Here is a 130,037-nt window from a genome sequence, read left to right as displayed (position 1 = left end):
ACAATGAGTTCACTGTGCTCCAATGGCCTCCACAGTCACCAGATCTCAATCCAATAGAGCACCTTTGGGATGTGGTGGAACGGGAGATTCACATCATGGATGTGCAGCCGACAAATCTGCAGCAACTGTGTGATGCTATCATGTCAATATGGACCAAAATCTCTGAGGAATGTTGCCAGCACCTTGTACTCGCAAGGTGTACCTAATAAAGTGGCTGGTGACTGCCCTTTACTATTATATAAGTAAATATAATAGGGTTTTGGACTGCTGTTTGCTTGTGCTGTAACACCTTGTGAACTGGATGGATGGATGGCAAACTGGGACAGTAAGTTAAAATACCTCCGCACAGAATACAAGAAAAAACCTTAGCATACCCTTTAAATATAAGCTGTATATCTATTGAATATCTATACACAGTATAAAGAAAATACTGCACTACTGGAATGTATGAGAAGTTTATTGATTTTCCGTCAGGTGTGATCTGTTAACCTTAAACCCAACGTTGTCAGATTCTTGTCATTCATTTGTGCAAGAGAGGAACAAGACAGCAGCTCACCAGTTTATCTCCAGACACAGAGAGCCTTTTAGGTGGCTCAGGCACTGAGGATAACGCTGTCATGAAGAGACAGAGGAAACAGCAAGTTCAGTCAAGTTCAGCACAAACAAAAGTAAGTTTCCATACTTCACTTTAAGGTCCTAAATTTTTCCTAAACTCTAGGAACTGTACAGGAATCTTGATCTCAATGAGAGTTTTTGAGTAAATTAAGCACTTACTGTTTATATTTAGCATTGACATTATAGGAATTTCACGCATGAAATCATCTTGATCTGTGAGCTTAAAGCTGAAATAAAAGCTGCAGGCATTCCCCCGCAGGTCCAGAAGATGACAGAGATGGGACGCTACATGGACGTCAGTGCTCAACCTGCAAGAAAAGTGAGCAAAGAATCTGTGTTGGCACAGACTGCATATGTTCACCTCAGTCAGTGGTCGCTCTTACAGCTAAATATATGTATTTTCTATTTAACAGATATTTCTTAAGGAGGTGATGCTGTCCAAGGAGAAAACGGAGGACCGGCCTCTCAACAGGGTGATGCGAGTGATCAGAGTCAACAGTTTCTGCTCCTCAGATACGTCCTGTGAATCTTCGCCGGCGAGCTCTGATCTGGAGGTGGGTTGGAGCCCTGTTTAGCCGTGTTGGTGAGCAGTGTGACATTTTTTTACAAACTTGAATCTCCTGCTGTCCTGTTAAAAAAATACTAAAATTGCATAATGTTGCAGTTAACTTAGTTATAAAGTGTACTTCTCATAGTGTGCCACTAGATGGTGACAGCATGTTGACACAGTGTGTTGCATGACTGCTGTGAAAGCATGGATGAATATACGGAGTGTTTGCTTTTGACTTGTTCTTTATTGTAAACGGTTGTGATTACTTGAATCTTGATCTCTACTTACTTTATTACCTAAACCTTTTAATCTATTGTCTTTTTATATGGGTTTATGTAACAGGTGTTTCCCCGTACAACACAGCGCAGACGTTTATGAAGAGGTGAAGGTCCAGACATTGTGACTGACCTACTTAAAGGGTTAAAAAATAAAACAGTTTCTGTTCTTCTGTCCATCTAGTTCAAGTATCTCTGGATCTACATACTTCCAGTCCCCATGAGATTAGAGTAGCACTGTGTCTGCAGGTCCTTTAAAAAGTCTTAAAATGATTTAAATTTAAATGTTACAAATATTTGCCCTTGAAAAGTCATTTAATAAACTTATATTTGAATTTGTGTGCTTTTAATTGCCTCAGACATTTTGTCTAATTTTATTAATCCACCTTTAATTTCTCATTTTTAAAATGTAGATCAACCCAACTTACCTTTATACTTAACCTTATGTGCTTAACTGAGAAACTTATCCAAAAAGCTGTGTTTGATTTGGTGTAAAATGATCTTTAAAAGGTCTTAAAATGCATTAAATTTATGTGTCTGGTAGATACCTTTTATGGGATTAAATGCCACATATATTAAACTGAGAAGTTGTTATGAGCAAATGAAAATTCAGCACTTGAAGGAAGTCATAAGAAGAAGTAAGGGTCAGTGTTTGTGCTGCTGCGCACCAAGCTTTGTGCTTCTCACATGTGATTCTCAGGGAAGTCAGTCAGACTGTAGTCAGAGGTTTCTGTAAGAAGACAACAGTCAGCACACTCTTTTTAGGATTGATGAGTCAAACCCTGCAGAGAGACCTTTGTTTGTTCACGCAGGATTGTGGCAAAAGTGTACGGAGAGGATATTTGTGAGAAGCAGGGTTTGTATTTGAACTGGTAATTTCAAGTAAAGTGAAACGTGGCTTCATTCTGCAGTGTCCAACTGTGCCCAGAATTAAATATCGGCTACATAGCGACAGTTAGCATTTCTATAATTTCCCGTCTTAGAAAAGGGTTAGTTTTCAGGGAGAGTGAAATTACAAGCTTCTTCCTTTTCAGGCGCTCACAGCCACAAGAGAAACTCCCTTACTGTTCTGCTGCAGAAAGCCAAGCCATGGAGGATGTCATTTAATCAGAAACAAAGGCAAATGGTGTGAGCACAAACAATTGCAGCTCAGTAGTGTTCACCAGACAGGAAAAAGCAAATGACGTGAATGCCCTTAGTGCAGTCAGTGTGTCAAACAAGTAAGAGGGCTTTAACAAAGTGTTCAAAATGTACTGTGTGTTCATGCTGGATGTGGAAAAGCATACAACTTTGTTTGGCTGTGTGAAAACTCCTCCTCTTTAACCTAATCTAATCTCAGCTCTCATTGGTCGGTGAAGGTCTGTTTGCCTTGAAAACTACAAAAGCGTCCAAATATTCAGTGTTTTGGGGGCAGCTCGGATTAGTCTGTGAGTCTGTGAAACCAAATCTCTTCAACTCCTGCTAATCTTTGCTGATCACTTCTGAACAAACACGACAGCAGGTAAATTCATAGAGTCGTCCCTCCCTCTGTGGCAGCTTTTCCATGTGCTAGTTATTATTAACAGAAGCTGTTTACTTAGTGATTCAATGGAAAGATGGTTTCCACAGTGTCTAATGTTTAATCTCCAACACACAGAACTCCACACGAGTCCCACTGCCCATTCACTTTTTATTTGATTGCAAAACTTTTCCACTACATTAAACCCGGCGGTTGCTCAGCTGAAAAAAGTCTCAAGGCAAGCTGAGGACAAAGGGGAAGAGATCATAGTGCTAGTGAGCAATTTTAGATGTATTTACATGTAACATGAATTAAAATATTGTCTGCTTTTCATGTCATCACCATAATTGCCGATCATGATAAAACCACACAGCATTTGGAGTGTGCTGCCTGCATTCACTGAGCAGTCAGAGCTCACCGCAGCAGCTTGAGTTATTGTGCCGTGTGTTTCTTTCACATATCTGCTGAGTGCCGGTTCTTCGCTTGGAATTGTTTGAGATTTGCCTTGTGGCCCAATTGTTCTCCTGTAAAGGATCTTTGATTAAAGACCAGCACTGGGTTGGGCCTGTCTACCTCGGAAATAGTGCAAAATGGTTGCCTTGTCTATAGGGGGCCAGTGTTACCCTCTGCTATTTTTGGAGATGTTTATGGTCTCTTGTGTAATGCCTGCCGGCCAGGACTCGGCTCTGTGTGTGTGAGCAAGTCTTAGCCTTTTGCATTCTTGACATTAAGCTGATTCTCTTACACAACTCGAGTCATAAAAAAGCATTTCATTTCAGGATGTGTAATAAGTAACCAGTGTTAAAGGGGATAAGGATCAGAGTCTCAGAAAAAGTAATAACAAATATTCTAATGCTCAGGAAATGATTAGGCAAGACAGAGCGCTAGATGAAGGGCATTTGCAACGTGGATACAGCTGAGATGGTGGGAGCCAACTGCAGCCACTATGAGACATCTGTCAACTGGGGGAAAACCCCAAAATAGGGTTACTTTGGTGTTTTTCAACCTGGGCTCCATTTCGCCATATTTTTGTGTCTAAGTAACAATTGGTCCCATTTTTATCAAGAGCGCTACAGCTGGCAGTGGCGAAACAGACTGCAATGTAATAGTAACGGGCAATTAACCCTTAGCTAAGTCCCGCCCCTGGGCGCAGACTGGCCAATCATAACGTAGCATCGAGCCAGCTCAAACCAGGGTCCGACAACAACACAGCTGTGCTCCATTGACTCTAATGCAGTCGTTTCAGATATCCTTCATTTCCAGGCTGGTTTTGTGGATTTGGAGCTAAATGTTGAGCCTGGGGCATGTCGTGTATTAATGATACTCGTTACCTGGAGAGGTTGGAAAAAGATATACGTTTCTTCCCTGTTCCAAAACCAAAATCAAACCCTGAAAAGTGTAGGGTTAGCTAGCTAGCTACTGAAGATATAGCCTACTGAATGTACACACATGCTGCTTTTACTTTTTAATGACTATAACAGTGGAAAAAAGGCCAACCCTGCTGTACAGGAACCAGTGAAGAGAAGCAGGGAAGCTTTGCTAATATTCAACCAGCTCTGTGTCATCACACTGTGCACAGATGAACGTTGTTTGACTTCCCCCCAGAGATCCCTTCCCGTCCAATGGTGGAGGTCCGGGTGCTGGCATTAGCACAGGGGTGAAGCCAAACACCGTTCATCTGCACACACTGTGATGCCACACAGCTGGTTCAATATCAGCAAAGTTTCCCTTTATATTCATTGTCTTCTGTGGCGATCAGCAGTGATGTGGTGGTTCACTTTTACACTCTGATCTGTAGCTTATAGTTCAGCTTTAGCTTCTAACTATCTTTGTCTTTTTAACCTGTTGTTGCTGCTGAGTCAGTTTGACATCCTGGATATATCCTTCAAACAATAACAAGACTGCAGACCCCTCTGTCTGCTTCTCTCTGGAATCACTGTTTAATTTCTCCAAAAATATGATAATATTTCTTCAGGGAGTGTGGTTAGTTACAGTGTGGGTTCCATGCTTGCTGCGACAGCTTGTCGGACCATCAAAAAAGGGGCGGGGCTTAGCAAAAGGTCAGTTGTGCACTGTCAATTTACGTCAGCGTCTGCTTGTTTCTGACACAGACCAGCTCAGATTGTTACTTCAAGTGTCTGAAAACATAATGGAAAATAACCGACAGAGACAGACTTGAGTAAAATCCTTTTTGTTTAACCAGAATCCATCCTGAAATCGCTAATGCTAATCGCTAACAGAAACAAAACAAAACATTTCTCCAATGTTCCAACAATCACCAACTCAGATTTGAAATGAATTAACCTAGATGGATGTAAAAAATAATGACTCTGTACACACTAAAAGTATTGTTTATTTAAACGGAGTCTTGTTGGTTTGCTAAACTTATTTAAAATAATAATTTGAGCAGGTCGGTGACAACAAAGGCACTTTTAGTGGACATAAACTGATGGTGCTCAAATGCCCCAAGTGTTTACATTGTAGCCTGTTTTGCAGCTGTGGGCTGCAGCTATCTTCCTCAATACTGGTCCAGTTTCAAAAATTGTTGTCTCCATTAGTTTGACACAGAAATATGGAAAAATAGGGTCCAGATTGAAAAATACCAAAGTTACCCTTTAATTATTTCTTTATAGTACTGTTTTTTTAATTGTCTCTCAGACATGCATAACAGAATACGTGAATAGCTACAAGGATGGTTAATAAACTATGATCCTTAAGCTGTAATTGTCCATATTAATATCTTGACCTGTCCATATTTTACAGTGGGATTTTGAAGAGGCAAGTGCAGGGTGGAGTGACCCGAAAGCAAAGCAACAGAAGAGGGACGAGTTTCCACCTCAAGAAGTGCCAGCAAACCCAAGACCCTTCAACATGTGCACCTGTGTCATGTTCAGACCCCCACAGAAAGCTCTGTCATGCACCAAAGAGGGTGAGACCATCACTGCGGCAAGTCTGGCAGAATGACAAAGGAATGCCATTCTCAATTAGTAATGTGATACACATCTGGTGCATTAATTGGAGGGGAAATAAAACGTGGAAACACTGACCTGTTATCTGTGTTGTTATATGTGTTTACTTCACAGTTTAGCTAATGTGTGTGTAATCTGTCTAATCACATCAACAGGCCAGTGTTGGTAAAATGATGGTGAAAGGATGTTGGGTGCTGCACCACTTTGTCTGTCAGCACACAGGCAAATACAGCTATTGTCAAAACCTGCCTGCATTCATCAAGCCCCCTGAGATCTGTTGGACGGTTTACAGAAAAGACCTCCCCTAATAAAACAATATTGCGACCCTGCTGCCTTGCAGGGTTATTGGGTCATATCCTGTATTTTGCTAGTCGACCCGGGTTATCAGGGCTGGACTGGGAAAAGGCCCGGCGGGGTAGATAAGCACCAGACTAGACGGCCAGGGCTCCTCTGTCCTCTCCATCATCCCTCAGACTTGTGTCCATCTGTCTGCTGCGAGGCTTTAGATGATGCTAGTGCAACAGGACATTTTTAACTGAAGGGACTTCCTTTAACCTGATAACGGAACAATACACAGATAAGAGCAAATTTATGGAGCACATTTTACTCCTCCCTGTTACATTTCCTCAAGTGACATGTCTGAGACAAATAACTGGGAAACAACTAATAAGGTGTAACAAAGCAATTGCTGATAGCAGTGGAAATGTATGTAACTTTGCACCTTGTTTGTCATGTAAACATGATATCAGAGGTCTAGTTGGGAGATGATTTAATAATATTGTCTATTTAATATCACCAATATCCTGTCAAGATATAATCTTAATCATTAATGTTCTACCAGCATCTGTTAATGATTTACTGATTTTGCGAGGGGGTTTTGGTTTGACACATACCAGGAATCTGGTCTCGTGTTGCATAACACTCACAAAAATTAACTGCTTAACTCCTATTTTTCCTTTTATTGTGATTTTATATATACACAGCAAAAATTTAAACTCAACACATTTGTTTTTGTTTCCATTTTTGACAGTTTTGAGTTACAGGTACAATACTTCTATGCACTCAATAGATGTATTTCTCTAAACTTTTGGTCACAAATTTGATAAATTCATGTTAGCATTTCTCAGTTTCCAAGTTAATCCATCCACTCGACAGGTGTGGTATATCGGGGTGCTGGTTAGACAGCATGATTACTACACAGGTGTGCCTTGGGATGGTCACAGTTAAAGGCCACTCTACAACATGTGGTTTGATCACAAAGCAAAATGCAACAGATGTCACAAGTTTTGAGGGAGCGCACCATTGGCATGCTGACTGTGGGAGTATCCACCAGAGCTGTTGCCCTTGAGCTGAATGTTCATCTGTTACCTTAAAGGGAAATTTCCGTTTATTTCAACCTGTCTCGTATCGTCCTAAATTTGTTTCAAGTGACTAGTGACATAAAAATAGTAGTTAGCATGTTAGCCGTTAGCCTAGATACAGCCAGGGCGCATAGTAGCGTCAGACCTGTTAAAATGTAAGTGAACGGGCAACCTTCAAGTGCAAAGTTAGTCCACTAAACAAGCTTTTTTTCCACAAAGACCGCCTCATATCGTTAGGATAAATGTCAGAGAACATATAGAAAACGACATGTAAACGTGTTGTCTTACCTTACCGGTGTGCTGCCATGTTTGTTTACCATTTAGCTCTGCTTTCCAAAGCGCGGCCGAAAAGGTAAGACAACACGTTTACATGTCGTTTTCTATATGTTCTCTGACATTTCTCTTAACGATATGAGGCGGTCTTTGTGGAAAAAAAGCTTGTTTAGTGGACTAACTTTGCACTTGAAGGTTGCCCGTTCACTTACGTTTTAACAGGTCTGACGCTACTATGCGCCCCGGCTGTATCTAGGCTAACGGCGAACATGCTAACTACTATTTTTATGTCACTAGTCACTTGAAACAAATTTAGGACGATAGGAGACAGGTTGAAATAAACCGAAATTTCCCTTTAAGCCATCTCCAATGTTGTTTCCCTGAGTTTGGCAGTACAACCAACCTGCCTCACAACTGCAGGAGTCAGCTACAATGACAAACTGTTGTCAGGTCAAGACCTTGGTGAGGAAGATGAGCATGCAGATGAGCTTCCCTGAGATGGTTTCTGATGGTTTGTGCCAAAATTCTTTTGTTGTGCAAATTAATTGTTGCCTCAGCTGTTCGGTTGGCTGATTTCAGGCAATCTTGCAGGTAAAGACGCTGGATGTGGAGGTCTTGAAGTGGTGTTGCTACATGTGGTCTGCAGTTGGGAGGATGGTTGGATGTACTGCCAAATTAACAGAAATGACTGTGGAAACAGCTTATGGTTGTGAAATAAACATTCAGTTTGCAGGCAACAGCTCTGGTGAACATTCCTGCAGTCGGCATGCTCTGGCACGCTCCATCAAAACTTGTGATATCTGCAGCATTGTGTTGTGTCATCGAACTGCACATTTTAAAGTGGCCTTTTATTGTGGCCATCCCAATGTCAATTATTCAGTTAGTACTTTGTGTGTATTGCTGTAACCATTTTGTCTTTAATACGTGGGATGTGATTAATCAGCCCATGAAATGAAATGAAAAGCCATGCAGTGCTTCCGGCTGCGTAGACCAGTTGACCATTGCTGATGGATCGGAATGTATCCCATGTGTGTAGTGCAGTAAAGAGGCCTGGAATCTGAGACGCTGAATAAGATCGATCATTTAACACATAGTGGATTTTTAAGTGGAGCTCATATTGCAAAATATGTCTCCTGAAGTGTACTTGTTAATTTTCTATGAATAGATTTATCTGTGTGGTTGTTGTACACCTGAGGACTTTAACTGTTAACCATCTTTGAAACAGACCTAGACACAATTTGCGGTTTTTCATCTGTATTTCTAAACAGATCCAGTGAACTAAAGAAAAAAAAGATCTGTTTGTATTTCGTTAATGCCGTCTGAGTTCATGACGAATGCTGAGCTAGCGTTGCTTCATCTACTGGGCCTCATCTCTGTCCCTTCTGAGACTGGGCCGAAGCAAAACAAACTGTGTCCCATATAAAAAGGTGGAATTCTGTTTGCAGTAGTGATGAAGAGCATGGATTAGCACATCTGAAGCAGCAGTGGGGAATGGGTCTTTCTGTTTTTCTTGGCCCGTGCGTCAGCGATCACTCCACTGCAGAGGACATGGAAGACGCTGGATGATTTGAGCCTGCAGGACATTTTGTTCACCTTGCAGGGGGGAGGAGGGAGAGGGGAGAATGTTCAGGAGTAAATCAAAATCCTGAATAGTAGCAGAGTGAAACTGAACGCTGAGTAATGATTACCTAGTTGTTACTGAATAACTGCATTAAGGCTTATATAATAGGTGAGTTGCTTCAGAACTTAACACATAGTCCATAGATTAGTTTTCTTTGGAAGAACTTTTCTCATGTCTAAAAAACATAACCCTGGTTATGTCTTAACTTGAGCACAAGACTTTGAGTTATATAACTAGGGACATGGCGTTCAAAACCCATGGACACCGGCTGCTTTTGGCTGCATTTTGGAAAATATGTTAATGAAACTTTACTCACATTAGGGAGTAAAAGTTAGGATCTCTTGGCCTCTGCTGCTTTGATTTTGACCGTGCTTCATTTACTCTGTCTCTCCTGCAAGTCCCTCAACTTCATGGTGGAGCAATACTGGAGAGTCTGTTTGAGGAACTAGCATTAGGAAGTTCTTAGATGTTTCTATATTTGCTCAATGAACATGACTGGATTAACATGTTTGTTGGGCCCTAGAGCCTAAAATTTGTTTGGCTCTGTACTTTGTTTAAGATCCAGAATATCTGGTCAACTTCCGGACCCCGGGTCGTTTGTAAAGTAGGTTACGTTAATCTGATCAAACAACTCTGACTTACTTTACTTTTAGTGATATACACCATGTGAACACAACATTAACTAAATATGATAAAGGTTTTAAAGGAGCACTGTGTAACATAACGGGTGATTTAATGGCATCTAGTGGTGAGGATTGCAGATTGCAACCAGCTGAAACTTCCCCCAGTTAGATTTCTGTCAGTGTTCATTGCTCAGGAGGTTTTCACTGGGGTCTCTTCCTCTCCAAAACAAACGGAAACTCTGAATAAAGCAGTGTCACGTTACATCTAAGTGTTACTCTAATGCTGTTTGGTTCATTGGAAACGGGTCGCTCACCTAGCACCTGCTAATATGTATTCACCTTTTTTTTCTGATAATTAAGGATCCAGACATTTAGGTTTTTTTTAACAGGGCGCTGAATTATACACAGAGGTCTCTTTCTCTCCAAAACAAATGGACCTGGTGTTTTAAACCGGTAAAAACACTGAATAAAACAGTTTAACGTTTAAAAATCGGTGTTTTTCCAACGCTGCTGGTCGTGGAGGGGATGCCAACTATGGTGGCCAACACGGAAACACAAAAAATGGCCCTATCTAGAGCCAGTGTTTGGTTTGTCTGTTCTGGGCTACTGTAGAAAAATGGGAGTTCAACATGGCGGATTCCGTGGACTGCTCCCTTTGTAGATATAAACAGCTCATTGTAAGGTCACAAAAACACAACGATTCTTATTTTCAGGTGATCTTACACTAAAGTAAACATACTTATTTTTCATTTCTGCCAATATCTCTGACCTCTTTGTGCCATATACGCCAGGATGTACTTTGAGGTCCTTGGGCAGAGGTCTTTTGTCTGTTCCAAAGGCGCAGCTGAAAACTAAAGGGAACATGAGCATTTGCTGTATCTGCCCGAGGAAATCAGGTCAGTTGAGTCAGTGAAGAAGTAGTCCCTTCTTAAAACATACTTCTATCGGAGAGCCTTTCCTGATCTTCTCGTCTTTTATTGCCTCAGTTTTTATACACTAAAGTGTTTTAATCGGTTCTTTTAAAGTTGTTGTTTTCATGTCTTGTCTGTTTCATTTATTGACATGTAAAGCACTTTGTAACTCTGTTTTGATTATTATTATTATCCCCCTAAATCTTACACACTGGACCTTTAAAATGAGGTTTTATAACTGGGTCCTTCTACAAGACAAGGTCACATAATCAGCCAGCAATGCAGGACCAGACTGATTTTGTGCTTTAGTGGTCAGTTGAATTACCAAAAACTTCAATGAACATGCAGTGAACCTGGGGACATTTGGGGCCACTAGAGGTGGGGCCCTGAGCTGCTCTGCCCATCTGGTAATGCAGCTGTGATGATTGCCCACTCTTAAATAATTATTTATGATATGAATCAATAATAAACCAATAACCAATATCAATGTACTATTGCTGTCACTGATCATCTTAAAAATGGATCATTACTCTCCGTGGTCATTCCCTGAAGTGACTCATGACAGTATAATGAGCTCCCCTTTTATTGCTGTACTGTAAATATTTACTTCAGGGTGATGGGCGCGCTCTTCACCTTGCGTATCTCCTCCCGTGATGTCACTTCCTGCCGTCAGACAGCCAGTTCAGGCCAGTTCACTACCGCTGTAGTACTCAGTCTGTCCCACTGAGCTGTCAACACACAGCAACCCTCCACTCTGCCTCTGTTGCGACAACATTTTTCTATTAAACTTAGTCCGTTTTCCTCTTCAACGACGTTTTCCTTCAGATAACATCTACTCTCGTCTCACTATGACTCGAAGGTGATCTTCAGAGTGTCCAGGTGGTTCTGGGTGAGTGTGTTACTCTCAAATATGTTGCCTGTATCGCTGTCATCATCACCCATGTGTCAGTTGCTACCTAGCTGGAGCTAAAAGCTAGCGGTGCCTAGCTGATGCGTGTCCCGGAAAAAACCGGTTGGGGTTGTTTGTTGACACGCTATTTCGCTCCTGAAATTACTGAAACCGAAAGATAGATTAACGGTGTAAGGCACATGCAGGTTGCTAAGAAGCTAGTCACTAAGTGGCGGGCTAACAATGGAGGTTGGCTAACGTTAGCCGGTTAGCCAGCGATGTCTTCTCGTCTTCCCCGATGAAGCACTTCCCTGGCCGCTTGGGGCTTGTAGACGTGATTCATTGTCAGTAGTTAGGCAGTTATCGTTAGTAAATGTCTGTGTGGATGCCTCTGACATTAGCTGGTGGCAGATAAACATAGTCTAAGCCATTGAAAACCTCATTATACAGACCAATAACCGTTACACATGACAGCTGTGTGTGTGAGATTGTTCCTTACTTGGCTTAAACCCACGTTTCTAACGTTGGGCTGGTTGTTACCAGTTAGTGGCGTTACTTTTCATTTAATGTAGGCATGTAACAAAGAATATATAGATGTATACTTATAATATATGTACTGTATATGTAAACCGTATGGCAGACACACCTCCTTTCTGTTGACTTTTGCTTCATTTCTCTGAAACACCTGTCACCATGGTCAGGTCTCCACTAACAGTCAATGAAATATTGCACAAAAGTCCAACTAGTCATTTTATTGTAATCACTAATAACCCTGGAAATCTGTATACTGTACAACCCTTATAAACAGCTGTCAAAACTTGAATGTAATTGAAATACCTTATACAAAGCAATGCATTTAAGACTATATCCTTGTTTTATTGTTTCACCATATTACACCACAGTTGATTTTATTAGGTTGTTTGACAGGTCATTTAATTCACGAATATCAGTTAACAAAATAGAAACAATTCATTTTCCTGTGACACATTTTTACACAACATTAAAGAGAAAACAGCACTCTGTTCAACAACCATAAGTGTACTGAAGCAGCTGAAATAAAACTGTATGAAACCCAAACTATCTAGATTGTCCGTGACTTCATCGCTGTGGTAGGAGTTTTTTGGGAGGGAGTTTTTCCTTATCCAAAGTGAGGATAAGAGGACAGAGGGTGTTGTTTGCTGTACGGATCGTAAAGCTCCCTGAAATAAATTTGTGACTCTATCTATAAAAGGAAGTTGTATCTATATAAGGAAGCTGTCTGTTTAATTTCACTCAATGACTTACTGAGAAAGGGTGGCATTTAAGAAGTTTATACCTCCTCCCACTCCTTTTCAAATGTGTAAATCAAGGTAACTATACACTGACAATTAGGGCTGGGAAATATGAAGATATTATATCATTATCGAGGTATGAGACTCTGTATCGTCTTAGATTTTGGATGTCATATATATGGTGTTTTTTGTTTTTTTGTGTTCTGTTATTAAGTGTTACAGCTACTACTTTGTTTTTTGGCTTTGTCTACATGATGTAGATTTTTGACGTGCCAGTTAGGCCCTCCAGGTGCAGGCATATTTAATTTGAATTGATTGGGCTTAACATAGCCAGCACTGATCAATTTAAAAATGTCCTGATCAAGTTCAAGTTTTATGTGTGTAGCCCAAATACCAATTGTACAGTGCAGCTCGGGACAGATTTATTTATCCTCTGTTCACTCCTCTGTTTATACATTAACAGGGACCATTCTAGGTTGCTACAGTGAGCTGAGGAGATAATTAGTTTGTATGGCTTTAATAAGAACGTGACCTTTGAGTTGAGATGAATTATATCCACACATAGTGTTTTGTTGGTCCTGTGAAGAAAAGTGTCACACTCACAAACATACCCCTGTGTAGCCTTTGACCACACAATTTATGATTTTAGAAGTTCAATAATTCAACTCTCATGTTGCAAAAGATTTGGATGAGCTGGAACCACTGCCTGACTAAGCTCAACTCTTATCTCTGTGACGAATTCAGTATCTCTTGAATCTAATGAATTCTTGGTCTATTCATCATGTATAGGGGGAAAATAAAAGCTATTCTTAAAACATAATTCAGTATCATTTGTAACAGACTCAAGCTGTGTATATACAGCAGACAGAGAGATACCCAACTGGTGAGTCAATATGTCCTCACATTTCGTAATTTGTGTATAAGCAGACCATCTACTGAATTTCGGTTTTGTTTCTCAGTTAAACAACCACAGTTGCCGTTCTACTATTCAGTTTGAGTAGCTCTGTCCTCCTTTAAAATTAAGTCTATATTAGTATATTTATGCTTTAGTTTTGTCGTAGGATGAATTTAGAAATTTGGACTTGTTTCTGTGTCATCAGTGTCATTTCTGTATCATTGGGTGTCGTAACCAGCTTAGTCAATGTTACACATCTGGATTTCCGGAATTAATTAATTGAACTTGCCCTTTTCACCTTTGAACTTTCTTCCTCTCTGTGAGAGAGCTTGAGGTTTTGTCCAAACTGAAGATTTGGAAGCGGTTGCCGTTTAAGAAGTAAGGCGCCAATATTCCTCAAGACTTTCACAGGTGAGCTTTAAGACAGCAGCCTGTGATGGAAGGCCTGCCAGTGTTGACTCAGAGTGGAGATGAGAAATATCCTGACATGGTAAAAGTCCTGTCCGCAGCCCAGCACTGTTTGGTGTGGGTGCCCCACAGCAGTGTGATAGAGAAACAGATCTTTCGAGTGCCAGTCTAGCGGTTTGCCTCCAACAAGACCAGGGGCTCGCATCAGTGGAAGTGAGATGAAACACTTCAAATGAAAATAGAAACAACTGTGAAATTTAACACAGTAGTACAAACCTGAGAATAGAGTTGTGCAATTAGTTTTGCACAACTATTGCCTTACAAATCAGCTTGCAGTCTGGAGTCCTCAGACAAAAAACATCTTGCCTGCATTCCTGAGGACGCTGGCAGTTGGTTGTCAGGTGCTGTTGGGACTTGTATAGAGGACTGTAGTGTTGTCACGATACCAAAATCTTTGTTTCGGTATCAATACCAATATGAATTTCGATACTTTTCGATACTCTTTGGTACTTTTCCTTAGGAAAAGTCCTTTTGGATACAAACCTTTAGAACAATAAATAGTAGGGGTGTAACGGTACCAAAAAAATCATGGTTAGGTAAGTACCTCGGTACGGACGTCACGGTTTGGTAACTCAAATGTTCCACCAAGTTTGTGTTGTCTCGTGTTGACTTTCTCTTGTCTTTTTTCACGTGCGCCAGCTGCGAATGTTGATACAGGTGTTGTCATACACGCCACTTGCGCAATCTGTGCTCCAATAGGAACAAGAAAGGCGTTTGCGTGCATAAATGAGTAAAATAAATTAACTAAATTAATGAATTGAATCAGTTTCAAAGTACCAGTATTTTCCAAATGCAGTATAGTACCGTTTGGAATACTCTAGTACCGCGGTACTATTTTAGTACCGGTATACCGTGCAACACTAGAGGACTGTCATTCATAGTTATTGTCCGCACTGTTGGCATTTGCTCGCACTTAACAGCACTGAGCTGTTCAGAGAGTTAATGACAGAGAGCTCAGGATCCTTCCTGAAAATGTGACTCCTGGTGATAATGATCATGAAGCAACTCAAGAGATTGGATGATATCAAAACGGACATTTTTACATTCTTGTCACACACCTGGTAAAACTGGTATAAAAGAAATGACACCATGATTGCCGTTGACGATACTTCTCCAGTCGGCAGTATGACAATACAGCCACACACTTGTTGCATCCGAGTTCCTCAGTGGTTTATTTTGCATTTGCTGAACTGTATTGCATGCTGTGTAAAAACAAAAGCGACAGGTGAAAATCTGACTCTTATGCTGTGTGGGCATGTGAAACTCTGATGTTTTAAAAAATCTCAAAAGCACTTTTTTGATATTAAAGTAACTTGAAATGCTATGAGCTGGCAGCATGTTATCACAGTACCTCACCGTTCACCAGGCAGTAGCAACCCAAAGATAGCCTCTGTCTGCATCTGCGGTTTGTGTAGGGTCGCACGGAGCAAAACTGAGAACTGTGTTTGGTCAAGACAGGGAGGACAATATTTGAATTTAATTTGTTTCCCTCACTTGTTTGTCATATATATGATAGTAAACTTAATCTAGATTCCGTCTTTCATCTTGGTTTACCGTAATTGATTTGACATTTACATCTTAAATTTGCTAGAGTAACAAGGAAACTTTTACTGAACTTTAATTCAGTAATCTGTTATCTGTTGGTATTATGTCTCACCCAGAGTCATTGTTAGGGATTAACTGGTTTCGCCATAGCCACTGTTACATAACATCACAGTTTCATAACCATAAGTAATGTAGAAGCCATGATACCTATGTTGTCCTCATTCCTGCATTGTTGACCTGTGAAAACAAAACCTTGTGAGTCAAGTTGTTTGTGTGTGCGGTGAAATCTCCTCTTGCAAGTGAGGTAATGCATGTGTGTGCGCTACGGCTGTACCCGACGCAAAAGACAAACAACCTAACTAACAAAAAAAGAAAACTGCTTGGCTTGAAGTAATCTCAGTCGACAAAGGGGTACCCGACTGGTGACTCGAATCTCCGACTTAATGTGGCAGCCCTAGTGCTGGCCAGTTTGTTTTGTGTAATGGAGAGTCGTGTCATTCAACTAAGGTTTTGTGAAGAAGGGCTGTAAAAACGCAATTCCAGCCGTAAGTTAGCCAAAGAATTGGCAGTGTGGGGGAATTATAGATAGCTACAAAATGACCAGGGAGTTGTGGTAGAAGATGGATATCCAATTTGCAAAGCATGCTGTTGAAAAGTTAATGCAAAGGTCTAATACCTTAATATGTCCCAGCATCTTCTAGATAATCTTCCAACCCTCTATGCCTGAGTCAAGGTAAAAAGACTTAACTAATGGGGCGTCGGTGGCTTAGTGGTAGAGCAGGCGCCCCATGTACAAGGCTGTTGCCGCAGCGGCCCGGGTTTGAGTCCAGCCTGTGGCCCTTTGCTGCATGTCATCCCCTCTCTCTCTCCTGCCTTCACGCTTACCTGTCCTGTCCATTAAAGGCAAAATGGCCCAAAAAATATCTTAAAAAAAAAAAAGACTTAACTAATGTACGAGGCTTAACCAAAACAGTTCTGCAAGATAAACTGCAGGTGGCACTATTGAAGAGGGGGCAACGAGATGAAGTAATTAAAAGAGCAGCAGTTAAACGTCAAATAAAGTAAAACAAAGAATGTATAATAACGGACAGCACACTGGACAATAGAAATTTTGTTACAGCTACTACAGCTATGTACTGTTGGAAGAGTTGTGGTAACAGCTCTGTATCCACAGGGTTTTAAAAGCCACCCAGAGATGACGAATAGGGCTTGCAGTGACAGGACATCATCGTGATCGTACGTCATCATGTATTTGCTGAATCTATTTGTGTTGCACTTAGTCGCAGTCGCCTTTAATAGATACACCAACCTTTCCACTTCCCACAAGCATGAGAACTTTATTTTTCAGTATGTCAAACATTTTTTTGAATCTCAGGTTTTTTTTGTGCTTTAATGGAAAAAGTGTATATAAACAGGTAAATGGAATCGCAGCTTGTATTTACTTATATTACCAGCTGAGAAGTATTGTCACTCTCTGTCCGTCTCTCTGTCTGGGTAGCCTATTTTCCGTATAACCTAATATCATTTAGCCATCCTAAATTATTTTTAGTAGCCAAACGTTACACTGTAGAAACCAACTGGATACAGTTGATGATGATAAGAATTTATTATTATTATTAATATATATATATATATATATATATATATAATAAATGTAATTACTTGATTAATAATTGTGAAACTGTGATATTTCCTCTGACAATAATCGTGATATCAAAATCCAATATCGTGCCATCCCAGATTATGTTCCAATAAGCCGTTCAACCAGGTGAAAAGGTGTTTTAATCTCTCACACAGTGTTATCAGCAGTTTTTCATAGACTGTCAAGCAATGCCACTGTTAATCCAAGAGCATGTGGTCTGACTTAAAACTCATTACACTTTTGATCTGTAGGATTATAGTTTTTTTTCCCACCTCTTTCACTCCATTTTTTCCACAGGAGTGGAGCTCACATTCAGACTCCTTGTAGATCTCTCTCTTTTCTATGTCCTTTTCCACTCCCTGATCTCATCCATGTGAACTCCCCTTCTTCCTCTGCATAGATCGTAGTAGCCTGTAACATCAGCAATTCTGGTTGTGGTCTAAAGTGTGTGTATGTCATCTCAAAACATACACAACTTGCATCTATGATGCGTTTTGAGGTTGATGCCCTGGGTTATCTGTGAGAGGTTTGGATGTTTGCTGCATCTATAGGTGAGTTTAAATAGGTTATTTATATTTTGTTAAGCTTGAACTAAGTTAGAAGTTCGAGAAGGACAAAACTGAATATAGTCATATTTAATTTGCGTATCTGCCCTGTTAGCTTTTTTTACTACTTACTAAACTGGAAGTGACTGTGTGCTTTTCGCCGTGCTGCATCCGCTTCATATGCATGAATGTAAAATGAAATGCTATATGTACACATTATTTGTCCTTTGGCAAGTTGTTAACAGGGAGCTGTGTGATTAGTAATGTTATCAGTGGTGGTGGGCTCTTAAAACCGGCTGAGGAAGAGCTTTTACTTGTTCAGACAGCAGAGGAAGGGCAGATAGTCATAGATTTTTAGTTAGGCCAGTGGTCACTGTGATAAACAGCTTGATTGGTCCATGACAGGGAACAAAGCTCGACTATAATACCCCGTGAGTAGGAGAGGAAGTGATAAAGAAAGCGCATTGAGTGCAAAGCATGATGGCAACAAAACACTTTTTCCTCTAAATGCTTCCATGAATTATAGACTTCTGTCATTAGGTCATGGCTCATTGTTCACTTTTTCCTTTCTGTCTGTGTGTTGAAGAACAGGACAGAAAGGGAAAGGAGAATATATCTAGGTATCCTCCAGTTATGTGTTTGTATACTTTAAAGTTGCTCAAGTTCAGGATCTTGTAAAATATGTGCTAAGTGTGTGACCTGCGGCAAAAGGCCCAGAACAGATTATATTTAGCAAATAATGACACTGAGACACTTTGTTCATCCTCATACCTGAACCATAACTGAATTGTTTTAAAGCCATTTATTCCCTCATCAAACTATCTTTCAATGAGCACAAATTCAATCATACACATATATCAAACAACCTTTAAAATAACCTTCTTTTACATAACAATATATTTTTAAATAACTACTTTTAAAATTCTTTTTAATATATATTTATAATACGTGATAACTCTAATATCTTTTTTACATTGCTCTGAAAATGAAACAAATTTCTCTTTTAAACAACTGTATATATTCAAGTTTCTCACAACATCATGGTAGCATTATAATTTAACTTTGCCCAATACCCATTTTTACTGAATAGAGCTTGAATGCATCACAATGTCACTAATTGTAGATGAACATTGCATTCTTACTGCAGTGCAGTGTTCATCTACAATTAGTTCCGACCTCCAGCTGCTAACAGCTAACGTTACCTAGCTCTCCTCTTGCCAATGTCAACACAGACTTGTTGTTCAGAATGTAGCATTATCAGGGAAACAGTAGGCTGCCGACCCTGACTCATCCAAACTGAGGTTACTGCGTTCTTTCGTCTTGATAACATCCTGGGCAAGATCTCTGTTTGTCCGAAACATGTTTTCTGTTGTCCCCAGGATGTCAAGAGATTGTTTGTCTCGAGCCTGCTTTATAGCCTGAGCAAAATTGATGTGACACAATGGAAAAACATCAGCCACTGCCATCGGTTAATGTCATCTTAATTACCAATAGCCTGATGTTAACCCTTTTATAGATTAAATGAGTAATTGATCGAGAACACAATGAGATTAAACATTGACAAAAATGCTGTAGCCCTAATCCGGCAGTCGTACAAACATTTGTCTTTTGCTAACAGATTGAAAGTAGTTAATGAATTGGAGAGACGGAGAACTCACAGTACAGACAAATAAATTAATTATTAATTGTGTCTGTAGATAATCACCTCATTGATCATGCGCCGTTGACCTGTGTGAAATCTGTTGTCAATCAGAGAACCAGATCTGTTTTTAGACTCAAATAGCTGTTTGTGTTATAGCTCAGTCGTGGTTTGATACACTCAGTGGATCTTACAGTTTCTTTCCAGGAACAGTGTTGATTGTCATGTTTAATCTTGTAGTCTGAAAAAAGATCAACAGCTGCCTCGTGTGTTTTTTTTCCCAAGCCAGCGTTGCTTATTAATACAATAGCAGACTAATCAAATGAGAGACAACAATGTGGCTTTAGGCAGGGCTCGAGGAATCTATAAATATCACTGAAGTCATGCTGACTCTTAGAGGCCCTGTAAGGGTCCTCTATATTCCACTAAAAACAGAGGTTTCTCCTGTCATCCTCAGATTTATGATATTATGGCACTGGAACAGGATAGGAACACCAAGCCCCGTGAATGGATGGGAGTCAGGAGGAATCACCTGACAGTTCTTCCATACACTGCAGCCAATTTCAGCATGAGGATATGATCATTTGCTCAAGACATTGCTTATCATGTTGACACCTACAGTAACCAGGTTCTTTAGTCACCGTGGTAAATAATTACCGGGAATGAAGCATAAAATTAACAGGTTCAGAGCCGAGCCCCCAGGAACAGTGCCAGGCTTTTAAGTCGATTTGACACAGTGGCCAAACCGTGGAATTACATCCTGAGGGGCCATCATGTGATGCCATGGTGCCCAAAAAGACTTTCCCATAGTTTGACATTGTGAAGATAAATCAGTGAATAAATTTTTTTAATCTTTATAACCTCTGCGAAATGACTTATATCACTATTGGGATTAGATCTATTCAGTCCAATAACATTTCAAAAGTCTTGACGAGCATCAGAATTAAATCATTTTATCCCCATTCCAGTTAGGGGAGCTCTTAACCGGAAGTTAGCTGCTCGGCAAGAAAAGTGTGTGTGCACCTGCTTTATGGGCCTCACGATGCAGAGGATGCAGGTATTTTATACCTGGGAAGTCAAACATTTTTGGCTTCTTGTGCCACTGAGCAGCTTTCATAGGAATGAGCAGGGCCTTGCCTCCAACCCAGTATCCGCTTTTCTTTATCAACAGTTGGAACGGGATGGGATTAGCAAGAGCAGAAGTCTGCAGGAGCTGGTGGGAACAGAAAGATGTATTTTGAATTTCAGATGATGAGAAAACATTCCACTTACCCTCAACTGTGGTCTAGTCCATGATATTCTGTCCTAAAACTTGCATTACTATACTGTATTTGTACTCCCCCTTTCCCCCGTACCCATTTTTTCAGCTTTTTAAATAATCCAAAAGTTGTTCCCAGTTGGGGCAACCAAAGTGATCTACACTTACAAAGAGGGTCCTGGCCAGAACTTGCTAAGTTCATACATGAGTATATGCACTCTAAAACTCAGTGAACACCTTGGCATGTGCTTTTACATAACCTGGTAATTCTTTTGCTGCAGCTATATACACATTAACCATTATTGTTTTCCCTTTGGATAATATGTTACTGTTTGTGAATGTGTCGGTTCCCACTTCATCATAGTCGAATTAATGGAAAGACTTTGTGTTAGGAAAAGCAGTGTTTTTCTAATGTGCTTGGTGTTTTTTGTTGTGTTTTGTTTTCCCCCCTAGGGTTCCAGGTTGGTGTGGTGAGAGAGCAAGCTAACTACGGGGAGGAGGACCGCCTGGGGCATCGTGTCCCTGGCTTTCAAGGTAGGAGCAAACCAACCAACCAGCTAGAAACCAGTAGTTGCAGCCTCTTTGGGCTCTTATTGAGCTTGAGCTAAATTATGATGTTCTTCACAGACTATTATAGTTACCTGCCAGTGATGTTGCTAGGTTTGCGCCCTGCATCTCTGACACACTAAAATCTGAAGGGACCCAATGCAGTTAACTCACTATCAACGTGTTCAGGGGACGCACCCTATTTTTTTCACGTTGTGCTATTGTGATTGTGCTACTGATCCATGGTGATTTAACTTATGTCGATGATGACCTGATGATGCTTTACCATCCAGGGGTTGCCCTTTTGAAAAAATATTTTCACTGGAGGCTGCTATTTTCATACTGTTTGCGCATATATCTTACGCAAGAGGAGATCCTGTTTTGTTCATCGTCTCAGCGAGTGAAAGTAAAAATGGTAAATGGATCGCACTTGTATTGCACTTATCTAGTCGTCCGACCACTCAAAGGGCTTTTAGACTACATGTCACATTCACTCATTCACACACACAGTCACACACTGGTGGCCGAGGCTACCATGCATGGTGCCACCTGCTACTCAGGAACCATTCATGCGCACTTACACACTAATGAAACAGCCATCGTAAGCAATTTGGGGTTCAGTATCTTGCCCAAGGATACTTCAGCATGCGGACTGGAGGAGCTGGGGATTGAACGCAGCACATGTCAAACTCTTCATAAGTTTTATTTTTTCCCTCAGCAGCAGTTTGTGGAGTTTGAGTGGCGGGGGGAATAATTGATTAGTCGATTCAATCAGAACTGATAGATCAGATTGATGGATGAGAGGAGCCAAGTGAAAGCAAACTCAATAAATGGTTAAATTTCATTTTCACTGCCCCTGACGTTCTGCTGCTCTGTCTGTGCCCAGAGTATGCTCATTGGCTCTGGGAGTGTGGTGCAATTAATAACTGAACAGTATATATATTCCACTGGCGCTCCTAATGAACGATCCAGCTCCAGAAACAGAATATCAATATGTGGCGGCAGATGTTATTATTGTGGTGGGCCATCACAAATGAATGAATGTGTGGGAGACCCTGAAACAGCCAGATCATCACCTTCAGCCACATCATCCACAAAAGTCCACTTTCAAACAGACAACACACACTCAGTGTTGTCAGACTCATTTTAGTTCAAGGGCCACATACAGTCCAATTTGATTGCAGGTGGAAGAAGTAAAATCATTGCAATAGCAGACACCTCAAAATGTTTCCCTTTTTTTTTTTTGTTTAAAAAAAAAAGCACTAATCAACTGTATTCTGGTTAGGGTGCAAAAGCCTCTGTGCATTCTACATGAAGAAAGCTACTCAATGTTTAACTTGCTCCTCAAACCTGGCTCCTCTTAGCCTTCACAAGTGTATCACTATTAGGTGTGCAAGGTCATCCAGTGGGCCGGATTGGACCCTTTGGCTGGCTGCTTCTGGCCCCACGGCTGTATGTTTGACACCCCTGATCTAGAACCTATCACAGTTGCTTAGTTTATGGGATGGGACTTACTTATTTTGTTAGTTGTTTGTTTTTTGCATTCTCATGCTGATGTACGCCACAATTGCAATGTGAGTAAGACGCATTGCTTTTGCAATAGTTCCCTATCTCTGCTCTTGGACAAGTTCATCTCACTGAGAGTATAATTTGACTTGAGTTAACATGTAACATATTGGTAGCTGAGTCACTTACAGGCTTATCATGTCTGGCTTCTCAGCCACCAAGTTTCAACTCAGGCCTCTTCTCTGTTTGGAGCCTGTAATTATGAGACCCTGCATGTTTTCTGAGGTCACAACCCTCTGTTATCTCAACAGATGATTCAATATAACAGACCATGTAATAGTTTGTGGTTACAGTAACCTTATAAGTATGATAAATCCTTTTTGGTGCCATTCTCATTGGTGCGTTATCTGTGAGTCACCATGCATGGATGGCAATCTTGTGTAACAGTGTGTGCATGATGCACTGGTGTCGGCATTTCCAGTCATAGCAGAGATTGGGGAGGGATTGTTCTTGTTGCACTGCACCCACTGCCTAGCGCCGGTCAGGGGGCTGCTATTGTAAAATACTAGGAAGGGCTTGGTCCTAAGCAAAATATCCCGCTGTATGCCAGAGAAAAAGTCCACCCGGGTGCAGCTGGCAGATAACATCAGAGTGCGGGGGGCAGTGACACAGGATCAGTGGGTGTTGTGGGGCGGTGGGGGCAGTAGCAGGGTGGCCCTTTGGGCACTATGCCCTGACACACTATGCCAGCAACACTCAGCAATAGCTGGGGTCAGAGCGCTCTTACTCTCCCTGTGACTTACTTAATGTGATTTTATAATTTTTTTTTCTGTTTGTTTGTGTGTGTGTGTGTGTGTGTGTGTGTGTGTGTAATCTTTCACACCAAAGACACAGTCACTGCACAGAGGAAGGCCAGTGTTTTTCAAAAAAGAATGTGGCTATGTTCTCCTAAACACTTAAGTCAGTTTTGGTGCCTGCTATGCTGACCTGTTAAAGGCATAGCATTATAACAGACAGAAGGTAGAATTTAGTCAGAAGTTTGGATGTAGTCAGGGGTTAAATTGGGATTTGTTATGTGCTCGGCTTCGAGGCGTTTCTAGGGTTTGAGGACATTCAATAGGATGTGACATTTGTGTTGACATATTACATGTTTTGAGTCGAATTAATCTTAGCAGCTTGTAGCTGAAGTATAGACTGTATTAAAGAATGATTGTTTGTTGTTAAACTTCCAAAAGCTTTGCACATTATTTGTATTACTAGTACATTTATTTTGACTATTTATAGTACAGATCAAACAAAATATTGATTCTAGAGTATTATGTACTGGAGCAACATCTCTAAATAAAGTAACATCTCTGCGGAAACAAATCTAAAATCAAAATAAAAAATACAGGAGACTGAACAAAATGTTTAAAAAATATTGCTTTACTTCAAGCCCATTCTTGTTTTGTATTGATAGATTATTTATTGATTTTTCCTCACTAAGGCTTAATTCAGCTTACAGTGATGAGCATAGTTGTCATTAGGTTTGGGGGGAAAAATTGATTCTTAGATGCATCACGATACGGACGTGAATCATTGGGCATCGATTGACAAATGCCAGTAATCGATCTAAATATTAGTTAATAACATGATGTCGATGAAACAAAAGAGGCGGCACCCAACCCCAAGGGCAGTGCATCTCCTAGTCTACAGTGTGGACACACTAGAGTTAACTTGTAGTTAACTGACACAAAAGGCAGCAGTTGCAAGCTTGTTTTAATTTAACAACTAAATAATTACATTTGCGAGGTGAACGTGAGGTATATTGTGAATACTTTCTCCGCCATCACCCAGATACTAAGGGAGGAGCAGCGATCAGCAGTAGCGTAAACAAATAAGATTGGTTGGCTACAGCATCAAACAACTTACACCAACTTTGTGTTGAAGAAAATAACTCCATGCTCGGTTTGTTTCACCTCAAAGACCTTGCACCTGGCCCGCTCAGGGTCTTGGCTTTGCCCAGAGCTAACGCTACAGCACACTATTGTTCTGACACAGGCAGGAGACTGTAATGTGCTTTCAAATGAGTTAATTAATCAATTACTGCAGTTAACATTTTAAAATAAAAAGGACCATTTATTATACAATATAACAGTGTCACCAGATGACTACAGTCCCCTATATCTACTAAATAAGTGCATTGACGAAATCAATACGTGGATGTGCCAGAATTTTCTAAACTAAACACAGAAAAAACTGAGATAGTTGTTTTTGGCCCCAAAGAACAAAGGTCAATAGTCAGTGCTCACCTTGACGCCATGACACTAAAACCTACAAATCAAGCCAGAAATCTTGGTGTAGTTCTGGACTCAGACCTAAATTTCAATAGTCACATTAAGACAATTACTAAATCAGCCTACTACCACCTTAAAAACATAGCAAGAATAAAAGAATTTCTGTCTAAACAAGATACAGAAAAACTTGTTCATGCTTTCATTTTCAGCAGGCTGGACTATTGTAACGGTGTCTTCACAGGCCTGAGTAAAAAATCAATCAGACAACTGCAGCTCGTCCAGAACGCTGCTGCCAGAGTCCTCACCAACACCAAGAGAGTGGAGCACATTACACCAGTGCTTAAGTCACTGCACTGGCTTCCTGTGTGTCAAAGGATAGACTTTAAAATCTTGTTACTTGTCTATAAAGCACTAAATGGTCTCGGGCCTAAATACATCTCTGATATACTTGTACGTTATGAAGCATCCAGACCCCTCAGATCATCTGGAACAGGTTTACTCAGTGTTCCCAGGATCAAAACCAAACAAGGTGAAGCAGCCTTTAGTTTCTATGCTCCCCGCCTGTGGAACAAACTTCCAGAATATCTGAGGTCGGCTGAAACTGTCAACTCATTTAAATCAGGGCTTAAAACATTACTATTTACTGCAGCTTACCAGTGAACTAGATATGTAACTTATTGTTAGGATAATCTGTAGCTATTGTTTTTATATTTGTCTGCTGTTGCTTTTGCTTTATGTTTGCTTTTTAAATGCATTTTCTGCACTGTTTTTAACTATTTATTGTCTTGCTTTTAGCTTTTGTTTTTAATGATCTATTGTTCCTTTAATTTTTTATTTTAATGTATTTCTCTTGTAAAGCACATTGAATTGCCTTGTGTATGAATGGTGCTATATAAATAAAATTGCCTTGCCTTGCCTTGCCTTACAATAGTACGTAAATTGCATACTATTTCCAGTTTAATAATGCAGTATGCAAACGCTGGACGCTACGCCGGCATAAATAGCGCCCACAATGGGTTAGTGTGAGTGTGGGTCAGTCTGACTGGCACTCTCTGGTTTAAACGCCTGGCTCTGGAAGCATTTTGGTTTCTGTGAAGATGAATGGAATAGGCACCTGGAAAAGAGCCACACTGTGTGCAAGTAAAATTGTTTAGTTATGGGTCATTTGTCAGTTGAGCAGTTGAGCCCCACCCTTGTCAAACATTGACAGCAGATGAGACAGTAAGAGAGGAGAGGCTGCATGTGCCAAATTAAATGATTGCAAATCCATGAGTTCCGCTCCTCTAATCTCACTCTCTGGTTCCTTCAAGTGCCGATGAAAGAAGCATAGTTGAGTTAAATGCTTGCACTGTAGAGCCCTGGATGGGATGGCACCAGTTCCCCTAGATGCCTTCGTGAAATCCACAGTGTACCTTGAGGCCAGTAGCCTAATTAACCTCTTTTTCATACTACTTACACAATTTGAATCCTCACACATTCATCTTCACTGTTTCTCTCAGTAACTCAGTGTAATGCATGAGCGATAAAATGGCAAAGTAGTCTCCTGGAGCTTAGTTCTGCTTTTAGCTCCATGGGCAGATTGTCTGCATCCCAGCCGGTTTCTCCAAGGATCATCTTTTGACCCAGATGCCCCTCTCTGTCAATATCAATGCAGAGTTTACATACACACTTACACAAAGTGACAGTATGCTCTTCATGGCAGCTGACAGGTCTCTGGGGGACAACTGAGAAGAGCATGATATTGGATAACACACATATGTGATGACTCAGTTGGTCAGTGAGTGGGTGTGTTGACACTCTTAAGAGATAATCTCAGGTGTTCTGAGGTTAAACAACTGTTTTGGAAGTGCCGTGCACTCTTGTGGTTTCAGCATGCCCCATTTGCTCCAGTGAATTACTGACCTCTCTTAGCGTTTCTGCGCTTTGTATCCCCAGACGGTAATATTTTCTTATAGCTCTGAGTTCACACTGGGTTAAATAGCTTTCACCAGGGTTCAGAAAAACATTGAGATTCCCGTTCACCCTGTTTCTTATTGAAGTCCATGTGCTATTAAACATTTCCTTAGTGCATGTACTTTTCTGTCTATGGTAGAAATCATCTGTTTGTTACTCACATAAATATAGGCAAAACTGAAAAAGTTTGATATCTCATGCCGCAGCCACTGCTCCAGGGCTGTTGTTAAGTAGTATTTCAGACATTTGGCCAATGCTTGTGGCTCTGTTGAAGACAAACAGTTGGAGTGTGGGGACGATTGATTTTGTTTCACAGGAGACTCTCTAATCACTAGACATTTTCAGTTAAACAATGCAGCACTGTTGTTGAGCTGACTTCACCACCACATGTGGTTGTTACTGTTTACTTTAAAACACAGCCTGCAATTTGTGTTAAATGTTTTATGCAGCTGAGAAGAAATCTAGTTTAAAATACTGTCTTTTGAAATACATTGATTATGCAATTGTAAGGCACCTGCTCAGACAGTGTTTATCTCAACGTGGCTCTAAAGGTCATGAGGGGACACACATTCAAAGATAAGAAAAAGTAATTTATTAAACTAAAGTAACTGAATGATATACATAACAAAAGAAGCCGTGGGGATGTTTGGCTTGGATAAAATAAACAAAGGGGAACTGCCACATACCTGGAGAGGTGCCTGCAGGGTGCAAGGCCCTATGAGTAAAGCTAAGTTTACATTGCACAACCTTCAAAGTTGTCAGATGACTACTGCACTGTTCACACTACACAGCTTGCTGTCTTTTAATCCAGAGTCTTGAAGATATGGTTTTCACACTACATGACTGACTGGCAACAGGGGCTCACACAGTATCTTTCAGGAGGCGGAATCCCCAATGAGAATGTCATGTGAGGTGTGGGTCGACCCAATCTGGGGTCAGGCAGGTGCTTACTAGACAAATATCAATCACAATGTGACAAAGCAGTGTTGTGAGGTATTAGGCTATTAACTTACAGAAAAAGTGCGTGTACCTTCCACCATCTGTTCCCCTTTCTCCGTAACACTCTCTCTACCTCTCAGAGATATATTCACAAACCTTGGAAAGCTCCACAGTGCTGCTTTTCTCTTATGGCAAGCCTGAGCTGCCAAAGTATGTCTTATTGGAAAAACACTGTAAAATCTCTGCCTTCAACATGTGTCTTGTACCCTCATTGGCTGTATCTTGCCGGCAAAGTCCTTGAGAGGTCCAGATATTTAGCATGATAGACACCTGGGAAGTGTCTGCAATGTATCAGCGAGCTTCTTCGCTGCAACAGTTCCCACATAGATCTCGAGCACCGAGCCAACGCCGATGGCTTTTGTCAGAGAGTTCCAAAAACTGTCAGTGAGTGGAAAATCTGGGCTAAAGTAGTGTAGTGTGAACTCAGCATAACAGAAGCTAGATATTATAGGCTGGATCTGGTGTTGCCAGAAGGCCCTGATGACCAATCTGGCAATGAAACAGTGAGGTGAATTACAAGAACACTGCTGAACAGGCCACAGCAGGAGTCACCATGACTGTACTGAAAATAATTTAAATGTAACATATTAATCCATTGACCTTGGGAATCAGTATAACAATCTTGCACATAATTTGTGTCCATGTTTGTCACAGTGTTCTACATCTGCTGTCTCCCCATTGCACCGACACCATTTTTTAAAAGCCAGCCAATGCGCTTCTTACCATCAAGGCTCCTTACCTAGAACACCATGCCTTCATATTTCCCCAAAATCTAAGATGCATCAGAGCACCCTAAGGAGCCAGTCATATTCACTTTGTTCATCCATCACAATTAAGTCTCTGTGTTAGCGCTGTTATGTCCCCGTCTAGGGGAACAGGAGCGCAACATAAATGTATGAACGGCTGTCCCCTCCCCGGTCCCCAAACCAAAGGCTCGCAGCAGGATTGCAGTTTAAAGTAAAGTGGTTTATTACTGCGACAAAAATTAACTTAGACTGACAGCTGCGTAAAGCAAATATAACTAAGGGTGAACCAAGGCCAAAACACTATCTAACCCCAAACATAATAAACAAACAAAAAGACTTAAATAAATCTGACTCCTCAGGATACATCAGAAACAGGAGAAAAATATGCAAAGCAAAATGGCAGCCAACCCATACAGCTTCAAAGTTAATTAAAAAATGATAATGGTGAAGTACTGAAAACAAATAGGCTGCTAAATACTCAGTGTTACAAAAACACAGATACAAAAATCTCAAGTTTAACACTGACACAATAACAATGGTTTGGAGGCCGAGGACAGAACTCTGCTGCTGTCAGACGACTGTCAACCAGCCTGTTGGGAAGCCGATGATTTTGAACTGCTGACAGTAGTTGGGGAGCCAATCAGCAGTCGACACACCTGTAGTTATGAGACAGAGATCCTCGCACACACAGAGCACTTACTCTCACACAAAACTCCAACATATGAAGGACACAGAAAATGGAAACACATCAAAATACATCCTGAGCCGTAACAAGCACAAACACTACAAACCTGCTCTTGCTCATGTTGGCCTGCTCCAAATTCAAGCACATTATTAAAGTACCAAGTCAATTCAGTTATTTTTAAAGAAAGTCTCCTAATACTGAAATGTACGGGAATAATGAGAACCTGTTTGTTTAGATGTTTTTATTGGTTTGCAGCCTGAAATAATATGCTTCCAGACAGATCTGAATTATTTACACTCTTGAGTTCTTTCCACTTCTTTCCTTTCTTACATTTTAGTTAATTTCAGTGTGTTAGTCTGAGCTAAATATCAAGTGAAGTGTTTGGGGTGGAAGCAAGGCTGGCTAATCGGATTTTAAGGGTCACCAGTCCCCCCTTGGTTCTGCACCACCAACGCACCACTAGATTTTGATACCAGATTAAATGTTAATTGGCTGCACATTACTGGTCCCCAATCCTTTCAGCTCACAAACACCAACTATGAAGTTATGTGTAGTGTATGCATGATTTTGCAACCACAGAAATGGATTAATTGCATTAAAAAACAGTGAATGATAATTTGGGTTTTTCCCTTCCCTGTTGGGCTATTTTGCATCATTGTATAATAGGAGCTAAAAAAAAATGTGATAAATGTGTTTATGACGAATACACAGCATCTTTCACACAATACTCTGTTGCATCATATCGCTAAAAAGAACCTTATGATCCCGCCAGGCATGTCTGATCCTTTGGTGTCGAGCCAGTGTTTGAGTTTGCTGTTGTGTTGAAAATGTTGAAATGTTTTCTGCACTGTTCAATGTGACATTTTGTCTGTTGTGTTTGCAGTGACTAAGGGAGGGGCTCGGCAAACTGTTCTGCAGCATGGAGAAGGAAGACCTGAAGGTCCTCAACAAAGGGGAAGAGGAGGAGATGGTATGCTTCTTTTTCATTTTTCCTGCTAATATGGGAATTTGTGCTTTCAGATTTAACAGACTACACTCACTTTTCTCTTTCCACCCTTCAGGAGCTGCAGGGCTACCGTCTGTGTCGTTGGCGGCTGGCCCTCGTGGGCCTCGGGGTGCTGTGTACAGGGGGCTTCCTCCTCCTGCTGCTCTACTGGATGCCAGAGTGGTGCGTTAAAGCCACCTGCACCCGTACCACAGCCCGCGATGCCGAAGTGGTATTGCTGCGCTCCACGGTAGGTAACAAGTAAAGCTGCAATATTTGAATCTATTTATGCTTTGATAAATCATTTTCAGCAAATTTTAAAAGAAAAAATGCCAAACATTGTTCAGTTTCAGCTTCTCGAATGTGTAGATTTGCTGCTTGTCTTTATTATATGACATTAAATTCACCATCTTTGGGTTTTGGACTATTAGGTGCACAAAACAAGCTAATTGAAGGCACCACTGTAGGCTTGGTGAAATTGTAAATGGCATTTTTTTCACAATTAACTACACAAAAAAATCAAGAAAACAATTTGCAGATTAATCAGTAGTGACAATAATTGTGTGTGTAGCAAGCTAAGCTATGAGATTTATATGTGTATTTAAACTGATTGTTGAGTCATTAAAAGCCCTGAAATGTACTTGTATGGTAAAGTAGTGAACAAAAATTATGAATTAAATATATTTGCTATCTGCTGTGGCTAGTGTAAGAGGTTAAACTGCTGTCAGATGTAGGAGCATGATAGGGTCGTGCCCATAGACGACGATCTTGGGGACTGATGATGGTCAGAACAATCTCCATTAGTTGATGCATATATATTTGCCCTTGTCAAGATGACATTTGGCTCGTTTTCCTATTAATGTCCATTAATGTATTGAATTATTAGAGAGGTAGAACACAACACATCCCTTAAGTTCAGCCTCTTGCAAGAGAGAGGGAGAGAAGGAGAGAGCTGTATGGCATGAGCAGAAAGAGGGACAAAGACTGCTTTGTTTTTACTTAATGGCCGTGACACTGTTAACTACTCTGTTGTTTATTTTAGCAATCATCTTTCTGTTAAACTCTTTCATAAATTCAAAAACATAATAACAAATCATTGCATACTAGACTTTATTCACAGACATTCAGACTGTAGTCGCTGCAGGTTTGGATCAAGGATTGGCAGTCTAACAGGGTTACGATAGGACGACCATAAAATAGATTGCCCAAAACTAGAGTGTATGGGACCTTGCACTATCCCAACTGCACCTATAATTACAGCTTTATGTAACTTTTATACCCCCAGTTTAAGGTTTTGTAAAACACCAACATGGTTCATTTTTTTCAAACCAAGGTCCAAATGCTGTCAGGCACAGTTAATGTATACGTGTAGATGATATTAGGCTGAAGCTCATGAGCTTTTAAAGTTGTGAGTGAATACAACGGATGTTTTACAGTAGCACAGTAAATACATTGTGCCTTATTGATTCTTACAGACACAGTCTCAGTCACACCAACAGGAATGCACAGTAATTTGCCATGTGTCCAACAGTGTGTTCATAACATTCATGTTTGCTTGTATGTGTGTGTGTGTCTGCATTCCTTTCTCTCTGTGTTGGTCTCGTGCTCGAGTACATGTGTTTGAATTCTTTCCTGACCATCTGTGTGTGAATCCTCACCTCTGACTGTGGGTGTTGATTGAATTTTAAATGACCTCATTAGGGTTAAAGCATTAGGAGCAGCCTTGAAGTGTTAACATTTTTCTGCTCACTTATTAAAGAGGCTTGTTTAGATGTAGGACTTTGGTTTAGGGTTAGAGTTGGGATTAGGTAGGGTAAGGCAGGGTCTGAAAATAACACCTGCCAAGGAGCAAATGCAGCTCAATATTTTAAGGTGGATGCATAAGGGCCAGAAGCTATATATATCTTGCCACCTGATGTTTTTTAGACAGGTGGCCTTGACATACTATGAGATTAATGGCAATGGTAATTCATTATATAGCACATTTCATTACATGTAAACTCAAAGTGCTTGACATTTAAAGACAATCACAATAATCATAGGAATACAGGATGAGTATAAGTCATCATGATATCAACATCAACATGATAAATAGAGGACACAAAAACATCAAGACAATCAAATAAAACCCCCCAAAGCAAACCGGTTTGATCAAATGAGTACACACACCCACACAGACACTCACTGTAAGACTGGCAGAACAGGAAGGATTTAAGTTTGCTTTTAAATGTGAACACAGTTGTGCTGGACCTCAAGTCAGCAGGCAGCTTGTTACAGAGAGCAGGACCTCAGTAACTAAAGGGACCCTCACCGGAACTGGATCTGATTCTGGGTACAGCTAGAAAACCTCTGGCTGGTGACCTGAGAGGCCTGATCGGGTTGTAATCAATGAGCAAGTCAGGAATGTACAGAGGAGCCAAAAATGCACTCACTCTGAATTTGATGCCTGCAACACATTTCCAAAAAGTTGAGACAGGGGCACATTTAGCACTGTGTTACATTCCCTTTTTTTAACAACACTCAGGAAGCATTTGGGAACCGAGGACACACAATAAAATTCTTGGACTTGCCTTGCCCTTTATGTGCAGAGATTTCTTTGGGTCTCTGAATCTTTTGATGATATGTATTGTAGATGTTGAAATTCCTAATGCATTTACATTGAGAACAGTTGTTTTTAAATTGTTGGACTAATTAACCACACAGTTTTTTCTCAAAAGGACAATCTTTGCTTGTGAACAACTGTTTCAGAACCTGTAGCAGGCATCAAGTTTAGAATATATGTGCAATACACAATACAGTTTATCAGTTTGAACAGTAACTGTCTTGCCTCTGTACTGAATTCAACTGAATAAAGGTCAAAAATAGTTGAAAGTCATTGCATTCTGTTTTTACACAGGGTGCCACCTTTTTTTTTTGGAATTGGGGTTGTAATACGTTCAGATTTTCGTGTACATGTGAGGACTCTGGCCGCTGCATTTTTCAGGTTAACGAGTGAAAGTCCTTGAAAGTCCATTCCTACAGCTCTGTGTCTATTTGTTTGACCAGGATGAGTTCCGGCGCTGGTTCCTGGCCAGGGTGCGAGTGATGCTGGCCCCGGGGAGCAACCCCTTCCACAGCCTGGAGACCCAGACCACCTCCCCCTCCTCCCCTTCCTCTCCCTCCTGCCCCTTCTCCTCCCCCCCTTTGGCCAACGGACATACCCCCCACCCCTCCGATGGCAGCCCCGCTCAGGAGCTCATCAGAAGATATGCCGACTACCAGCCCACACAGGTTGGCTCCTGATTCGCACACACTGAACGACCGGAGATGGTGCCTTTTGTTTATAGAAGGGTCGCCATTTTGTTTTATCATGTGTAATTATACTCTGTATTTACGTTATGATAGTGATACTTTAGATTGTTAAACATATGTTACATAAAACAAAATTCTGCCTTGGCCCTTTTCTATCTCCCTCTCAGACACAGAGACATATGCACTCATTTGCCTCACTGTCCTTGTGGGTACTCTTTGTTAACCACACACACATTATATAACACCTGATCTTAACAATAATCTCAACAGTTTAAATATAATGTAATCTTCTCCACTGATCCAATTACTCAAAATTTTGTTATTGGAAAAGTATGTCGCGCTTTATCTGACCAGTTTTCTGTTTCTTTTTAAATGTAAAAACTGTGTCCCTTCCCTCTGCCCCTCTCCTGCTCTGTCTCCCACAGATTCGCTATTTTACCTTCCATAGCACAAAGTATTATTGGAACGACGGATTGCAGAACTTTGAAGTTTTAAAGTAAGCATTTTTCGATTATCTACAGAAACTTTATGGGCTATTTTTATACCAGTTTGCATGCACAGAAAACTCCCTCCTTCCAGTGAGCTAAATTGGTTAAGGGATTTATCTGGATGTTTGTATACAGTGAACGTAGCAGTACCTTTACAGCCCTCTTTGTTTACTCATAAAGAGCTGTAAAGTAAAATGGAAAGGAAAACAAGCCTTTGCATTACAACTGTAGTAAACATTAGAGTGTTGTTGCCACTTGCCAGCACAGGTATGTGTAATTAAAATGGTTGACTTTGTTCCCTGCTTTAACCCTTACAGCGGCCTGGAGGATCTGCAGGTCAGCTGCTCCACCATCCACTCGGAGCACAGTGCAGGCCTGACTAGGAACCAGCAGGAGTACAGGTAACATCTTACCTGTGTAAAGGATAGGGCATAAAACAGGAGGAGGATATTAAGGCCTGTTGGCCAGATTATTCTTTTGTGTGAGCTCCAGTAGCTGCAGTTTATGAGCCCTTTGCCCCAATAAGAATAGGCTTTGATTATGTCATGCATACACATGAAGGTCTGGTTTAAAACACCTGGCTCATGAATGCCTCTTTCACCTCTTGACAGGAGACTGTTCTTCGGAGTGAATGAAATTGCAGTGAAAGTGCCTTCTGTTTTCAAGCTGCTTATCAAAGAGGTAGGACCCAGTTTGCATGAACAGCAGCAGCATTTTGTCTCAGTCAGAGTTTGAATTATCCTTGAATGAAAGAGACTTTGTCAACTTGTGTGCTCATCTATTACGAGGTACATACTTTGTAAATGTTTTTACTCCTCAACTAGTAGATATAGAGAGCTTTCCAGTTATGTGAATACTTGTGAAGGAAAACTTTCTGGCTATCTTCTTACTGTATTTCTTCAAGTGTGTACTGTGTATGAGGTATGTTGGATAATACAACACTAATGCCCCCTGCAGACCAACACAGGGATGTGGATCACAACCAGTGCTGTGCAAGCTACGGAAAATTATTAATAAGTTACAGTTATTAGTTATTACTTTCAAAAGTAACTGAGATACTTTACCAATTACTGCGTCTAAAACTAATTAGCAGTGTTGGGAGGGTTACTTTTAAAATGTATTCCACTACAGATCACTGAATGCCTGCCCTAAAATATAATGTGTGACACGCAACAGTGTCCTGGCTATGCATCTCTGCTATTGTCATGTGGCAGGTGCACTGCACACACAATCTGTTTTTGGGAAATGCCTGCCTCATATGAATTTTACACTGTGTCCTAACAGCAAGCGAGCGGCACTTTCTGTTCACAATAAATCTGTGAAATTCGCACTTCTGCTACATCATGTAAACAATCCTATAAGCTCTGGGCTCGACATACAATACAGTCAACAGAAAGTAGGTTGTTATTAGTGATGGTCATTTACCAGAAACTTTGAGCTTCCTGGTGATCTTCATTTAGCCAGCCGCCACCTCATTTTTGCAGTGACATGAGGAGGTGTCATACAGATAACTCCTTATCTCAGCTTCACAAATCAGCCGTTCTTTGTGCATTGTGGAACTTTCAAAATGAGTTAGAAATAGAAACAGGCGACCAAACCTCAGCTCAAATGGTAGCACTGCGTTGCTCACACTAAGTTAGGACATTCCAGTAGTAAACAATGGAATCAAACTGAAGATGTTTAGTGTTCAGTTAGAACACAGTGATAGATAATACAAAAACAGATTAAATAATCTGTTCAAATAATCTATTTTTAAAGACAGTTACTATTCAGAATACCACCACTTTAAACTGTAATTGAATACAGTTACTCATGTTTTGTATTTTAAATCTGTAACTTAGTAACTTGTTTTCCATTACTCCCCAACCCTGGTAATAAGTTTCTAGGGAAAGTAACTTTTGCTTTACTTTAAAATATCTGTTTCAGTTCTCTTATTAAGGCACTTACAGCTGTGTTATTTTAGTGTTGCAAAGTGTGAGAGAAGAAAATTGTCAATTTTTTTCTGTGATTATACCCATTACTGCTATGATGAAAAGTAAATAGTGGAGAAATAAAACAAAATAGATATTTTGTAATAGGTATATTTATTGTAACCTTGATAGGCCTTCAAATCAACCAGCACAGGCATGTTTTTAATAATCATTTGACATTTGACAGGAGTTCTTTATCACAATAAGTCAAATATAATAAAAGTGATGTGAGTTTTTTACAATTACATAAACACGCTGAGGTTTATTTTTTGTAATCTTAGTAATAACAGTAATTATAATCCTTAACATAGACTACAACTCACCACCATATTTTTTACCTTGATCTTGAGGAGGAAAAAGTAATGTCCATATTTCCAGGATAGCGAGCTCAAATTGTCTGAACTTATCATCCAATGTTTGTAGTGACAGTCTAATGATGATCGATTGTCACCTGTTTGCGCCTGTCTGCTATGACCAAACAAAAGTAACGAGTAACAAACCCAGTATGTGGTAATTATAATCTGAAAAAGTAATTGGTTACGTGTCTAGGTGCTGTCAAAAGTAGTGGGATTACAGTAATAGTGACCAACTAGTCACAACTCAGGGAACCTGGCTCCCTCAGTGGCATTTTATATTTAACACTCAATTCGAGGTATCTCAGTGCCTTACACCTTAAACACCGCTTAAGTGCGCATTAAAAATATAACGTCCATAAGTCTCAAGCTACATTAATAAGTGTAGATATTGTAAGTGGGATCATGCAGACATACGGAAACTTGATGGTCTGTATTAAACAGATTTAGTACGTAGTGCCTTGGTTGTGTCCTCAAGCAGGCACCTTTTTTGTAACCTCATAGTAGTTGTGTCTTCATGTTCTCACCTCTGTTTTTGTCACACTAATCTGTCTCTCTGTCTCCTCCTGCAGGTCCTCAACCCTTTCTACATCTTCCAGCTCTTCAGTGTGATCCTGTGGAGTGCCGATGAGTATTACTATTATGCTGTGGCCATTCTTTTCATGTCGGTCATATCCATAGCTACCTCTCTGTACACCATCAAAAAGGTGAGTGCCATCAAATGTTGAGGCTTTTTATCAAATCAGATTTAGATTAAGATCTGGCAAAATGGAATTGAAGGAGGAATGAGATGCATGCTGTTCCACATGTTCACACACAGGTTTACAGCTCAGCAATCATCTCCTTGTATTTGACAGTTTGTGACTGGGTTATGTTTAATATAGTTATAATTTAGATTTTCTGAAACTTGTTTTTGCACATTTTGTTTGCACATTAAGACACATTATTAGAGGTTACTGAACTTTTTGCTTGTATTCTTTTTGCCTCTTCTAGTTAGGTAGCCTAATCTGTCTGTTTGTGTGACTATATCAGTTTGTCTGTTCGTCTATATGCTCCAGCACTTTGATCCAAAACATCAGCCACTGGCACATTGCCATGATATTTGGCAAACGGTCTGCTGTCACTGGCTACATAGCTCACAAACTCAAAGAAAACACCCACACAGTCAGACAGGTGGTCATTGGAGTCAAGAAGCTGTCTAAAGATTCTCACCTGTCTTCTTTGTTCCCTTTTTTTCCAGCAATACGTCATGCTTCACGATATGGTGGCAGCTCACAGTATTGTCCGTGTGTCTGTATGCCGAGCCAACAATGGTTTGTCAATTTTTTTTTTAATTTTTTTTTTAATTTTTGTCCATTTTGTTGTTGTTGTTTTGCAGATAGCCTTTGTTAAATCATTTTAATAGTAGTCTTAGCCTCAGTCTCCTGCTTTTCTGGAGAGTTCTCTCCAAACCAAACCTGACAGTAGACATTTTTCTGCTTCTGTGCTTGGCCAGACTCAATTACACAGTCACACGGCTTTGGCCGTCCTCCAGATGGCTGCTAGGGTGGGACAGTGCAGACTTAAGGAGTGTGTGTGTATGTTAGACAGTGGGCATAGCATGTATACATTTAGAAGCGTTCTTTAGCAGTTCGGCACGTGCTTTAGAATTTATGAACGCCTTTTAAATTGGTGTCTGCAGAGATGCTGCGCAAGCACTGACGGTCTCATCAGGTGTCTTATCAGCTGTAGCCAATTAAAAATAGCTCCATGAGTTGGCCAGAAGACAAAACTAAACTCATGCTGAGAGTATGTTAGAAACATTGCTATGGAAGTTTATACGCTGCTCATATTTTTGTTTATACATCCATTTACTGCACTGGCCCCTGCTTGTGATGCCTCAGCTTTTTTTTTTCTGCTGCCTAGAGAGGTGTGAGTAATGAGAGATGTGCTGAACAAGACTCTGAGGCTCTGACACACAAAATACCTCCTTTCCCACCCCCTCCCCCCATCCACCATCTGCTACTGTCGGCTCATTTACACACTTTGCACCTTTCTCCACACTTTTCTATCCTCTGTTTGGTTACCCACACTGCATTCCACCTGTCTGTATTTAATGCACATATTTACCTTCTCCTCTCCTCTTCCTGGCAGATATTGACGAGATTTTGTCGACTGATCTGGTGCCCGGAGATGTGATGGTCATCCCCAGCAATGGGACCATCATGCCATGTGATGCCGTGCTGGTCAGCGGCACCTGCATCGTCAATGAAAGCATGCTCACAGGTTAGAGGCGACATCCGAAAATTTAAGTCTGATAACTTAAGAGAGAGACTTGGGAAATATTTGTACATAAAGTTAAAGGTATAATATAGAGGATTATGTGGGTCAACTTCACTGTGACACCATAATGTTCAGTAAAAACAACCACAAAGTGGTAATTCTAGCCTTATTTTATTATTATTTTGCTGTGTTCAGGACAGTCCTGGGCACAGTGCAGGTGAGGTCAGGGTTTTATTCAAAGGTAGCAACCAGATGCCAGACCATAAGCTCCACCCATCCAAGAGGAAGCGACAAAAATTACATTCATAGCTCTGAAGAAAACGCCAAGCCGACAAAGCTTGCTTCAAAACGAGAGTGAATCTGGGGTTGGCTTTAACTTTTGCTGGCATTACAAACAGTAACCGACAATTCCTGCATACTATACCTTTAACAACCGATCACAGGATACTTCAAATGGCAAACTGCTCTTCCTGTAAATCTCCCAGCAGCCAGTCCTAATGTGAGTCTATCACCCCCCATTAGGTGAGAGCGTTCCTGTGACAAAGACCAACCTCCCCAATCCATTGCCTGGGGAGAGGGGGGGGGAGGCTGACAGTGCCTACAACACAGATGAGCATAAGAGACACACGCTCTTCTGTGGCACCCAAGTCATCCAGACCCGCTTCTACACAGGCGAACTGGTCAAAGCTGTAGTGGTCCGCACAGGTAGGTGTGTGTGTGTCTGGGGATCTTTGGATGACCTATAAATTAGTGTTCCTTGATGTTTGGTGTAGAAATTTTGGTACTCAAACGGATTTTCAAATGTGATATTATATATTTAAGTTTTACTGAGAGACACAACTCACTTTATAATAATCACACCTCTGTTGTTATCCTACATACATGCTGAATGCTTTTATAAGGACCTTAGTCTCTTGCTTCAGATGCTACATCCATAGAGTGAGGTTTGTTTCAGACTAACAATAAAAGGACTGCCAGAGGTCAGAAATATCCCTTTCATTCAGGAAGCCATCATATTACATGCTCAGCAGTGTAATCCTTCATCACAGCTGAGAGATCTGAGCCCCTGTCTGAAGGGAGGGGAAGCTCAAGATTGAATTTTGAAAAACTTTTCATCCAAGACTTCTCATAACAACTTCTTCTCACCAGGTTTCAGCACAGCCAAAGGCCAACTGGTGCGCTCCATCCTTTATCCAAAACCCACCGACTTCAAGCTGTACCGTGATGCCTACCTCTTCCTGCTGTGTCTGGTGGCTGTGGCTGGAATTGGCTTCGTCTACTCCATCGTCCTCAGCATCATGAACGAGGTTAGAAATGGAGGAGGTGACGAGCAGAATAAACAAATGCCACTTTTCTGATTTTGAGTGAACATAGAGCTTCAGAAGTAAATTTGTTATTAACATGAACAATCAGAGCAGAAACATGTCCCGACACTATTGAGTTCAAAAGTGACTCTTCACAGCTTATGTTGGGAAATGTCACATATTTGATTATCATACCAGGATTCAGCTCCTTCAACAAATGAGTGAAGTGAGTGACCAGTGTTCGGAGTGCTGATTTACAGCAGGAGAGGGGCTGATCAAAGACAAGTGACTATCTCTTACTCTTTTCTTTCTGTCTGTCTTAGGTGCCAGCTAAGACCATCATTATTGAGTCCCTGGACATCATCACCATCACTGTGCCACCGGCGCTGCCAGCCGCCATGACAGCTGGTATTGTGTATGCCCAGCGACGCCTCAAACACCTTGGCATTTTCTGTATCAGTCCACAAAGGATCAATATCTGCGGTCAAATCAATCTGGTCTGCTTTGACAAGGTGAGTACTAGTGGTTTTATGACTGTTGTTTCTGCACTGCAAGTAGTCGCACTAACCTGATGGTTCTCAAACTTTTTCTGTCATGCTCTCCATCAGAAGTCGAAAAAGTTCACGCCCCCCAACCCCACAATTTTTATCAATCATTAACAATATTGGGGAAGCAACCCACAGTTTGAGAACCACTGCACTGACCTTATTATCGCTACAGAAGGAATGTTTCATTGTCTTCAGACCAAATAGAAAGTACACACCTCAAAATAAATGCAGACCCCAACAACACAGTGATCTGAACAGTCGTAGGACTAGAATATTTTAAGTAATTCAGAAATTGGATTTGATTCTATTCAATTAAATTCAAAGTTAAATTCTACGTTCTTTCTGCTAACAGACTGGAACTCTGACAGAAGATGGGTTAGACCTGTGGGGAGTCCAGAGGGTTGAGAATGGCAGGTAAGCCAGTACTCTAATTTGTCAAGTATGAAACTACCAGAGTTTCAATGCATTTTTATCTGCATCCCACAGAAATCTGTGTCAGTCACCACAAGTGAAATTATTTAAGATGCCAAAAGAGATCAACAAAATCTTCAACCAGCGAGTGTCCTCTTACCATTTGTTATTCAGTGGGACTGCTACTGTTGTCATGATACTGTCATGATTTATAACTTTGATACAGTACCTCCAAAAATATAATGTTGGATACCATTTCCAATGCCACGGGGAAAATTGACATTGAGGGCAAGTGACTTACAATTTAATAAGATAAATCTGACAAGGCTATAACATGACAACGATGACATTTTTCCCCTGCTTAGTAGCAGAGAACAGCAGAATGACTGTAGTAAACATTAGCAATTAGAGAGAGTGCGAAAGTGGTATCCCTTGTATCGATTCTGTGGAAAATGAGTATTGAAACTGTTAATAATTTCAATAAAGCAGTTACAATTTCAATTTTCCTCAATTGTGCCTCTCCCCCATTATGTGTCTCAGTAAATCCTATTTTCTCATCCACCGTCTGTTTCTTCTGCCTCTCCAGTTTCCATCTGTCAGAGGAAAATGCGTACAAGCAAAATCTCGTCAAGTCCCAGTTTGTGGCTTGTATGGCCACCTGCCACTCTCTCACCAAAATAGAGGGCCAGCTGTCTGGAGACCCGTTGGACCTCAAAATGTTTGAGGCTACAGGCTGGGTGAGTTTTTCTGTATCTATCCAAAAGCATAATGTTGATCAGGGCTGCACAGTGGGAATGTGATTAGTCAGGGTGTGTGGGGACAAATAGCTTTTTGAATGTATTTTATGTGTAGGCTATCATGTGACAAAAAGAGAAAGACAACTCTAAAGATATTCATTAAATATGTTTGAACATTCTTGATATCTCTTACTGTTACCACATTTTTCTGAACCTTGTTTTCTCTAAACCTTTGTCCGCTCAGATCCTGGAGGAGGCCACTGAGGAGGAAACATCTCTCCACAACCGTATCATGCCCACTGTGGTTCGACCCCCAAAACAGCTGTTGCCCACAGAGCCTGCTGTATCAGCAGAGCAGGACATGGTATGAACAGCAAGCCATTTGTTCACCAAGATAACCACAGGTCCTCAAAGTCTGGGGAATATCTACAAGCATGTCATACCAGTATAAACATTGAAATTTAAATATATACAGCTCTGTAAATCTAATGTTACTTGAAAAATATCAGAGCTGGAGTGTGGTCTTAGACATTTTTATATCACAGTTTGTTGTATATTGGCCAAATATATATATATAAAACCAACATATTCTTGTGCCTCAATGCAACATAAGTAGGTACCACCACCAAAGCATAACAACAGCAACATTATTAATATTGTGAATGACTGCTTTATTTGTTTTGACATTTTGTTTTCTCACCAACTTGTCCCACTCTGCTCTTTTTCTCATTTTAGGAACTGTATGAGCTCTCGGTAAGAATCCTGCTTCCTTTAAGGGAAATGTACTAGTCAAATTCTTCTTCTATGCTCAATGAAAAGTGTTTAAAGAGCAGTAAAATTAAGTACAAATAGTGGCCTTCTATTGCTTATGTCGGCCAGTTAGTGTAAAAGTAATTTAAGGTTCGGCTTTTTGATAATATTTTTTAAGTTGACAAAGAGTTGTAGTCAATTTGTTTACTATTCAGTTTAAAAACAGTGGAGAATCTAATCTGTATTGGGTGTCATGAATATATCAACCATTATCCATGATGAACATTTAGTTTTCAGTTTTAATCTTCCCCTTGACATAAATGATTAAGACTGTTGTTTGCTTCTGCATGTGTCTGTGTGGGTGTGCATGTGCAGTCAGCGTATGAGATAGGTATCGTGCGCCAGTTTCCCTTTTCCTCAGCACTCCAGAGGATGTGTGTGGTGGCTCGTCTGCTGGGGGAGAAACGTATGGATGCTTACGTGAAGGGGGCGCCGGAGGTGGTGACAAGTCTCTGCAAGAAAGAGACAGGTAAGGTGTCTAATTACTGTAACTGCTGTAGTGGTGAACAGCACTGAAATGTATTATTATCATTATTGTTATTATGTCTGGCTGCAGATTATTGAACCACTCTCCTCCACTGTGTCTTTACTTGCTGTCTGTCTCTCTCTGACGTAACTCTTTACTTCAATGTCCCTTTTTGTCTTTGCAGTGCCAGTAAACTTTGCAGAGGTTTTGGAGGGCTACACCAAGCAGGGTTTCAGGGTCATAGCTCTGGCTCATCGTCGACTTGAATCTAAACTTACCTGGCACAAAGTCCAAAACATCAACAGGTAGTTTACTTCATAATGCTGATATTAATACTTATGACCTTTATTTTAAACATATCCAGTGAACTTCAAGCTGAGTATTGCTGCTGCTTTTACCATGCTACTTCACACTGACGACACATTATCACACCTACATTCCCCTACTCTGACATACAAATAAGAAAATTAAGTTAGGGGATGTTGTGAAAAAATAAAGAACCCTTGTGAACTCAGCTTCTTAAAAATAAAGACTGGGAGCAAATGTATGCAAGTCCTCCTTGTATTCTACATATTGTGGTCTTGGCACATCAGTACCAATCTGTAAGTTTTTTTCTCTGAAACAGGGATCACATCGAGGCAAACATGGAGTTCCTGGGTCTGATCATCATGCAGAACAAGCTGAAGGCAGAAACTCCAGGGGTGCTGCAGGACCTCTGCCAAGCCAACATTCGCACTGTCATGGTTACTGGTGAGACCATGTACACAAGCACAAACACACACACACACACACACACACACACACACACAGAGGCCTTAAGTGAACCACTAATGGCATCAATATAGTCACTAAAGATAACACTTTATCTTCCTGTGTCTCTCTATCTGTGGTTGGTTTAAGTTCTTGTATTGCTGTGACACAGGTGCATAGTGAGTTTGGTAATCTGAATATTGGAACTCAATAGATTAAATCCCTCTGGTATTTACTCAGCTGTACCTTTAGCCTCAACTAATAACATTTTCTAGGCTGCTCAGTGTAACTGGCACAGACTATCCCCCAGAGGATTCTTTTACTGCTTAGCTTCTGAAGGTTGGTACACAGGTCTTGAAAAGAAAGACAGCCTGACAGAAAATTGTGTCACGTTGAAGCTGAAAATTAAATTCAGTAATTCATGAGTGAGTCGTGATCTACACATACTGTATTCAGCACCATTTCAGAGCTCCCTAAACGTTCCCATTGATAGGGTTCTGGCACGATAGGTTCCTGTTTCCATTCAGCATCAGCCCCATACTAAAATAGATATTAATATGGGTTGTTGAAATTCTGAAATGAAAATTGCGCGCTGTAATCACATTCCAGGTGACAACATGCTGACTGCTATCTCTGTGGCCCGGGACTGTGGAATGATCCCTCCAAAAGACACAGTCATCATCGCTGATGCCCACCCTCCCTATGATGGACAAGCCGCCAAGATCACCTGGAGATACGCCGACAGGCCAAACAAGACATCTCGCCTGGAGGTGAGGCCATGGGGCTCATGCTAACTTGTAGGGCTCTCTTATTTGCACTTTTGGCTGCACTGAGTGAATCCATACAGCGTTGATTTGCGTTTCTATTATAGTATAAAGGAGCCAAGTCGTGCCCATTGAGCACACAAAGGATTTTAACACTTGATTGAGAGAAGCAGATGGGAAACAATGTGGTCTAAACTGCCAAGAAATAATTTTCTGGCTTCAATAAAATGAACCTAGAATAAAGTCAGCACAGTTGCAGTCTCTATTCAGATATGTTTCTCAGTGTATATTGAAGAAAATAGTTAAAACAACTAGATACAATGGTTTACATAATGCAGTCCAATACAACAGCTTAATAATCAAATATGACCTTTGCAAAACCTAATTCTTCTCATGATTTCAACTCTTATGAGGCAACTGTCTATTTGTTTCTTATAATGTTTTGTCTCTAATTCATACTTGCATTGCTTTAACAGGAAGTAAACATCAGTCTTGAGGATGTGTGTCACGTAGATGAGCCCAAAACACAGGAAATGTACCACTTTGCTATGAACGGAAAGTCATTTGGTGTCATCGCCGAGCATTTCCCTGACATGCTTCAAAAGGTATGAGGTCTCGTAAATGAGAGAGGACATCACTCCAACTTTTCCTGGAACTGGAATAGAAATGTTAAATTTGCTTCTACTGTTCTTTGGGTCTCCATGGAATCTTCATGATACCTAATGTTTTTATGATTGTGTGTTCTGCCTTTCAGCTGGTGCTGCATGGCACAGTGTTTGCCCGAATGGCCCCAGACCAGAAAACCCAGCTCATTGAGGCGCTGCAGGGCGTAGAGTGAGTATTAACGTCCAACACATGATGTAACAATGAAAAATTACTTTGGCAAGTCATCTTAAGTTTACAGAAGTATTACATTTACAATATATGCTACAAAACTGAGCACAGAGTCACCGCTCTTTATTATTTTCCCAAAGCTACTTTGTGGGGATGTGTGGAGACGGCGCTAACGATTGTGGGGTATGTACAGCTACTTCTAAAAGTAACTATTAATGTGACAATAACAGGTTGACATGGGCTTTAATTGACTGTAGTCTGGACTTGCTTAATATTTCTCACTTTCCCAACACAGGCTCTGAAGAGGGCTCATGGTGGCATCTCTCTGTCAGAGCTCGAGGCCTCTGTAGCCTCTCCCTTCACCTCCAGGACTCCGAACATCTCCTGTGTCCCCAACCTCATCAGGTTTGTTTCATTTGTGTGCCACACTATAGACAAATACACGGCAGAGAAAACCAAAAGGAGAATCTCTTCTCTCTCTCTCTCTGTTTTCTAAATTCAAACTAGTAAACAGCTTCATGACATAATGTTACTTTATTATATTTTGCTTTTACAGGGAGGGACGTGCTGCTCTCATCACCTCCTTTTGTGTGTTCAAGTTTATGGCCCTCTACAGCATCATCCAGTACATCAGTGTCACTCTGCTCTACTCTGTACGTAATGCTGCATCCACATCAATAGTAGCGGAGGAATTAATGAGACGCACAGTCCCATATCTGTTGTTTTTGTTTGTTAGATCCTCAGTAACCTTGGAGATTTCCAGTTCCTCTTCATTGATATCGCCATCATCCTCCTTATTGTCTTCACCAGTAAGTACAGGACAAGAAACAAAGAAAAAAAACATGGTTATGTCTTTATTTTTCCATCTCAACCTCCTGCCTCTATTACAATGTCTGTTTTCTGCCCATCCTTTCCCCCCTGCTCCTCTTCAGTGAGTCTGAACCCAGCGTGGAAAGAACTGGTGTCACGTCGTCCCCCATCAGGTCTGATCTCAGGGCCTCTGCTGTTCTCTGTGCTGACCCAGATCCTCATCTGCTTGGGCTTCCAGACAGTCACATTCCTTTGGGTCCGACAGCAGCCCTGGTACTCGGTCTGGACACCACTGACAGAGTGAGTACCCGCTGTCATTGTCCCTGTAATTCTTTCTGCCAGGCGTAAGCCTGAAGTGAATCATGTGTGCACATGTAAGTGTCTGTATTTGTCTTTCAGCTACTCTCACAAACTACTGGACAAGTTAGGCTAATATTTTGCGTGCATATTTATAAATATATGCTCAAGGATCTCTCGTTGCAGTGATTCACAATTGTTGAAAAACCTTTTTTATTGACCTCTTAACCATCAGAAAGGGGTTTCAAGTCCTCAGCAAATCATGTAGCAAAAGCGCAAAGCAAAGGCATTTCAGGCAATCAGTTAGTCTAAAAACAGTAAGCCGCGCATAGTCTGTTGTAGGCTACATTTTGGACTTTGTCAAAAAACTGACGTCCTGCAAAAAAGACTGGTCATGCTGGAGCATCTGTAGGTTAATTCTATACCTGATATGATCCACTGACACACCAAGCCGGTGGTCAGCTGTCAGTTGTTGGGCAGTCGATGAGCGTCTTTTCAGTGTGTTCGTGTGCAACTCTTTAGCCAAGACACAGGCAACGTGAGGCGATGCAGCAGTTAGCTTTATTACTGCTAGTTCTCTGAAGTCTGTTTGGTGTGTCTAGAGTGGCCGCGGTCAGCTCTCCCACCTGGGAGAGATCTGCACTCTACTGAGTGCACTTTTCTAGTTTAATTATGTGCTTTAAATAAATGTATTGGGCATTGATTTCTGCATTTTGACCACAGACCAAAAATGGTATTTGATTGTTGAATTGAACTCTCCTCTCCCACAGTGCCTGCAACGAGTCATCACATATTAATGTATCGGACCACAACGAAACAGAACTGGACGACCACAACATCCAAAACTTCGAGAACACCAGCCTCTTTTATGTCTCCTCCTTCCAGTATCTCATCGTTGCCATCGTTTTCTCAAAGGGCAAACCTTTCAGGCAGCCCAGCTACAAGAATTGTAAGAAACTTGCTTCTTCATAAATCGGTCCTAAAGTAGTTATTTTTATGTGTAATACATTTGTTTATGTGTGTCTGTGCTTGTGTGTTCTCTCCCCAGGGCCTTTTGTGCTGTCTGCCTTGAGTTTGTATATTTTCCTGCTGTTCATCATGTTCTACCCTATCAAAGATATCGATGAGTTTTTCGAGGTAAGACAATGTCGAACACAAGAAACAACTTTACTCAGCTCTAGTGTAGACTGTAGCTTCTTTTATCATGCCGACCTCTATACTACTATGCTACTTCAGAATTTTGATATGATGTAAAGTACTGGTCCATAATTTCATTAAAGGGGACCTATTGTGCATTTACTTATTTTCTGTCACATATAGTAATAGTAAAATGTTAGATGTCCATATTGAACTTTCTAGTAGTGATGTAAACTTATGTAAAAGTAATCCCTGTTAACAAGTACCTCATCAGCTTGTGACAGATTTCTTTATGTCGTCATCTGCTTTAGGCACGCTCCTGCAAGTGTTTATGTAACCTAACCTACACTGCTTCATGTAGCTACATATCAGCATCAGGGAAACATGTAATGGAGGTCGCTATGTTGTAAAAAGGAGCGCCTTGGACAGGAGGTGAACACAGGTGTTCAAGCACAGACAGAATGAGGAAAATGATGTGTTTTTGAACATTGGAGAACACATTCTTGTAGAAACCCCAAAAACAAGTGTGAACCTATAAATGAGCATAATAGGTCCCCTTTAAGATGTGCAGAACTGAAGTGTTGCAGATACATTAGGCCTTAAAACAAGGTTGTCTTGCTAGTAATCTCTGATGATCAGTGTTGGAGTTTCTCTCTTTCTCTGTACAGATTGTTTGTGTCCCGTATGACTGGCGGTTTAAACTCTTCCTCATCATCTTGGTAAATTCTGCTGTGTCTGTTTTGGTGGAGGTAAGACACACACTTGAACACATGGTAACAGTAGATGTTTTTCTCATGTTCAGTTTTTGTTTCTTCATGCAGTGTGCTCATCGTTGTCTCATGTAGCTGGACAGCAGGATCAGTCTTGTGTTGTGAGAAGAATTTGTGTTGTTAAGTGCAAATGTTCTTTTCTTTAAAGAGACAAACTATGGTACATGTAACAGTTAACACTTAACGTATGTGACCCTTTTTTGGGGGGTGAAATGTTTACATTTGTTGGGCTTTTGGAAATCATCAAAGCAGCTTTAGTTTGTCTTGTCTAGTTTTTGGATAGATGGATGCTCTTTAAGAAAATAATTTATTTCTGTACCACTGCATGTCAATGGATAGATTATGCTGGCTTGCCACACTCAGTGGATCAGTATAACTGTGCCTCTGCCTTCCTTTTAGATGACTGCCCTTGCATTCATGCACTTCTCAGTAGAAACCCTAGATGATGCTATGTCCTTAATTTCCAGTGCAAATTTCTTTTAACACTTTAAGTGAATTTAAAAAACCTGCCAAAATGGTTTTGCACGTAATCAAATTTTCAGCAGTGTGTCAGTGTTTTGAGACAATAGTATCCATGCACTGTCTTCTTACTAATCTGTTTAATTTAATGTTAACCTCACATGTAATGATTAACACACATCATGGAAGAAGTTGCCACGCTTGATTACTTAAAGGCATACTATGCAGGATTTTCCTAAAAACGAAAATATAGACACACAAGTATCCTTCTCAGTTGTCACGTACAAAGCACTAAAAGTTTGTGGCGGTACATTTATTTGCAGAGAATCTGCTCTCTGCCTGTATGTTCTTATTTTCTTCTTATTGTGGTTACGCTTGGTACATTTTTGGGTGTTAGCTGCACATGGTGGATGCAGCTAATAGCAGCGTGAGGTCAAGAAAGACTCAATGTTGCGACCAGGTTACTCCGCTGCCTCCGCCTCTCTTCTCCCCTCTGCTCTGTAGATGCCAGCTACATGTCTGTGTGTCTGTTTAATCAAGGGCAAAGTGGAGCAGCTCTCACACACACACACAGAGCAGAGAAGCCAAGCAGACAGGATGAAGCATGCGCTTCAGCTGAATTCACACAAAATCCAGCAATGCAGCACCTTCCTGCAGGGTTGTCTGGAGGTGTGGGTGTTTATTTGTGCTTTAGAAAATCACGTTTTATTCCTCTGACTCTGTTTTGTTATCGTTAACGCCGCTCCCTGTCCTCATTCACTCTCTAGCTCACTCTCTCAGTCTCGTTGAGCCGAGGAGAGGGGGCTTAGTTTGAATGCTGTGTTAACAAACAGCAAGCTACAAATCCTGCATAGCGTGCCTTTAATTTATTTACCCTAACATGTAATGATTAACGCACAACTTGATGGAAGAAAAAAGTTGCCACACTTGATTATTTAAGGCTTTGATACATTATGGCTCTGCAAAAACAATTAAAGACCTCTGCAAAACAACAATACAGAGGCTATGTGAAATCAAATTAGCCTCTCTGTAATTCTTTCCCCTGCCCACTGCGCTATTCCATAGACCTTCATCCTTGACATCGTCTTATGGAAGCTTGTGTTCAGCCGAGACAAACAGGGCAGCTTTGGCGTCACTCCTGTCGCCCCGACACCACAGGTTGGGAAAATCTGACACATTCTTCTCTAGCCCTTTCATTTTCCTCTTGTGTGGTGTTTCCTCTCTCTGTCCCCCACTTCTTTCTCGAATGTTACGAAGCGCACCTTTCCATTCTAACTTCTAACCAAGACATGCATGTGCGAGACGTCAGTCTCTTCTTGACCTGTCCTCTCCTATTCGTGTTCCTCTGATGGGCCCTCTGTATCAGGGCTTGATAACACTCTTTCTCCAGACCACTTTACTTCTGTTCTCCGGCTCCATTTTGAAATAAGCTTCATAACTGCTCTTAAAGACAACTATTTTACTTAATAACATTCTTGCTAAAGCTAAAACCTATTTTCAAATGTAGCGCTACTGGTGATCCCTGTTAAACACATTTAAATTGAGATAAGCAAGTTTATGTCTGGGAAGTAATTGCTTTATTTTGAAGCTTGATGATCAAATGAGTGAGTAATGCTCTCACCTTCTTTAGAAACCACCATAGAACCACCTTGCTAAAGGTGGTAAAAACCTTTAGCAAGGTAATTAAGGCTTTACTAAGCTCTATTTGCTGCACTCTTAGTTTCCCAGCGTTGTCAGTGGCTCCTATCAAGTATAGTATATTTAAAACAGAAGCAGGCTAGCTTTAAATGTTTTTTTCCAATATAAGGTTAAGGAGAAACTTTGACTTATTTATTTGTTTATTTTAATCTGTAAAGATCTGCTGTGGAATCCTTTGTTTGATCTTTAACTCCATGAGCTTGTTTTTAGGGAGTGGGCTCAGTCTTTAAGCCGCCCCTCCCAACTCCTTCAAACTATTATCATGCTGAATTTTGTTTTGAATGACTTGCATGAACTGTTGTTGCAGTTTACCAGTATAAAGAAATGTGCCTGCGTTTCACACAAATGGCTCCTCTCCAGTTTATATTTTGCATGCAGCAGTTATATCAGCATGCCACTGTCAGATTTGCATTGGTCAGTAAAAGCGATTTAGAAAACTCTGAACAAAGTGTGACACCAGTTTCTGGAACCTTTCGTCCTTCCCTGTCCTCCTGTCTCTGGTATTTTTGTTTTACATATTTGTTTATTGTTGGGGTTGTGGTATTTCCAGGGGTTTATTGACCTGCAGGCATACAAGTGTCTGACCCGGCTGTGCTGCCCAGGCAAGATGACACCCAAGGCTCGCTACATGCATCTGGCCCAGGAGCTAAGTGTGGACCCTGACTGGCCGCCAAAGCCGACTACCACCACTGAAGCTAAGATCCGCCCAGAAAATGGTTCCACCTATCAAATCATGGCCAACTCCTAGCACCCCCACGCCCCCCTCACAGTGTCTAATCTGTCCCTTTCATACAGGAGGTGTGCATATGATGTGTTCATTGAACGCACATTCAACCGATTCAAATGAAATTTTCACAGTTTAATTGCTTGTCGTTACGGTTCACAGAGACTTGCGTCTAATACTGTAGTTCAGAGACGTTGCTGCAAAAACCTTAAGATTACACATGAGTACCAAATAAAGTTAAGTTTCAGTTCTCTCAGCACTCTTGCGCTCTTCGACTCAACCACTCGTGCACACTCAGGTCTCACTAGCTCTTTGAATATATTTAAACATCAGTAACAGTAAATGTTATTCCCATTCTTTGCTGCGATATCGTTTCCCTAAAGCTGAGCAGCATTTAACCAGGCTGGGAGGAGGGGGTGATCAGTCAGGTCGAATACGAGCGTTCACCTCTTTAGATTGACTGCAAATGCAGATTTAATCCCCTCACTTTGTCTGAGTCCCACTCCACTTCAGAGCTAGCTTCAGACTTACACGTGCACTCAGAGATGTCAGGTTAGAGCATCTTCAGATTTCATTCACAACCGCAGTACCAGATGTTTATTTCAGATAAAGAGTAAAATAGCATATTATCACACCTGAGCCTTTCAGAATGATCACTGAAAGGAAAAATTACAGTGTAGGATGAAACCGCTGTTAGCCTAAAAGAGGGGTTGTACTATGGCCCTCTAAAGTACGGCCCACACTTATTTCAACGATGAGTAAGACTGATAAAGAAGGAGTCTGGACGAGCTTGAGCAAGAGGGTGGAAAAAAGAGATTTCACTGACCAGCTCTGTACTAGCTAATCATACAATTTTTAAAAGCAGCAAGTTGTATTTCTGTGCAGCCAACCTCAATTTTAGGACGTTTGCACACTAACTTGTTTGACAGGTCTAACCTGATTGCTACTATGTAGTGGTCTCATACCGCTAATGCACATATATCAAGCGTCATGTTAACGAACTAGCATTACCATCTGGTAAGCACTCATTATGAAGCATAGATTCATAACCAAAAAGAAAAGCTTTAAAGCTTACCATGGACCCCCAGGGATGAATGAAATTACTAATTTGACACCAGTATTCAAGAAGTCTTTCAAGCACACTGTGAGATGTATAAGACTGGGGATCCTGGAACAGCTTCAGTCAACTTGTTCACCATTGACAGAAGTTCATACGCACATTTACAAGTAAACACACACAAAAAAATAGGCTCACTGGCTATCAAGAGCCAATGATACAGGTCTGGAAAAGTAAACCGGCCTGTCCAGATTTTGTAAAGTTTGGAAAATGCACATACGTCTGAAAATATTCACTTTTTTCAGAGGTGACGGAACAAAGTAAAAGTATTAGTAAACCTGCTGTCACCAGCCATAATGTGGCATGGCATCTGGAAATCTTACTTTTGTTCCCGATCACTTTTAATTTAAACCCTCAGAATTTCAGAAAATTATATGTTGCTGTTTTAAGCAGGCAAGGTAGGTTTAGGGAAAGTGTGCTTTTCAAATTTCAAGCCTTAATTACCAAATACAGTACGTTAAACATCAGACTGATAATTGAAACTACCAAGTGACGAACCTCAGAAATTAATCTGAGGTTGCATTTTCTTAATGAACTTGGCCCAACATTTCGTACACAGTCGAAACATAATGGCTTGTAAAAAGGAACTTAAAGAGAACAGTGAGGTAGAGAGATGTGCTCATCCTCTCTCAACCACAGGCTGGGACCTGTGGCTGGATCTCCATCGTGTTTGTCAGTTTGTCGGAGTTTAGGGTTTTTAATAAAGATATTGTTATGTAGAAAAATAAAAACTTAAGAAAAAACAACAAAAAAACAGACAAAAACAAAAAGATAAAATTCATCTCTGCTTTTGAGGCATGCGAGTGGATCCATTGGACTGTCGGTCCGGACTGAAATAGCTCTATAACTATTGGATGTATTGCCATGAAACTTAGCACAGTCATCGAGGGCCCCCCAGAGGATGAAGTCAAAAGTTATTCTGATTTTTCATGTCGGTCCGTTAACCAGTCAGCAACACTTTATAACAGGATACCTCTAAACTAATGACAGCATCAATCTCAGCTCTACTTTGATATAAATCCTATCACAACATTACACTTACATGATAAGTGTTAGCATACTGCGCTAACAAGTCTGACAGGGAACAACATGGCCTTTCCTCGGCGGCTCCCCTCATGCCAAACATTCGCCCCACTTGTGGTAAAGATCTAACAGCAGCAAACGTATCTCTACTTTTCAACTATTAAAATATCTTTTCTAGCGCGTGCTATAAACTTTTAATCTTACATTTTTGCATCTATGAGCCATGTTCTGTCAGCATCTCAGACTGAACTCATACCATGACTTGCATGAAGCCAGCTCCCTATCGTCATGTTCTGAAGACTTGATGGTTGCAATACTAGAAATATTACTACCAATACAGAATTTTAGTACATTTAGTATAAAGTACAATTACATCTTTGTATTTAAAATAAATCAGCATGAATCTGGCTGGTTATAGCGGACAGTTAATCACATGCATGAGACCATACAGCTCACAGCATCCCACATTTACACACTCATGTCAGATTGGCTCCAGAAAGCCAGCAGTGCTGCTTACATTTCTTTACTTTAAAAACAAAATTTCTTCCTATGGAAGACTAATTAAAAGCGTGATAGTAAATAAAGGCAAGACGTTGTGCATGTCATCAGCTCGCTGCACATTCAAGACATCCCTGTAACAATATCTGCTGCATATGGTGGATGCTGATAACATATACACTTGTATCCATGTATTATACACACAGTAGGCTAACTGCAGAGAGAGTTAAGGGCTATATTTTATGTCCACTGCTCTGTCTTTGACATTGAAAGTGATGCTCCACTTTAAGTATCAAACACTCACTCACTGGAAACTTGTAAGGTGGCTGCAAAAGTGTGTTCCCTCTTCATCAGTAGAAACCTGACGGTGGAAATTGAGTTTGCTAAGCTAGATTACAAAAATGACACACTGAGCGAATGGATAGAAAGCAGAGTTTGCACTTCAGGAATTGTTTGATGCATTGGATGGATATGGACATTAGACATGTAATATAATTGGTCCTTTCAAAGTCCCGCCTCTTTTCCCTTTGTGCTCTAATAACAGTTGAGCAAGATTAAAACACGGCAGAACCTCGGTCACCTTAACCCCTTTCCTGTTATACTTCATCACACTATGTGCTTGTTAAAAATGTTAAAAAGAAAACTACAATTTGAAGATGGTTAAATCGTGTTGCTGAGGGACGGTCATAGTCTTCACAGCCACATTAGCTACACTTGGCAAAATGCTAGCTAACTATGTTTGCTAACTAACACATAGCCACATCAAGAGGAGTTAGCCTATTGTCAGATCACCAATTTCAGGACAGGACAGTTAGGAATTATTGTTAACCAAATTGAGGCTAGCGTTCCTTTGTTTTTATTATCTCTGTAAGGCTACATCTGTGTCCACAAGTAGCTAACTTTCTACTGTAAAGAGAGACCAACTTTAGGTCAGCACTAAGGTCTGAAGTCAGTGATAAATACGTAGAGTGCAGGAGCAATGTTGAATGATAGTCTTGTCGTCCTCAGTCTCTACTTCTTCCTGTTATGTTAAGACTGGACACTTCAATTGCCTTTTTTATAAAAGTTAACATCGTGAATATATCCTTCCATCACATACTGTAGTCCTTGTTGTCGGCTTCTTGACGATATATTGCCTGACGCCTAGAAACTATCTTGATATACGCTGCAGCACCCTGCTAAACAGAACCAGCATCACTGTTTCCTTTTTGTCAAGCTTGTCTTGTATCCAACAGCATCTACTGCTCAATTGATGAAATTCAAGCTGACCACAGTCGTTGCAAGAAGAAGACAAACTTTTAACAGCCACCAGAGACAGTGTTTGATCCTTCAAGGACAGATTTAGGATGGAGTATCACTTTAAAGCAAAGACACCAACACACATACAGCTGGTTGTCAATGTCAATATAACTGTGTACTCTGCCTGCAGCCTGCCTTTCATAAATTGTGTGGTTCAATATTAAGGATTTCAAAGAGTGTGTGTCCCAATGTTTTGTCAGACTGCTTATAAACACATATGGGACACAATGTCAACAGAATGTTCAAATAAATGTAACGTTACTCCTCCTCCCTGACAAAATTAAGCAATTATTTATCAAGCCTCTGGTTGCAGCACTGCATCATGTGACACTTCATGACATCGCATTCAGCTTGTCCATTGATAAGTAATGGTTTTATTCATGTAGAACAAAATCACAAGTCTGAAGTTGCTCAGCTCCTAAAAGCCATTGTCTGTTGAGATACTTGTAATGTTACAAATGCATATGAATACCTGTGATCCATACTGTTTTATGATGAGCTCAAATGTGATATGAGAAAATGGTCTGAAGAGATATTATTTGATGGGCGGTTACTAGTATTCTGTGGGATGGATTTATAGTACTGTAGGTGAGAACTGCAAAACATGGCCCAAATAGACTTTTGTGCCAATTTGCAGATAGATTATATGTTGTCAAAAACATGGGCCACATGGGTTTATACGCCTCTGAATACTCAGCGGTATTTCTTCTTTTTATATTTGCTTTCAGGGTTTGTTTTTATTTTCTCTAGATAGCTACTGAGGCTAAAACTGAATGTTGTGTAAAGAACAAAAATTAATGCAATGCAATACTATGGTTATTGATTCTTTTTAAGACTTTTCATCACATCTGTGTTGGTTATTTGAAAAGATAAAAAAAAGAAGAAAGGTTTAATTTTAGCTCGTGTTTATCTCGTCAAATCTGATTTGACTCGGCAGACGTAGACTTTAAAAGGTGATAATAATATTAGAGGTTGGATTCTATCTGTATATATGAGATGTACATTTCTAGCGTGTGCATAAAAATCAAAAGATTTAGTTATAAAGATGTATGGTTTTTGGATTATCAAAGGGCTGGTGTGTCTTTTTCTACTATTTTGGTACTGTGTTACAATCAGTTGTCTGTCTACTTTTGATTTGTACGGTCTGTTGGATTTATTTGTACTTTCACTTTTGCTATGGAGTCGCATTAGCTTGGATCTTATTTGGGCATGAATCCTGGGCATTTATTTCACACATTGAATCAGTTATTGTGAAGTATGATTGAATTTGTTTATTTTTGGGGTAAACACAACGCAGCACATGTCTACTTTAGAGTTTTGAAGAAAGTTGAGTCCTGAGTGGAAACATTTTGTCTCTTAAAGTAGACCTCTCAGCTTTTTTTTTATGCTTCTCTTTTGTCTCAATGCTTTGTGTAATATTAAGGACTTGACACAAGAAGGGAATTCAACTGGTGTAGTATATTTGGCGCCTCCTCTCAGCGAATCCAGAATCTGAGCACCATTAGACAATCTTGTTACTTTTCCGTTTGATCATCCGATGTACATATTTTACTTTCTTTGTCTGAAACTTTTTAAACGATCATTTACATCCATGTGGAATTAAAATGTAATTGGCGAAAAGAATGTGTATTGCTGCTCGATATCAGCTGTCTGTTGTAGAAGTGCGACTATATTGCTGCTAGGGGCAAAATGATGCAGTCTCAGCTCAGTCATAACTGTGCACCTTGATACAGAAAATGAATCAACTCAATGACGTGCAAAGTGTAAATACTACTATTGCTTGTCTTCTACGCTACAGTTTTGCCTTTAACCTGACACAGCTATGTCAAAGCAATGGCTTTTATGCTGAAACCTCTATGCTCTTATACAGGTACAACATATACCGACTTTTGACAGTTATCATTGGCCTCTTATTCACATCATGTATTTTAAACAAACTATCGAATGGCATTTAGATCGAGTCAGCCACTGAGTAAATGAAACCTCATGTGGATGTTGTTTCCTCAGGGAAATGTGTCTATTTGTAATGAATTCAGAAAATAATAAAAGTTGATACCCAAACTGAATGAAAATATAGTGTTGGTAAAACTTTTTATTGCAGTCCATCTGTACTGTATGTCAGCTCCTTCAGTACACTTTATCTGGTGGGCTTTTTATTTGCAGCTCCTACACCTCAGCAAGAGGCCAATGTGGGATATATTTTTTGTTTTTATTGGCAGAGATGTACTTTTTTTTTTTTTTTTTTGAAAATTTTTGTACTTTATAATTTATTTTTTATTTATTTTCATTTCTTTCTCCCTAAGGATTGTATTTCAGATTTATCTTGATTTCTTTCTTTTCAATAAATGTTCTCAAAATGGCACATCTGTGAGTTATTTATTTCCGTTGTGTATGTGTGGGATACCATGAAGCTACGGAAGCTGCAGCAGATTAAGTAGAGTTGAGTTTACCTGTTTACAATGCATATTAAGTGCAGTACCTGGTTAATATGATTTAATCACAAGATATTCACTGACTGAACAAGTTGACCGGGATCACCTAGATGTGAATAACTGAGCAACACATACTGGATAGTTGGATACTGAGGGCTGCTGAGGTTACATATATTAATCCCTGAAATTCAGATATAAGAAATCTCATTAAGCAGAGCTTTTGAAACCATTTTCATGCAGTCTGATATAAGAAATTTGAACATACAGGTAATTAACGCAGCTTCAGTCTTGTAAAAGTTCCACCTCACTGGTGTAAGCACTCAACCTAAAATCCACAAATGTAGCTAATGTAAAGTCGTGTGTATATATCGGGAGGCAGGTGAACAGCTGCAGCAACTGGATTTTCTGTACTTACTTTGTAAGTGAGACTAGAGAGAAAGTTTCACAGCTACAAATCTTACATGTGTTGACTTCTGGACCCTTCTGTGAGACATGCAAAACCTTGCCTATTCACTGAGCACTTAAATCTGCATGCATAGGTGTAGATTTCAGGGGGGGTGCAGGAGACATGTGCCTGTCAGTATGTAGAATATGTGCATTTGTCCCCACAAATACAATCTTGAAAGTAGCATAGCACTTACACTGAAAAAATTACACCATATATTGATGCAGAAAAAAATCACCAAAATGCATAAAATGAATGGTTAATGCTCAAATTTTTCTGGCAGAGGACCTTCAAGCTCCTGGTTTTATATGTCTGGAGTCTCTCAGTCATCAACTTAATCTCAATTGTACTTCGTCTTTAACAAGTCCAAGCTGCACCTGTTTATTCAAATGACATCTCTGTCAGCCATGTTGATAGTATTGCCTATGTAAATGTCCCAACTAACAGGTAGCCCTTAAAATGGTGTCTACTTTTGATATATGTGCACTTTGGTTGAGGGAATTACTTACAATTCATTCATACAATTAAAACTTGGGTGATAGAGCAAGTCTTTATCACTTTTGCATCTTGTAGCAAACACTGTCCAGAATCAGCATCAGAATCAGAAACACTTAATTGATTCCAGGGGGAAATTGTGGTTTCTTACATCAGATGTAAAGTGTAGAGGGTTATAGAAGAAGAAATAAGAATTATAAGAATGAAGTATGTAAAAAAATATAAAAATAAAACATTTATAGTGTTCTACAGTGCTAACACTACTATGTAAATCAATTAAAACTATATGTGCTGAGTATGTAAAGAGTGTAAAAAAAAAAGTGTGCCTTATGTTACAATACAATGTATAAAACTGGTATTTAAAGTTAGAAATACAAAATATGTGTATAATGCTACAGTGTACAACACAATATATTCATAAGTAGGAACAAGAATAAGAAATATATCCAATATGTGCAACATATGTCTAGTTGTTGCTTGTTTGATGAAGGCATCAATATGATTATGACATATTGCCTGTATCACATATACATTATCATCCCACTGGCCCAGGCAACTTATTTTACAAAGCGATTTCCCAAAAATACAAATCTAAAACTAATTTCTGTATTTTTTGGGACATTTAGTTCAGTCAAATTAAAGCCTTCAATCCTCCTTCACATAGGAACTACTTCACTGCTGTGTTTTCTGCCAGTGCTCATTTGACAGTAGTACCATTCACAGGAAGTGGACTGTCACTCTGGCTGTGTCCTTGTTAGCTAACGAGCTAGTTAGCTGCCACAATAGGCGAGCAAATGTGTTCCTTTTGGAAAGATGAATCAAACCGTGCTTAAAGAGACATTTTGAAAGAGATTAGTGTTAACCCGCTGTTGATAACGGCGCCATGTTGCGTGTCGGGAGTAAAGCTGCCTGGTAAGTTCCCATTTAATGAAGGTAACGGTAGCAGAAGCTAGCTGTGTTAGCCGTGGTAGACAGAAAGCACACATAGCTAGCTGGTCATTTTGACAGCTGAGGGCAGCGAAGCTAGCTACCTGCTTCGTGTAAATAGCCGTCTTCCCAGTAAAAACCAAACACATTAATATGACGTTAGCTAACGATATGCTAATTAACCTCTTCACAAACTGCCACCGACATTTATCTTTAGCTTCAAAGCGACCTGTGCCGCTATGTTTGATTTTGACGTTACTTTAACATTAGCTAGGTAACGCTAACGTGTTTAGCTAGCTATACCGTGTTTTTCTGGAGAATTTGGTTTATCCTACAGTCTGACCTGACTTACAGACCTTTGTGATTTGAGCTGGCATACTGTATATTATCAAATAGTAGGCCGTAATGTGAATCAGAAATATATATATATAGTGTTTGCTTAGCTAAACACATGATAGTAATGTAACGTTACCGTAAACACGATGGATTTGTTTACAGACTGCATTTGAATGAAGCATGGTACAGCTTTATGTTGCCCCACCTTGTACTAAAAACACACCACTAGAATCTATAATGTGGTACAGTATGACAGGCTTATACCCTAGCAACAATAATTTAGCTACGTATTTTATTACCCTTAGCTATCAGCTACTCTCTGTACAGTATCTCATAGGCTTGCTCAAAGGCCTTCCCTGATGATGGAGTCACAGGCTGGAAATGAAGATATTTGTTTGACTTACACAATCTTGACTCTACTCAGGGTTCGGAATTAACTTTTTTGTCCACCTGCTACTGTGGATTTCAAAACCTGACAGCCCACCAGATAACCTATGTTTCTATAGCTGATGAGTGAAGCTAAGCTAGCAGCCACTTGCATAGTTTACCAACATTTGGCTGGTGGTTGGTGCTGATTTCTAACCCTGGCTGATCCTACTACGGCTACAGCTACTGCTAGTGTGACTAGCAACCACTGGAATTACTGATACAAGCTTTAGATTTACGTAGGGTCACTTTTTTTGGTCTAATATGTTCTCTTAAGACTAAAATTAGATTTGTATGCCGCTCTCTGGTCAGTAACAGCATTATCAGGGATGAAATTAGAGGGATGACCAGAAGCATCCACTGAGGTTATACACGTATCAGCCAAAACATTAAAACCAAGTCAATAACATTGATCATTGCATCATAATGCAATGTTCTGCTGGGAAACCGTGGGTCTTGGCATTCATGTGGATGCCACTTGAAGCGCTCCACCCACCAAAACACCTGTACAGACTAAGTACCCCCACAACAGAGCTCCCTAATGCCGTTGGGCCCCCCCAGCAGGAAAAGACATCCTATCACACCAGACAAACCGCCATCAGGAATGTAACAAAAAGCTCAATTTCAGCTCATTTGCGAACATCTCAATCTGATTGAGAATTTATGGGATGTGCTGGCACCCCAGAGGTAGCCCTGATCCATGATGGGGCCTCCTTGGATGAGACTTGGTTCTGACCAGTCGAGAAATGGAGACAGGATCTCTGCAGGATGTCCTGTGGTGTCTGGCACCAGGGTGGTGGCGGCAAATCCTTTGAGTCCTGTGGGTTGTAAGGTGGGGCACCAACATGTCCCACAAATGTTCAATCATGTTGGGATATGGGGAATTAGGAGGCCAAGTGGACGCCTTTAGGTCTTTGTCATGTTCTTCCGGCCATTCCTGTCACCTTCCTCGGGCATGGTGCATTGTCCTGCTGGGGGGCCACTGCCATTGGGTACTGCTGTAGCCAAGAGGAGTGGTACTTGGTCTGCAACATCGTTTGGAGGGTGGAGCGTGTCAAGTGCACATGAATGCCAGGACCCAAGATTTCCCGGATAATTAAATTTTAAGAAATGATGTTGCCTGATAGGTGTATAATCAGGTGTTTATAGGCACATGAGGTAGGCGAGCTTGTGTATTTATTGTTCAATTTTTCTGCCTTCTCAGCATGGCCTGCAGGAACCTGGTCTCCACCAACATGGGAGTGAGATTTCGGGTACCGCTGCAGAAGCTGCACCCTCTGTCCCGTGCCATCCACCACCGCTACTCTGGAAACACCAACCCCCAGCGTCCACCTCATCGCACGGCAGCCCGCTATTTTACCTCCATGTCACGGTTGCCCATGCGGCCTCCCAAGCCTCCCCCAGGGTCAGGGGGCCGTGGCCACCAGCAGCAGCGCAACTTCTGGGTGGCCCGCCTCGCTGCCCGGCTGCTAAGGCTTCGATACATTCTGCTGGGGTCGGCAGTGGGAGGAGGATACACTGCTAAAAAGGTCAGTATCAAGTGCCTCTGACTTCAGGTTCTCAGGTATCTCATCATCGCAGAGTTAGAGAGTTAGTATTTCATCACACGAGTTTAGCGATAAACAGAAAATGAACAGAGGTAAACATAAGAAGTCAACAACGATCTTAGTTTTGTCCAACTTTTCCCTGGATGCTTAATAAAGCTTCCCTTCTGCTGTGATGGCATTCATTGGAAACAGTGCTGTAAAACTCTGATTCATGCAAAGATAACATAAGCCTGTCATTTTATCTCCAGACCTATGAGGAGTGGAAGGACATGCTGCCTGATTTTAGTGAATACAACTGGGTCATTCCTGATTTTGTCTGGGAACTGAGTGAACAAATTGATCTTGGTAAGTGTTTTAATTTTAATGTTGTGATCCAAGCTAATGTGCTCATACTTGACCTTGCCTTTCTTATAAAGGATCCCTTATTTCAAAGGAGGACAATTATTCTCGGGTTATACTTGAAACATAGCTGAACATTAGATAAGGCCTCTGCGTTTCTGTCTTCTCTACTTGACCTATTATCTCTTCTATACACAGATAAACTGGCCAAAGCTCTTCCAGAGATGGAGGAAATAGCCAAACTACTACCTGACTTCGACAAGATAGGCGAGAACTTCACTTTCCTCAAAAGCCTCCTGTCGTCTGGTGAGTGATCAAAACCTCAGCTGTGTTCTCGTAAAGTTACTGCATCAGTGTTTAGTCCAGTATAAACTTTTAAAATGAATATCAAAGTAATTGTAGCAGTGCAAACTTGTCCTCCACATTTACATTGGTCTCAGTCAGTGCCCTATACCTATACCTGCTTCAAGTATGGTATCTGTGGTTTCTCCCACCTCAAAGTGACCTTTACAGAATGAGATAACATAGATTCAGAATAATGAAAAAATATGAGGAAGTAGCCTGCTTCTTGCTCTGAATTGCTTCTTCTTCTGCAACAGCCCTCCTGTCTATGGTTGTGGTTGCTAAATAATGCTACAAAGAGCCTTCCTTTACACCAAATAACCAGTGTGTATTGGATCAGTGGTTTTGTAGGCGATGTTAAAAACATGTCTTGTACCATGGTGTTGCAAACAGTCATTTATTCAGATGGGACCAGGTGCACATTGCTGAGCAGTCCTGGGTTGATTGATGTCAAAGAGATATTTATACATTAATAGAAATAAATGTGTCTATGTTCATTTCACTTAATGTGTATAAAAACATTACCTCACAATGCACAAATATTGCTTCGTATTGCACCATGACTTTACAGCCAGCTCACGCTTGTCAGTTGAAACTTCCTTGAGATTACTCAGCATATGTGCAACTGGTTTGCATCTCTGGTGTTCCCTATACGTGTGCTTGTTAAAGGGAAACTTCTATGAGTTTTTTTTTTTTTTTCTTCAAACCCAGACCCTATTGTCCCATATTTATGTGTCTAAATAATAGAGACAACAATTTTGGAAAGTGGTCCAGTATTGAGAGAAAAGCAGACTGCAATGTAATTGTGCACTGTCAATTTCCATCCATTAAGCACTTGTGTGTTGGCTTGTTTTTGCCGCTGACAGGTTCAGATTCTTATTGTAAGTGTCTGACAGCATTACAAAAAGACCCCACAGAGAATTGGGACGTATTCCTTACATTTCACTGATCTGGTGTGTTTGTTAGTGTCTGTAACCAGGTGTTGCTCAAGGATAAATCCCGTTCTAAAATCTTATGGCCATTGTTGACTCAGCCACACTTTCAACCATGACATTGAAAATCTTTGGAATAACAGTAAGCTCGGCCTTCTAATACAACAAACTTTGGGGCTGTGCATATGCTGTGTCTTTAACTGCCTGGAAAACACGAGGTCGGGTGCTGGGTGCTATTTCTGAGCCATCTTCCTAGAGCACAGTGGCAGGTTGCACATGAGGTTGCTGAGCAACTTTAACAAGCACTGTATCAAATAATTTATAATTTATTATTGATATTTACCTGAAATCCTGAGTGCAAGGCTGATCTTCTTCCAGGTGCTGTCTAAATGTGTGTAGGCCTATCGTCCGTGGGACAGATTTAAAGCTCTGGCAGCCCTGCACCAAAATGATCAACTTTTCCATATTTACCATAGACTGATTTATGTAAGAAGGGAAAGATATCTGTCGGCTGTGATTGGTTGTTCCTTGTACATGACATGCAGTGTGTGGTGCTGCATTCCAAAAGTTGAGCTCGGTTTATCTCAGAGTGCAGCCGTCGTGCTCTGAAAAATGGGTGCTCAGGAACACTTGTGCACCCGACGGTGTTGCTCTGGCGCTTGAGTGCGCCTGCGGCATGTCTACATTTGAAACAGTGAATTTGAGGGTGCAAAAAACGCAGTATGTGTATGGCCCCTTATCCTGACACTTCTCTTTCCAACACTCGCTAACGTATCTACCGTTGTTTTTCCTGTGACAAGTCACGCTCTCAGGATCTCAGAACGGGACATCTCCTTAAGTAAGACTTGGTCACAATCACACAATCACCAACAGAAGGATAGGAAAAAGGTTTCATTTTCTGTAGGGTCCTTTCCGCAATTTTGTCAAACACTTCTTTGAACAATCTGAGCCTGTCAGTGACAAAAACAAGCACAGTGCTCGTTGCTTGTAGGGATTACATTGCAGCCTATTTTGCTGTTGTCTCTGGCACTGTCTCTCTCAATACTGAACCAGTTTTAAAAAATGTCACCATTCATCATGCAGACACAGAAATATGGGAAAATATGGCCCAGGTTGAAAAATACTCAGGTTTCCCTTTAAGAATTCTTAAAAAAGGACCTCAAAAATCCTTAAAAGTCTTCTGATAACCTATGAAGTCTTTCATCCAGGAGTTTTTGAATCAAACATTATCAAAAGATTTATTCCATCAAGTCATGAGTGAAAGGAAGTGATGGTGTTTGTCATAATGCAGCACTGACAAAGAAATCTTTTTCCTCCCATAAATCACTACCCAGTAGAGGAAATGTATTTAAATAGAGTAACCTCTAGATTGGCTGGTAATTACAAAATCTGTCTCTTTGAGCTCTTTCAGGCCCAGTTTGGTGTGTGCTTATCTCTTAACAGTTTCTCATTAAGTGGCTGCTTCACTCGAAGCTCCAGCACAGCAGTGGCTTTGTTTTAATACACATCATTTAGCCGTGTCCCTGCTTTGACCACCATCCCTCTGCTTCTGTCTTTTATGATTTTTATTATCTTGTGTTGTTCTTCCTTTCTCCTCCTCCCCAACCCTCCTGTCCTCCTCCACATTCTTCACAGGTGTGAGTTTGGGTAGTGAAGTCAAAGGAGCTTCTGGTCTGCATCTGTTGTTAGGTGTGTAAACCCTGCACTCAGTAGCGCTGCCCCTCCTTTCTCTCTGCTGCTGTTTGACCATCCCCCTGCCACAGTATTTGGTATGGTTGTGGGTTCCTGCTTGCCAAAGTTGGGCTCTGAAGGCGGTAGCAGAGCATCTTCCCCAGGACGGTGGCTTCCAGGCTGCAGACCAGTGCTGCCGTCAACAATAGCAGTGTTCATGGTCAATGCAGGTTCTGTATTCAGTGAAGTGTATGACGTTTCACTAGGATGGTGAATCAGTTTCATCTTGGACTGGGTGTTCAGAGGAGTATGCTTAGTCATGCAGATATTAAATTTTACCCTGTGACTTCTGTCTAATGGACCCAGTAAAAGCCTTACTCTTTAAGTTTCTCTCCTTATTTCTGAATTTTTCTAAATTCCTCAGAGAACCTCTTTTGTGTCAAGTGCAGTAAAACAACCGTGTTTAATAGTGGCACAAACCTGCCGTGGCTTTGTTTTTCCTGGTCTGAAAAGCTCCTAAATGCAGATCCAGTGTTTTTTCCTTTAGTATGTCCCCGTCTTCCCTTTTGACTCTCTTTAACCCGACTGTCCTTGGCTTTACTTTGTCCTACCTGTGTGGTTTTTGCCTCCTTTGACTTCCACCCTCTCTCTCCCCTGGCCTGTGTGGGCTGCTTTCTTTAACTACACTGGCATTCACTAACCCATGGGTGATTTTAGTCTGCTTCTAGTTGTTTACACTCAAATGTTTGGAAAATGCACACAAAATACATTTTATATAGAACATACATTGATGTTTTAATATGTCAAGATGCTGACATATGTTAATGTTCACTAAATTTTTGTCTTCTTAAGTGAAGGCAAATACTGGTAAATAATAACAATTGCATAACCCTGAAATGTATTAAAGGTCATGCACAGTGTATGGAAAGACTGTATCTTTCAAAGTCATTTATACGAGGCCAGATGGGACCACACCTCTCTTGTGAGTCATAGAATCCGCAAAGGCGTGTTCCTGCCTCTTTAGGTTTCAACGTCATGGATTTCATGGATTAAGAAAAAATGTTTTCCATGACTGTTTCAAGTTCATTACATTTAATGTATGTAGATGTGATATCTGACTTTGCACATCACATTACAGTGTGGTGTTTTTGTGAACATCTACCTCATATATATATAGCTAAGCAGACTTTGCTTTGCGCATGGCAATAACAGCATGTTACCTCACATCATTAAAATGTAACTTTCTTTAGACAAATGCTTTCAATTGTTTTAAAGATACTTAATTGGTTTTTCTTTCAGCATTCAGTGATAGTCTTCTTTGAGCTCCATGTCATCGTCAGGGTTCTTTTATTTCACCAAGTAAAATCAGTAAACCATGTCCAACCATATACACAAATGAAACTTTCTAACTAGGTTTCAGAAAGCTTTATTGCATATTTTTACAGTTGCTTGACGAACTCCAAGTGTACTTAATGTTTTAAAGATACTTTTCAATCCTGCTGGAATTAATTACATAAAAACTAACAATGCCATTCTTAAACAATTTTAATTCTTGGTGTGGCTTCCACCATTACCGCAGTTTATTTAAAAAAAACACATTACAGTCACTGCAAATAAAGTCAATTACTAGATCAATAAATCAGTAGTCACAAACATTTCATGATCCCGATTAGACCGCTTTATTCCTGCTGTTGAAAGAAGTTTGGCAGTTTTTCAATTTTTGGTGAACTGTGATCAATGCAAAATTAAAACCCCAAATTATAGCATGTAACGCACATGTTATATATGTGTATATCAGTGCAAGCTTTTCCAAGCATTTGAAATGTTATCACTCTGGTCTCTATTTCTCTAATGATACGCATGCTTTAAATGATGGTTATCTGGCACCTCTTGGCTATGGGCATTATTGTCTCCCTCGGCTTGTTTACATTCAGCACTCAATTGTCAAGATGCATTCACACAAGTAACCTCACTCTGTGTCGTTGTGTCTCCACTGGTAGAAACCTCAGGCGATCCTCCACTAAAAGCCACAGACTCCTCTGCTGCAGCCACACAAGATGGCAGCGACAAGCAGTACAAAAAGGCAAGTTTGCAAAGCCTGTTGACACGTCTTACCTTTGTCCTCTGTACTCTACCACAGCTCGATTTCACTCAGCTTCCCTCTGCAGCCTGGCTATGTTTCACTTCAGTGGCAAGAACTGCGGAGGATTGAATCAAAATGTACTCAAAGTTTATATGAGTTTGTATTGTTGAAGCTTTTATGGGCCCTGAGGCACCAGGGAGAATTTAAAGACCATGTCCGTCACATAAGCTGTTAAAAGATGCTTACAAAGCCCTAGTTATATGAACTAATGCACTCATACTGGTACATTCAATCATTTTGACTGTGTTTTGATTCAATCAGTTCGTCTGAAAGTAATTTGTTAGTTTCACAAACTACAGTATAATCACGACACGCTTTTTAGACCATGTGACAGTGTTATGGAAAGACATAGCTCTTCCTATTTCATGACATTAGCTGTGATTTAGCATATATAATGTTTCATTGTTACCATGTGCATATTGTATGGCACTTATTCTGAAATTTTATGCACTGAAATGGATCATTTCTTCAAAAGTGCCATTATAGTTGCCATGCATCTCAGCAGCTCCAGAATGATCATTCATCTCTCTAGCTTCGGCAGTCTCTGGCAGAACACTAGATGTGCACATCTGTTTTATTGCTGTTGTCCTCTCTGTTTCTTTTTCATTTTGTTCTTTTCTGCACAGTTTCAGTGTCTCTCTGTTCCATTGTTGTGTTTTTTATGTGTTTTTATCACTGTGCAGAATCAAAACTTAAACAATGACAAGATTGTGAAGGTCTGACAACAAATATTAAGAAGAGATACATTTAAAAAACAGTGATGTTGGGCTTTCCTCTCCTATGCCCTGCTTTTAATCTGCAATCGTGGTCTCCAACATGAGCTCAAAAGACAACGCAACTCTTACAAGTTGGCGTTTTGCTTCAAATTTTTGTATGTGCATTTCACAGAGGAGAAAAAAACCCAAACAAATCATAAAGTTAAATGAAGTCATGTTGGGGACCTTTGAATTAAAGCAGATTTCTCCTGCTGTACACCATGCTTTCTGCTTCGCCCCTGATAGAGCTGTATCCCAATGCTGGCTGAGCTTATTTTAATCATCATCATCATCTTCAGCATCATCAGACCGATGATGTCCAGAACCACCTAGCATCATTATCTTGCAGCACATTAAAACAGTGTCATCTTATCTTGGTTATTGTTTTACCTTTATAGTAAAACCTGTATTTCCACTCTGTTTTCGCTAGTGCTAAATTCAACAATGAAAATCTGTTCTAGTGTTGTCTGGTGAACACACAGTCATTGTTCCACGATGGTGCATGATGGTGAGGAAAGAGAGCTGAGTCATTGTTGTTGCCACATGCTGAGAGGTGCTGGTTGTGGTATTAGTCACCTCCTCTGCCTTCAGTCTGGCAAAGTTTGGCATCTCCCCTTTATGTTTGAGAGAGACTGACTTTGTTGGGTAGCACTGATGACAGTGGCGAGATTAACAAAGCCAAACACCTTGATTCTGTTAAACTCAAGCCTCGAATGAATCATCACTCTCCAGCCTGATCAGCACCAATGCCAGTGTCTGACACAGGCCAAGTGTCCTCTGTTGAAGCTCTGTGAATGGATGCAGCATTGGCCTGTGTGGCTGAGCCCAGTGGCTGGTTGATGTCTTTGTTGCTGCTCCTACCTGTCTCTGATTATGACATACCCCCAGCAGGGTCTGCTCGGCGAGCTCATTCTTATTCAGCAGCAGATCCAGCGGCACGAGGAGGAGGTCCGGCGGGCCGCGGCAGCCAATAGCGCGCGTCCCCCACCGCCAGAGCCTGCTCCCAGTCCGCCTCCGAACCCGAGCCCCCCTCAACAGAAACGCAAGGTGAAGGTCCAACCCCACTTAGATCGCCCTGTCCCACCAAAGTCTCCTAAATTGACGCAGCTGCAGGGAAGAAACAGTATATATAATTCAATTTCTACCAGCTGCCTTGTCAGATAATAGAGTCATTTAACACCAGGCTGAAAGCAGTGTTTCACTGCCCTCTGTGGTAAGAAGTTTCAAGTCTTTTGCACCTCTAACCACGGCCAGCATCAATGATTTGTGTGGCTGGACGTGCTCAGATGTCAGAGCACTGGCGTACTTTAGTTTACACTGCAACATCACTGCAGTGAGGTGAGAAGTTACACCACTGGAGGGCAGCAAAAACAAGATTTTCAGCTGATGTTAAGTTGCTCTTTAACTGACCTTATTTATGAGAATAGAGCTGGCAAGTTGAGCATTTATATAAAAAGATTTAACAGAAAGATTGATGATCCAAATTTTAGAAGCAGTGCTTTGTGTTATTTCCTAATATCCGGGGCATGGTAGTCACAACAACATGAACAGCTGCAAAATAATTCATTAACACAGTAATACACTCCAGTGCTGTGGCCATGCAATAAATGCAGTGTTTGTTATGCTGACCACATAGACAGCAACATCTTAAACATCTTAAAATAGAGTGCAACAAAGTACAAACACCACTATAAAACCAAACAACTCCTCTCTGGCTAAACCTATTTATTGCATTGCTGTTGCATTGGATGGCACCATGTTTTTCAGGTGTTTGTGTCTAGCCCTCTACTTTAAGCCACTGCAACTCTATATAGCAGTATAAAATAACCTTTTAAGATCATATTATAATATTTATAGTGCAGACAAATTGGCTTGTCAACACTTAAGACTGTTCCCTACCCAGTATACCCAACAGTAGCCTCCATGTGTCACCCCATAGTCTGTCAGGCTAAGCTTCGGTTGTGGAGAAGGCATGGTATCCTGGTTCCAGGTGCACAGTGTCGTAGCTCAGCTCATGCAAATGGATGGATTATCATCAGTAGTACGCCATTAATGAACGGAAACACTGCATGGAGTGAAGTGGCAACCAGCTGCATGGTGTGAGCTGCATTTTGAAGCTACCATGAATGGACCCAGCTGTATAATAGAGTTGACTACTGTATGCTCTCAACAGCAAGGAGGCCTTAAGCTAACAAGCAGTTTTGCAGTGCCTAAATGTTTAATGGAAATGTAAAACATTTTAGTAGAGTGGGCGCATATTGTTAAAGGTAATTTACAGCACACTTCTTGTTGTATAGTGTAGACATAGTTTTTGATAGAATAGTTTTGTGTGTTTTGTTAAATTCCCTTTCCTCTGCTGGCAATCCCATTTGTTCATGTATGCTGTGTCTCCTGCTTTCTGTCCTGTCTCTCATCCTGACAAACATCTTCAAAATATATTAACAAATGAGGTTTGCCCAATCATGAAAAATCAAGCTGTAATGACTGAATGATTTTGTGATTAATTTCAGCTGTATTTTTCAGGGCTCACTCTGATTTGTGCCTGTCTGTGAATCATAGCTTGTTGATTGGAGCGGAGTAATACCAGAATGAGTAGTGTCTGCCTGAAACTTGATCTTGGTTCCTCTCTTTATGCATTAATGTGACTCAACTCTGGTTCTCTCTGTAATACAGTGTGCACGTATTGAACCTTCGTGGTGCTGGTGGGATTTCGTGCTTGTGAGGTTGCACAGTGAGAGTAACGGGAAGCCCTTATTTTAGAAACTGAAAGAAAGCATTAACTCAATTTGTTGCTGTTCTGTTTCTATTTCAACCTCTAGTCATCAGACAAGGAAAAGATAGACCAGCTTCAAGAAGAACTTCTCCGTACACAGGTACCGTAGATTGTTACTTTTGAGAAAATCTATTTTAGTGGAACAGAGGAATGTTAGCAGTATCATGCAACTCATCCAGATCTGATTAAAGAGCTTTTATTTTGCAACATTTTTAAATACAGTATGTCTTATTTCACAGTGATATAACATTGAAAGCTGGTCAAATAGGTTGTTAAACTGCAGACTTGTTCGTAATATACTGTTTCTCACTGCACCATGACTGTAGATCAAACACTGCCACCAAGTTTGGACTAAAATGTTCCTTTTAGATGTAAATGTGACTGAAGCAGGTTGCTGTTTATCCCACAGCTAAAATATCAGCGGATGCTGGAGAGACTGGAGAAGGAGAATAAAGAGTTAAGGAAAGTGGTGCTGCAAAAAGACGATAAAGGGATTCATCAAAGGAAAGTGAAGGTGGGTGACATATATGAACCCATACACACAATAAGCATGGCGATACACACAACATAATTTTGAGTTTCTCCCAGTGAGGCTCAGATTCTACAGATACAGAGCTACTTTCTTGAAGTCTTTCCTGTAGTTATGTCATTGTCACTCTGGATAAGAGTGTCAACTAATTACAATGTAAATATGCGTATTGTTAATATTTATTGCTGCTGTGTCCCCTCATGTAGAAATCCCTCATTGACTTGTATTCTGAAGTGCTGGACATCTTGTCTGACTACGATGCCAACTACAACACCCAGGACCACCTACCCAGGGTAAGCAACAGTCAGATGTTCTTACTGGGTTTTTTTTGACACTCTGTTTACAGGCTTTAGAAGAATTTATTTGTGGACTATTTTTTTGTTTCAGATCCAAATAGGGGCAAGAAACATGCCAGTATTCAAAATGTTTTTTGCCGTTTATTTTTTGTCCTAGAATTTGTATCTTTGAATAATTCCACTCAACACCAACATCTATAAACTTGTTTAGTCCTCGACTGGATCCTGATCACATAATACCTCCTGTTTCCTTTTATGCTTTGTCCCCTAGCTCTTCTGCCCTCTGTCCTTTTATCTGTATTGTGTCCTGACCCTTATACATTTCCTCCTCTTCTCTTTCAGGTGGTTGTGGTCGGGGATCAGAGTGCTGGAAAGACGAGTGTGCTGGAGATGATAGCCCAGGCCAGGATCTTCCCCAGGGGCTCAGGAGAGATGATGACCCGCTCTCCTGTCAAGGTATGTGGGACCACACCGCCCGATGTTTGTGTAATGTTTCCTTTTAAAGGACAAAAAAAAAAATGCTAAAATGACAGCTTTGACAGCAATTGGGAGGCAGAAGTGATTATAAAGGAATAATGTTTTGTGAGAGGAAAATGTTTAAACAATCTTCCATCTGCAGGTAACACTAAGCGAAGGCCCCCACCATGTGGCCTTGTTTAAGGACAGTGGCCGAGAGTTTGACCTTACCAAGGAGGAGGATGTAAGTCACAATGTCACTCACTCCATCCACCCAATATGAATTTTAGCACTTCTTAAATCTGTTTACACCATCATATCTGGCGTTGCTTCCTCCGTCTTACAGCTGGCTGCACTGAGGCGTGAGATTGAGCTGAGGATGAGGAAGAGTGTGAAGGAGGGACAGACCGTCAGCAGTGAGGTTGGACATACGGCTACCGTTCACATTGCTAACAAAGCTGCCACTTGCTGATTTGAAATAACAATGTTTATTTTTTGCATGTCAGACAATATCCCTGAGTGTCAAAGGCCCCGGCATCCAGAGGATGGTGCTTGTTGATTTACCAGGAGTCATCAGTGTGAGTATACATTTTTGATTTTATAAAGGTGGGAATATTCGCAAATTTCTTGGACTGTTAAGCTTCGTAAAATCAAAGCCAATAGACCAAACTTATCTTTAACAAATACAGTAATACATTTTAATTTTTTAATGTGTGTCTCTCTCAGACTGTGACTGCAGGCATGGCAACAGATACTAAGGAAACCATCTTCAGCATCAGCAAGGCCTACATGCAGAACCCCAATGCAATCATCCTCTGTATTCAGGGTGAGCCATGAGTACACTAATTACAGTTGCAGCAATCATATAAAGGCATCAGTTCTGTTAATTAACAAACAGGGAGATCATCTGTCATACTCTTTACTCTCCTTGTAATGATATGTACACCATTATCATATCCCTTGTGCTCTCCTTGTCTCCCTCCAGATGGCAGTGTGGATGCGGAGAGGAGCATTGTCACAGACTTGGTGAGCCAGATGGACCCCCAGGGGAAGAGGACCATCTTTGTCCTGACCAAGGTGGACTTGGCTGAGAAGAACCTGGCCAGCCCGAGCAGAGTAAGATGGCTTAACTATTCCAAAAATCCAGAACAGTGGTAATTAATATGTAAGGAACTATACTGACTATTAATGCCTCGGCACGTATTCACTTATTTCATCACAGTTACTGTAACAAAAGCATGAATCTGTCCACAGAATTGCTGAGTTCAGTTCTTTAAAGTAATAAAATCAGTCGTAATTATTATCATCTGTTGTTGAATGGCATCAAGAACATGGAAATAGTGAGCACAGACTCTGAATTTAATTAATGAAACAGCTGCAGATTTCAGAACAGTTGCAAACCAGTGGGTAAAGTCTCAGCCACTGTGAGTGAAGCTATATGCAGCTTCACCACAGGAGGGAGCTCAGCACTTTTGAATTAACTTGATGGTCTCTCAGTGAGCCAGTGTTATGCAAGCGTGTACAACAGACTGGACTGATGTGTGTCCTGTGCTTTACATGTGCTCTTTCAGATCCAGCAAATAGTCGAAGGAAAACTGTTTCCCATGAAGGCCCTGGGCTACTTTGCAGTGGTGACCGGAAAAGGTAACATCTTCTACTGAGTGATCCATCATGTCGCATTTCACATTATTTAATGAATGCCTCCGGGTAGTGATCACGCCTGAATCCACTAACTCAGTTTAATGACACTAACTGTGGTAACTGTGGAGGTAATTGGAGGCTCTCTGTGGCTTTTCTAACATATTGTTGTTTGCATACATTTCTTTGTAGGGAAGTTTTTGCCCTGTATAACCTGAATTATGTAGCTTTCGTACTGTGATTACATACATTTAGATATTATTATTTTTGTGTTTGAAATTCAGGATTAACTGAGTTGTCATTGTGCTGTCGTCTTGTGTGCAGGGAGCAGTGGTGAAAGCATAGACTCCATTAAAGACTACGAGGAAGACTTCTTCCAGAACTCCAGATTACTAAGGCAGGTTACTTATGACTCACTAAACAGTAATGATTCATCAAATGTTTTCAATTTAAGCTGACAATGAACGTATGTGTGCAACTAGGGACGGCATGCTGAAGCACCACCAGGTGACCACAAAGAACTTGAGTCTGGCCGTCTCTGACTGCTTCTGGAAGATGGTCAGGGAGTCTGTTGAGCAGCAGGCTGATGTCTTTAAAGGTATGAATGCACTCACAGGACGAACCTTTATCCCAGGGAGGGCTGACTGATTTATATGCCTTGTTATTCATGCCATTGAGTGAATGTTTATATCCAGTGGCTTTTACAGTCCTAGTTTAATTGTGTGAGTGGACATGGTTGGATTTTATCCATTAACTGTACAGGGAACAGGTGCTACTACTCCTCCTCTGCTCTCCCACCTCCCTGTATTGGCCTTCCTCAGCCCACCCTGCCACACTTTTCCACTCTCTCAGCCCTGCCTTCCAACTGCAATTAGTCTAGACAATCTCAAGCCCATTGCTAACAGCACAGGAGATTTATGGCCGTGAGACTGCAGCTCCCATAGGCCTATTGTGTGGTGTATCGATCCATATCCCATCAAATCACACACAGCCGGCCTCTATCCTCCATGCTTGGCGCCAGCATGGCCCCACAAACCAGCAATTAGCCTAATCTCCACAGTGGATAGGGAGCTGTGAAAAGGGACAGCGGGCTTGGTGTGTGTTTGTGTGTGTGTGTGTGCGTGTGCGTGTGCGTGTGCGTGTGCGTGTGCGTCTCCCTCTGTCTCTGTGCACATACATAAGAACTAAAACTCTGACTTTTGATAAAGTGTGTGTGATTGGCCCCGTCCCCTCTCCTCCTAAGGGACCAGTTAACAAAGTGAGTGTGCAAAGTGCGCAGCGGCTTTTATTAAAGGATAGGCACCATTTGCAGTCTGAAAGCTGCCTTTATATCATACCAGGTTTAAACAAAGCAGCCCTGTGCCTGTATGCTCGTTGCCTGTTGACTGTAGAGAATTACTATTTAATGGAGCGTAACATCAAAGGAGATGAGTTTCGTCCAGGCATGAGAATGAGCACATGCTAATGACACATATTAAGGTGGATTTATTTTAAAAATTTAAGGGGGCTGGTTAAGTAGAAGGCTTTAAAGATGATGAAACCATTGACATCCAATTATAACTTGACTTATGTAAAATGTAAAGTTAGCGATTGTTCATTCTGCTGTTGATAAGGTGTATATAAATCATATATTAATTTTCACTGTCCCTCCTCATCCCAGCATCTCGCTTCAACCTGGAGACAGAATGGAAGAACAACTATCCTCGTCTGAGAGAGCTGGACAGGGTGAGAAGCACAAACAGCAAGTGCACGTAAATGACACATTTACGTTGCTCTTTTACCCATTTGTGACAGAAGACTGCATTTAGTATGAGAAGGACAAATGCTAGAACTTTTGTTGTGATTGTTCTAACGTATTGAAATCTGGTACGGACATACTTTAGACAAGTATTGACCAATACAACTTGGAAATTTTCAGATCACATGAAAAATCACACTTTTATCAATAGTCAAAGTCAGGATTTTTGAAAATTGAGAAATGATTTGTTTTTTTCTTTGTTTTTTAACACACATATATGCATTTCTTTGATATTCAACTTGTTATTAGCCCACAGATACCAATTATGTGACTGTGCTCCTTGTAGTTTCTCAGATAAATACATTTTTGTAGGGCACATGAGACTACTGATTCCTATGGATAAACATTGATCCTGTGTGCTAGGGCTGAACGATATGCAAAAAAAGTCATACTGCGATTATGTTGCCGGATATTACGATTGTGCTATGCATTGCGACTTAGTAGGAATGGCAATTTTTGCATTTCATTGACTCATTTCAAAAGGATATGGAGGAAAGAAAAGTGGTACCTCATTGGAGGGCCTGTTTGGAAATACAGGGCCTTCAAACAACAGTTGGACACCATTTAATTTTCGAAAGAGTTGTAGTAACAAAACTGATTTCCCTTTTTTTTTTCTCTCTCTCTCTCAGAATGAACTCTACGAAAAGGCCAAAAATGAAATCTTGGATGAAGTCATTAGTTTGAGTCAAGTGACCCCACAACACTGGTAAGTTAACAAGTTAATAACTTTGGTTCATTAGTTGCTATTACTATGTATAAGAAAAAATCAAGGCTGCTGTCAGTGTTAACTTTAAATACAGGTAAATTGTTTGTAGGTGTTGTAATATTTTGACATGTTCTTTGACATGAACTTTTGTATGCTGCTGTCTTGGCCATGTCTCTCTTGTAAAAGAGATGGTTGATCTCCAGGGAACTTACCTGGATAAATATGGGTTAATTAAATAAAATAAAATTTTCAATAACACAGAAACTTAGGTCCAAGCAGATTTTTTATTTTAATATAAAATAAATTCATTTAGATACCATCAGCAGCACAGATGTTTTAAATTGTAGGTAAACCTTTTTTACTACTAAAACATATCAATGACTTATCAGTGTGCTTTTTTATGTTTTTTGGTTGATAGCTTTTATTTTATTTTAAGTGCAGATCTGATCCAGTTCTCTAAATGCACAGTGCTTCAGTTTTGTAAATGTAGATCCTGGGGCGTCGGTGGCTTAGTGGTAGAGCAGGTGCCCCATGTACAAGGCTGCTGCCGCAGCGGCCCGGGTTCGACTCCAGCCTGTGGCCCTTTGCTGCATGTCACTCCCTCTCTCTCCCCCCTTCAAACTTGTCTGTCCTATACATTAAAGGCTAAAAAGCCCAAAAAATATCTTTAAAAAAAAAATGTAGATCCTCATTTTACTATTGTTAGCATTAATGTTTTCTCCACTCTATGTAGGATATTGGTCTTAATGAGATGCCATCTTATGAGAAATGAACTGTGTAAAATTGTCTGCCCGGCCTTTGGCTAAAGGCAGTTACATCATGTATTTGCACTGCTGCGGCACTCAACCAGACATGAGAGGGAAATTATTTTTTTGGCAAACTGCAGGTCTGTCTCTTGGCACATTTATCTGTGCACGCATGTATAGTTATACCTCACCCCCTGTGAGGAAAACATTGCTAAATGAGATGTATGCATGGTGTTGTGGCCGTCCCCAGTGAGCGTGCCATCAGTACACCCGGATCAATACTCTGATGAATGGCCCACGGACGGGAACAGGGGTGGCCCTGTTAGCCAGCCAGCAGCCAGCCAGCACTATTGGAGATAGCGCTTATTGACAGTGAGGAGTGCTAGCCTGAACAAAAGGGGAGCCTAATGAAATATGACCGTGTGTTTATGATAAATGAGAGAGGCACAACACCGGTTGGATCTCAGGGGGACTTGGGTAGGGTTTTGTTCTATTGTCACACTGCCCTGGAGAGATAGAGCGAGAGTGTGGAGGCTGTTAGCTGCTAACAGGGTCAGACTAGAGCTGTATTGGAATCTACAGTCAAGTGCAATTGCTGCAGCACCGACTACACAAGTGAAAGCAGCTTAGCCAAGAACAATCCCTCTTCACTTATTGTTCTCATACCCCACCGGGTCACTTACCTAAACTGAGATGGACACCTGGAAGCAACTCTGTTACACACACTCTTGAAAGTTACATGCTGCAGTATGGTTGAAGTGACCTAACATGCTACTAGAAGTCAGAACTAAATGACTTAACTTATCTTTTTTTCTCTCCCAGGGAGTCCATCTTGCAGAAGAAGCTGTGGGAACGTGTTTCCACCCATGTGATTGAGAACATCTACCTGCCTGCTGCCCAAACAATGGACTCGGGCACCTTTAACACCACCGTCGACATCAAGCTCAAGCAGTGGACCGACAAGCAGCTTCCACACAAAGCACTGGAGGTAACGCACATGGTCTTTATACAACTGGTCATGATGTCATTCAGATTGTTAGAAGGGAGGTGTTGCCGATCCCATAAAATCAAATCAGACTTAGGGTAAATTAGATTTTATAAGTTGACCCTCACTGGTATGAGGAAATTTCTAAATATAAATTGTTTATGAGCTTGTTCCTAAATAATAATCATTGTTCTTAACCACTTATATTTGGTTGAACTACTTTGCCGCAGGCTGCAGATATGTAAAAAAAGAAAAGAAATTCTAGCAGGCAATGGCCTTGTTGTAATATGAGCCTCCTCCTTCCCCACTATACTTGGCTTCCCATCAGGTTGCCTGGGAGACGCTGCAGGAAGAGTTTGCCCGCTTCATGGCTGAATACAAAGGCAAAGACCAGGACGACATTTTTGACAAGTTGAAGGAGGCTGTGAAGGACGAGAGCATCAAGAGGCACAAGTGGAATGAGAGGGCCATGGACAGCCTGGTAAACACACCATAAATCCAGCCTGTGGACAGAGAGCACATGCACTAGTTGATTTAACCCTTCCTGAAGAATAAAACATTTCCAGATCATGTGTACTGATCTTGCTAACACTGATGAAAATGCACAAGACTTTATATGCATAGCAATTGCTTTGCAGCTCCACTGACTTTGTCTTCTTGCCATGTGTGTGTGTGTGTCTGTCTGTCTGTTGTGTCAGAGGGTGATCCAACACAATGCCCTAGAAGACCGCTCCATCACAGACAAGCCTCAGTGGGATGCAGCAATACAGTTCATGGAGGAAACCCTGCAGTCACGCCTCAAAGACAGTACGTTGGCCTCATACAATGTCACTTACCCAGTACTAGACTCACCTTCCAGTCTTAAAGAGGACCTTTTATGCTAATTTTAGGCTCATACTTGTATTGTGGGTTGCTATTGGAACATGTTTACATGTCTTTTATACTTGTCTTTCTGTTTCGTTCATCTCTCTTCTTATAGCTGAGTCAGTAATCAGAGATATGGTGGGTCCAGGCTGGAGGCAGAGGTGGTTCAACTGGATCAATCGCACACCAGATCAGGTCAGTTTGAGGGGTCTCTCCTAATTCCTGGGTATAACTATGCTCTTTTTCAAGAGAGACCACAAAAAACTTAAAACTGGATTCTCTCCATGTCCAGTACTTGGAGGTTTAAGAGCTTGGTTGAAGCACACAATACATTTAATAATCATCTTCGTCTAAGCACCCATTTGCCACCATGAGAACAGCGCTCACCTCCTTTTCTTTGACTTTGTAGCACATTCGTAATGAAACGAAAAATGAGCTGGAGCGCTTGCTGAAGCTACACGATGAGCATACAGCCTACTTGGCCAATGACGAGGTCACCACAGTCAGGAAGAATCTGGAGGCACGAGGAGTTGAGGTTGACCCTGTGCTGGTGAGATTAAAACACCTGTGTGAAGACAGGACAAAAAATCTTGATGTCTTAAATGCAACAAAATTTCAGTGCCAGTTTGAATCATCTTTGTCCATCAGCTTTAACATGCACACAGTGTTTGTGCCTGATGTCATTATGTCTACCTTCCATTAACTGCTGACTTTCTCATCTGGTCAGATCAAGGACACGTGGCATCAGCTGTATCGCCGACACTTCTTGCAGAAGGCGCTGTCTCACTGTAACCTCTGTAAGAGAGGTTTCTACTACTACCAGAGACACTTTGTTGACTCTGAGGTAAGGATAGAGGATGAGTAATACTGAGTTGTTTTTCTTCTCCACCTTATTCTCAGCTATATTTAAGCTCAATGTGTGAAAAGCTAAAATGTGTGCTTGGTTTTTATTCCAGTTGGAGTGCAATGATGTGGTACTGTTCTGGAGGATCCAGAGGATGCTGGTCATCACGGCCAACACTCTCCGACAGCAGCTCACCAACACTGAGGGTAAGGAATATGCATACAGTATATGGTGTATATTATTTAAAGAAAAAAAGTGCAAATTATGGCTCATTTTGGCTCATTACACCAAACGTACGATTTAGCTTTTTCTGAAGGAGTACAAATATGTTTGACTGCAGCAGCAGGGCAGCTGTTCATAACCAGTCATTGATGACCATTCAATAAAATTCCGCGAAATTGGTCTTATCACGAGTATGCTCAAAACCACCTCTAGTGAGAATAGACAATTCATCTCGTGACCATTTTAATGATGTCAAAAGGTGCTGATCGTATAATTCAATGGATACACGGAGAGAAAAATCTGATGCATTGATTGAATATTGATTGTTGTGCTCTGTGTGTGTGTTTGTTCCTCCATTTGTCTTCTCAGTGCGCCGACTGGAGAAAAATGTGAAGGAGGTGCTGGATGACTTCGGGGAGGACATGGAGAAGAAGACCCACCTCATCACTGGACGCCGAGTCCAGCTGGCCGAGGATCTCAGTAAGACACACAAAGACTTACAGCAGAAAATTATGACTGTTCATAAGTTGAATAGAAACACAAGTTTAAGGAGAAGCTTTGTCACTATCAGCTTGTGCCGTTGGTTGTTGTAGGGATCATGCAAGTGATTTTAATTACCCAAACTACTAGACCCCAGTAAACTTTGGATATGTTTAGTAAATGGTTCCTTTACAGGAAATGTTGAAGCTGTCAGTAGGTGGCAGTAGTGCTAAAGGAAATGATCGTGACCGATGTGATATAGCAGTGTTGGTTCAGTTGAAGCATCAAACTGATACAGTGCAGACAAGTTAAGATTACTCAGATGTCAGCTGGCAGTTTGCTTTTGAAGCTTCTTTTTAAGACAGATTGACTGTTGCTGTTCATGTTATAAGCATTAATGCAGCCACATTGCAAACAAGGTTGGCTGCACTGGTATGTACTTGTCTCACACGGTGCTGGGTAGGTGTAAAGATTTGAAACTTAAGTTATGGTTTCCACTTACATTCATGTTAAACCCACCATGTTCATCCCTGCATGAATTGCTGGCCCCATGAGACCAAACACATACACTGGACATACCTGTTTGTGATGACATCCCTCATCATATGTGGTTCTTACTACATATTTGGGGTCTTGAATCGGTGTGTGTGTCTCTGTCTGTGGGTCTGCAGCAGTGTGCTGGCTCTCTGCCTGTCAGGTCAAGCCACCAGCCCAGCTCTCTGTTAACACAACCCCGCTGATTAAACGCAGCACAATTTGCAGAGAGCCCACATGCCTAAAAGACAAGCCTGGACTTGCTCTCCCTCTTTCTCTCTCCATCAGACTTTCTCTATGACACACATACACATCAGTGCATGGTTACTTATTCAGCAACATGCATACGTTACAGTTGCACCCCCTTTTGATTTTACCAAATGGCATCTTACTGAACTTGGCAAAATGTCTGTAGTCACTACAGTTTGGAAATTAACAGTGTCCTAACGCCTCAGGTGGTCCTGCATACTTGTTACAAATCTGGCTCCAAAATCAGATATCCACACTTAAAATGATTGACACACACTGCTGGCCACCGTTATCTGTTGCATCTAAAGTTGTGTTAGTGTTACGGTTTTAGGCACTAATGAGAATAGTTGAATCTTTTGGAGGTATATTTTCAGTCTTCTTATAAAGATATTGGAGTACAGATGTTTAAAGTTAATGAATCATAATTTGTAAAAATCCATGTGTTTTCAGAGGTCATGAACCAGACCAGAGCACATGATATGCAAATGCCTGGTGTGCGCTTTTGTTGTGTGTTTGGGTGGAATGAGGCCTCTATGAGTCAGACCACCAGTTCGGCTCTGGTCTCAGTTTGAGCCTGGCGTTAATAGTAACCAGAGACAGATGGAGAAGATTTCCTTGTTTTTGGCACTACTAACTACCCCTCTAGTTGTCAACTATTAGTCATGTCTTGGACTGTGCCACCAGTGACCTGAGCAGACCTGTGCTTATTGTCCGGTGTTTCCATGGATGTGTTGATCTCGATTAATCGTCAGGTTGTGATCGAGGCAAACTGCTGGTTGTTGTGAGTGCTGTAGATAAGAATTTTTTGCCTAATTTTTCCCTGCTGGTGCAGGATTCAAGCCATAAAGTCTTTGTGGCGAGGCTGTTAACGCAGATGACCAATCTTCTCCTTTCCCCCCAACTATGACCTGTGGGTTTCTTGCCTGTGTGTGAATGTGTATTTGCAAAATAGATTCAGAATCTATAAATGCACAGGAGTTTATCTCGGTTACATTGGTAAAAAAGCATTAAGGTATGCACTGAATGCAGTCTTTGTACCATAACACTGTGCACATGTACTATTTCTGCACTGTTGGTAAGTTTTGAAAGACTTTGAAAGGGGTGGGCCCGACATATCCACTAATTTTTACCTGTCTGCTTGTTGAATGCTCCTTTTAACAGGTAGCACAATGAGGGTTGAGTCGTCTCCAGCTTTGGTCTTACTCAGCAAAACTCTGCTTGCTAAGCAAAGTCTGTATTCACAGAGCAGCACGCAAGGCATGCTGCCATTTCTGAACTCTCCATAGGACACACACATAATCATAGCTCCTGTCACCACAAAGACGCACACAATGGCAAGCATAATTTACACTCACACCACTGTACTCTAATTGAAACCAACAAATTAAAACCTGAAAAATGTCTTAGATGTACCAATTCGGAGTAATTTAAAATAGGATTTGTGAAAACATAAGTTTTAAAATATACTTAGACTACAAAAAAGATTGGTCTTATCAAGTCAGTCAGTCTCAACTGCACCTACAAGATTTTTTTGGGGAAACAAGACAGATTTTTTCTAGTGGAGTCTCGTCATTCTGTTCATGTCTAATACAGTTTTTTTTTTAAAGAATTTTACATAAATGAGTGTAAATAATTTAAAGCAAGACAGAACAATGCAGATCTGAGACATCATATTAAACAAAAATTACATTTGATTCTAGAGACTCAACACTAAAGTCTGTCAGTATTGGAACTGGCCACAGTAATCTTACCTCTTTGATGTTTTGTTTTGTTTTATAATGGGGCCGATTTACTGTTTTTCTGGCAGTGTTTTCTTTAACTTAACATTTGACGTTTTTGATTTCGATCTAAAATACAATTTCATGTGAAATTTCAATGGCTTAAAAGTGTTTAGATGAGAGCTTTTGCAACTTATAGATACCCTGACCTTATGACCCATAAATTAGCCATATTTCTGATTCTGGCTGTGTAATGACAGGATTCAGTTGGCGGTGCTTTGCCCTCTGGCCCTGAGAAATCTCATCCTTCTGTCTACATCCTGCTGCCAGATAGCCTTGGCTTCTACATACAGAATCTAATTGAATGTTTGCGGCCCCAGCAACACCCATCAAACATTAACCCCATTTATTTAAACTCTTACACCTGCACACAATCCCTTTTGTTTCCTGTCTTCATATGGACGTGCTGCCTACCGACAGGGAACTCAGGCTGTAAAGGCCCATAAATGAGTGACGCAAGACTGATAGTGGTCAGTCAATCTGTGTGTGTTTGGTTTGGATGACTCAGACTCCGTTATTGCCCTGAGGAAATGCACATACACACCCCTTCATTGACTTTTACCCAGGAGAGAACAGGATACATACTGTATGGTGTATTCAGATAGACAAACAAGTACATGCAGGAGTTTCACTAAGCATATAGCCTGTACATACACGTGAAGCCAAACATAGAGGGACACATTTATGTTTATCTACCACGGACAGTGCACATTAATCAGCATTTCAGTTTCCACCTCAGTGTAAATGTGCCAGGGTTTTCATCTGTAGTCCCTGGGCAGGTACAAATTAGTGGCCTAATGATAGCAATACGACGCTTCACCAAGCACTGCAGTACAATACATAAATACATTACAAAAGTAGCAGATATATGTAAAGACAATGAGAGTATGTAAATGCAGTGTCTGGTTGCTAATTTGGTTTGCTTTAAGCAATCTTTAGCTTTAGAGGTTAGATAATTAGTGCTCTCTCTTAATCCAATAGGAAGACTATGCTGGTAGTGGGTGGCTCTGACTGAGAAGACTGTCCAAACTTGTTACGTCTGTATTGTACAACACAGTCCCCTCTGGTTGTTGCCCTCGTTGCCCTGCCGTTACTTTCCTTCTGCAGTAAGAGCACACTCAGTGTGGGAGGTACAAGCCCCTGGAAGACCTTAAAGATGAGGCAAGCATGTGCAAAATGTTAAAAACTATCAAAAGTAAATACTTTTGTACTGTATGGATATAGTGATAGCTACTTGCCTTTTGGTCAAGTGTTTTTAGTGTTTCAGAGTTGTGGTGTTTGTTTGTGAGCAGCTTGTAAAACAGTTTATGTGGAAGAAGATCATAGTGTGCATAAAGAGGTTGCCTCCATTTTTAGGTTTGGTCTTAAACGCTTAAGCTTAGCCAGGCTGAAAATGAAAGTAGTGGCCACCTTTGTAAGATGGTTTTTGAATCCAGAGTGATTCCAGTGAATTTAAAATCAGTCACAACCTTGAGGTGTACAAACACACACACACAAGGGACTGTTTTCATTCCCTCTGCAGTGGAGTCAGGTGTTCTGTGACACCCGCTGAGGGGTGAGAACACACACACAGTCCTCTCTCCACTCCACACACTGTCAGGAATGCCTAGACCTGCCCAGCCTTGCAAATCCTACAAGGCAAGTCGTTCCCAAACTTTCCCAAACAGGCATGACATTCCCACTTCCCACCACCAAAGACTCCACTCACTGATAGATGTGGGAATGTGGTTGGAATCTGTCATGGGATCTATAGGGTTGAAACACACCTGTGCATGCACGCCATATTCTCTGACAGGGGTCCAGTGTGGGAACATGTAAGCTTAGCGCACTCAATTTCACTTTCACACCTGTTAAGTTTCTCTTGTCTTTCTTTAATGAAAAGCCATACTTGAAATATAGCTGGTTCAATTCCAGAGTGACCTGTAAGGTGAACAGAATGCCCGCCAAATTGCAGATGTTTCATTTTATGTTGTTTTTTTTGATCAATTCCATTGTTTGTGCCGCGGAGAAAGCGTCAGGTTCTCGCACAGTCGTTGTGTGATGCAGTAGTGTTTGGAAATGAAACAAGAGCTAAGAAAAAATGTTAATAAATCTAGTAATGCTAACACTAACACCACTCTGGGTGTCGTGGTGCTCTCTGGGTTTAAGGCGCTGACCATGAACGACAGTCTTTGGGGTTTGCGTTGGGCTGGAGATATTTGTAGCAAGTTATTCCTTGTGTCTCTCCCCTCATTTCCTCTCTGTCTCTACTGTCTGTTCTTCAGTAGATGTTTGAAAATGCCTCCAAAAATGCGAAAATTAATCTAACACCTCTCATTTTGTTCTGAAAACATACCCACGATGTATTCTGCAAATACGTCTCTCAGTACGCCTGCATCACTAAGCCCTAATTTCATGGCGATGGCAGATTTTTCTTTTCCTTCCACCAAGAAAATGTCCATTTCAGAGTTTTAGCTTTGTCAATCTGTCTGGTTGAGTTAGTGGGTGAGTGGAGGATCTGGGTCATTAGCTGTCTGACACTTTGCACAGACCTCTCTGTGTAATGCAGCCTAGACCCGCGTGTGTGGGCGTGGGTATGTGGGTCCATCAGTCTAGACTGAACTGCATGGCTGATGGGCTGACTCGGTGACACGCCTCAAAGCACAAAGTGAGCAAGCTTCTGAGGGGCAAAAGTCTTTTGAACAAAAAAAGTTAACATGAAAAAAAGTTATCTGCAGAAACTTTTTTTAGTTGTTGTGCTCCTAAAATGTCTTAAAAGTCTTGTTGCAGGTTGAATACTCAATTATTCATTGGCTTGTTTGTTACCGCCAGGTCTAAAATGTGGATTAATTTGGATTGATTAAGATCTATCCAATTTATAGGACAAATGAATCACCCAGCAATTGTGTTTTGCGGAAACACATTTCGGTCAAAGCAGTATCTTTGCAACTTCAACACCAACCTGTTAACCAGGGGTTTAGGGCACTTGATAGGAGCTGCACACACCTGTTCTCAGCCCGGCAATGCTCCACAGGAAAATGGATTTTGTATATGTCCGTCTGTGAAGCAACCTCACTTGATGCATTATGAAATCATCATTCCTCAGAGCTGTTGTTTCCCCCTCATTCTTCAGCCCTTTATAAAGACAGCAGGTCAGATAGCCTCAGGCCCAAACTATGGCCTGACCTCACAGGTCAGCCAGCTAATACCACAGGCTATTTGATCCAGCTAGCTTTCTTTTTCACCTCTCCCATCTCTCTGGATCTCTTTGTCACTTTTTTTGCACGCTCCGTCAAATTCTGTCCAGCTGACCCTGTCCTTCTCTCCTCTTACAATCCCTTGACAGAGGGGGAGAGAAACAGAGCGCAGACCCCACCTTTACCTGACAACATAGCAAAAGGAGGGAAGAGAGGAGGGAAAAGAGGGACAGATAGGAGGCGGGAGAAAGGATAAACACACTTAACAAAGGCAGAAATGTGCTCCCAGGGGCAGTTTGTTGTTAAGCTGTATTTGCCCCTACTCGCAGGCAGGCTCAGCATTGCTTAGGTTTCAAATACAGGTCAGGTGTGTGCCTCTGTGAGAGAGAGCGTGAAAGCACTGGTAATGAGTGGTACAATGTACACTGCAAAGAGGTGTGTGTGTGTGTGTGTGTGTGTGTGTGTGTGTGTGTCAGCGTGTGCCAGACCAGCTGTATGGGCACAGTGCCATCTCTGGAGCAAAGCCCAGGCCTAATGTTCAAGCACAGGCCTCTTAGGAGTCCACTGGGATGTCGCCTGGCTGCTTCATCGCCCCTCAGAGAAATTGTGTTTTGTGTGTGTGTGTGTGTGTGTGTGTGTGTTGTACTGGAAAAAGTAGTGTGGTGCCTGATTTGAGAAAGTGCTGAATGTAATGTTTGAAGCTGTGAGCTTCCAGACACTTTACACTCATGAGCATAAATCATGACGGCACCACTTTGCAAAAAGATTTGTGTCTGTTAATTGTGTCATTTGGGACGTTTGTCGTTAATAACATATAGGGACCCATACAGGAGCTGTTGTTGGGTTTAATGGTTACGTTAACTTAAGCTTATGGTATTTCTAACCTTGTTGTTTTCCCAGTATTAGTTTTAAAGTGATAGTTCAGGTTTTTGGACAGCGTTTCACACAACTTCATGTCCAAAAACCTGAACTATCACTTTAAGACTCCTTATTACCTTGACTGCCCATATTTCTATGTTTATCAGTGACCTATAGCCTTTCTCTTGGCTTACAGTTTTGGCTAGTTGCTGTGTAAATTGCAGTTGTGGTTCTTTTCTGTTGCTCCACTCCACCTCTTCCTCAGTCACATGAATTGGTCGCCCATGACGGGGAAGAAGCGGGTTCCCGGCTGTCACTCCCCTCGTGGTGGCTTTTTATCTGCCTCCTCAGCTTGATGAAGAGCTTGTGTACAGTGCACTTGCACGAGCCCCTGTGTGTGTGCGCACACACTCGCACACTCTACAGCTCTTATTGACACATTATTACATCAGGTCTTTTCTTCAGTGTGACGTTGAGGTCAGTTGTTGAATTCAAATGCACACCTGCATGCCCACTTATGCTTGAACCTGAATAGATATGTGTCATTATTGTTGTACATTTATTGTTATGAGAACTTTTGTTTTTAGATCGTGCAAGTTTCTCTTCAAATGATTATGTTAGTGTTTGGGATCAAACATGATTTTTTTTTAATATTATTCCATTCCTGTGCCAGCAGTAAAATCAGTCTTTTGTAAATCAATCAACAAAGAGATTTTTTTTATAGAGCCAAATGCCAAGGTATTTGTATCCTGCAATCCTCCCAATAATAAATCTGTCCACAGTGATGATACGCTGCCATGACTGTCATCTATATCTCTAAGATAGTTTCAGCTGGGAGGTGTTTGAGTGGCGAGTTCATGACATTTATGAAGCTCTTGTAGTTTTTGTAGTCAAACAAATTAATATTTTAAATCACAAAATGTCAAGGAAGGAAATATTCTTACAAGCAATTTACTTATTAAACAGAAGAATACAATTCTGAATTACAGTTTCTCTCTTTCACTGAACTAACACTAGCTTTATTACATTGTTAACTCATCAAAAAACACACTTCATTCAGACTCGACAGACAAAAAAGCTTGGTTCGTTGCTGTTCCGGCAATCACCATCTCTGGTTTGGTGGAAATACAGCCTTAATTCACAGAGGTAGATGTGAAAATATGTTAGCTCTACACACTGTATATCTGTAGTCTCATACTATACCAATATATTTGCCCAATTACCCAACCCTAACATGTGTCTAATAGTACATGAGAGAAGAGTAGTGATTGCTTATTGGCTACTTGAACAGAATCAGAAACATGAATGGTATCCTCTACTTTAAGATGTGTTCAGCAGTCAGTAGTGTGAGTGTAGAAGATAAGTGGTGAGTGAGTACATTTCCTGTTTTACTTTTATAGTATGGAAACATCCTGGACAGCACATTACATCCATTATGCTCGAAGTAAAGCGTTTTACAGTGTTTCCGTCTTCAGACCCTAAAATCAAGTCCATTAGTGTCACACGTTGCTGGTTACTGGCACATTTTTGGACGAGTAGATTCAAATGAACACCTGGCCATCACAACAATCTTTTACAATAAGTTCACTATGTTCACCATAGGCTCGTTGCCACTGATTGAATGCACATGTACAGAACATTATGGACTTCAGCTTGTGTTTTGAGGCTATTTGAAGGTTAAGGAGTTAAAGGTGTCAACAGAAGGTGCTCTCAACAACAGTGATAATGTGTCAAGTGTTTGCATGTTTGCACATGCAGCCACTTTCTCCTTTTCCTTTCTCTTGTGTTAAAGCAGAATACAATAAAGCTCTGGTTGTCTGGGCTTGCTCACCGGAATGCCCTCTCAGCCTCACGCTCACTTCGTTTCCTTTCATCTCCTCCCCCTCCTCCTCCTCCTCTGAGCAGCTTCCTCCAGAGTGATTAGTGAGGGCTCAATGAGAAGTGCTCCTCTGTAAGGAATGACGCATCTTCCTAAGGTGGTGTGTGCACATGTGCCTGCGTGATCACAGTTTACAAATCAGTCCCTCCAGGATTTCGCAGGCTTTTTTGGGGATTGACGCAGCTTAAAATGCCTGATTTCACAGCAGCTTTTGTAAATAATTGCAGTGCATGTTGTGATGTTTTTAGCTGGGTTTTTTTGCAGTGAAATTGTGAGGGCAAAATTGCAAAAATATTTAAATTGTGTGTAATTCATTAAAAATCAAAGGCAGCTCGTTTTGAGTTTGTGATTCAAGCTACAGTTACGTTACCACCAACCATGCATTTTTCATCTAGCTCACCTTGATTCTTTCGGCACATGCAATAGATCTGGATGCAACAGCCTGTGACATTGGTGATTTGTCTTGTCCGTTGTTCACACATTTCAGCCGTTCGTCAGGTGTGTTTTGCAAGAGTGTTGGTAAATCAGTGTTGTTGATGTTCCACCACAAAGTTGCACATGATGCAAAACAGTGTTTGTGCAGAACATTGGGGAATTGCTTTGCATGATCTCTAGCAGTCATTTTTTGGGTAAATGTGAGACGTTCATGTCGCACGTGTCTGCATCTCAACTAGAAACAAGGTAGTGAGTTTAGTCACGTAGTGCAAATATAAGTGTTAGACAGCTGTTTGGGTGTAGTGACGTTGTAAATGAGTGTATACAGACATTTGGCTATCTAACGTTGCTACTAGATGTCCGTACTAGAGCTGCACGATATGAGGAAATTATGCAATACGTGTAGTGTAGTCTTTCTCAATGTGTTTATCACCCAAGTTGACGTCATGATGACATGGAGCTGTGGTTCATACCTGATTGTATTTGTGTGACCGAAGGTTGAGACGCACATCAGCATTCTTGAAAAGTTACGTTGTCACAGTCAACACAACAACACAGTCCTTCACAATCACTTTCCACTGTGGACGATGTCCATTTTTCAGTGGTCGAAAATGCCACCTTATGCAGGGAGAGCTTGATGGAAAGTCAAAACAGAGAAAAAAAAGATGCTGTTTCAAATTTTGTATCATTGTAGACGTGGTTTGAGTCAACTGGTCTGCTTTTTGGAACGTGGGGGTGGTTTTGTGCAGTTAGATAGTGGGCAGACTGTCTGCTCTTTGGCACGTTGGGGGCTGTTGCCCTTATGTGCACTCTTGCTTCAGTGTGACCTTTTATGAATTTGAATTACTTCCTCTGTCGTTTTGTTTCTCCATCTACACTCCTATCTGTTGTTTCAGCCCTCCAAATCACCCCCCTCTAACACACAGCCTTGCTTCTGTATCTTTCGTGCTCTTTCTGTAACACTCAATCCCGCTCTTCCTGACACATTTTTTTCTGTCTCTGAATTAAACAGACACTAGTTCGACAACAGTGTTGCTCTGTAAACTAAGAGGGCTTAGCAGTGATACAATATGAGTTTGTTTTTTCCCACGGAGGAGGAAACCTCAGGCTGCAGATTTGCTGCCAAATGATCCATTTTCTCCCCGGGAGCATCAACTACACAAACAGTAGATCCTTAGTTGTCATAACACTGGCACAGTTGAAGTTGCCCCTCCTGCATTTTATCTAATCTTCTCCTGTTAATGTTGTGTGAAAGCAGCTTCCGAAGTCAACAGACGTTTCTCAAAGGCTCCCTAAAACATCTGTAAATGCCTAAAAAATTGTTATTCTACATCTTATGACAGCTTTCTTTGTACTGTGTCCACTATTAGATAAGTGAAGAAAACACGGTTAATACAGTATGAAAGATATTTTTGTCATCACATCTGGTTTACTACACAAGGCCTCCTTTCCATATTTTAAATGATTTCCTACTGCCCTTGTTTTGATACTGTCCCTATAAAATTTTAATTTAGCTACAACTTTATCACTCAGGTCATGTTTTCTTTTGAACACTACATTTTCACCAATTAATTGCTTGACCTTAATAACCTGTGTTGCTCCAGTTGTAGCTTGTTTTCTCTTTCACACAGTACTACTTGCTCCTCTCTATACTGCGTCTCACTATTTCTGACCATCTCTGGTTTCTAACGTTATCCCTCTCTCCTCACAAGACGGATCACAACAAGCATGACTGATATTAAATTGACAGGTCACCCCAAAATCATTGGTGTAGTTCAGTCAAAAGGAAATATTTCCCACATGAAACTGCTCACAACAAGGACTGTGCGTTATCTTGAATAATCGGTTTTGATTTCTGGAAAGAGACATTGCTGCTGCCTTAATTCTTGGTGGCATAGATTCAACAAGGTACTGGAAACATTCCTCAGAGATTTTGGTCCATATTGACATGATAGCATCACATAGTTGCTGCAGATTTGTTGGCTGCACATCCATGATGTGAATCTCCCGTTCCACCACATCCCAAAGGTGCTCTATTGGATTGAGATCTGGTGACTGTGGAGGCCATTGGAGTACAGTGAACTCATTGTCATGTTCAAGAAACCAGTTTGAGATGATTTGAGCTTTGTGACATGGTGCGTTATCCTGCTGGAAGTAGCCATCAGAAGATGGGTACACTGTGGTCATAAAGGGATGGACACGGTCAGCAACAATACTCAGGTAGGCTGTGGTGTTTAAACCATGCTCAGTTGGTACTAAGGGGCCCAAAGTGTGCCAAGAAAATATCCCCCACACCATTACACCACCACCAGCAGCCTGAACCGTTGATACAAGGCAGGATGGATCCATGCTTTCATGTTGTTTACACCAAATTCTGACCCTACCATCTGAATGTGGCAGCAGAAATCCAGACTCATCAGACCAGGCAACGTTTTTCCAATCTTCTATTGTCCAGTTTTGGTGAGCCTGTGTGAACTGTAGCCTCAGTTTCCTGTTGTTAGCTGACAGGAGTGGCACCTGGTGTGGTCTTATGCTGCTGTAGCCCATCTGCTTCAAGGTTCAACGTGTTGTTGGTTCAGAGATGGTTGTGTGTGAAAATCCCAGTAGATCAGCAGTTTCTGAAATACTCAGACCAGCCCGTCTGGCACCAACAACCATGCCACATTCAAAGTCACTTAAATCACCTTTCTTCCCCATTCTGATGCTCGGTTTGAATTTAGGCAGGTCGTCTGGATCATGTCTACATACCTAAATGCACTGAGTTGATTTTGACGTGAACTATCCCTTTAAGCATGTGGCATCTCTGTCTTTTTACTGTTACACTCCTCTGCATTCACTTCCTCTTTACGTCTCCCTCTCTTACAATATCATAACTCCCCCATTTCTTCCTGTCTTCTGTCTCTGATACTCTGCTATAAACTGTCAATATTTTTTTAAGCCGCTGTAAAACACAGGGGTCTCTCTTTCACCTCTGCCTCACTTCCTCTTCCTCCCTCACCTCAATCCATCAAAACTTCAACCTGCCACCTGCCCCCATTTACCAAAGTCATGACCTGCGTCTCTTTCCACTTTCCCATCATCCATCTCTTCTCCCTTATTCCCTCCCCTGTCTTTCTGTCTCGCTTCCTCTCTTCACTCCTGTACATCCTTTGTCTAATGTCAAGAACGAGGAATGTCTCTCAAGGAGTTTTCGCAAAGATATATTGTATGTAGCTATCAAGCATCTGATTGACACTGTTGATCGTGGACAGGGGGATCAATTGTTGAAACAGTCTTAGATGAAGGACTGAAGTATTCTCATGTAATAGTTTAATTTAACTAAACAAAATACAATACTTAAACTGTGAGACTGACACACTCACTGTGTGTACTCCTTGCATTTAAACCAAAGACATTAAACTAACATTAAAGTTGTTAATAACATTAATCATTACCGGCTGTTACAGCATTGACAGTCAGGTTTGGTTGGCTGATTAACCATCTGCAGGTGATGTAGCCGCTGCTGAAAATCCTCCCTCGACACAAACTCCGGAAATAAATCCAGCGGACTAAGGACACAATGAAAAAGAGCTGTGTGCATTAGATGACAACCAATCAAGAGGCGATAATGGAAGTGGTGATAAGGAAGTAAAACTATGACAGAGAATGTGAAGCCATCTTGCGTTCTCCTCGGGGAGAGACAGGGAGCAAGTGTGGGAAAATAGGAAAGAGAAGGAGGTGTGTGCTTCTGTTCACATGTTCCCAGCACAGCGTGGCCACCAGGGACCCATTCCCACTGATCCTCCTGTCACTCACACACACATGCAAAGATCTGACATCAGATGCTGGTGAAGGTGAGGTAATAGGAAAACCATATACTCCCTCTATGTGAAAAAAAAATGCAAACTTTAGGGTGGAGTTTTCTCATGTCATGACCGTACTGCCTTAGGAGGTTAGTCTGAGCCTCTTTTTGATTTAGTGTTGCCTAGTTAACAGACAGCAGTTCTGTGGCTGAGAATATGTTCAGATAAAACTTTGTTTCCAGTTTTAAGAGGTTGGAAACACTTAGAAAATGTGTTTCCTGTATGCTCTAGGAAAGTAATATATGGCATTGCTTGCATCAGAATTGTCTAATCATACGAAACAGGCTTGTCAAATCATCAGGTGCCTATAACCTCTTTCAAAATATGTCGTCTGTTAACGTAATGTATGCGTGGGGAGGCTATGTTTAGAGTATTCAGCATTTTGAGTGTCTGGAGTGACAAGTCTTTAAATTCTGTAGTGTAGTATTGTTACCTTTATTAGATACTACAGCCCTTTTCACACATGCAGTCCATCCCTTAAATGTTCAGGAACATTACCTGCATGGGGTCGTGTGTGAATGGGAGCAGAAATTGATATTCAGGAAAATCTGTACTAATAATTTCCCACCTCAAGAGTTACAGAGGAAAAATGCTGGTACAACTGTGATGTGAATTAAAGCAGTAACATTGCAGGGACAAGCACAGAAAGCGTTATGTCCCTCTGACAAAACACTTCCACGCAGAGCAGACGAACCAACACAAGACTCCTCGACTTGATTACAGTTTAGCGTTTATGCCAATGCTTTTGGGGGTAATTTGATAACCAAAAAGCAATGCAAGAGCATTGGCACTGGACAAAAACAGCTCCTTGCCTACCATGTTCTTGAAAACAATAAGAGACGACTTCTGCTGCGTACACGTACATCCAGTCTTGCCCCACTTTTGTCGTCTTCTGTTGAGTTTTACAGTGGTAAGCATCCACATGTGTTTCATTACCGCCATCTGCAGGACCGTCCAATGCCTCTTCTATTCCGACATTGCCATGGCATTTGTGAAAAGGTGAAGACTGGATTGTTCCTGAATGTAGCGCATAGTGAAAATGACTAGTGGTAACTGACAGGTTATCCCAGTCCTACTTTGTTGGCTTGTGCAAGTTAAACACCTGCAGTCCATTGACTCCAGCCCTATAGGCCTGGACAGGCTCAAAGGAATTCCAGGTGCATTTGCTGTCTGTTCAGTGTTATATGGATGTGACGGTGTATGGCGTCTGGAGCAGCTGGGAACAAATATTTACCTGAGGGCAGCAGAAGGAAGAGGAGAGCTGGCCTGTCTCTTCCTTTCGTCTTGCTTTATTGGCTTGTTTGGGGTCAGCGCCGTGTCAAGGAGGGAGTGAGGGAAGGCGATTAAAGACGGATCCTTTACATTTGGGCCCAGGTATCAACAGGGCTGGATGCGCGCATGCCTTTTCTAAGTTAAATGTGTTTGTTTTGTGTGCGCACTCACTCGTAGTACAGCGTTAGTTAACTCGGTCCACACACCTGTGGCCGATTCAGCGGAGGAGAGTTTCCTCTAAAGGGATTATGACAGGATCTCGGTTTAAACCAGACTTGTCAGCCTTACATCCCAGGGCCCATGTGGCTGCTCAAGATTGATTGCCACTTAGTCTCAGCACAGGGCTCCATTTGACTGTAAAAGGCGAGTCTTGGAAAACTTTAGACCCCTGTCTTTGTGTGATTTACACCATGAGTCATAAGTAGACTTACTGTCTCTGACCTGCACGTTTTTAAGAATAGATATGGGGTAGGAATGGATACAAGAACTCAAGTACTCGATTTTGATGTCAGAATTTAATTTTCAGTTACTGTTGTAGCTCTTTCCACAGATAAACCCACAGGCTCAAAGCTAAATCCACCATTTTCCAAATTCTGTCACTGTCCTCATCTTTATAACCTCCTGCACTAAAACCTTCTAAAATGTCTGGCCCTTCCACCGCACTAGCAGTCCTTGACAGTAAAACCCGCACCACACAGACCGACAGTTGTCACCTGGCTCTTTCAAAGGATTGTCCCTGCATTTTGCTGTTTTTGTTTAGTCTGCCCTCTGGCTGATCCCGAGCTTTGACCTTTTCAGACCTACGTATGTCTTTCCTCAGGTTGTGCTGCTCTCTCCCAGGCATCTGTTTTCTAGATAAGAGCCGCGAGTGCGAGGGCTGATTCATTGCTCTGTCACTGACATAGCGTTTGGGCCGTTGACATCCCCACTCTCCCTGCGTCCACATCTCCCATGGCCCGGTTTTTATAGCATGACAATCCAGATTTAGTGACAAATCAAGCAGCATGCTGTGGAAAAAGAGTCTTTTCTGTTTGTTACATTAAGAGATCGGCTTTCAAAGAAGGAAACGGCAGAGCGTTAAAATGTTCAGTGTCCCCACCTACACTGTGACCCTGGCAGTCGTGAGATATAAAAAGTTTCTTCACGAATGATGACAGGTTGGGACAGGAACTTAACCCTCCGCCCCACTCTCCCATACTGTGAATCGCTGCTCGGTTGTCAGTAGGAAATTTTAAAGTAGCCTCAACCTTGGCACCGAACTTCATCCGCTGAAATCTGTCTGTTGCCACTTTTTAATAACAGCCACCGTTTCTTTACAGGAGAGTGGCCATCTCCCATAGTAAGAGGATTAGATTTTTTCTGTCTCACAGTAAGTTGCAGGCCTCCCTGTCCTCTCCCTCTCATCTTTTTCTCTCCTCTGTTCTCCCTCTCCTCTGTGTTGGCTACTTGTCCAGCAGGGCCACGCAGTTTCACAGTCTAATTACAGGTCAATTAAAGGCTTTGTGGCTCAGCCCTCCTTCTGCCAGCGCTTCGGCCGTAGCGGGCTTAGGGGACTCGACAGAGTGAGAGTGAATGAGATATCATTTCATGTGGAGATCAGCCGAGAGAAGGCCTTGAAAGAGGGAATTTGGGGGAAAAGGCTCCCCTCTCTTTCTCTCAATGGGCGAGAGTCCCTCCACCCTCGCCAACCCGCACAGCACCCAGCATCTTAAAGAAGGGGCCTCTGGGATACAGGCCAGAGGATTATGGGAATATTCATGACCAGATAAAGGGGTGAGCGGTTGAATGACTGTGTTTTGGGGCTCATCTCTTAGGTAAACAGGAGCCTAAATGGAGTTTTAGATCGCTACTCCCACTGCTCACTGAGGAACAGGCAATGGTGACTCTGTCTACTGTGTTTTTGTTGCATTTCCACAGTACGGAGAAAAGAAAGCCTCGCTGTGGCCTTTTCTTCCTCTTGCTGCTGTCTTTTGGTGGCAAACAGATGGTGTGGGGGAAATAAATATCTGTTTCTCACAGTTTTTATCCACAGAATATTGGCTTTTCTGAAAGACGCCATTCACAGTCACCGGTGGCCTCCTGGGCTCCTGAAAGCTGCTGAGGACTCATTTTAAAGTCATTAAACATCCCGCTGTAAGGGAATGGTTGATGGGGTTTGCTGTTCTGATCTAGGCAGTCTTCTCTCCAGAATGTCATGGTGGAGCTCTAATTGCACGGGGAGCCAGGCGCAGGTAAAACTGTGCCAGTCATTTTCTCCACATTGTGAGACACACAGGAGGCACAGGAGGATTTGTGGTCCAAGTTTTGTGCTTGGTGGAGGTTGCTGGACATCTTCTCTGACTCTGAGAGGGATTACACTTACTGTAATATGTACTTTACACTTGGCTTCTCTGGAATGTAATTATACTTCTGTTACTTCTGTTCTGCTGGTCTTCCTGAGGGCTCTCCCTTTTCCCCTGTGGAGGTTTTGTCACATCTGAGTTGAGGTGATGTGGGTGCTGAGACTAAAAGCATACAAAAAAATGCATTCAAATGAACGAGGGAGTGGGTTATTTTTTAATGCGGTACTTAAGACAGCCTAAATGCAGCCTGAGGATAAAGGCTGTGGTGTTGTACAGAGTGTAAGGCCTTCAGAGGCAAATGAGTGACTCGTGATTTTGGGGTGTTTTCACTCTACAAGAGCTGACCGGTACAATTACAGGTCTGCACTCCTCTGAAGTACAGTTGTTCCAATACCAATACCAGTATTGGAAATGCTTCTGATGCTGCCTAAAATGCTGGATCAGGTATCACTGAGCCTACGAGTCCATGCACCGATCCAATACCAGATAATTTATTCATCACCTTCAAAGTAGTTTCACAGCCGGATAAAATGGCAGCTTTCCCAGAAATCAATTCTCCTGCTGCTCTATAACAGTAGCCTACACAGCACGCTGCGCCGTGCAGCCACTGGCAACTACTGTTTTTAGAGCGGCCGAGAATAATTGATTTCCAGTAAATCGTGTAACGTTTGCTGTTAGCAGAAGGTCAGCAATTTGGCAATATTTTACACTGGAAAGTCTCACAGATAGAAAGACAACGTGTATGTAAGGTTTTAGTTTGGAGGGGTGGCACTAGTGTTTCCTTTAAATTACACAAATTGTATTTATTCCTAGAGTTATTTAAGTTGCTGTTGTACTCCTGTTTTTACTGTACTGTACTATTTATAGTTATACTTAATTGTGGCTGCACATTTAAAAAAGAAAAATTATTTGTATGATTTTATTTTTTTATGACCGTATCGGACGTCAGAAATGGTATCATAACATCTCTGTACTGAAGGACTCAGTCAGTGATGGGTGTCAGTTGCATCAGCAGCAGGTGTTGAAGAAAAAGAGAGCGGGTTTCAGCCTTTCGCGGTAAACTTTCCCAGACAATCTGTTTCTTTTGTTTTCACAGGCCCTCTATTCTAACCGCTGCTGCCTCCAGTGATTCAGCAGAGCTCGGCGTCTCTGCCCGACAGTTGGCAGGATCCTTAATGTTTGACCCGAGTTAAGCGGTCTGCATGTGAAACATTGAGCCTTCATGGAGCAACCTATCATCAGCCACATCTAAACCTACTAGGAAGCTTTGAAGCTCGAGCCAGGGGATTTCCCATGTTTTGATGATCTGACAGTCGGTACCCTCCTGTCCTCACACCAACCAAAACCCCACCCCCACCCCCGTACCTCACATCTTCTTTTCCTCAGGTCAGACAGATGTTGGTAATCCGGCTCTGATTGGCTTGGATTGAGCTGTGTTGTTCTGTGGTCAGGGCACGCAGCCCACACGGCTGAACCCTGTCAGTCGCCTTTGAGCCATGCCCTGCGGTGGGCTTCGTGTTGGAATGGCGTACCGCAGGGTTATGTTTCATTCAGCCCCACACCTGCTGCAGTGACTTGTCAGCATGCCCCTCGACAGGCCCCCTTAATGCCTCCATTAGGTGTTGTAATCTCCACCTAACGCCCTGCCATTTCGCCTGAGTGTGTTAACAGAGTATCAAAGGCTGGGGATTTTTTTTTTTCTCGCCACCTGCCAGCGGTGAGTGTGTAGGAAGGTGAAAAGAGGTGGAGGTGGCATGACTGTACAGCTCTAGCTGGTCTAAGACATTAGGGTGGTTTTGTCTGTGTGTCTTTCAGGGCTGTCAGTTAATTTTCACAGTTCTACCTACGTGTGTGTGTGTGTGTGTGTGTGTGTGTTATCCAGCACTCCTCAGCTCTGCTAGTGTTTCAGGACGTGTGTGTGGGGGTGTGCCTGCATCTCCCCTAAAAACCGTGTGCTTTTCATCCATCAGGAAAAGGATACCTCAGCAGCCGTGCTCCCATCAAAAGGGGGCTGCGCACAAGCCCCTGAGTACAATATTTGGTTTCACTCCAAAGCACGCACACAGTTATCACCTTTGTGCCGACCTGAAATGGACACTTAGGACACTGTTGCTCTGAGGTCCAAACCACAATGATTTATCTCCCCGAAAATGGGCAATTCTCTCTAAAGCTGTGTTTTCATTGGGCCTCCTTGTAGGAAAATAATCGACAATAGGTTGACTATGGATCTCGTGTGGCTGATTGATCAAGATAGAGCAGTGCTAGTTTGTTCTTCAGAGCCAGTGTTTGAGTTTGTGCTTGGGGGAGATCCAGACAGATTAGCGAGGGTGACAGGGAAGCTGGAGAGCCAGCCAGGCCTGGAGGTGCAGCTGGCATTGCGAGCCACGGCTTCCTTTTCTCTGTGTTGGCCCACAGACTTCCTTCAGCCACTGTTTAATCAGCGATTAAGACTGCTTTGGATGGCTCGCTCGTCTCGTGTGACAGTACATGTTTGGGTGGAAGGATTGCTCGTCTTATGCAGTCTGTGGACAATGGGAGTGCAATCGTGAAAAGAAGTGACTGATTGTTTTTCCAGTGGATTCCCCCCTTTCATGTGAAATGTTGTTGTTATGGTATCTCCTTCTGTCCATTAGCAATGTGCCCGTGAGGTAAATACCACGAGGAGGGGAGGGTGAGGGCTTTGATGTGGTCTATGCTAACTGGGAAAGGGTACACAAGCCTTCATCATCAGATGTGTGAAGGAAGTCTGCCTTGAGGTTTGGCTGTCATTGTCAGAGGGGACCATCTGGTGTTTTGGTGAAAAATGTGAGGAAATTTATACCTGCAGAAGTATACGGTCAGGATGGGGATAGTGTTTGATATTTTCTCAGGTTAAAGACCAGATTTATAACCTGCTACCCAACCTGATGTTGCTTTACTTGGTTTTTGTTGTGTTTAAGTGGAGCAGTCAAACAGAAAGCAGCAAAACACAACAGGACGTTCAGATTCACAGTGTTTGAAGGAAACAGTCGATGCTTAAAAATATCATTGGAAGAGTTTAGGGCTGAACTCACCAATTATTTTCCTGATGATCGGTGAATAATTTAACCTATATAATGTTACAAAATTGTAAATAGAGATGCTCATCACTTCTTCTATGAGCCCGATTTGTTGTCTTCAGCTCATTTGTATTGTTAGACCAAAACCCAGAGGTGTTCAGTGTACTAGGACTTATTTTCATTGTTGATTTATCTTTTGTAAACTCAATTTATCAATCAGTTTTTCAGTGCATTAAACATCATAAATAGTAAAAGAAGAAAAGCCAAAGCAGTTTCCCAAAGTCCAAGCAGTGCAGTAGTTTTGTCGAAAAATATCAATTTATCAATTCTGAATATTTGAACCCGTTTCAGTGCTCATTTTCCACAGTATTGATACACTGGTACCAGCTCCGCTTTCTCACTCTCTCTTATTGTTAATGTTGACGATGCTAATTCTGCTGCTCTCTGCGACTAACCAAGAAAAGTCATCATTGTTGTCATGTTATATTCATTCATTCATTCATTCATTTCCGTGATCGCTTATCCTGTTAGGGTTCACAGGGGGGCTGGAGCCTATCCCAGCTGACATTGGGCGAGAGGCAGGGTACACCCTGGACAGGTTGCCACACTATCACAGGGCTGACACATAGAGACAGACAACCATTCACGATCACATTCACAAGTACGGACAATTTGGTGTTATAAATTAACCTGCATGTCTTTGGACTGTGGGAGGAAGCTGGAGTACCCTGAGAAAACCCATTGTGACACACATGCAGACTCTGCACAGAAGGGCTCCCTTCTGTCATGTTTTAGTTATCCTTGAATAAAAATTTTAAATTATACGCCCTCAAGGTCAGCTTTCCAGGTCCATTTTTCTACGTGGTATCAAAAATGGAAAATTTTTCAAGGTCATATAGTGAAGTAAGAAATTCCAGTACTGTTACAACACATTTATGAAGCTGAACTTGTAAATTTGTGGCGTCTTTTTCTTAAAAGTTTTACTGAATATCAAAATTGTTGGCCTTTTTCTGTTGGTCGACCTATTAATTGACTTTGTTTATATTTTACAAGGGTTTTTGTGCTTGTTTTCTGTCAATATTTTGTGTATTTATTAACCAGCTCACTCACTGTGCTTCTCTGCAGAGAAAGTTCGAGAGATCCAGGAGAAACTTGAAGCCTTCATAGAAGCTCTTCACAAGGAGAAATAAGAGAACCAGGTATTTGTCTCTGTGCTGTGGAGTAAAAGTTCCCAGTCACCAGTACTGTAGGTAAATCTGACCTGTTGTTTGTTCCTCCCTTTTCTTCACAGAACTATTGACAGTAAATGTATGGATCACAACAGATAAATGCACTGAACAAAGACAACTCAATCTGTAAATGACCGCCATCGCGCCCTGACCCCGCCCACACCTCTCACTTGATTTTAAATACCCACGGCTTGGCTTCCTGTCCTCTTTGATGCTGACGGAAACGTGGACCTGAACTGAAGGAAACAGTTTTCACGCTCTCTCTCTTTGTTTTCTCTTTCGAACTGTCCTGGGCCGAGAGGGCGGGACTTCTGCACAGGAGCCCAAACAGCGTCCGATCGGGAGGAAAACGAGAAGCGTGCACAGTGCTGTCAGACACCTGACCTCTCATTTTCAATAAATGAGGATTGTGCTCATGTTTATCCCCTCCAGTTTTTCTTCTTTTTTTTCCATCTGATGGTGTCTGTGTACATGTGATTAGAAGAGTGTGTGTCTTCACTGATCTCTGTACAAAGAAACACCATTGGCGCTGTTCCTGATGGGTGAAACAGCCTTGAATTTCATATCCTTATCTCGCCTGGTGCTCCTAAAATACACCATGGTCCCCACCTGGTATACGTTTTACATTTACCGGCTCTTTTTAGTTGCACTTAGGGTCCAAAAGCACTTAAGTTATCAATCCAAACTGCAGCTCTTCTCTGCGTTTATGCTCCACTCACACTTAAATATGACAGCGTTTAGCTCCAGCAGAGGTTTACACCTGAAATCTATAAAAATGAAAGTAGCTACCTGGTGTATTATTCAGCTTCCCTCCTATCAACACTCACCACAACCACTCATTAACAGAATCAGTCCAGCTCTGAAATTTATGGAAACAATATTATGCATAGATTTATTTCTTTAAAAATTGACCTAATGGGGTTTATTTGACAATACAATGTTTTTACGTCTGCCAAATGCTTGTAATGTCCTGGTCATGCCACTTTTTGTTTCTGTCTTTGTCTCTTTGTGTGTGTGATGTTTGCACTTGCATTATTGTACATTCACTTTTCATCTGTACTCTCCTCATGTTGCAGCTGACTGATAATAATACAGCTTCCAAACAAATGATAGGACATCCTCTTAAACGGTAATTCACAGGGGAAGTTGGGGTTGTCTCGATGTGTTTCCGATCCGCACCAGGTTTGATGTCCTTATGTTTATTTGGCAGCACAGTTAGGTCTATCTTTATGAACACAGCACAGGTGCAGCTGCACTTTTCCTCTCCTGTCTGTGACTAAATGGTCATTTAGATCTTACACCTCTTGCTGCGTGAGGAACGAGATCACACATCCAGAAACTGAGAAAAACAGTTATCATCCTTTGTAAATGAACAGGAAGCTCAAGGTTAAGAAAACAGATAAATATCTCACATGCTGGTCAGTAGTTTTAAACTGAAAGTGTACGCTTTTGTCATCTCACTGATTCCTCTTCAAGTCACAGTCCAGGCTGGACGTCTCCACACTGCTCCCAGTCTTGTGCTTCTTCCTCGTTCTCATCTTGAGCCCCTTATCTCACATCTCTTCTGACACTTTGCATCGCCCACGTAGCTTGAAAAACTCTGACCGAAATCGGGTTGAGAGACTTGTCTTAACCCTATCAATTCATTCATGTGTATATGGGTACAGTACATAAATATATATATATATAATAGGCCGTGCATTCTGTACAGGTAAAGTTAACGGGAAGTCGAGCTACTATCATGTATAGCACGTGTTTGCAGATTGAGCAACTTGTGTAACAGAAAATCGGTGGGTTGGTTCAAAACAATGTTTTATGTTGTAGAAAGTAATGTTTGCATGGTGTACCCCATCAGATGTGCTTTATTTATTAAATTTGTGTTTAAAAGAAAAAAAAGTGAATAAAATTGACAAATAAAAATGACCTTTTTTCATGACGTGTCGGCTTGTCCAGTGTCGAACCTGTTTGCAACATTTGTGTCCTGCTGTTGAGCGCATTGTCATCCAGTGAACATTGTCCATTCACGTGAACCTTCAGTCAGTGAGAAACTCAAATGACAGAACAATATCACCTCAAGGTCCATTTAACAGGTCTTGTGGAGCCTCTGACGATATATTACATACACCGATCAGCCAAAACAAAAACCACTGACTTATTTTGTTCCAATGTATTGTTCTGCTGGGAAACCTTTGGTTCTGGCATCTTGTGGATACCACCTGATATGTTCCACCCACTCAAACACTGTTGCAGACCAGGTACCAGTGGCCCCCCAGCAGGATAATGCACCATGCCACACTGCAATCATCGCTCAGGAGCGGCCCAAGGAATGTGACAAAGACCTCAAAGTGTCAACCTGGCCTCCAAATTCCCCACTTCCCAATCTGAATGAGCACCTGTGGCACGTGCCATTAACCCACCTCACAACCCACTGGACTAAATGGATCTGCCGCCAACACACTGGTGCCAGACACTACAGGACACTCCCAGATATCCTGTGTCCATGCCTCGACAGGTAGAGCCAAGTCCGATCCAAGGAGGCCCCACCTTGGATTAGGGCAACATCTGGGGTACCGACACATCACAAGAATCCTTGAGCAGATTGGGACCTGGGAAATTTAGAAGCCAGGTTGAGCTTTTTGTCACGCTCCAGACCATTTCTTCAGTTTTTGCAGTGTGGCATGCTGCTTTTTTCTGCTGGTGGGCCACTGCCATTAGGGAGTACTGTTGCCATGAGGGGGGGTACTTGGTCTGCAACGCTGTTTGAGTGGGTGGAACATGTCAGGTGGTATCCACATGAAGCCAGAACCAAAGGTTTCCCAGCAGAACAATGCTTCTTCTTCTCAACTTCTTGTCAGCCAAAAGTTGTGGTGTAGAGATCATTCTTGACCAGTGGAGTAACTAGTTAGTTAAATAATAAAATAAATGTAGTGAAAATAATGATTAATTACAGTTACTAATCAAAATGTTGGTTATAACAAAGGGGCTGCATCCAAATATATTCTTTCACTATAAAAATATCCATCTGATTAAAGGCTTTTTTTTTTTTTTTACTTTTTGCAAGTGTGCTTACTTTTGTGTTCCCTACCAAAGAGCACCTTCATCACATGTTTGAACCTCCGAGCACTCCAGACATTTCTTTTTCTCATATTGTCACATTCACTGTTGATTTGCATCTTTTCGCTGTGCAGGAATGCCTTCATTTGACACAGCCTATTCCCAAACTATTTTCAGCTTTATTGCCCAGTGAAAAACATTTCTCAGAAAAGAAATTCAAAAAAATATCAAATAGAGGAAGTTGCACTTCTGTGACATTTAACATTTCAAAATTAACCTTTCCAACACTGTTCTTGACCTTAAAAACACTTGACAGCAGTGAGCAATACAATCATTGCTTTCAACTGTTGAGCCAACATGGACATGAAGTGGAAAATTTCCATGACAATTGGGCAATAAACTCCATCATCTGACTGAGATCATTTCATTTGAACAACAGCTAAATATATTCTGTCATAAGGTTGTTTTATTAGCTGCTTTTTTTTAAGGTCAAGAGTGAACACTGACTCTCATTATGAAACAAGACTAAGTTTTCAGCCATGCTAGCATCAAATGAGGCTGTATTTGCAGTGTCTTAAGCTAAATGCTAACATCAGCATGTTATCATGCTTAGACATGTTTATCATCTTGTGTTAGCATGCTAACATCTGCTAATGAGCACTAAACACAAAGAGCTGAGGCTGATAAGAATGACATTTGGTCAATAACTAAAGTACCAAACAAATTTAGAAATGAGAGGAGTGATTGCCAAATCTTGCACGGATCATCCCCTGAGGATGATGAATGTCTGTACAAAATTTCATGGCAGTTTATCCAATAGTACGGCCACCCCTTGAAAGTCAGAGATTTGAATTGTCAGTCCGAGACTCATCAGTCGACTGAGATTGCTTTAAGCTGAGCAGTTTTGTTTGTTTGTTCGTTTTTTGCTAGTCATTGTGCTGGGCGGAGTACCTCTAATTTTGCTGCAGAGTGAGTGCTCATGCTACTCTCTGAGACCGGCAGAGGCACAGAGGAGGAGAAATTTTCCACCATAAGGCTCTGAGATAACATTATCTTCTTTCTTCTGCTTAAAAGTGGTGAATTTATAGCTCACGGATACTTAATACGACACAGTCTCAGTCTTTTGTTTGATATCTAGTGTTGCCACAAAATGTTGTTGCACATCTCCAATCCATCATTAGCACAATTACCTGTCCAGTAGATGTTTGATAGAATAAAAACCTGGCTAGTTAAAAGCCGTCAACGTTGATGCATTGTTTCACTCATCCTTGACAGGTTGTGTTGCATGTACGTGTGTTTCCATTACATAGTGTGTTGTTCTACAGCTGGTTGCATCTGGATGCAGTGACCTGTGTGCTGATGTGAGGAGGCCTCTGCTCCAGGTCTGGGCAAACCCTCAGAGTATTTAACTCTGCAGGCTGTTATCTCAACCCTGAGCAGGCTGAAGACACGTTACAGCCTGAGGCAGCAGCTCGGGAGAGGCAGGCAGGCAGCTGAGGGCCTGACTGATTAATAAGTCAGAGTCCAGAGGTCCTCCACTCCTGGGCATCCTCTCTTCTTTCACAAGAGCCTGGTTGTTACTTCATCTCCACATTGCTCAAAGGGAAGTGCGGTGGGGAGGGGTGGATGTAGAGGGGGCTGGCCTCATCCTCACTACCATCACCTGAGGCTTTACACATGGAGATAACTGCCTCACATCAACTTTCTATTTTCTCCGTGGCTATTATATTCCCCTGTTTTCTCAAAAACAAGGGGAAAGGAGTAAAAAAAGCCTAATGACTTTGTAGCAGCCATGAAAAGAAAGGGGGAAAAGTCAACCTCCAGCAGAAGGCCTTTGTGCTATCAGATAGCCACGTTCTGGGAGGAGTGAGGCCGGCCGGGACACACTATACACCATTAGCATCTGCAAAGGCCGTCACGTTGACTAATAGCCAGTGCCACAACGGCACAGTGGTTCAGTTTGTGTTTTCCCTCAATCCCCATTATGTTGGTGACACAAAAGCAGCCGGGCCAGACTTTTCAAATGTGCCACAGCAGCGGACGTGCACAAAGCTTCATTTCTAGTCTTTCTTGAGAAAAAGAAAGGGCCGATCTTGTTGCTTCGTTTTTTTAATCCCCCACCTCATCACACAGACACATTCTGGGTCTTTTGGCAGGGGGTGTGGCGGGTCGGTATATGATGAAAACCTTGAATAAGTCTTAGAATAGGGCAATAAATTGTGGGGATGGGCGTTTTTTGGCAGCGGCGGCAGTGTTAGCATTTGTTTGCCTTCTTGTTGGCGATGCTGGCTTTGTTCTCGTCTTTCTGTCCCCTCTGTTATCAAGCGGTTTGTTGAGGTTGTGGGAGAGGCAGAGAGGCTGGCGAACAGATTAACATGCGTGGCTGTCGACTGACATGGACAAATTGGCAGGTTGGCACAGTTGCTTTAAAGCATCCTTGGGCGGACTTTCACCGAACGTATAGTGGTTCAACAAGTCCACTTTAAAGATCGTTAAATAAATCATAGAGATAACAAGGTTGTATACAAGTGCAAGAGGGGTTTATTCCTATATGTTGGAGAGAGTGGAGTAATGTGCCATTTCCAGAAAAGCTGAATCTGTTAAGCTCTAAAATTAGATCATCCAATGTAGCCAATCGTTTCTCAGTTCTGATTTTGATAGAAATGATTGACACCTACAAGAACACAATATTTTCAACCGTCGTTTAAACAGTTTTGGACATAGATGTAGACTTTAGAGGGAAAGCAGGGAACATGTCCTCCTCAATTTTAGAACATATGCATTTCTCTCCCCCAATAAAGACATGAAAGTAGCAGAGGACAATTGTTTTGATAAAATTAAAGACATTTCCACCAAAAATTGATGCAAAAAAGGCACAAATCTGCCTAAAAATTTGCCAGAATGCAGGAAATTAAATGTTCGATGCTCAAAGTTCTCTGGCAGAGGATCATACTTGTGTCTCTCCCGCACCAATTTTTAAAACAAAACCTACACCCCTAGTTACGGTAAGATTTTGTCATTTGTCTGAGCTCTTTTTCCCCTAAGATGGATTTTTATTGTTGCATCCTTAGAATTTTTAAAGGTATACTATGCAGGATTGTCAGTTACTGTTCATAATAATAAAAATTAAAGTAAAAGCCAACCCCAGATTCATCTTGTTTGGTGTTTCACATCATTATATTTCATGTTTTTCAGTGCCATGTCTCTTGGATGAGTTTTGCTTATCATCTGGCACCTAGTCGCTAGCTTTTAGTAAAGCCCCCTCCTCACCTGAGCGCTGTGGGAACACACGCCCATGAACGTCCCAAACACAGAAAATAAGAATGATGAATGAAAATACAGGCTGTCGGAGCCATTATATAGTTTTTGTTTGTTCACTTTATACTTACCGAAGCCACATGGTAGATATAAATATACACATGCAGTTATTAAACTGAACACAGGGTGGAGTATTCATGTCTGAGGTGCATATAGGTAAGCTCCAGGTAATGGGAATCAGGTGCGTGGAACAGGAAGCAAACAGTGTTTAACCGTGTTCTGGAGGCATGTCGAAGCCTGAAGCATTGGACACACTGGACACTGGTTTATGGCAGAGGGTAAGGTCTTTGCAAAATAAATACATCGTCACACACTTCTAGTGGGTCATAAGTGGTGACAGAGAGAGATTACTTTTTTTTAAGGAAACTCCTGCATAGCATATCTTCAATGTTTGAAGTACTCATCACTTTTAAGCCCCCCAATATCCATGTTTCAGGAGCTTTTCCCTGATTTCCTTTCTGATTGAACCTATTACCTATGTTGCTATTTCTCATTCTTGGTGTGTAAAGGCCACTAAAGCACCATAATGCACCAGTTTGTTTTTATTTTTGACAATAAAAGAAAGAGCACTTGATCCCAGAGTGTCCCAGTTTGGCCCACTGACCATAACAAACACGGACAGTACATGAGAGACTCTGTGTGTGTCACTACAGAGACACTACGACACATAGAAGACACTGATTCAGCCCGTGAGAGTCACTTATCTACACTTCAGTCAACAAGTGCAGATAAATACAGTGGATGTAAATCTAACACTTTGTGCCCGGGGAGACAAACTGCCGCTGTTGAGTCACCGCCGATGAATCTTATCAGAGGCTTGTTGGAGCAACAGGCTTCCTTCTCCGTTTCAGGCAACAAAACCTTGTACTGTCCCCGGGGCCCGCTGCTTTCTGCCCTGCAGAGAATAGCGTCACAATTGGCCTTTGTGTTCATTATGTTAGAGGCATCTTCCCATTGCGCTGTGGGGTCCATTCCAATGCTGAATTAGGCCCATGGGGATTTTAGCCAAGTCACAGGGGTCGGTGACCTTTCTTGTCACACCCCCCAACACACACACACACACACACATATACAGAGAGCCCTGTTCTTATTCTGTGTGAGCTATAAATTATGGCAGCTCTTCAATTTTAGGAATTGAAGGAGGCTCGACCGTGTGAATCCTGTGGTGGTCCTGTATCCATGTGTGTGTGTGGCCAGGCAGATGACCACTGCATGTTCTCACCATTTAAGTCTGACGTCCACCCTGAAGAATCCATAAAATGACCTCATCGTCTCACGTCATAAATGAATCAGCCCATTGTGGAGGGAAGAAGCCTCCATTAATAAATAAAGCCCTGATGCTGGATGTATGTTTTCCTACTAATCCCACATGATGCAGGGTGTCCGCTCACACACGGGGTCGCCAGCTATACAACAGAAAACAAACACAAGAGCAGGACTGTCATCTGACTGATTTACCCTGACATCTGAGTCATTGTTTGGTTATTGTAAACAGCCAAAACCTGCACCAAGGAGCTATTTCGATCCTAAGTTAGAGTATGTCTCTTAATCACATGACTTCTATTCTTTGACGTTCTGTTCGCAGGTTCCAACTACAACATTTTATTGACACAACAGACAATGTTTCAATTTTCCCTAAGTTGAAATATTGTCTACTTGTCGGTAAAATGTTCTCATAGTTCGGAGCTTCAGACACAGACAGTGTGCAGGACCTTTTTTTTATCGGTTGTCCCATCAGGTGGTTCCTCTAACAAGCCTCTCTTTAAAGACTGTCATAGCGGAGAGATGGAAATCTTTATTTCGAAAGCTCAGATAAGAATTCATCAGTGACGCCACAACCAACACCATAACTAAATGTGACAGCATCCACCTGCAACAACCGTCCTTCCTGACGCTCACATCAGTTCAACTAAGCCGTTGTTCACAGGCAGATCTAAGCACAAATGAAAACAAAGCCAAATAGATGATTTTAGTGCTAAAAATCAATTGTTAATAGTCAGATTATTGGTTACATTCCATCTCACAAACGTGGATATCAACAGGAATTGAGCCTGCAGTGTGAACACTATCTTAAAGGCACTTTTCAGTTTGATACCAGCCACCCCAAGATGCCGGGTAAAGTGTGACTTGGGTGACAAACTGCTGGAACAGTGTGTGTGTGTGTGTGTGTGTGTGTGTGTGTGTTTGAGGGGTGGGAGCTTTCCTTTGCAGAATGGAGTTATGCAAAGTTGCCATGGAAAAACTGATCGTCGCACAAACTGTTTCTTAATCGAGTGGAGGTCTTAGTGAGTGGGAGGGACTCTGGAGTTTTTTGCACAAGAAGCGGCTCTGGGTCTGCATGGACTTAGTGGGATTATGTGAGCATTCATGGCAACCAGCGAGGCCAGCAGGTGAGGTCTGGGCTCAGCTGCCTTAGCCGTTAGGTAAACACAGAGAAGGGTTGCCAGATCCTGGCTGTGTTGCCAGGCTGAAATTGTATCTGTCCACACTACTTACGTCAGTCAGGCTGATCTGCCTCCTCCTGCAGAGTGGCGCTGACAGGGGGCCGCACTTGTTGCCGGATGGGGGACGCTGAGGGCCGGCTTTCATCGTCTAAGTGCCACAGTGAGGCCGGACCAAAAACGGTCTGGTGACATTACTTGACTGGCCATCAATAGTATCTTAGCAGGCGCTAAAACCAAAAGCAAACAGCCTGAGTGTGAATGTTTGAGGCGAGGCTCTGTGGCGTTAGCAGCGTCATGTGTTAACGCAGAGCAGAGACGACAACGGGCCTGGTAAAGTGATCAAGTTGTGAGCTTTTGTCTCTTTTCAGGAAGTCCTGATCTGATTTCCACCGAGCTTATACTTTTAATAAGATTTGCATTTTCTAACCTGCCTGTTTTACATGTGTTTTTGGGGCTAACCAGTAAAACAGGCTTATCTAAATGAATAGTTCAGTGTTTTCCCTCAATACTTCCATTTCAACCTGCCTGACATCACATCAGATTAAGACAAGGAAATTGCCACGTTACATATTCAGTGTTGTCAGGAATTCTGCACATTTGCTTCACGCACAAAAGCTGTTTTTCTTTCACATGACCTTTGCTCAAATAAGAGTTGAAAATAAGATAAGAGGAGGTTTAAGATGGTGAACTGGAAGAAAAAATCGCTCTGAGATGTTTGGGAAAATAAACACAGTTCATGTCGCCCAGAGAACATCTTGTCCAGATTTTCTGGTGTAGATATGTAACACACATGGAGGAGTGAGAGTGAGTCAGTAGCCAAATGAATATGGAAACTAAAACGTGTCCTCATTGTTCATGCACACATGTTGTGAAACTAAACTCTTAAAGTGAAATCCATCAATGTGGCATCCCATCATGTCATCATCGTGCTCCCCCCCTCCACTGCAGCCTCTCTGTTTGTTCACCTGCCGGTCAGTCGTGCTTGGCCTGAAAGGCCACCGCTTCGCCCCGCTGACCTCCTGACCCCCTGCAGCCTCCACACGCCTCCTCTCTGGACCAGCAAATATTGAACCAGTCAGTTAGGGTTTCTCTGCTGCCCACTGAGTGTTTGACTGTTGCCAGAGAAGAACAGCTTTACCACCATTGGACAACAGCAACAGCAGGCCGGGGCATGCCCCTGTGTGTGTGTGTGTGTGTGTGTGTGTGTGTGTGTGTGTGTGTGTGGGCTGCACCAACTAGTGTTAACTATAAACCTGGATCAAATTGTGGTTTATATTCTCGGTCTATAACATCAAAACTTTAAATTAGTATTGAAGTGAACAAAGCTCATCTTATACCTTCTTTCTCAGTTAAGCTCAGTAAACATCCACTCTGTTTCTCCAAATGTTATATAACAGAGATGTGGGAGTTGAGTCACATGGCTAGACACAAGCCAGACTCGAGTCGCAAATTTGAGGACTTAAGATGTGCTTGACTAACACTGATAAAACCCAGCTGGCGCCGGACATCAAAATGACTTCAGAAAGACATTGGACTCTTATATTGGACAGACCTTAAATTTTGTTGGGAATGAAACTTGGGTTAACGATATTTTAAATGTGTAATGACGTTAGAATTTCATATTGTGTGAACGTTATCATTGTGACGTTTTGCAGACGTTGGGTTTATTCTCCATACCTTAAAACTAAATGTTGTTATTCCACGTCAAGATGACTTTGGCATGAGACGTTTGAAAGACGTTGGATTGTAGTTACTTAACAATACAACTCAAAACCAATAGGCCGGGAGCCAGTTCCAGCCCTTATGCTGTTTTCTGCTACCTTTTTTCATTAGCCTTTACCTTGGGCCATCATAAGTTGATAACAATTGTTGTTCTTGTGTTGTTGTCCCCAAAACCCCTTTTTTGGGACATGTTTCTGGCAAAAAGGTGAATGCAAATATTAAGGCACTATGTTGGCATACATAATCCTACTAGTATGAAATCTGGCTAGGAGTATCCTGACACAAAGGGGAAAGTAGCAAAATATGAGTCTGGGGCTTGCTGCCATTTTATTGGCCTGGTCATCCGACATGACAACCTAAATTCCACCAAATATGAATGTTGGAAGATGTTGGTGACCAGCTGGGAAGACTTGACTTAACTTTGACTTGTTATTCATGACTTGAGACTTGATGTAGACTTGTGACAGATGACTTGAAAGGACTTGACTTTTTAAATTAAAATACATTTTTGCATTTTTTTAGATAGTGTGAAGTTATGTTTTGTTTTTAAAACTCTCTCTGTCACCACTTATGACCCACTAGAACAATGATTTCGAGTGCAATGAGCACAAACCTGGCAACCTACTAGGACACAGTAGAGGCCAACACACCAGGCAGCAATCATGGAGGGGGCTTGTCCAAAAATAATAACATTTGGATTCAAGGATTTTGATGTTACGATGCAGAGTCTGTGGGCCAAATCAGTGACTCACACACCACAACATCCAACTTGATCCGTCACTACAAAATCCACACAGAAAGGTACGTGAACGTGTCATTGTAGCTAACTTATTAGCTTATCTGCTAGTCAGATGTTAGCTAGAAAGCCAACATTAATTAATTAACATTTTATTTTCATTTCAGAGCCCCAGTCTTTGTTATTGTTCAGTTAGCAGGGTTGGTGTTGACACAAAATGTCATATATCAGTTAAATTTATAAGGCTGCAACAGTTTTCATTAATGTTAAAAATAAAACTCAACTTATCATGGCCGCTGTCTTTTAGCCAACTTAGACATGGAAACTGGGGTAGATCATCCAAATATATATGAACAGTGACCACTGGTTGACCCATGTGTGTGACAGCTTCACCTTATATTTATTAGATTTCAAATCAGTCTGAAAGTTTCAAATTGGGTTCAAATTCAAATTTAGATTTATTGTTTTCAGACCAGTTCAACAAAACTATATTAACCCTTATTTTAGATTAATACTTTTTAGTAGAACCCAATTGTTGTGTGTAATATGTAAAGTGTGTGAACAGTGTTCACACAGTGTAAAATAAATTATTAGTTGTGTCTCAGATTCATATTACATATCAGCAGGTTTTCAGAATGTATTCAGGTGTTCACACTGGGGAAAAAGCTTCACAATTAAATATAGTTTAACAAATTTAGATTTTTCATTGAGCTGTTAACGTGCTGAAAAGTGTCCCGCAATGCAATGCACAAAGGGAATAGAAGAGTCATTCAAAAACTTTTAATTAATTGTGAATGTTGGTGAGACAGCTCTAAAGATACAGCCAACAAAAACAAACAACAACAAAAGAAAATTTTATCTTTAGAAAAATACTTTATTTCTGTCAAGTTAATTTGTCAGCAGTGTTTTAAAATTGAAGTTTGATTGGCATCTGTCGGAGTATGTATCACTATCTATAATATCCAGCACAGGTTGATAAAGTACATTCATTTTTCTGTTATCATCTGGGAAAAAAATCATGTATGTGTCAATAAGTATATAGTACATACTGAATACTCTGACTATGCAGTGTGGAACTGGGACACAGTCGCTGTCTCCATAATCAGTTAATATCCTCAGTGTCCATCGTGTGCATCAGCTGTACATGTTTGTTTGTTTGAGAGCCTTTGTTTTTGTGTCTTTACGACATTGTTTCCTTTAGATTGTTTCTCGGATCTATTACCCGGCTCTATGTGTGTGTCCACTTCCACATTGTGTGTATCCATGTGTGTGTGTGTGTGTGTGTGTGCGTGTGAGATCCTGGGTGCTCAGGAATGTTTGCTCTGCCAACACTCAGTGACTGTAGTCTCGGTCGTCTCTCCAGCCCGGAGTGAAACGGACACTCTGCAGCCTTTTATCAGGCGGACACGGCCCGTCCCTTTAAGAGGAGGAAGGTAAATAATGGCAGGACTTTAATAGGTGGATAATGTGGTCGCAGGCCACAAGACTGACTGTCCCTGAGCAAACAGGACCAAAGCAGCCTATACACACACACACACACACACACACACACTGAGGGCCAATAGCTCTTGTATAAAGAATGTAAAGAAGAAATACGTTTAGTCTTTTATCTCTTACACACACAAGCATAGTCCAGCAGCTTTCAGCGCTCTGTGAGGATTTAAGGATCTTAAACGTGTGTTCACTCTTTCAACAACCACACATAGTTTAAAATATTCACCCTGCACTGCGCTTGCATGTTGTTTTATTCTTTTTCTTGTGGATTTCTGTCCCCAAATTAGTCTTTTTATATTTATCAGGAATTCACTACAGAGTGTGTAATAACTGTATTTACTCTATCTACATACAGACTAACACAAACTGAAATAAGACATTAAAGGGGACCTAAACCCCTTTTAAAAATGCAAACATGTTATCATATGGTCTAAGACAGTCCAAGAATATAACTAAACATAAACAACTCTCTCCTAATTCAAAGGCTGTAGTGATAAAACTCATTTTTTGATTTTTGACGTCACGTGGTATGTAAGTCTGGAGCTGCTCCATAATCAATGAACTGGGAAAAATGTAATATATATAACACTGAGAGCACCCAGGGGAGTGTACTGAGTATACGGGTACATTTTCTGTTTCAGAGCTGAGAACGCTACAATAGATTAAAGTTCATTTGTGTGAACAAAAGACAACAAATACTCTGTGAGCCCACAAAATCTGTCTCCCATTGTCTATGGAGCAGCTCTAGACTTTACACTTAATGACATCACAAGTTTTAGGGTGCTTTCACACCTGCCCCGTTTGGTTTGGTTCAATCGAACTCAAGTCATTTGCTGCCTAAGTGTGGTTCATTTGGGCAGGTGTGAACACAGCAACTGCATTAAGGTACGCACCAAACAAACTCTGGTGTGGTTTGTTTGTGGTGTTGATCCGAACCAAGTGTAGTCAAATTACACATTGTTTGGGTTAAACATGAGCATGTTACAGTCCTGGAGGATTATTAATGTGCGCATCCTCCTGTACTGCCTTAATATGCACATTCAGCACATCCAATGCATCAAAACATTGTTTTCTAGTTGGAGCTGCGCCTCGTTTTCAAACTGTATGGTTTGACTAAAATGAACAATGACAGCAATACAGTACACGATGACCAGCGCTTAAATCAACCTGTGTAGTTGTCCCTCCATTGTGACATTAGAAAGTGTCACATTTATCTTGCAAGTGTACTCTTCTTCAACGTTTTGTTTACTTCCTGGATTTTTCCCGCCTGGAAATTCTGACCAATCAAGAGCAACTTTCTGGCACAAGGTATTTGATCTAGTCCGTTTGTAAATGCTGCCGTGAGAACACTGTGATGCCATTCTGGGCGGTCTCTACAACACAAACCAACTGTAGGCAATTATGCAACTTTCTAACAAAATTAATCCCTGATGAGGACCAAAGCAAGACAACTCTAGGTCTGAAAGCACTCTTTGACTTATGTCTCTTAGGTAATGGTGAAAATGTAAAGTAAATTAGTAAAATAAACATTTGTAAAAACAGTTCATATAAAAATAATAAACCTAACATTATGCTGAAAATACAAGTCGACTCAGCTGTCTCAGAAAAACAAGCATCACATCTCAAATGTGTTTTTTTCCATGTCTACATGTCTATGGGTTCATCATCCTCTCCTCCTTCTCCAATACAGGTACCACATCAGATGCTCACCTGTAGGCCTTCTCTACCATCATCATCATCATCATCATATCACACCCATAAAGATACAGCAGGTTTGTCTCCACATAAAGAAACACTCACATACATTTAAACACCCGCGGCACACACACGTTCCCTGAAGTCTCCAGAGGCCAATTAAGATAGTACACGTTCCCTGAAGTCTCCAGAGGCCAATTAAGATAGTCTACTTACCTTGGGGCATGTGCACCACCTCAGCCCCTCCCCTCCCCCCACCCTCCCCTCACACCCATAGACCCTTTGACCCCTGACACACGACCCCTGTGCTGAATGAGTACACACAGGGGCGTCAGAGCGAGACCCCCAGCCATTCCTGCCCCACCGTGACACACACACATATAGCAACATACACATTCACAAACCCTCTGGCTGTGCACACTGAACAGTAAAAAAAAAAGATATGGACCGCTGGTCATATATACACACACACACACACACACACACAAACACACACACAGCTGGGAGGTGAGGGGTTAGTTGTGGGTCGCAGGTTAATGCAGTCCAAATGGACAGGACAGCTGCAGGATGTAGAGGGCGCTGTGGAGACGAGGAGCAGCTCTGCTCGTTTAGTTCCTAAAAGTGTTATGGGACTGAGGTACATTTTCGCAAAGAGTGTCATCAGAGAGTGTTACAATTGAGAGGATAAAGTGAGGGTTCGAAGAGAGTGAAGAGGGGAGGAGAAATGGAAGGAAATACTGTCATTTTATCATTCATCATCAAAAGAAGTAACTAAACATGACACGCAAAGATCAGAGGGGATGAAGCAAGCAAGAAAGAAACACAGTTTAACATCATCTTTGGACACAAAGATGATGACCACTGTTTCACAGGATCACGTACTGTTAGCCCAAAAATCCTCTGGACTGATGACACAGGACGTGCACACACATATAATTTAGGTTGTCTAGTGTTCTTCCCAAATTACAGTTCATAAAGTTGACAAAATGGAAGCCTGTTTACTCACTCTAGAGGATAAGTCACGGATATGTAGAACACAAATGCATTACTATGGTTCTCTGGAAAATCTGCCTCAATAATACGTCACAGGATTCACAAAATACCACATTCTCCCTTCACCTCTTGCAGTATTTAGCCATATAGACAACTTCAATTTAATATGCCTGTGTTTTCATATATCAGACTATGATTTTTGCCTCTGTCCTAACACAATGAGGTTGAATGTGATTTTGTTTTTAGCACTTAGGGCATTGAAAAATACACCTGAAAAAACAACATGTCTTTACAGTTTCCCAGTGTAGCAGCCCAGTCACAAGAATAAAATGTTGGCATAGTACATTTCTGCAAATCACGTGATGTTACATTTATATTACGTACCTTTCCAACATTTCTAAAGTGACATTTCCAACTGTGTTATGAGCTCTTTGGATGTGTAAAAGTGGGTTGTTGGCTACGTCAAATTATGTGTCCATTCCTCGATTACCCTGCAGGTTCTTCATATTCCTTTAGTCCACAAGGGTCCTCAGATCAAGATAATCAAAACGATTTTTCCTAAAAATGAATCCAAGTTGTGAGTATTGTCTCAACAGGATACAGTGGTGTGGTGTTGGTAGGCCAGGTACCGTAACCTTCGAGCGCCTTATCTCTTTCTCTGATATGCTGTCTGTTGGAGCTAGATCTTACTGGCTTAAATAAAGGATTTGATTGTATTTCCCAGCTTTGCAGAGCAGCAGTTTTGTGTGGAAGGGATCAAAGGCCTGTCCCAAATATAGGCCCATTGATTTCAGTGACTAATGCAAATAATAGCTTTAATAGCTAAGTTTTACTGTATATGAGGGCTACCAAGCAGCAGACCAGTGTAAGAGACCAACAAACAACAAAAGCAGATATTTTTAATGACACACTCTTAATCGTGTTTGAAGATCAAATCGGTTATTTTAAGTCAAACATGATGTTTCCTTGACACAAATCAAGTAGTCTTTGTGCCTAAACCTAATTACATGTTAAACACAGTATTGTTAAAACTTAAAAATGAAAACTCAAATGTCAAATTTCAACATATTCGCTATCTGCAGTATGAAATGTACAAATGTGACATGGTGGTTTTCAGAAATGTGCAAAGCCAACATTTATTCTGACATTTGTATTGAGTGTAGTCGGTTCATATTCATTTGTTTTAACCTGCATTGCTTTATACATATTTTTAGATGTATAGAGCAATGCAATGACCTTTATAGCTAATAATGTAAATTTGTACGTTTTTTCTCAAACTGACCATTCTTTCAACAGCAGGTGCAGTTCTTTTCACCTCATATTGAAACAGAGTTCCTCAGTTTCATGCCCCTTGTTGCATTTTACCTTTGGATCACATCCACCACAACGCCTCCAATTTTGAGAAGGGAAAAATGTGAATTGTTGCGATGTGGTGGTCAGTCTATGAGGACATCAAAGGGATCAGCTCAGTTGTGGCAACACTGGGAGGAGGATAAGACCAGACCCAGCCAACAAAACTAAGCCCAACCTGAAAGGCAGGCAGGCCCAGTAATACGGGATCATCCCTGGTGTAATTCCTCCCTCCTGGGCCCAAACAAAGAGACCTGGGACAAGAGCTGCACATCTGGGGGAGGGGAGGGGGTTACAGGGAAAGGTCCGGTGGTCCGACAGTCACTGACCAGGTCGCCATGCCAACAACATACATGCACACACATATACACACACAAACAACATGCCTGCAACAGTCCGGAGCATCTTAACCTCTTTCATCCCCCCCGTATTCTAATCACCCGCCTTGGGCCTCGCATTGTGTGAGGACGTGTCCAAACATGGCGGGAGATCAGAGGTCAGCTTGGCCGCTGACCTTGGCCCCTACTGGCCCCTTCGGAGGCCCACAGTGAGAGGGGGAGTGTTGTTGGATGTGGGTGGTGTCAGGCCGTGGCTCTGTCCCTCCGTGGCAGGTCCGGTTCCTAATCGGCTCAGAGGCCAGATGAAGGCCGGAGAGCAGTCGGCATTGTCCAGCTGCGTCTGAAAGGCCCAGCGCTGAAAGGCCGGGGCAGGACAGGGTCAGGCTGGCCGCAGCGCTCTGTTGCCTTTCAAATGCCATCGATACCCTCCTTGACTCTGGCCAGCACTGCATGGCGAGCACCCAGCCGGGGACAACGGCTGGTATGATCACCAGAGGATGACATGGCTCTGGATAGAAGCATCAGCTTGTCATTAAGAATCTAAAACATCAAAACATATAAGACCAATTTGATTTTGAAAACTGTTACCAATATTGTTGCCAGTAATTTTTGTGAAGTTAAAGGTGCAAGTAAAGAGCTGCACAATTTCTGTGTCCTTCTCTCATTCCATTCCTTCCTTTGCATCCTCTGAGTTCCTGTATTTTCATGCAAGAAACAAGTGGTCAACAAGAGAAGTCAAGCAGTAGAAAGGAAACCCCATTAGTGATTGTGATTTTTGTTCAGTGTGTTCCTGGTTTCAGTCAAGGAAAATGCTTGATTAGAGAGCAACTAAGGCAGCCGCCCTGAAGCAATGGACACTTGTGGTGTAATGCATCCAGCGAAGAAGAAAATACATCAAACATCTGCCTCACAAGGAAGGAGGCCTTAGCTTTGTAAAGATTTCTACTTCTGGAGATTTCATTGGCAGAAACAGTTAAAAGCTCATTTTGATGGTACAGATTGGGCATTAATTTGCCAATATGCAACATAATTAGTCTCTAACAGTTCAAAAGAATCAAAATCCTTTAAAATCAGAACAAATGGAGCAAAAACAAGCTCATTTCTTCCTCTAAAAGATTAGCTTCATGTCCCAAAAATCTGTAGCTGGAGAAGGATTTCAGGTGTACCGCCGAGTCCAACATGCTCTCCAGGTTAGTCATCTCTCTCACCACACACACGCTCCACACAGCCTCCACTTGTTGACTCAGGACTCAATTACCGGCTGATTCACATCGACTTTCAAAGCTGCTAATGTCTCCAGGCCGCCCTCAGAGACTGACCCGCACACGTTAATTCTATTACCACCGTCCGCCAGACTAATTTCATCAAGCACCTCTCCCTAGCCTACACGCTCTAATCACATTTTCAGCCAAATGCTGATCAATGAGCTGAGCAGGGAGATGAAGTGGTGTGGGAGCACACACGGCTGCTGAAGTAACATGAGACTCTCTTTAAGGCACATTATTAAGGATAATCATGTTACTGATGTTGACAAACTCAGGGTGTTTGGGTGTGTGATGAATGATTTGGGCTTCATCTGGGACGAAGGAGAGCTTTTTTGTTGACGAGATATGGAAATGTGGATTTAAATTTTAATGAATGAGATTCATGGGTGTCATGTTTTAATAAATTGAAACAAGAGCACGTTTATAATCATCACAAAATGTGTTCAAGGCAGTGAAGACATATCAGTGTGTGTTTTAATAGTGTGAAAGTTCCAGAGGAGGAACCAGTTCATTGCAAGTCACAAGTAAGACAGTCTTTGCACTCAAGTCCCAAATCAAGGCTGACAAGTCTTAAGTCAAGTCCCAAGTCCCAAACTTTGATTTTCAAGTCATTATGCACTCCTCACCAAATGTAATGCCATTTTAACTGCAGATTTATAACATATTAAATATACATTTAATAGATGAAATTTTATTTTATTAAATTATGAAAGCTTTTAGAATTTTGTCTTTGTTTTTGATTTTTTTAAAGATTATTTTTGGGGCTTTTTGCCTTTCATGACAGGACAGTATCAAGCATGAAAGGGATGGACAGGCAGGAATCAAGCCCATGGCCACCTCAGCAAGGACACTGCCTCTCTACATGGGGCAGCTGCTCTACCCACCATGCCACTGGGGACTCCATTTTGTCTTCATTTTTTAAAACAAGTATGTTGGAAGTTGCTGCGTCTCCATCTTTTTTTTTTCGAACTGTCAAGTAATGTACCTTAAAGTCATCATGGTTCTCTCCTGCAACCTGATTGGACGCTGTTTAACTGGTTCAAACCAAGTGGATCTGGGGAATTAAGTGTCGACTCACTGGGAATAAATAGAGTTAAAGTTTGCTGAGTCAGGAAATGAAATGAATTGAATTGATCCGTGGCACAGTTTCTTAATAACACTTTTGAATCTTTGAGCTTGGGGGAAGGTATCAAGTATTTTCAAGTCAGAAGGCTCAACTTCAAGTGAAGTCATGATTTACTGGTGTTAAAGTGTTTTGATTTTGTCAGGTAAAGTTTGAAGTCATCAAATTTGTGACTTGTGTCTGACTGGAGTTCAAATCATGTGACTCGAGTCCACACTTATGGGAAGTTCATTCTTGAGCATGGATATAATAGTTTGATATTATAATCTTAACTCTATATACGACCACCTGTTCCCATGTCATTATTTTGTCAAACTTTCTCAGAGTTTTGGCCGCCATTTCTAGCATTTATGATAACTTTGTACTCACCAAAGTGAGTGTTGCGATCTGGAACTTTCACAAAAACCTGAGCAGTCAGGTGATCAGACAGGCTGTAAAAGAGAACAGTACAGCCAAACACATTTGACCTGAGTGTGAAACTGGGTGTATCTGAAACTGCAGTTATAGACTCACATCCTCAGCTATGGCAGGTCAAAGTTGGACCAACAACCAAGAAGTCAGCGTGTAAACTGTGTTGGATGTTAACACCCAACATTTTTGGTAATCATTTCACTGTCAGTCTTTGTTTGGCTCACCTCTGGGTTTGTTTATAGCTTGTATTATTGTCTGACTGTTGCCCCGTTGGACTTTTTTTTAACAATGTGGAACATCTTCCAAGATACAGAACAAATAACTTTTCGACTATGGTGTTATTATTACCATAGAAACGATGGGCAGAGCTACGAAAAATGAGAACCATGAAACTGGAATTCCCCTTTAATAAGTTCCCCCTTCCTCTCCACTACTATAGGCCACCAACTCATCACAGGTTGTCAAGTCTTTGATACAGGATGGGCGACACTGCAGTGATTCTGAGGAAAGTCCAACTGCACCTAAGTGGGTATGTTTTAATGAAGTGGGCGACAAGTCCCCTTCAAACCTACACTCACAGGACGTGTGACATCCCAGACTCCTCAGCTCTTGTCGCCTCAAAGGCTAATAGGACCTGCCAATGGAGTTGTCTCTTTTCACAGCCAAGAGAAAGGCCGGCAATTAAATCCAATTGCCTACAGCAATGCTGGGACCCGGGCCCCAGGAGGCCGGAGCAGGCCGGACATTTAATCATCATGTGACCTAGTTGCTGGTTCTGATAAATGGGCCTGGGGAGGGAAAGCGTTGGCTGGTCATTAATCTACAGTCAGATGGGGACAAGCGCACACGGTCGCTGCCAAGTTAATTGGCCACTTATTTTAGCACGAGCGGGAGGCTAAGAGAGATGGAGATGGATGTTCCTCTGTTGATCCATAATTCGGCTCTCCAGGGTACTAATACAAGCAAAACAAACAGAATAGGAGGAGGTGAAGGGGAGGGGAGTGAGGGAGAGGGTTCATGTCTCTGAGGAGGTCTGAGGGTTTCCACACTTCCACAGGTCATGAAAAAACAGTCCAGGGCTGGACTGACTTGAACTCCAGAAGAGAATTGGCTTCCTGGTTAAATCTGACAGTTGTTTCCTCTCTTTGGTTCTTTTTATCTGTCATTTATAGAGTAATATAAAAAAAAAATATCATGTAGGATGAAAAAAGCATGCCAGACTCCCTGACCCTCGCTATGTCAGGAGGAAAAAATGCTGAATTACAAGAATGTGCTCAGGCTTGTTATCTCTCTTATCTCTTCCACTCCGGTGTGTCCACTCCGCCGGGCTGACCAATCAGGTCGTAGTGAGGGTCAGCAGTCGTCCAGGTGGCTGACTGCCTGATGGATGATGGGAACAGAAGGGGCTGACCTGGTCGTGATAAGGACCCTATCTTGACAGGGGCTTCCTCTCCAAGCCTGAGCTCAGTCACACACTGTCGACAGAGAGAGATGGATGTGCGGTTCGGTGGATGGACGGATGGATGGATGGATGGATGGATGAGGGGGAGACAGACATGAGGGTGTGTTATGGAACAAGGCGCAACCTGCCCTTGTGTGTTATCAGTTCACCTCCTGACCTCTGCACTTTTTTTTGTTAAAGCAGCCTTAAAGCCAGAGGTGATGAGGAGGCTGGAGCCATGTGTAGTCTGGTTGTGTATTTTGGTGTGTACTCTGGGGATGGTTATGTGGGACTGTCTGACAGTCATGGTTCCCAAAGGATTAATTCAGATGACTCTGGGGATCCCCTGACTTCTCTTCTAGCTGTTACATCCCGATCCAGCTGTAACGTTATGTGGTCTTGTTTTCAGCTTTATTTGATCCTGTTTTATTTTGATACTCAGCTGTGTGTCTCTTGTTTCAGATACCTCACTTCCTGCTCTCGTGTTTCCCAGCTGCGTGATTACCTTCCCCGCCCTGATTAATTTCACCTGTCCCTCATTACCCTGCCTCCCTTGTGAATTTAGTCTGTGTCATCTTCTTTATCTGTGCCAGTCCTTCTTCATTGTTTTCTATAAGTGTTCCAGCCATTTTCCCTGTGTTCATATTATTCAACCTATCTTCTGTGTTTTGATTTTGCCTCTTGCCTAGTGGTTTTTGGATACTTATGCTGTGATTTTTTGGACTGAGTCCTGTGCTCAAACTTGGATTCCTCCAAGACTAACTTTTCATTGTGTTTTTGAGTCCTGCTTTGAATCCCTCCTTTGTTATTGCCTGTACTTCCTGATTCTAGCGCCACCAGCAGGTAGAAACGTCCTGTTGGATGGATTGCCATAAAATTTGATTTTGAAATTTAATTGCCCAATAATCTGTTTTTTCCGACCAAATACCTGCAAAACTAAGGATATTCCCAACACCCTCAAATGTTTGCGTAGAAATGCCGATGCTGATGTTAGCATTTAGCTTAAAGCACTGTTGTGCCTAAGCCTAAGCCGACCTCACGGAGCTGCTAGCATAGCTACAGGCCCTGACACACCAAGCCAACAGTCAGCTGTAAAAGTTGGGCGTTGGTGAGCGTCTTCTGCCCTCGTTGGTGCAGTGTGTCCCATACCGTTGCCCCTCGTCAGTCCCTGTCTGCTTATTTTTCTGACCGATTCACCATGTTGAATCCAATCACACAAGCGCAGAACGTATGTGCTGGTTGACCGTTGGCTGTAGCGTCTCCAATATATTAACATGCAACTTTTTTGGCCGAGACACAGCAAAGCGAGGCGACGCAGCAAGTGGCCTTTGTCACCGCTAGTTCTCTAATGTCGGTTTGTTGTGTCTGGGCCTTTAAACCACCCACACATGATCAGTGTTAAAACCACTATGCACTGCCATTGTTTCCCTATGGGTAGAGCTGTGGCGCCCAAACAGGTGAAAGCGCTACCATTGGTGCAGCTTTACCATGTATGATAATCATTGTATTTTTATGATGATTTTCCCCTCTGTACCATGTGCAATCATAATGGCATAGTTTGTTTTAGTCTGTGCTGTCTCATGTCAATAAATTTTTGGACATGATCAGGATGGAAAATTATGGATCCCACGTCTGCATTCACACATCTCTTCTCACATGACCTCTTTCCAGCTACTCGTGCTTGCTGTAGACGATGATGAATGTGACTCACAGGCATGGTGGTTGTCCTGGAACTCGAAATTTCTCACTAAGGTATGCTGTGTTCAAGTCGAGTTGTTTTGAATGCAACGATCAGCCCAGTTATTATTATTATTTTTAAATTAGGTAATGGGCTCAACTAATTTAATGCAGAACATGAGCAAGCTCCCAGCTGTGATGTCTTGTTTAATTTTAAGTGTAAGTTATTACTAAAATTGTCTGATTGATGGACTTATGGACTCATCCCTTCCACTCACTATAGTTACATCAGCTTGCTTTAAAAAAAAAACACGGTGTGGGTAGATTTGAATGCGTGTCAGGAAGTCGTTTAAATAAGTTACACATTCATGCCTATTTGTTCTTGTAGTTATGACTCACATACACTAATTTTACTCAAAACACATCCTCGGGGTTTCAGAATTTGTCAAATTCTATAAGACAACATTAAAAACATATCACTATCTCTTTAGGAAGGATAATGCATGGCAAAATGTCAGCAGTCAGATGGGGCTAACAGGTTTGTGAATAAGCATACAGTTTACAAAGTTATATAAAACCAATCCTAATGTTAACTTTGCTTGACATATAGCCTTTGCTGTGCTTTGCAAGTCTCCTATAATCTGAAGGCAGCTTTAGTCTTGTTTATTAGTTACTGCAAAAATGTAGATTGATGTTTGGTCTGTATGATGCTTTCCAGCTGGGATTTTCACCCATATTTCAAATCATCATGGAAGCAGAAAATCCAATGTGTAATGATTTGAAGCTAAAAAGTTATGTCACATTTTGCGTCACTTTCTGACCTGGAAAACCTCTCGCTTTGATGCATAACATACCCACACAGCATGCAACACTATCCTCAGAAAAACTCTCCTCACACACAGCGCACTGAGCTGAAGGTGTGAGCTGTGATCAGAGATAACAAACAGGTAGAGGGGCCGACCAGTCTCATCCATCACCCTGAATGCTCACATTAGATCAGAGACCTGACCATACATGCTGCCTCACCAGAGGTCCTCGGGGGGTTTTGTGTTAGTGTGTGAATGCAGATCTGTTTTTTCTACATGTAAATTTTTGCACCGTCCACCTCCTGTGATGTGAGTGTGATATGCTTGCATGTGTAATCCTTAGGGGAATCACCATCTGGATTTTCTTAGTGTTAGTGCTGCATGGGCTGTGCCGCTCCTCACCATCACGCTTTGGTGAATACGTAGAATTGGCCTGAACACCAGGAGTCTGATCAATATGATAAATTGGGGCATCACTGCACCGTGCAACCTAATTCCAGCTAATTGGGACTTTTCACACATATCTCTGGAGCAGAATGCCATCCCTAATGAGGGCTGCTGCTTTCACTCCCTGATCTGTGGCCAGCAGCAGGAGCCTGGCCCGGCTGACCTGTTTGGTCCCCGGTGGTCAGCACTGAGCCGGACACAGCTCCTGGTTCAGCTCCAGTGAATAGCTGTTCATCCCCTGTTCTCTGCAGGAGACTTCGGTCTTCTAAGCTCCAGGCCTGACCCCACAGGAGTGGAGCGGACCGGGGTCAGGTCCCAGAGTCAACAACCCTGGACCAGCCTCTGGATCAGCACGGTGCCCTCCAACCACAAGCCTTCTACCACTCTGACCCTGCTCAGGCCTGCCTGGGCCTCCTGTGGTGAGTCAGGGGGTCAATCTCCTGGAGGGTCATTGTAGCGGGCGCTGACTGACGATAAAAGGGTCTGTGGTCAAGCCAAGGAGCCATGAAAGCGAGGGGATAGCAGCACCCCTACCGCTGCAGTCTAATTTGGCAGGATGCTGGTACGTCAGCGACAGACGCCGGACCAACAATGGCTTGGCACTGGTAAACAATAATGTTTGTGCAAGGTCTCTTTCTTGGGGCCAATCTAGTGCTCACACAGCCCATCTGGCATCAATAAGATGTCCTGAGATACTATTCAGCACATCAGTCTTCATTTTACCCAGCTTTTCAGCTGAGGTCCTCTCTGGATGCTCCGTGTTGGCTAACACTTAGATGTGACAGATGCTATAGATCTAAAGTTTGAGGGGAGGTGAGCATCTGTGAAATCTATCTGTTGTTACAGTCAAGATTTCAGGCATGTATGTGTAAAAAAGACAAAGTTCTCTTTGATTCATAAGTGACATTCATTGGCTTTAAGGTAAAAGGAACAAGATGACAACAAATTGTACCCTATTCACAGAAATGAAGAAAAAAGCTCGTAACATCTGTGTTCTGCTCTCATGGTGCTTGTCTTGTAGTAACGTGATGGCCTTTTTTACTCATCATAAGGAGAAGGAGTTAATTTACAAACAGTGTTGACATCACAGTGCATAGTTTTTCCACAAGAGTGGACTGATAGGTTTAATCTGCTCAGCACATATCATGGTCATAATTCTTACATAAATAAAGTGAAGGAAAAAAGGGAACTATTGGCTGATATATTGTTATTGGATCAAAACTGTGAAATAACAGTTCACTAACCAAGACCACGCCAATAGAGTTATAGCTTGCAATTAGTTTATTTTGTATAATGGATGATGGGGATGAGGGTCCAGGGATTTGGGTCATGGGATGGAGGTATGAAGGGAAGTAGGGACAGAGAAGGAAGGAAGGCGGGGGGAATGATGGGAGAAAGTAGTGTTGCACACAGGTGGAGGGTGGAATCAGATGGTGGTCCGATGTCAGCTGAAGGGAGGAGGGCGCAACAGAACCAGGGAAGTTTAGACAGAATGGGGGAGTCATCTCGCCGCCTGCTCTACTACGGATAGAGCCCCCTGGTGATTCCTGTATTCTGTAGAGAGAGAAAAGGGAGAGATAACAACAAAAAGAAAAACAAAGAAAATGTTTTTTTTGGGGGGAGGGATGTGAGAACGGAGTCAAAGGGGAGGGACACGGATAAGGTGTGCTTAAATACTTTTACTGCAGAATTGGATAAGATTGAGGTGTGGTCTTTGTCCCTAAACATAGTTATAAAATTTAATTTATGGTATTGGCCTCAGAAATCGTGTATTGGTTGGACAAAATGATTCTCTTCAGCATTCTATGTTTTCTTCTACAGTCCTTGATGAACGTGTCAGTTGTCCTAAGGGCGTTTGTGTGCAGTGAAGACAGCCTTTCACTTCATGTTTGGTGGTGATCATTAGAAACCAGCATAGGCTCAAGTCGCTACCAGCAATGTAAAACAGCACAACAACTTTCCAATACGCTGAGAAAGTCCCAAAAACCTCCTCATTCAAACTTGATTCAGGCCCATATGACTCATGTCTTTATACGGAGGAGTGTGGGAGGAAGTTTGGAACAAGATGGCCAGTGAGTATTTTGTTCCCAGTGCTGGGGCTGGGCCGGCTGGGCCGGGGTGAATAGTCAGGAGGCTAATGAATAAGAGCGAGAGACAGAGAGAGAGCGTGAGAATGGAGGAAGTGAGCACAGCAAGTGGCAGATAGAAGCCAGGACTCTCTCTCTCTCTCTCCCTGTTTCTCTCTATGTCTCTCTCTGTGTGTCTCTAACCCAAACTGGGACAGGAAGTAGGATTGTTTGTGACCAGCACGTGTGATCCACAGCCCAGCATGCTCTGCTCTCTGGAGGGAGGTCAGGCAGGAAGTGGCCAGGCGTGGGCTGTGACCTCTGGGTAATGAGCAGGGATCCTCAGGGGGGAACTGCTGCCTGCCGCCACGTTCCCTGCACACACACACACACACACACCACACACACACACACACACACACACACACACACACACACACACACACACACAGAAACTCTGTTGAACAACTGCAGTATCAGATTCATTTTGAGCCACCAGTCCACACTACTAGTTACACGGCATAATGAAAGGTTATTGAGCCTCACCGTTCGTACTGACTACTGTTCAACCGCAGGACTGTAAACAAAAGGACAACAATGTGTTGATGGTTTCAGTTCTGACTGACCGCTGTGTGAGGCTGCAGTTGCATCTATGCAGAGTTGTGGTGCAGCACCACTTTAAACAGTCAACAAGAAACATATTTGGTGTGTTATTGTTGTATATGACATGATTTTTAGAGAATTTGCTGCAGACAGAACAAATTTTTCCTCATATAATATTATCATTATTATCACCAGCCAGGACAATGTCGCAACGTATTGTTTTCCCTTTGTGAGTCTGTGTGTGTGTGTACTTGTAAATGCTCCAGAGTGAGGAGCAAAAAACAAAGTAAAGACATTCTGGCTGGTCAGGGTGCAGGTTAGAATTAGATTTAGGTCAGGGTAAGGGTTAGGGTTAGGCATTTAGGATGCATTCACACTGGTGCTATTTGGTCTGCTTTAAATGAGCCCTGGTCCGCTTCCATGTATAGTTCTGTTTGTTTGGAGTGATGTGAACGCTCATTCAGACTCTGGCGTGCACCAAACGAGCGAACCCTGGTCCGCTTGAAAACTGGGGGTCTCAGTTCACTTGCAAATGAACCCTGGTGCGGTGCGCTTACAGTGGGAAATGCAAACGGACTATCCAGCAAACCAAAGAGAGGAAGTGAACCAAAGAGAGGAAGGGACGTAGAGCACAGTGCATTTTGGTGTTTGGTGTTTTTGTGGTGACCAAGCTGGCTGAATCGATCGGTCCTGCCCAATCGATGAGCCAGGTTTTCTTCTTCCTCATGCTTGTTTTCTTCTTGGTCAGTGGTCGTTTTGGGCAATACTGCCCCCAAACCAGCAGCTGTTGTAACTGTGTGACGTTGTCCAGGCGGTTTGGTCTGCTTTAAAAAGTACAGTGTGAAAGTGAACTGAACTAAATGAAGGTGTGAAATTTTTCAGCATTCCCTGCCCAATCGAACCGAGTCCCCTGGACTATCCTGGTGTGAATGCGCCCTTAGTTGTGATGGTCAAGGTTAGGGTAAAGGGCTAGGGAATGCATTATATCAATGAGGGTCCTCACAAAGATTTGGTACTGGTGGCACTTTCTGTAGTGGAAACTACTCCAGGAGCCATTTTGCCAGGTGCTTTTTTACATGTCTGTTGACATATTTTGTCAATGGCATCACAACTGCCAAGTTTGAAGATGGGTGTGGTCTAAGCAAGGGTGCTGGAAGTAGAGGAGCAGAAAGTAGAGAAGGGTCCATTACCCCCTATTTAACGCCCCTGACCGACATTCATTTTAAGCTGCTGATTCCTGCATCATGGTTGGTTTAAATTCCATTGCCAGATTTTCTCTAGTTTAGGGTATGTTCGGGTTGTTTTTTTTTTTTGTTTTGTTTTAATTCTATTTTTTTTAAATTACTGTATTTGTGAAGTCTTTAAAAATATATAACTCTGACTAAGAATCACAAACAAATTTGGTTGGATCAGTTCATTGAGAAGTCAGTTTTTGGTCTTGTATTTGTATCAACTTTTAGTGCAGGCCATCATAACAAGGGTTTCTTGGATAATGCAGACAGTAACTGCACACAAAGTGAGTGTTACATGTACTGTAGTTGCAAACATTCATATTAAATCCACAGCTGTCTTCATGGCGCTTTCAGCTTTTGGAAAATTGGCCACATATTGTGTCGAAAGTCAAGAGTTCATGAGATGCAGAGCTGCAAACTGAAAGAGCTGGATCTATCTCAGTCCTAAAGAGAACATAAGGACAACACTTTTCCCTGTGTGTGTGTGTGTGTGTGTGTGTGTGTGTGTGTTTGTTCCTTTCTGTTTGTGCAGTTGAAAATTGGCAAATTGCTCTCTTCGCATGCCTCTTGCCCTTTCTCTGGCATACTCCTTGTTAAGCTCTGCCATTGTCCGCACTGTGTGTTTGTGTGTGTGTGTATGTGTATGTGTGTGTGTGTGTGACTGCATTTCATTTGCATGTCAGCGTGCCTGTGTGTTAA

The 130,037-nt window shown here is 41.7% G+C and overlaps 3 protein-coding genes across 10 annotated transcripts in view; all 3 read left to right on the top strand.

Moving 5' to 3' along the window:
- tmem44 (transmembrane protein 44) overlaps nt 1-5,973 on the top strand; it is a 21,082-nt gene extending 15,109 nt beyond the window's left edge. Inside the window, exons 7-10 of one of the 2 annotated variants that reach the window (XM_050055147.1) lie at nt 510-668; nt 875-934; nt 1,029-1,169; nt 5,702-5,973. In XM_050055147.1, the coding sequence (XP_049911104.1) occupies nt 510-668; nt 875-934; nt 1,029-1,169; nt 5,702-5,902 (561 nt within the window). In that variant the 3' untranslated portion in view covers nt 5,903-5,973. Of the gene's footprint in view, nt 1-509; nt 669-874; nt 935-1,028; nt 1,170-2,819; nt 2,942-5,701 lie in introns of those variants that run through there. The other variant, XR_007570601.1, reaches the window with a different exon arrangement.
- Nucleotides 5,974-11,391: 5,418 nt separating this feature from the next.
- atp13a3 (ATPase 13A3) lies at nt 11,392-57,726 on the top strand. 2 transcript variants are annotated; one of them, XM_050054046.1, is made up of 34 exons: nt 11,392-11,585; nt 21,302-21,382; nt 30,443-30,529; nt 30,621-30,794; nt 33,590-33,814; nt 34,261-34,331; nt 34,641-34,724; nt 34,935-35,004; nt 37,219-37,353; nt 37,887-37,959; nt 38,780-38,911; nt 39,431-39,613; nt 40,058-40,215; nt 40,536-40,724; nt 41,113-41,174; nt 41,758-41,908; nt 42,153-42,272; nt 42,644-42,661; nt 43,034-43,187; nt 43,369-43,489; nt 43,810-43,934; nt 44,544-44,704; nt 45,175-45,303; nt 45,453-45,532; nt 45,673-45,715; nt 45,828-45,937; nt 46,089-46,185; nt 46,269-46,341; nt 46,465-46,642; nt 47,410-47,588; nt 47,688-47,776; nt 48,445-48,525; nt 50,071-50,163; nt 51,254-57,726. In XM_050054046.1, exons 3-34 carry the CDS (start codon nt 30,479-30,481, stop codon nt 51,449-51,451), a joined length of 3,807 nt encoding a protein of 1,268 aa, XP_049910003.1. In that variant the 5' UTR covers nt 11,392-11,585; nt 21,302-21,382; nt 30,443-30,478; the 3' UTR covers nt 51,452-57,726. The 2 variants fall into 2 exon arrangements, with proteins under 2 accessions (XP_049910003.1, XP_049910004.1); XM_050054047.1 differs by lacking the exon at nt 50,071-50,163.
- Nucleotides 57,727-59,451: 1,725 nt separating this feature from the next.
- On the top strand, nt 59,452-103,056 carry opa1 (OPA1 mitochondrial dynamin like GTPase). 6 transcript variants are annotated; one of them, XM_050054478.1, is made up of 31 exons: nt 59,452-59,648; nt 61,630-61,954; nt 62,221-62,317; nt 62,510-62,617; nt 65,221-65,274; nt 67,257-67,339; nt 69,046-69,201; nt 70,974-71,027; nt 71,337-71,441; nt 71,663-71,749; nt 72,095-72,208; nt 72,372-72,452; nt 72,555-72,629; nt 72,715-72,786; nt 72,935-73,034; nt 73,194-73,324; nt 73,780-73,852; nt 74,171-74,243; nt 74,329-74,444; nt 75,507-75,571; nt 76,274-76,350; nt 77,919-78,084; nt 78,410-78,562; nt 78,780-78,888; nt 79,061-79,140; nt 79,355-79,495; nt 79,673-79,789; nt 79,902-79,995; nt 80,381-80,491; nt 101,020-101,093; nt 101,186-103,056. In XM_050054478.1, exons 1-30 carry the CDS (start codon nt 59,620-59,622, stop codon nt 101,082-101,084), a joined length of 3,111 nt encoding a protein of 1,036 aa, XP_049910435.1. In that variant the 5' UTR covers nt 59,452-59,619; the 3' UTR covers nt 101,085-101,093; nt 101,186-103,056. The 6 variants fall into 6 exon arrangements, with proteins under 6 accessions (XP_049910435.1, XP_049910434.1, XP_049910437.1 ...); XM_050054477.1 differs by having other exon boundaries at nt 69,043-69,201; XM_050054480.1 differs by lacking the exon at nt 65,221-65,274.
- The last annotated feature ends 26,981 nt before the right edge of the window (nt 103,057-130,037 follow it).

Source organism: Epinephelus moara, chromosome 10, assembly GCF_006386435.1.
Source record: "Epinephelus moara isolate mb chromosome 10, YSFRI_EMoa_1.0, whole genome shotgun sequence".
Lineage (NCBI taxonomy): Eukaryota > Metazoa > Chordata > Actinopteri > Perciformes > Serranidae > Epinephelus > Epinephelus moara.
This window is presented reverse-complemented; position numbering and strand designations above follow the sequence as displayed.

Excerpts from the sequence above, each read along its gene's own strand:
- atp13a3 (XM_050054046.1), top strand. The coding sequence starts at position 30,479 with ATGGAGAAGGAAGACCTGAAGGTCCTCAACAAAGGGGAAGAGGAGGAG. Across the intron at positions 40,725-41,112 it reads ATCTGGTCTGCTTTGACAAG|ACTGGAACTCTGACAGAAGA; the intron begins GTGAGTACTAGT and ends TTCTGCTAACAG. Across the intron at positions 41,175-41,757 it reads CAGAGGGTTGAGAATGGCAG|TTTCCATCTGTCAGAGGAAA; the intron begins GTAAGCCAGTAC and ends CTGCCTCTCCAG.
- opa1 (XM_050054477.1), top strand. The coding sequence starts at position 59,620 with ATGTTGCGTGTCGGGAGTAAAGCTGCCTG. Across the intron at positions 62,318-62,509 it reads GAGTGAACAAATTGATCTTG|ATAAACTGGCCAAAGCTCTT; the intron begins GTAAGTGTTTTA and ends TTCTATACACAG. Across the intron at positions 71,750-72,094 it reads CCCAGGACCACCTACCCAGG|GTGGTTGTGGTCGGGGATCA; the intron begins GTAAGCAACAGT and ends CTTCTCTTTCAG.